We start from the raw sequence: 144179 nt of genomic DNA, 5'->3' as shown, positions 1-144179 counted from the left end.
ACCTGATTTCTTGCCATTTCCCAATGGCTGCTACAATGTGGGATTTGCCAGCCATTTGTTATTGGAAGAATCAATACCAAAGTCTGGGCTAGAGCTTTTTCAGAACTTGACAGGAACTTTGTGGGTACCCGGTTTATTTGGCTTACTTTTTCTTCCTTCAAATCACACGCTTGGCCCCATGTTTTCTGCAAAATATGTATGCGTTGTTCATTTCAATGGATTGAGACATGCTGACCAGAGTGCAAACACAAACGTAAATCTGAGCTTGCGGTCAAAGTTCAAAATAGTTTAACTTGATTAAAACTGAGTATATGTCATTGTGATTACTTGCAGTTATGATGAAGAAGAGCAATACACTGGTGTCCCAGGCCTACCCGCATACCTAATTTTAAGCCGATCGTGGCTTCAGAGAGCAATTGAAAAACTACACAAAAGAGTGGAATGCAGCAAACTTAATGGTGTTTCCCTGTTGGATCTCACATTCTAAGAGGTTGTAAACATTTATTCCTTAAAGTGAACTCTAGAGCTCTAAGCAGAAACAGAATACCCAAAAGCAAATACTGTATGTAGTAAATAAGACTTTTTAAAAAGCAAACTGTATAGCAGTGATGGACTCAGAAGTGAAGAGTAGCTAACACTGCCACATGATCAATAATAATTCATAATAATGAGATAACTTTACAATAACAGTACATGAATAATGGTGTATTAATATACAAACTAAACATTATTTTATTATGGACTAATAATGAGTTAATGTATGCGCTAATCATAAACTAACTTTAACTACAACATGAGTCACATGAGTTTATGTGTGATTAACGGCTACCCTAATTACTTGATGCTTGTGCATGCTTGTTTGTAAATTATTGTATTAATTACCACATTAGTTTATGCTTAATTCAACCATCATGAACTCATAACATATTAACTGGTATGGAATATTTAAACCTATCGGTTTACAAATGATGCTCTGTTTTTCTAGGCTTTATTGGTGATAATGTTCAGAAATATTGGACCATTACTGCCTTTTTAGCATAAGAGGAGGACAGAAACTAGCCAGACAAATGTGTGAATTGTGGAGCTGGCTAAATCCAAAAAACATTTGTATTTTTAGTAAGTTTACATTCGTTTTGCTTTTATTCTTGCCACAATAAAAAATATATATTTGTAGAGCAACCCATGTTCTGTTGTCATTAATTTTTGAATGAACTTTAAAAGGTAAAACTGTCTGAGATATGTACAAAAGCAAGTGATGCATCATAGTTTGATTAAAAACAAATCTTGAATGGTTATAAAAATCCTTATAGTCATTAAAACAATTTATAAAAATAATAAAAATAACTAGAATTGTACATTTCCTAAAGGAAATGTGAATGGGGTTTGCGTGGCAAATCGATGGGGTACAAAATGGTACTAAACTGGGCAAAATAGCAGTAAATGTGGAGAAATGGTTAAATTCATGTGTTTATGTGGTTGCTAGGGTAATGTAAATGGTTGCTAGGGTGTTCTGATTGGTTGCTAGGCGGTTGCTAAGGTGTTGCTAGGTGGTTGCTAGGGTGTCCTGAGTGGTTGCTAGGTGGTTGTTAAGGTGTTGCTAGGTGGTTGCTAGGGTGTCCTGAGTGGTTGCTAGGTGGTTGCTAAGGTGTTGCTAGGCAGTTGCTAGGGTGTTCTAAGTGGTTGCTAGGTGGTTGCTAAGGTGATTCTAGGCGGTCGCTAGGGTGTCCTAAGTGGTTGCTAGGTGGTTGCTAAGGTGTTGCTAGGTGGTTGCTAGGGTATTCTAAGTGGTTGCTAAGGCGTTGCTAGGGTGTCCTAAGTGGTTGCTAGGTGGTTGCTAAGGTGTTGCTAGGTGGTTGCTAGGGTGTCCTGAGTGGTTGCTAGGTGGTTGCTAAGGTGTTGCTAGGTGGTTGCTAGGGTGTCCTGAGTGGTCGCTAGGCCCTTACTAAGGTGTTACTAGGCGGTTGCTAGGTGGTTGCTAGGCGGTTGCTAGGGTAATTTGGGTGGTTGCTATGCAGTTGCTAATGTACCCCGGGTGGTTACTAGGCAAGCCTCACATACTTGCCTGATGAAATATTTATACTTAGTAAGCATTTCTAGCAAGTTACAGTACATGGCTAGTCAATATTAGCATGTAGCTAGTCACTGCTAGCATGTGTAGCATATAGGAAGTTCCATTTGCTAGCATGAGTCAAACGATTCAATCCCCAAGTCTCTACGATGTTCCGATGCTGAGATATAGCTGTTGATGAACGGTTGCTAGGGTACTCTGTTTTGTTGCTATGGGTGAGGTTACAGAGTGAACTTGAATGTGGTTGGCTGTCTAAGTCAAATTAACCAAGCCCCATGTCTCTATGACACTGCTATCTAAAGATATGCATCTAGGGCAGTTATAATGACAGTCTACGGGACCAGTTTGGGGGCGTGGCTTGTGAGCTTCATTATCATATTGAGATGCTCATTGGTTGTCTGAGTCAGATGAGCCAACCCCCAAGTCAATTGGACACTGCTAAGCAAAGATATGCATGTAGGCCAGTAAAAATGGCAGTCTATGGGATCAGTTTGGGGGCGTGGCTTGTGAGGTTCATTATCATATTGAGATGCTGATTGGTTGTCTGAGTCAGATGAGCCAACCTTTAAGTCTATAGGACACTGTTATGCAAAGTTATGCATGTAGACCAGTTAAAATGGCAGTGAATGGAAGACTTATCAAGGGTATTTAAATGGATTTGGGGGCGTGGCTTATGAGCTTCATTATCATATTGAAAAGCTGATTGGTTGTGTGAGTCTAATGAGTCGACCCCCAAGTCTGTATGACACTGCTATGCAACGATATGCATCTAACCCTATTATAATAGAAGTCTATGGGACCAATTTGGGGGCGTGGCTTGTGAGCTTTATTATCATATTGTGATGCTGATTGGTTGCCTGAGTCAAATGAGCCCACCCCCATGTCTCTATGACACTCCTATGTAATGTTATAGATGTGTGACCTTTATAATGGAAGTCAATGGGATGTGCAATGGGACGTCCCACCCCATGTTAAGTCAATGGGGCAGTTATTAAGGGTCTTTAAGTGGTTTGGGGGGGCGTGGCTTGTTAGCTCAAATATCATAATGAGATGCTGATTGGTTGCCTGAGACAAATAAGCCAACCCCCAAGTCAGTATGACTCTGCTATGTACTGTGATTGACATATGACATTTATAATGGGAGTCAATGTAATGAATGGGAGTCAATGGGCAATGTAAAGTCAATGGGGACCACTTTGGGACATCCTGGCACCCCAGGGGAACATCCTATACCCCCTTTCGGGGTATGTTCTCACTTAGGCTGCAACCCCCTACAGATGTTGTGAATCCCATATTTCTATGAAATTCACAATGGACGCAGTGATTGGTTAAAGTTCGGCTCCATGTTAAGTCAATGGAGACTTTGGGACGTCCTAGCTCACCATGGGTACAACATTTACTGCCTTTCGGGGTGTGGTTTGAAGCCTCCTATAACCCTCTCGAGATGTCGCGAATCCCATGTCTCTACGATATTCACTGTTGGCGCTACGGCGATTTCTGGGAATAGTATCTTACGAGTGTCTAGAAAATGAATGGGAGTCAATGGGGCCCATGTAAGTCAATGGGGACCACTTTGGGACGTCCTAGAGCCCCAGGGGTGCAACTTATAACCCCTTGCGGGGTATGTTCTCACTTAGGCTGCAACCCCCTACAGATGCTGTGAATCCCATATTTCTATGAAATTCACACTCGGCGCTGTGATTCGTCAAAGTTCGGCTCAATGTTAAGTCTATGGGATTTTTGCCTAAGGCAAACCCCATTAATTAGTTTAAAAATACTGAATGATATTAATGGTTCGGATCATTTTACTGACCCGATTGAGGACTCGAGAGGTGAGTGGATCAATTCTTTTTCCAGCTCTAAACGCGTTTGATTGGCCCGTGATGAACGAATTACTCAGACCCGATAGAGGATTCGAGAGGTGAGAGGATCAATTCTTTTTCCGGCTCTAAACGCATATAATTGGCTTCTGCCAATGTGATGAAGACTTGAAATTAACGATACTACCTGCACAAATGTGCGCACGCGTGGATGAACGAATCACTCCTTTAGAGGACTCGTAGTTCCCGAGTCATATTGAAGATTCGTTCAAAATGAACGAATCGTTCATGAACGACCCATCACTATTAATGATATGACATAGTTCCAGAAACTTCCTACTTCTTTGTTTATTGGTCTGACTTTACTGTCAGTTTCTTTTGACCGCCCGCCATTTTAGAGAATATCACAACAGCGAATGCAACAAATATAAAAGCCTTGTCCAATTCGTAAGGTGTGCATGAAGTCTGCATAGATGCACGAAGCGACACCAGGCGAAAGAATAAATACAGCTTGAGAGTGCAAGTCTGCAGCCAGACACTATTGGGTTTGCAACCCCCTTACCTTTGGGGGAACCAGCACTTTAACAAAAAACTTTTTTTAGCATATGCAAATGTGACCCTGTTTATGGTGACATCTCCTATGTCTCAATAATATGCAAAAGACAGTACACAGGCATTCGCGAATCGGTCAGTGGGCACAGTATACAGTAAAGTGCTACAGAAATAATAATAACCCATGGTTTTTAGAATTATCAATGCAGAAACAACATCTACAGTTTTCCATATATTTCAATATCCCCTTTTACTTCCACATGTAAATTGTTTTCTAAATTAGATGAAACATCAGAAAACACCTATGCGCTCACCCCCACATAAAGTGTAAATTGGAATTCATCTCCCTCGTCTACCTGTGATCAGATTGACGTAAATGCATCTTAATACCCAGCGTAAACAAGGCCAATGATGATTTGAGTACTATCTTAGTGCTAATCATTCGCGAGGCAGGGCGTATTCCCGTTAAATCAAACCCCCAAACTTCTGTCAGACAGAAAGGAATCAAAGTCGTCGCATTACCACAATGACCCTGGCACAGGAACGAAAAGTAATTGTTTCAGATCGCAGTACGCAGTTATTTAAGTTCTGCCTGCTATGCAATTTCAGCATGCTGACAAATTTGTGTGTATTTGAGCATCTCAAAGAGACGAGGTGACACATGTGAAAATGTGCCATTAAGCTGGCAGGTGGCTCAATTATCCTCTTCCCAGCAATTAGGCAGCACACATCGTCATCTTCAAGGGCATCGGCAAATATGTTTTCTCACTTGTTTTCCAGGAGGATGAGTCAGCCGCAGCCAGCATAATTTTACCCAATTGTTTCCAAGCCGGAGAATGACATTTTACAAAACTACAAACTTCCGGCGCTCACCCCTAACAACTTGTGGAGTGTGGACCAGCTTTTTGTTTACACCCTGCCAACAGCAAATATCGGACAAAACTGCCTATTTGCACTTGGCAGAAGGAAAACGTTCATACCATCCCCCGCACACCATGCAGATCTAACAAACAGCATTTTAGGAGAGGGGTGCACAAGTAAACCAAGCCCGTCTGATTTAATGATGTGTTATTGTGAGACACATACGCCGACCCGAGAGGGGCTGTACATGGAGACGTGGAAGGAGAAAAAAAAACTGTGTTTTGAAATGTGTCTGAGATCCACAATGATGAACTGTCTCATCCGAACATAGAGAGAAGGTCGCGTTCTGTCATTGGCGCTCATGACTTGGAAATGTGCAGTGATATAAACACACTCTTCAGTGCTGAGACCACAACCCATTGAGTTGTTAAAGGGATAGTTCATATAAAAGTCTGCCTGGTCTTGTCTCCAATGCTGTGTACACTTCTTTCTTTATTGAACCACAATAGGGGAATTTGAAAAAGGCGAATAGCAATCAGTATTGAGCCTTCCAAAAAAAAAGATGTATCGAAGAATGGTCACTTGTGACATTTGTCCTATGTTCAAATTGTTTTAGGATTAAATGATTCAGTTTGCTAAAAAATACATATATAAATTAATTCAATGTTTTACCAGGGGTGTAAAGTAACTAATTACAAATACTCAAACTACTGTAATTGTGTAGTAATGTGCACTTTTACTTTCCTTTGAGTCCCTTTATAGTGCAGTATTGGTACTTTTACTCCACTTTCCTTCAACCTGCAGTCACTACTTCCTTTTTTTTGTCAATTGGGATTAGAAAAATCAGTCCTGTGACTCCTGTCCAATCAAATCGCACGTAGAAGTAAAATCACATTATAACGAACTACCTCAAGACATGGGCAATGTATAATTGCTGCAAACTGTTTGGAAGCATTAAAAGTGTCCAAGTACTGTAGATGTTCAAAATCATCACATGCAATGACCCATAGACTGTTAAGATGCATGTCACTGATGAGAAGATGACGTATGTTTATTGTATGATGACCGATATGGCCTTAAACATCCGGCAAGCACAAGAAGTCAACATGACATCAGATTGTCATTGTACCCCAAAGTCATGGGGACACATTTTGTTGTCGGGTTCACATCAATGTCCAACATCCAAGCTAAAAATCAAAAAGATATCAACTTCTAATGATGTTACAGTTCTAATGTCTCTCCTTTACATTGATATAAAATGACTGTTTGTCTCTCGAAACTGTTATCTTGGCAATCCTTTAAGTAAACCTTAACTGTTATTTATATACCATTTTAATTTAGCTTATGTAAATCTTTGCTTTTGAGAAGACCAACACATGTAGACTCTGAGGTAAAATGTTTGCCATTCAGTTCAATTCAATTCAGCTTTATTTGTATAGCGCTTTTACAATGTCGATTGTGTCAAAGCAGCTTCATATAAATGGTCATAGTAACTGGATCAGGGTAGTTCAGTTTTTAGTGTTTAAGTTCAGTTCAGTTTAGCTCAGTTCAGTGTGATTTAAAATCATTACTGAGAGTCCAAACACTGAAGAGCAAATTCATCTATGCGTAGCTCTACCGATCCTGAACCATGCAAGCCAGTGGTGACAGCGGAGAGGGAAAAAAAACTTCACTGATAGGAGAGTGAAGAAAAAAAAAATTGAGAGAAACCAGACTCAGTTCGGCACAACCATTTTAATTTCTCCGCTGACCAAGTCTTGTGCAGAGCTGCAGTTTCAGCGGTGGAGGATGAAAGCTGGCCTCAGAGAAAACTCATCTGTCCCTGGAGCATCACTGGAATCAGCCTCATGCTCTCCACTCCCCCATAACCACCAGTGCAGCAGCAGCTCAGGATACGGCCTGGTTGTTAATAGTGGATGCAAATAGAGCATTACAGTAATCCAGCCTAGAAGTCATAAAAGCATGGACTAGCTTTTCTGCATCAGAGATGGATAGCATACTTCGTAATTAGTAATTAGTTTAAGAGAAGAAAATTGTTGGTCATCCAGTCTTTAACATCCTTAATACACTATGTTAGCTTAGACAGTTCAGACATCTCATCAGGTTTAGTTGAAATATATAATTGAGTATCACCTGCATAGCAGTGAAAGCTGATCCCATGTGTTCTAATAAGGTCTCCCAGGGGTAGCATGTAAATTGTAAACAGCAAAGGGCCTAAAACTGATCCTTGAAGCACCCCATACTTTACTGGGTTGACTTGTGAAGGCTGTCCATTAATATTAACAAACTGGTAACGGTCAGTTAAGTATGACTTAAATCATTGTCGAGCCTGTCCCTGGACACCTGTAGACTTTAAGCGATTTATGAGGATATTGTGGTCAATGGTGTCAAATGCTGCACTAAGATCGAGTAGAACTAATAGTGAGATACACCCTTGGTCAGCAGCTAAGAGTAAATCATTGGTTATTTTCACTAATGCGGTTTTTGTACTGTGATGAGCGCTGAAACCTGACTGAAAGACTTCAAAAATATTGTTGGTCTGCAGAAAGGAGCATAATTGAGTAGAAACAACTTTTTCTAATATTTTAGACATAAATGGAATATTTAAAATAGACCTATAATTAGCTAGGTTGTTGGGGTCCATTTTCGGTTTCTTAATAATAGGCTTAATAACAGCTAGCTTGTAAGAGTTTGGAACATGGCCTAAAGATAAAGAAGAGTTGATAACATTAAGAAGAGGTTCTCCTATAGCAGGTAGCAATTGTTTCAGTAATTTTATTGGAATTGAGTCCAGCATACACATAGCTGGTTAACAGCTATTTATAATTTATCTAGCTCTTCCTGTTCTATGATTTTGAAGCACTGTAGGTTATTATGATTCAGTGAAATATTTACAGGATTTGGAGTATAAGCTTGTGCAAAAAGTTTAACATCTCCTATTTTCTGTCTAAAGCGTTCTATTTTATCACTGAAAAAATTCATGAAGTCATCACTACTAATTTGCGGTGGAACATTTTGTTCCAAAGATGACAGATTATTTGTTAATTTATCAATAGTGTTAAATAAAAATCTAGGATTGTTCTGATTATTTTCTATCAATTTGCGGAGGTGCTCAGCCTACTAGAGACTTCCTGGCAGGTGTGTTAAGGCAAGTTGGAGCTAAACTTAGCAGGATACCCGCCCTCCAGGACCGAGTTTGGACACCCCTGATTTACAGAATTGATTTTCTCCAGAAAATTACTCGAAAACAGTTTACCATCATTTGCCATTTTGAAAACTTTTAAATAGCATTCACAGTAAAGCTGATTAAACAACTAAGCAAAGGTAACTTTTAATGCTGTGTTAGCTCACACTTTTATTTTGTATTGTGTTAGTTTTGCAAAACTGAAGTCTATTGCAACTTGCTCTTCACCATTCCAGATGGTTGTCACATGTCAGATGGTTTACATAAAACAGCCTATAGAAAGAGCCATGAATGAGGCATTAATGTTTATTTATCTATAGATGAGATAACCTATGGAAAAAAGTGCTTAATAAAAAGTGTTTTATTGTTGAGTGCATGCTATCACATGGAGTGTTCTCCAAAAGGCTGTGTATTGTGGCACAGTGGTTAGGTGCTGCCTCTGGTCTGAGAAATGAATTGATTGAACTGTTTGAAACCCCTGAATAAATCTAACTGTTTGAATCTTCTGAACTGAAAGAACTGTTTTATTCTCTGCAACTAATTAACCTATTTGAAATCTGTTTTACTATTTTTGACTCTGTGAAACTGGTTTAACTGTTTGATACTCCTAAACCAAAAAAACAGTTTGAATCTGGAACTGATTATACCATTCTGGTGACTGAACTCCCTGAACAGTTTGTGTCCCTGCCCAAAAACCTTCTCCAGAATTCTCTCCAGACTAAGGCCAGTCCCTCAGCTCACCATGTGTCTTCCAGGTACCAGCTCTTCTGTGTTGGCAGATGTCTGCCTTCAGTTTCTAAGCTGCAAAGATCTCCTCAGCCCTTCAACCCATTGTTTCCACCTTGGCTCTATTGTCCTTTGTCTCAACTGTGCCCTTTTGTCCCACCTCATCGTCCTCATCTTTCTGTCTGCACCTTGGTCAATCATCCTCATACCTTCCCCTTCAGACAACATTCCTCTGGCTACACTTTTCCCCTCTGTCTTCTTTGGGCTCCTCCTTCCCTTCGGCTCTACCTTAGTCACACCAGCTCCACTGTGGTCTACCAGAACCCTTCTTATGTGATGGTGACTCGAGCCATCAGCTCTGCCATGGGCATTTGAATCCTATAGGCATCACTCTGGTTCTGCAGCTCTTTATCTCAGTCTTGGGGTCAGCCATTTTACTTTGTTGGTCCATCGTTTAGGCTAGCTGTTTTGGTGTGTTCCCTATGTTACCTCTAAATAGGTTAACATCGAAATTTGTTGGCCCAATTTAGCATTGAATTGGCTTCGATTCGTCAGCTGAACAGAGCACTCTAACTGGTTATTCAGCAACAAATCAGAGTGCGAGTGTGATGTTGTGAAGTGAAGCCAAAAGGGAACACAAAGAGGCCAACCATAATTTTACTACATTTCTTATATATTTGCAAACGATATGGATTATCAGACATATTTTCATAAGTGAATCCCTCTGTGGTAATAATTACTGTCATAATGGTACTAAATTCTGCTTTCTTTACATTTTCTCTGTGTGAGTCGGAAGTTTGGTTTTCTTATGTGGAACAATAAAACAGATCACTAGCCCCAGCAGAAATTCACACCTACTTGCGCAGGCATATAATGCGGCTCTTTGTGTCAGTTTGGTGTGTTCAAGTGCAGTTTTTTGGCCCAGCTGCAATCCAATGAAACAAAATTGTGTTTTGTTGGTGCTAGTTGTTTGGCATTGGCACGGCGTGTCCCAGCCCTTAGGCTCTACTTCCATCCCCTCTGTCGCTATTGTTCAGCACCCTGGTGTTGACATTCCCATCTAAATCATGGCTCCTCATCCCATCAACTCCACCGTGGGCTGCTGTCCTAGCTGGATTCCAGGTCTTCATTGCTTCCTCCTGCCCCTGAGGCCTTCCTCCATTTACTTCTTAGTTGTTTCAATTCTGGTGCAAGATCGCCATGCTAGAGTAAGGAGTAATGTCAAGAATGCAAGGCAAGCTTAGTTGAATAGTACATTTCATACGCAATGATAATGTGCTTTACATATGATAGGATATTTAAAAATCCTAAAATAATAACAAAACAAGTGTAACAAATAAAATGGCAAATAATAAAAATAAATATTTATATTTAAACAGATGTTGGCAGGCGTAGTACATAGTGACTGACCTTTAAGTCAACCCTTGGTATTTTTAATTGATTTTATAATCTGAAAGGTCTAAAAAGTTTATATTCAATAAACATATAAACAACTTAATGCAGTCCTCTAGGCCATTACTTGATTCATGAACAAGTAAAAGTACTTTTTAGAAGACTGATTTGCCTCTATTTCCCTTGAAAGTTTCCTAATTACACTCTCACCTAAAAGATTCAACAGGACTATATCCAAACTCACAGCATGGATGTGCCCACTTTCCTTTGCAGTGTTAAGGCTTGTACACACCGGGACGCCTTTTTTGTTCGTTTATCGTCAGCTTTTTACGAGACATTTTTCCAGATTCAAACCCAAGCACTTTTTACTAGCGTCAAGCAGAAGAGTATGCAAAATCACTCCTTGACGTTAGATGGCGCCACACAACTTTCAGCTTCAGACACCCGCTTGTAACACAGAAGAAGAAGATAAAGTTGACAAGCTGGATGTTATGATTGGTTCAAGCAGCAGCTCCAGGGGTCCGTTCTTCGTACCTCGCTTAAATGATCTAAGATGATTTGGCAGATCCTGGATCTTTTAATCTTGATAACTGATCTTTCGCTAATTTGTTTCTTCAAACAAGTTTGCGAATCAGATTAGAATGTCTGGATGAACTGATCTGAGATCGCTGCGTGTGTTGTGAAGGACAGATCTATTGATTCTCGAAATCATGATCAGCAATGCAACGATTGGCTGACGGCACATCAGCGTAATGACATCATCTGATTAATATTCAATTATCCATGTGAGCAAAATTACATCAAATGAGCAGTAAACGGTTTGTTAAATATGACACGCAATAACCTTCCACATTTGTTGTGAGCTGCAGGCTTTACACTTTCATGTGTCAAGAGTATTCATCATGTATTTCAATGCAAATCAATGTATTTAGTTCTACATTTAGAAAATATGTTCTTTATTATAGTAGCCGTTTTTTAATCGGATGTTTACAAAAGCATTTTGATATTGCTAAAGGCGTCTGCAACTTTTGTGAAGCATAATCACTGGCATATAAACTGTCAAAACATGTTTATGACTGCATTAATGTATTATTGCTTTTTAAAAAAAGTCACATATTGTGCATTTTTATTATACACAATTTGTACTAAAGCGATCTAAAAAGTTCATATCAATAAGTTTTCTCTTTGCACCACCAGGTGGCAATCTTTGTACTTTCATTTCGAGGGTGCAGATTGCATAAGTTTTATAAATAAGTATAACTTTATTTATTTTATTAATAACTATAACTCTATATACATAGTTTAAAAATATTTACCATTTTCCCAAGTGTATATAACTACTACTGTAAGAAAATATCAGAATTCACAAACTTTCTCTATTATCTTTGCTTGAACTAAGCCGATCTAAAGGCTAATTTATACTTCTGCGTCAAACGCCGGCGTATGCTACGGCGCTGACGCATAGCCCTTCGCCATGGCCATCGCCATCACTGACGTGCACCTCTCAAAAAATGTAACTTCACGTCGCAACGACGCGTAGCGTAAGCTCTGTGATTGGTCGGCTTGGTAGCTCTGACGAGTATGGGCGGGACCGAGAGCCGCGCGAATGGCGCGAGCGATTGTTTACAAGTGTGGAGTTCCGTGAAGGAGCTCCGGATGGAAAGTTTTGTTTTGTGTTTACCTCATAGTTAAAGTTGCTGCACGTCCGACGGTTGCTGCCTCAAAATGAGCGAGTTCGAACCACTTGTACATCCCGGAAGTGTTCAGGAAAAGCAAAAAAGCAGAGAAGAAACTCGACACAGAGGAACATTTACACCTCACTGCCAGCTAGCGTTTCGGAAGTGTTAATGCAGACCAATAGAGACAGCGCGCAGAAGTATAAATGCACAGCCACGCACGTTGCATGCGCCGTGGGTTACGCCGGTCACTTGACGCAGAAGTATAAATCAGGCTTAATCCTGTTTATATAAATTGAACCTGCTCCCGATCAGGTTTGATCTATCAGAACTGTTGCCATGACAACAACTCTCGGATCAGCTTTGAAGAACGAAACAATCTTGGATCGTGTCAAATCGTCAATATCCAAATCCAGCTAACAGAGTAATCCACGTACAAAGAACGGACCCCAGCTCTAACAATGAAATGATTATTGTTCACCAGTGCAATAAGCAGCTCCACGTTCATATGGCCTCTGGCCATCTTCTTCAATGTGCACTCGCATTGACAGTTTTGCGCTTGAGCGCTCTAAGGGCTGTTTACTGTAACTTCAGCAGCTTCGTGCACATGAGCAAAAGAGCCAACCTGATAGGTGGAGAAGGTTTTGACAGGGTGCGTCAAAACAAAAAAACAAGCATACGCCGGGTTTTTTTTTTAAATGGTGATTTTTCGCCTGGCATTTTGCGCGTTGGCGTCTACGATCACATTAGCGCCCTTTATTTAGTTACAAGGCGTTAAACGTCAACTGAAAAGATGAGCAAAATACGACTCTGTGTGCACAGGCCTTAAAAGGAGAAGGTATTCATTTTTATTTTTAAGAATATCTTGGCCATTCGCATCCCATAGTAGAACTTAGACAATTAGACAATTTTTGTATATTGGGTTCAGACACAAATAAACACCAATCTTTGTCTTTTCGGTGTAAGCTGGTGCAATTGCAATAAAGCAACATACATTCATTATATTCATTAAAATAATTAATCATACCATAGTAAGTAAGCAGAAGGTAACTGCAGCTTCATGACCTCTGTATCACCACAAGAGGGAGAATTGTGACAATCATAAGTAAATATCGAAGAGAGTATACCCGGCTTTCCCTTCAGGCACCTTAAATTTGGACCCTTACATTAATATATGAACACCTCTCTTGAGAAATATGCATAAAGAAAAAGTGGCACTAAATATGAGGCATGAAAAAGTCTCTATCGAGCGGGAAGGCCCACAGAGATGTGGGCCAAAGGTAAAATGATCTGTCTTGATTGCACTGTAATTGACTTCATAACCTGGGCTTTTTCGACAGCTCATCCTGGCTTTGACCTCCACCGTAAAGCCAATAATCACCCAGCAGGCGTGATGTGTAGAGCCACAGGCTTCAGATGTGACCATCTGCACTGTCCAGCAGAGCGTCCAGATCCTCATCAGTGTTGGAGGTACAGGACACTACTTAAAATGACTGGATCCTTCAGTACAGCACAGTTGGACAGATGGAGGCTAAATAGTAACTCTTTCAGGTGCATTACAGTCTCAGACTGTACTGCCCATGAACCGCCCACAGCCTGTTTACTGGCCATCTGAGTCATGTTACCAACAAAACTGTCAAAAACTGTCCTAAATTCTGTAGGTTTTTTTTTTAGTTGGTTAACTTTATGCAGTTTCCAGCAGTCAGAAATGAAGCTGTGTTTACAACTTAATTGCTGGTACATAAAATCTGATGGAAGAGACTGATGTAACAAAAATATACCAATTGCTTATTTTACCAACTAGACCAGTGATCAAATACTTTATGATAAATGATGTTGAAAGCTGCACTGAATATACTGTAAAATGGTAATTGTAATACTTTGAAATATTGGTAATTATCTAAAGATCACCATTTTACCCTTTTTTAGGATTTGATGTCTTATGTCTTATAAGTCTTATGTGTCTCCAGAATGTGTTTGTAAAGTTTCAGCTGAAAAATACCCATCGGATTATTTATTATACATTTCTGTATACTGGAAATTTGAGCTGTTATGACATTAGCTGTTTTCTTTATTGCAAATGAGCTGGTTCTCCCTGCCCACTGTGTGTGTCAGAGCCATTGAGATCACTGATTCACGTACAGTGTTGTGCAAGTTACTTCCAAACTGTAATACATTACAGATTACTTATTATTGTTATTTAAATGTAATCCCTTACCTTACAATATTACTGTCTCAGAATTGTAATATGTTACATTACTCTTATATTACTTTTTAGTTACTTTCACCAAAAAAACTACAGAATTAGAACTTAACATTATAAAATTCTATAATGTTCTATAATGAGCATTTTACATCCAGTAGAAAGTGATTTGATCTAGCAGAATGACTGTGACCTCTCCAGGCTACTAACAATATAGTATATAATTGGAAATGTGAAGGCTCAAGACAATGCAAGAAAGGATGACAGCCAGAATTACAAATGATCTGTTAAAAGTATGGTAGAGGTAAATTGATTATCTGGCAATATCTGTGAATGGCTTGGCTATTTTCATATTAGACACAACAGGCCGATATGTAAACTCCAATGCCATGACAAAATGCAGATTTTGTTTCTTTTCTTATTGTTGCCATTATTGTATTTACTTTACATTCAAGTGGTTTTCAACACAAAACCGTCCTGCACAAAGTGAGCATGATGAACAGTTTTCTCAGTATAATGTTTGTGCACCGATTTCCTGTTTGTGGACAAAACTGCCTGCGAGCTCTCACATATGCTGCTCGCGCACAAATTCTCACGATAACTCAAATACGCACTGCTCACGCACAAGTTTTCTTGCGTGCTCTAAGTACACTGCTCTCTCAGTGAGATTATATGCAGACTCACAATTCCTGTCTTGTGTTCCCTCTTCCTTTCAAGCTTTTTGATATGAATTACATTAGTACACTATTTATTAACAATAACCAAAATACTAAAATAGACTTATAATTTTTAATCTAATAAACCATAACATTGTTGGCTGTATGTTATATGATGAGATATTTCAAATAAAAAAAACATTTAGACAAAAATAAAAACTAACGCAAGCAGAAATGTAACTAATAGAAAAACTTGATAAGGTATTATAGCCTACTGTACTATTCACTCTTCAAATTAATCTTATTATCAATCAGATTTTTTATGGCAACTAAAATAAAGTGAACTAGTGTCTGTTGTCTTCCACATTGTTGATGAGATTGTGGAGGACTTTTTCCCTGCCATCATCTTCATTTTGAAAAGAAGCTGTTCCACAGGGCCCCTGAACACACATATTGTCATTAAGTACTGTAATTATTTTGTTGTGGTAATACTATAGTTGCTATGGTAACACAAGAAGTGTAATATAAACAAATGATCTAGTGCTGTAGTTTTTTTACAATATGGGGTAGATTGTACTACAATTCACCACACTTAACTGTAGTAAAACTACACTTTATATTTAATTTTATGAGTTCACTATTCTTAATACGACAGTAACGTTATGCTTAAGCATTCATTGTAAATACTTTAGCCTAAAACATAGGCAGTATACCTTACACTCAAAAACACTAGTATTTATCATAGAATTTATCTTAACCTATAAGTAAATAGTGTAGCAATATATAAACCATATAAACATTCTTGGGATAACAATTAAATAGGAGGATCTCTGGAGAGCAACAGAACGAAAGGAAGAGGAAACACACGGCATAGACTGTGAGTCTGCATCATCTGACGGAGCGAGAGCAGGTCGTTAGTACGTGAGCAGCCCAGCCAGTGTTGAGTGAACGCGAGGAGTTTTGTCCACAGAGGAAACCGGCACGTTCACTCGCTCGTATTACATGAATGAGCTTACGACATTTGTCAGTGAAATAACGCTATATGCACTTACGTCCGTCTCGCAAATGCACTGTCTTCTGCCATTTTCATCTATTTGCCGCTTTTCCGCTGCGCGTACTGCGAACCGGGCTGAGCCAATATCGCCGGACCTTGAGCTCAGAAGCTGAAATCATTCCGCGTTCAAAGTAAAAAGGTCCCATAGCCAGAGGGAGATTAATGACAGCACGCGCATATATTCTCTATCCACGAACAGGAAATAGAACTGCGGTATTTTTCATTTGTTAATGTCTTGCGGCCGAAAAGTCTGTTGTAACGCACGCGTTACTGAACATGTACCGAGTAAAATATTACTGAAAATGTATTAGTAATGCCTTACACTTCTGCGTTACAGGAAAATGTAATACATTACTGTAATACATTACTTTTGTAACGCATTACTCCCAACACTGTTCGCGTAGCCTCTCTTGTTATGTCTCGCTCCAGATAAACAGCACAGCGACAGACAAGAATGAAGCAGGTCTCCCTTACTACAGTAAGAATTTTCCCAACTTTTATTTGATGTATTTTTTGTGGAGTTAATTCAAGCCTTTCTGCAACGATGAGTCACACAACGTCATTATAAAGTGCATGCACATGCACACACATGCGTTTAGCTTTGCACTGTTATGGCACAACAAATGTAGCAGGATACATTTTAATATTCACTGCTGTATGGATATCTATTATGTTAATGTACAAAATAAACCTGATTTAAATATATGAACCGGGATTGAATCGTCTTCTTTTATAATTGTGCTGACACACAGCTGTGGTTAGAAATTACGTAGCAATTTTACTGTCTTTTTTACAAGCAAGCACTGTTTTAAAATGTCTTAAACTTGTAAAACTCATTCTTGATCACATTTGATGATGATTGACTATCACAGTGAGCTCAAAGTATCTTTTAGTATCAATTGATCTGCGCAAGTCTTGTCTTGTTGATATGATTATCTGCGGCTGTCAGTCACCTAAATGGGCATTGAAACTGCACTTCTACGTCACGTTGCAGGGAGCCTCAAAATGAAAGGCATTTAGATCCTATTTTTAACATTGAAAGATTTAAAAAGAGAGACTTATTGTGTTTCTATTACACCAATGACTGCGGACACACTATGCCTACACACAGTTCTGTGCATGTCGTTAAAATTATTTGCCCTTGTAATCTAAAATTAAACTTGAAAACGCACTTCCTGTTTTTATTTTTTATTTTTTTAATTAACTTCTCATAATGTGTGATTTTGGGGTAATGGGTGTGGCTAACATACTTAACCATGACCCTCCAACTGTCTAAAAATGGTGAGGAGGAGGTGTCTGTTAGGTTGTAAAAACTCTCCAAAACTTTTTTCCAATTTATTTATTTATTTTTAATGAAATGTCTACTTTACTACATTTATTTAGCTTTCATTAGAAAAAACAAGCCACACCCACTTAATTTGATATTCCGTTTCTCTAGGAACTGCATTGCAAAAAAAAAAAAAAAAAAAAAAACGTTTTTGGTTTCTATTATCAACCCTTTAAAAGAAAAGGTATGTACAATGTACATTCATTTATAGATAGAGTTTATTCCAGTGCTGGGGGTAACGCATAACAAGGGAACGCAAGTTACATAATAATATTACTTTTCTAAGTAACAAGTAACAAAGTAACTTTTAAATTTAAATTTCCTTTAAATTTAATTTTAAAGTTATACTTTAAAAAAATGTAAAGATTTTTAAAAAAAAGTTGAAATAATTAGTTTTAAAAAATAAATTGCTGGATTAAAAATTTAAGTAGTCACAATGAATCGTGCAGTCAATGAGAGAAAGTTTTCATTATTTTGAACGCATCGAAGCTAAGGAAATGGGCATTGCCTCAAAGGACAGTGACAAATAGTACAAAAGTAGCAAGCACATTGCTTTAAACTTAAAGTTATTTGTAACAGGGGTGGCCAACCCTGTTCCTGGAGAGCCACCTTTCTGCAGATTTCAGTTGCTACCCATATCAAACACACCTGCCTGTAATTATCACATGGTGTTCAGGTCCTAATTAATTGGTTCAGGTGTGTTTAATATGTTTTGATATGGGTAGCAACTGAAATCTGCAGGAAGGTGGCTCTCCAGGAACAGGGTTGGCCACCCCTGATCTGTAAATATGTCACGTATAGCTCTGGGGTCAGAAAGTTCTCGAAAATATTTTTTTTTTTATGTGTTTATAGGTAAATGTACTGTAGGTGTAGGTTATACAGTGTGTTGTTAATTACAGAACTCCTCTATGAAAAAAGAAAGAAAGAAAAAAAGTTCTGAAAGAGATCAGCCAGGTAATAAAAATTGATGCAAAAGTGACGTAACACATTACTTACTAAAATAAAGTAAGTATTGCAACTACTTTAGGAGAGAAGCTCAATATTGTAATGCATTTCTTTCAAAAGTGACTTTGCCCAACACTATCTATCTATCTATCTATCTATCTATCTATCTATCTATCTATCTATCTATCTATCTATCTATCTATCTATCTATCTATCTATCTATCTATCTATCTATCTATCTATCTATTTATCTATCTATCTATCTATCTATCTATCTATCTATCTATCTATCTATCTATCTATCTATCTATCTCTCTGTCTGTCTGTCTGTCTGTCTGTCTGTCTGTCTATTGTATAGATTTGGTGTGTAGATTTTTAGATTTATTTTAAACCATGTATGGATGTGTTTCGCAATTTTCAAATTCCCGATTAGTTGTTTTTTCTCTCAGTTTGAAATAACGTACTTCATGTTTTTGCAGATATTCTAATCACAAAAAAGCAATAAAACAGTTATAATTAAAAATAACTGATTTCTATTTTAATATTAGAGGTATTTTTTTATTTTATAATGTGTTTTGTATGTATTTTGTAATGTATTTTAATCCAGTTAGTGAGTAGATAGTAATCTACTATAGTTCTGCAAAAATTCTGTTAATCTTTTTTGCAAAATGTACTGGTAATAGTGTGGATCAATCCCCCTCATATGACTTTAAAGCCTTTTGGGTGTATGGTAATACTATACATGTGATTACATACTTATTTACTTACTAATTAAAATACACATGAACTGATTCTTTTATGAACCTTCTTCACCCCTACATGGCACGTGAAAATAAACTGCAAGTGGTCACTGTACATCTAAATTGAAGATCTGATGAGGGTGACAACTGCTGGTGTTATATTAAAGCTTTGATTGAAGTCTGATCACAGATTCAACAACAGGTAGAGCTGACCTGTGAACCACAGAATTATTGATAGAAACCTCTATTCTGATCTCCACCGTGACCTCAAGCGAAGCTCTTAACCCAAAGATCATTCGCACGTCTACTAAGAAATTAGAGCACAGGAAGCTGGTTTGAACAGAAAAAAAGAACTGCTGAATGACAAGCGGAGAACAGACCTTTCAGTCAAACACATTACAGTGCTTCAGCGGGTCCTGTCAGATTCACAGTAAACCTGTATAACGAAAACCTAACAAGCAGTTTTCAATCAAATGAGATTTCACCTAGCACACACAGACATAGGTGCGCCACCGGAGCCCAAAGGGGACGTTTGCTCGGGGCCCATCTGGAGCTCTCAACTGCATGGCTTGTCAGGACTCTGTGATTTCCACACACGTCACTGCATTTGAGAAGGTTAGCAGTGAATCACAAGAGCAAGGAGACATCTGACAAAAAAAAAAAAAACAGATACGCTGACATGTGCACCTTTACGATTTTCCACACTTGCATGGGCAGACGCAGGATCTGTGTCTCGTTGCACATATATAAAGAGACAGTTCACCCAACAATTTGCTGTTAATTTACTCACCCTTATGCAATTTAGGATGTAGGTAAGATTTTTTTTCTTCAGTGGAGCTTTTAAAGAAGATTTTTAAGTGCAGTCTTTGAGTATTCATAAAATGTCAGTGTGATTCTGAAAATGTAAAATTAATATTCATACGCAATTAGTTAATAGTCATTGGCACTTTGAGAGTCAAAAATGCAAGCTACAAAACAATGATTTTCAACTAAACAAAGTTTTGTCTTGTTTCTATTTCAAAATTTTAAATTTCTATTAGCCCCCTTGAATTCTTCGCCCCCATGTTTATTTTTTTCTCAATTTCTGTTTAACGGTAAGATTTTTTTTAACACATTTCTAAACATAATAGTTTTAATAACTCATTTCTAATAACTGATTTATTTTATCTTTGCCACGATGACAGAAAATAATATCTACATATTTTTCAAGACACTTCTATACAGCTTAAAGTGACATTTAAAGGCTTAACTAGGTTAATTAGGTGAACTAGGCAGGTTAGGGTAATTAGGCAAGCTATTGCATAACGATGGTTTGTTGTGTAGACTATCGAAAAAATATATAGCTTAAAGGGGCAAATATTTTTGTCCTTAAAATGGTGTTTAAAAATTAAAAACTGCTTTTATTTTAGCCGAAATAAAACAATTAAGACTTTCTCCAGAAGAAAAAAATATTATCAGACATACTGTGAAAATTTCCTCGCTCTATTAAACATCCTTTGGAAAATATTTAAAAATGAAAAAAAAATTAAAGGGGGGCTAATAATTCTGACTTAAACTGTATAATTATTGTATTTTTCAAGCAAGCAAAGTAATCTGCCAAAGGAATAAAATAATCGTTTCAGGTTTTTGAATAAGATTTTACTTAACCTATTGACAGATTATGTTTTTAGTTTAAAATAAAATGATTTTGTTGGTTTAGGAGCAAAAAAAAACAGTTAATTCATAACATATTATTTCTGAAAAAATATCAATATTTTACTTGTCTAGAAAACTAGAAAAAAAAATGTAGATACTTGGACTAGAAATAAAGTAAGAAAAGCTTTTTTTGCAATGCAGGTGATGTTAAAAATTAATACCCATGACTTCAGAAAATACATTATGGTCTTGAAGTTGAAGTCAGAATTATTAACCCCCCTGAATTATCCGCCCCTCTGTTTATTTTGTCTTCAATAGACCTTTTTCACACTTCCTGGTTCCGGCGTCTTACAACATCCGGTTTCAATATGACGGAGTAAGAAAGAATGGCAGGGTCACCTCATCGCTGTAATTGCAGCGTTCTCGGCTGCTCCAACTCAAAAAAAGACACCCTTACTTTAATCACCACGATTTCCCGAAAGACGAAGGACAGAGAAAATCATAAATGAAATTATTAGAGGGCTTGAATGTCGTTTCAAGTTATATGCAGGAGTACGTTCGTATGGTGTATGCACTTCAAAGCGGAGATTATCATGTTTTATCAAAGACTGGTGGTCTATGCTTAATTTTGATGAGTAATTATAATATAGACAAAACTCCAGTTAAGCTATCTGCCTTCCACAAACAAGGGCTCATCATGGTCATTAATCTATAAGCATGATTTCTCCTTACATCGTTGTTTATTTTGGAATAATATACAATTCATACAAACACAAATCTCTTTTTTTAATTGGTTTGACAACAAAATTATTTGTTTAGTCAGTTATATAATAAAGATGGTATACTTTTCTTACAATGAAGTCCTTTCTCATTACAAAATCTCAATAACCCAGCAAGTTTTCAGCTGTTATTGGTTCAACTCCCTCAGAGGCATGTTATTCATTCATGCTATTTAGAGGTATTAATAAGACCATCCTTCTGATGCATCATCTTTTGATATTACTAAATGTTATGTTGGCAAATTTTGTTTTACAGTAAATACCAAGAGTAACTATAGAGCTATTCATACTCTTTTCCAAACAGAAATCATTACTGTACCTTATATCCAATTTTATTAGGTGTCTTTATTAAAGGGTGAATTGAAGAAAAGTATGGCTGTTACCACAGAAATATCATGTTAGAAATAGAATTAAAGAAATGTCCTATAAACTTATGACCAGGTTTTATCCAGCAAAACATTATTTGCTAAAATTTAAAATTGGGATTGATGTAAATTGTATTTTTGTAATAAATATGAGGAGACGGTTTTACACTTATTTTGGCTTTTTACATAGTCAGCTTATGGGGTGAGGAGCAAAAATGTATTAATAACAATTCTTTTGAGTTCAAAACCTCTTTCATCATTATAGAAACATGTACATATGGGCTTTACATGATTATCCTAGAGGGAAAACAAGAAAAAAACAAGAAAGCTCGACCCACTTTAAAAATGTGTGAACTTTACAATGTATTTCATTATTACATATGTTATATTACATTTTGTATATTTTATATTTGATTTACAATTACCCCTGGCATGTATATTTTTGTATTGTAAAATGTTATTTGCTGTTCTTCAAATAAATAATAAAATTTATTTTTTCCACGAGTAGGAGCTAACGTGTTTCCAGACTTGAGAAAACCTTACGACCATTAAACAACCTGTAACGTATGGGGCTCCTGCATTGACCGATAACAACTCACCTGTACAACTACCTCGCCATTCACTATATCTGACTCGGAATAAAAAGGAAGGAGGGGTTAGCACAGTTTATAGACGGGACTACTGACATAAAACTAATCCTGCTGGATGTTAAATAGCCTAGTTAATCTTGCTTACGAATGGCTTGAATGAGCAGATCTTATGCTGTTGGCTGTGCACCTTACTGGAACCTGACGTTGCAAATGCTGTGTGTAAGACACGTTTTCTGCACAAATTCTGCAAATCGGAATCATCTTTTAAATGCTGTTTCATTCAGGTAGTTTTACACATTCACCGAATAACGTCTTTCTGTCCAAATTATGGCAAAGTTAACAGAGAGAAAGTCATCCGCTGTCCTCAGGCTGTCATGTCTCTGCGACTCCTAGCGAAAACGGAAATAGCGATACATTGCTTCGAATGGCACTTCCGGTGTTCAGTTCCGCTGTGAAAAAGGTCTATTTTCTGTTTAACGGAGAGCAGATTTTTTTTTACCACATTTCTAAACATAATAGTTTTAATAACTAATTTCTAGTAACTTTTTTATTTTATTTTTGCCATGATAACAGTAAATAGTATTTGACTAGATCTTTTTCAACACACTTCTATACAGCTTAAAGTGACATTTAAAGGCTTAACTAGGTTAATTAGGTTAACTTGGCAGGTTAGGGGAATTAGGCAAGTTATTGTATAATGATGATTTGTTTTGTAGACCTTTGAATTTTGACCTTAAAAACTTTTTTAAAAAAATTAAAACTGCTTTTATTCTAGCCGAAATAAAAAAAAACAAGTGTCTTTGGTGTCTTTAGTGTGTAGAATGTGTCTGTAAAGTTTCAGCTCAAAACACCCATCAGATTATTTATTATACAATGGAAAAATGCCTATTTTTGTCTCAAAACAAGCCTGCGCCTTTAAATGCAAATAAGTTGCTTCTCCCCACCTACTGTTCCTACTTGCACATCTGTTTCTACTGCAAGGCATAAACAGCAGTCTTGTTGACCCCTCTTTGCCATTTTGGAAAATGTAAATGCACTCACAGTAAAGATGAAATACAAACTGCTGAGATTACAGTTTTTTGAGCAAAGGCAACTTTTTAATGCTGTTTTAGCTCACACTTTTATTTTGTATTGTGTAAGCCATGTTAGTTGTTAGCAACTGTTGTATTAACAGCGTCTTTTCTTTATTACAAACATGCAATGTTTTAAAAACATTTTATTTTATTTTATGTTATGCAATGTATTGTGTTTTTATATAGCACATTTATCATGTATGGCCATTCACCCAAAGCGTTTAACAATTATGAGGAGGGTCTCTCCACACTACCACCAGTTTGCAGCATCCACTTGGATAATGCGACGGGTGCCACAGGACAACGGCACCAGTGCGCTCACCACACCCCAGCTATTGGTGGAGTGAAAAGACGGTAATAGGGCCAATTCGGTGGATATGGGTGATTGGCCCCGCCCTGCTTAGCTTCAGTGAATAACCAGTCTTGGGCTGCAGGGTGATATGACTGTGGCAATTTAAACTTAGATATTCATTCTTGAGGTGCGGATGATCACAGACAGTTGGAAGTTGGAACAGATCTTTTAATCTCACTTTCTTTAGAAATCCTGTTCTGTGGACATGCTTATTCCATAGACTGTAAAATATATGGACGCAATATACGTGATGTCACCCATAGGTTTCTGAACACTGCAAAAGAAGCCACAAGTAGGCGCGGCCAACTATCGCCATTTTGTTCACGCGTCATCGCACCCACGGCGAAATACCAAACAAGGGCAAAGAAGCAGAGCGTGTGCGGAGATACAGACCCCTGCTGGCATTTTGCTTGGACCTGGGTTAAAGAGACTTTACTTAGGGAAAACGCTTAATACTTTATTACCTGCGACTCGTTTGTGTTCTGACCACATGAGCTTGGCTTTACAATATATCAATAAAGTGTTTAGACCAGGGGTCACTAATCTGGGACCTGGAGGGCCGGTGTCCCTGCAGAATTTAGCTCCAACTTGCCTCACCACACCTGCCTGGATATTTTAAGTATACCTAGTAAGACCTTAATTAGCTTGTTCAGGTGTGTTTGATTTTATATGATAATTTATATTGAATTTATATGATAAGGATATAAATTTACTCACATGGGAAACAGAGGCCACGTAAATGGTTTGTGAGCACAATTAAGTGCACACAGCATCCCATATCATCATTACTTCTTGTACGAAATAAGTGTACAAGGGAACTGACTGTGTAAAGCCACATAAAACAAAACAAAAATACGATGTATATGCCAGGTTCAGCGGCTAATCTGCCAGATTTAGCTGAGGTAAAGTGACGCGACCAGCAAGACCTAGCTGTCACTCAAGTGGCCATGCCCTTAATTATGTAAACTTAAATAGCCTAATATAAAGGATGTTATAATAAAAATTCACCCCCGTCACAGTTGTCATGAAGGGTAATATTAGCTGTATGAACCAAAAATGTTCTTTGTACCAGGCTGTAAACACCTTTTTTCCTGCTGTAAAGTCAGCCATTGTCACAGTGGGCTTAATTGAAATTAGCTATATTATGGAGCCAGGATTAGTGGAATTTTGATGAATTGCAGTTTCAGTTACTTCCATATTGGCTTTCCGAGGGAGAGCGGGAGGTTGCCGCTTGGTTTATTTGCGTTACTTTGAAGACATGTAAATACAGGCTTGTCAATCCATTTTGGTGGGCGAGGAATACCGCATTCCTATTGTGGTGAGCCTCAAACTATTTTTAAAGAAGAGAGTTTTTGTGTTTATATCACTTTACGTTGCTGCTGTTTTCACCACAGTCCAAATACATGCAGGATAGGTGAATTAAATGAACTAAATTTGCCGTAGTGTATGTGTGTGAATGAGTGTGTATGGATGTTTCCCAGTACTGGGTTTCAGCTGGAAGGGCATTCACTGTGTAAAACATATGCTCGATAAGTTGGCAGTTCATTCCACTGTGGCAACCCCTGATGAATTAAAGGGACTAAGCTTAAGGAAAATGAATGAATGAATGAATAAATTCCAAAATATTTACACTTTTGTACAAAATATTCTGTATTCCTGTTGCAGATTTCTATAGTCCCCAATCACACCTTTTCTGTTATATTTGGAAAAAAAGATATATATTTTCTGCCAGGAGTTTTACTTTTACAATCTGGTGAAAAATAAACCTAAGCTCACTCTAGAGTGCAACAACAAACAAGTGAGGTGGAGTTTAGTTATCTTCATTGCTTTCATTCTGCTTAAATATCTGTCTGTGTTCCTTTGAGAGCCACTTGTGTGGTTTGCAGCCACAAAAAAAAATGCAATCAAAGCTTTTCAGCGATGAACTGTAATGAATCCAAACATGATCTTGATTATATTGTTTACTGAATATTGCTCTCAAGCAATTGCTTGGTGGTGATGCAGTCTTTTTGTTGTTGTTTTAGTAGAAAAAAAAAGTTATTTGGAATTAATGTGATTGCCATTAATAGTTCCATTGTTTTAAATTTGGAGAAGTTTCTTGTTTTACCAGTTTTCATAATGTAGATCATTTAAATGATGATTAAATAATAAATAAGTACTCAAGAATTCAAATAATTTGAAGCCAAATAATAACACTCCAGGCCTGTAGCCAGCCTAATGAAACCAGAGCACCCGGAGGAAACCCACACCTACATGGGGAGTACATGCAAACTCCACAAAGAAATGCCAACTGACCCAGCCGGGGCTCGAACCAGTGATCTTCTTGCTGTAAGGCGACAGCGCTAAATTACCTCATATCATTATAAAAAATAGGACTCTGTTAAAGTTTTCAATTGAAAAAAATTTAGCCTAATGTCATTTATTAGCACAACAAACTGGCCAGCAGTCAGAATTTGGGATGCCGAATTTAGCGTGGTGTAACTTCAGAACGTGAAGTCATGTCATTCAAGTCCCAATTCTGTACCGACAGTATGCATGGGCCGATATAAGATTTTAGGGGTATGATAACCTTGGATAAAAACATCATGGTTTCACGGTATTGTGATTACTGCTCTACAATATATTCTTTTTACATGTCTGGATAAAAAAGCAAAAACCTTTTTCCCATTTGAACACAATATATTTTATTTTCAGAAACCTTTAAAATATTTTGGAACAGTAAACGTGTCAGGCTACATGAATCATTGACATCTGCTTTCTTCATTTGTTCCAAAAACAGATTTTTTTACAATTTAAAATGGCATTTTTCTGCTGGAGATACTGCACTCTCAGAAATAAAGGCAGCAAGCTGTCACTTTTTCAAAAGGTTTCAAAAGGTACACATTTGTTCTTAAAGGGTGTATATCGAAATCAAAAATAAATATTTTTGTACCTAAAAATTTTAAGAGGAAACCTTTACTTTTAAGGTACAAATATGTACCCTAGAGGTATTAATATGCATCTTTTAGGAACAAATTTGTACCTTATGAAAAGGTACCACACCAGTGACAGCTCGCATTTTTTCTGAGAGTGTATGGGTATGCCGAAGCATGCTAATAGGACTTTTAATTTGCCTGTAACCTGGGTTAAACGCTTCCGGCGAATTGAATGCCAATGCAAAATCCGGTGCGTTTAAGGTCTGTTTTCTTTAAAAATCAGTGATCTCCACTAGCTGAGTGATATCTTATTTAAAGTGGGTCTCAGATTGTACTAAAAGCACTGCATTCAATTACATTTCCCCCGCCATATCTTTATAATATGAGCATTTATTTTACCCCATTATATTCAATGGAGCTTCTGCGTTAGCCTGCCAATTCTGACGGGCGCGTGCGAGTAAACAGCTTTTTGTCTCGTTTTACGCTTGAGCAACTAAATAAATGCTAAAGTTTATTTAACTGAATGTATTTTAATGACATTACAACATCGATGCTGTATAAGGAACCGTATAAAATGGTAAAAAGTTCACAATAACAGCTCACCGGAAGTGTATCAGCATGGGAACAGCACTAGCTCGGCATATACCCTATTGTCCTAAAACACAAACAAAAAAAACTTACACATACCTTATTGAAGAAAATTTTGACAGTTTTAAAACCTTGGCTTCAACAAACCACGGTATACCTTGAAAACCTATTTCAATAGGTTATTTTCACAATTTATTATGGAATAGCAGTCAAAATAGGACAAATGAGGGCATGTATGGGACAAATTCTGGTCTGGACCTTTGTCAGTGAGGGGTGGGCTTTTTGAACCACCTGAACCCCCCTGGCTATAGGCCTGTAATCATTGCAACATGGTCAAAATGTGTTAAGCTCTCATTGAATAAAACAAAATAAAAAACAATCAACTAAACCGTCACTAAAAACATGACAAGGTTAAATAAATATGATAAAAACAGAATAATAATTTTGCTTCATAAGACCATATAACTTTTGAAATAATGGTTTCAGCTAAAAAAGATAAACAAAACAAAAAGTCTGGTTGCACATAGTGTTCCAAATGTGTACACAACGACTGTAAAAGGACACAAAATAAGATACATGGGTTAGGGTTAGGTTCAGGGGTAGGTTTATAGTACCTTGTTATTAACCAATTAATATAATGACTATAATTAACGCATATGTAAACGCAAAACTTGTGTGTAAAATAAAGTGCCACTAAAAAGGCCTACCTATCTTCTTGAATGAAGAGAAGACGTCATTTTGGACGGCCTGTGGGAGAGTTCATTTACAGCAAATTTCCATTTAAGAGTGAACTATCTCTTTAAACGCTCGTCGGTAATTTTATTACGCTTGAACTTCAGGAGTGTTAAATATAATCCAGCTGTCTGTCACCATGTCAAATGCTTGTTATGTCGAGAAATCCGTGAGTCGAATCAAGCACGAGATGTGCGCGCTCACGACAGCACAACAGCGCCCTCTGCTGATCACGCGCACCGTACACAAGACCAAATTGATATTTTTACACCTGTATTACTCTAAATCCCAAAACAACACGAGCAAACTGTCTAGAGACAAAACCCAATAAAATAACATGTCATTAAATAATGACTTCTCTCGATACATTCAACATTTAAATATTTACCCAAAACGCAGTCCAAATCTGACTTTTAAGACTCCTCAAATTACCCTGCGTTTTGCATCCCCGAGTGTTTGCACTTTCATTTCTGTCTCCATTTTTAACTTAATTAACAGGAGGTTTATCTCTCACCTAAAAAACATCCTCAGTACTCCAGTTTAATTAAAAGGGGGGCTTGCATTCACGCGCCACATTATTCAGGAGTGTGTCTCTGCATGCAAACAAGCCAGTGCATCTCAGCCATTATGATAATTGGGAATATGAGCTCAATAATGGAGAATCCAAGGCTAATGCCTGGTAAAGACAGATGCGCACCTCTGCAACCAGATGGGATCAGAGCATTAACACGAGTCAAAAATCATTATCCAAGAGAGAATTGTATTAAGCCTCATGCGTTTATTTGTCTTTTATAATGTGTGCTATAACGGGTCATTCCTGTCATGGCTACCGTTTCAGCCCTGTTACTGGCTCAGTGACGTTTAAAGAAATGTTTCTTTTAAAGGAGATTAGAAATATCTGGTCATTTAGGTTTTAAAATGACAGATTTTTTTCGATGCATTTATAAACGTAAAAGGGTTAAATAAAGAGCTAAAATGAATCACTTAGGCTCTGTCAGATAGGCCTATAGCTTATATAAGATCATTTGAGACTTCAAAAATTTTCTAATTCCTTTAAATTTAATGTTCCTTATTCTTTCTTTTTTTTCTAACTTAAAAAGAAACAAAAAGGGCGAGGCAGTGGCGCAGTAGGTAGTGCTGTTGCCTCACAGCAAGAAGGTAGCTGTGTCGCTAGTTCGAACCTCGGCTCAGTTGGCGTTTCTGTGTGGAGTTTGCATGTTCTCCCTGCCTTCGCGTGGGTTTTCTCTGGGTGCTCCAGTTTCCCCCACAGTCCAAAGACATGTAGTCCAGGTGAATTGGGTAGGCTAAATTGTCCGTAGTGTATGAGTGTGTATGTAAATGTGTGTGTGGATGTTTCCCAGAGATGGGTTGCAGATGGAAGGGCATCCGCTGATTAAAAAACTTGCTGATAAATTGGATTAATCCGACCCCGGATTAATAAAGGGACTATGAATGAAGAATGAATAAATGAAAAAGAAACAAAGACTTGAAACAAGCAATTGATGATGAGTAAACAATGACAGAATGTTCATTATCCTTTTAAAAGCTAGATTTTTGTTTGTTTTTATAGTAAAATACATGTCAAAATAGGCAGCACGGTGGCACAGAGGTTAGCGCACTGGTTCAAGCCCTGCCTGAGTCATGTGCTATAGGTGTGTTATTGATTCATTGATTCATTCATTTTCATCTGCTTTTCCTCGGCCAGGTCGCAGGGGCAGCAGTCCCAGACTTCTCTTTCCTCAGACACTACTTTCAGCTCTTCCAGGGGGATCCCAAGGCGTTCCCAGGCCAGCTGGGAGACATAGTCCCTCCAGCATGTCCTGGGTCTTCCCCGAGGCCTCTTCCCAATGGAACATGCCTGGAACACTAGGTAAGCATCCAGTAGGCATCCGAAACAGATACCCGAGCCACCTCAACTTGCTTCTCTCGATGTGGAGGAGCAGCACCTCTACTCTGAGCTCTTCCCGGCCGACAGAGCTCCTCGCCCTATCTATAAGGGTGCAACCATGCCACCGTGCAAAGTGAATTATATGTGAATTAAATAAACTAAATTGGCCTTAGTGAATGAGTGTTTTCTAGTGTTCCGTTGCAGCTGGAAGGGCATCCACTGTGTGAAACATATGCTGGATAAGTTGGTGGTTTATTCCACTATAACGACCTATGATAAATCAGGAAGCTGAAAGCTGAAAGAAAATGAATCATTGAATGAATTAATGATATGGGAAAAATAGTATGATAAAGAAAGTGAATAGGATGTAAAGAGAAACAGGGGTCATGACAATGTTCTCAAGGAAACATCTGTTTGAAAAACAAGAAAGAATATGAATAAACATTCATTCATTCATTTTCTTGTCGGCTTAGTCCCTTTATTAATCCGGGGTCGCCACAGCGGAATGAACCGCCAGTTTATCCAGCAGGTTTTTACGCAGCGGATGCCCTTCCAGCCGCAACGCATCTCTGGGAAACATCCACACACACATTCACACACACTATGGACAATTTAGTCCTCCCAATTCACCTGTACCGCATGTCTTTGGACTGTGGGGGAAACCGGAGCACCTGGAGGAAACCCACGCGAACGCAGGGAGAACATGCAAACTCCACACAGAAACGCCGACTGAGCCAAGGCTTGAACCAACGACCCTGCGACCTTCTGTGAGGCAACAGTACTACCTACTGCGCCACTGCTTCGCCAATGAATAAACATCTAGACCTTTTTAGTATATTGCTATTTTCAGGTGAGTATTTGCATATATGGGAACATTGTTCAACATTAATTCATTTTCTATCCTATATTTCAGGGGTAGCCACACTCTCAGAAATAAAGGTACGAGAGCTGTCACTGGGGTGGTACCTTTTCAAAAACCTAAAAGGGTCCTTTTTTACCTAAAGGGTCCCTATAGACAACACAAGGGTATATATTAGTACATAAAAAGTACAAAAGTGTACCTCTTAAATTTTTTAGGTACAAATATAAGCTTTTGAAGTACCAATATGGACCCTTTAAGTACAAATGTTTATCTTTTGAAAAGGCACCACCCCAGTGACAGGTTTTATACCTTTATTTTCGAGAGTGCACAATGGAATGAACCGCCAACTATTCCATCTGCTATGTATATCATTTACATAGCAGATGCCCTTCCAGCCAACAACCCAGTACTGGGAAACACCCATACACTCACAAACACGCACTCATACACTACGCACAATTTAGTTTATTCAATTCACCTATAGCAAATTTGGAGAATATGCAAACTCCACACAGAAACACCAACTGGCCCAGCTGGGACTTGAACCAGCAACCTTCTTGCTGTGAGGCGACAGTGCTAACCACTAAGCCACCGTGCCGCATACATTGTAAAACAATAAATAAATTAAATGTAAAATTTGGAAATTTATTTCTGAGAAGCTTCTTTTGACATAAACTGTTATAACTATTAAAGGTATGTTTCAACACCAGCATGTCAAAGATCTTGAAAACTATGGTCTTGAAATATAAGTCTTGAACTATGATGCAACCACATAATCCTTTAGTAAACAGAATAAAGGATGAATCACACCTAAAAACCATCATGTAAACCCCTTAATTATTCTGACTGAGATCAGTCTAAATTAAATTTAGATAATGTAATTTAGAAATGTAGACAAGTAAACTCCTCAATTTGACCTAAAGTGAAAAAGACATGCATGTTCAATGATATAAATAGCGTAATAATGTAGTATGTGTAAAACAAGCAACTGTTTTTGAAGAATATAGCTTCTTCAGTGAATGAAATATTATCGCAAAATTCTCATTCCAGTAGCACAAACAATGTCATCCAACATCCTCACTTCAAATTCTCATCGTTTTGCCAGTTTTACTGCGCTGCATCTACTTGTCTCCTCAACCTGAAACAGATATATATTACATCTGATCTTTAAAACAAAGGAAAGAAGCTTGTAACATATAAATGCATACATCAGCTCAATTTATTTAAAATGAAGGATTTTGAATAGTATAACTGATGACAATATTCTCAGCTCTATAATCCTTTGCGTTGGGAAGTTGTTTGGTGTCACACACTGCTTTCCTTTCAGAAGGACACTTCAGAAATTAGATTCAATATTTGTACTTTCAGTATAAATAACGTTCAAATTAAAGTGGGCATCAGCACAATTCAATTGCTTTGTAGCAAGGGAAAATAGAATGAAGTAATCTTTTTGACTGTGAAGTGAATGATTTATTCACCAAATACATTTGTAAGGAGCAAAAACATTCAGTAAAAGTATTTGTTTTTAATTGTACTGAAATAAAGTCAAAGTTCATTCATTTTCTTTTCGGCTTAGTCCCTTTATTAATCAGGAGTCACCACAGCGAAATGAACCACCAAATTATCTAGCATATTTTTAATGTAGCAGATGCCCTTTCAGCTGCAACCCATCACTGGGAAGCAGAAAAAAAACTATAAATAACAACAATACAATACTCAGGTCAACAACAATACTCAGGTAGGCGGTGGCATTGACACAATGCTCAATTGGCACTACTGGGCCCAAAGTGTGCAAAGAAAATATCCCCCACACCATTACACCACCACCACCAGCCTGAACCATTGATACAAGGCAGGCTGGATCTATGCTTTTATGTTGTTTTTGTCAACTTCTGACCCTACCATCCGAATGTCGCAGCAGAAATCGAGGCTCATCAGACCAGGCAACATTTTTCTTACTGTTTTACTGTCACTGTTGCCTTTCTATCAGCTTGAACCAGTCAGGCCATTCTCCTCTGACCTTTGGCATCAACAAAACATTTGCACCCACAGAACTGCTACTCACTGGATATTTTCTCTTTTTTGGATACTTCTCTTTAAACCCTGAGATGGTCGTGCGTGAAAATCCCAGTAGATCAGCAGTCTTTGAAATACTCAGACCAGCCCGTCTGGCACCAAACAACCATGCCAAGTTCAAAGTCACTTAAATCATCTTTCTTCTCCATTCAGGCTCAGTTTGCAGCAGATCATCTTAACCAGTGGTGTCCAAACTCCTGGAGGGCCAGTGTCTTGGAGAGTTTAGCTCCAACCCTAATCAAGCACACCTGAACCAGCTAATCAAGCTTATTAGACATACTAGAAACTTCCTGTTGAAGCAAGTTCGAGCTAAACTCAGCAGGACACCGGACCTCCAAGAACGAGTTTGGATACCCCGAGTCTTGAACATGTCTACATGCCTAAATGCATTGAGTTGCTGCCATGTGATTGGCTGATTAGAAATTTGCATTAACAAGCTGGACAGGTGTTCTTAATGAATGGCCGGTGAGTGTATATATAGTAACTGTTGTGGAGTAAATTCAAATAGCATGTTTGCTGCTCTGTTTCAATGTCTTCTTTTCTTCATCAGTCTCCCTATGCTTTCAAAGGGTTAATTTTTGTACTTTTTAGGTACTGATATGTACTTATAAGCAGGGGCGGACTGGCCATCTGGAAATTCTGGCAAATGCCAGAAGGGCCGGACCATTTTTTAAAGTGGGCCAGTATCCTATTTTTTTTAAATAACATTTATTTATATGTATTGTTTTTACATGCAGGAAGCTTTTATCTCTTGCAAGATGTGAATATTATGATGATGATGATGATGATGATGATAGTAATAATAATAATAATAAATGTTAAGCATTGGCCCAATCTGCAATGGCCGACTGGTTTCGAGATGGGCCGACCCAATCAGAGGTTACATGGACGTAATCAAAATCTGGCAAGAACGTCAAACAAACAGTAAGTGCAACACAAGCTAATTGTCAGAGATGGACCGTAAAAAAAGGAAAGGCGGTGCCGAAGACCCCAGAGAAAGACAAAAATTGCTTTCAAACCCTGCCAAATGCATAAAATTAACTGAAATAGTCTCGAAAGGACAATGTCGACAGCAAGAAGGTCGATGGTTCAAACCTCGGCTGGGTCAGTTGGTGTTTCTGTGTGGAGTTTGGATGTTCATGTGGGTTTCCTCCCGGTTTCCCTCACAAGTCCAAACACATGTTCTCTAGGTGAATTGGGTAGGCCTAATTGTCTGTAGTGCATGTATTTGAATCTGTGTGTATAGGGGTATCCCAATGATGGGTAGCAGCTTGGAGGACATCCGCTGTGTAAAATATGGTACTGCTTAAAATATTTCACCATCTGTACACCAATATAAGTAGTGAATGTGCGTGTCGGTGGATGGGGCTGTGTCGGTGTGGTAATGTGGGCTAGTGTGGCTACAGTGCCAGGGCTGATTTTTAGTCCCACTCTGCCCCTGCTTATAAGGTACATTATAGACTCTTTAGCTCCTATTATTTTCTTTCAAGGTACAAATGGGATTCTTTTGGTACTAATATGTACAATAATGTACTTCTCAAGTAACAGATTTTGCATTTCAAAGTATACTCTTACAAAAAAGTAAAGGGAAAATCTGAAACCGTCTGTTTAGAAAGACTTTCATCATTATGGGCTGATGGTTTACACCCACATCTTTGTTCAAACATCTTATAAAAGTGAATTTCTCACAATTCTGTTGCTCCACTTTTTAGGTTAATTGTAAGGTTTTGGTGGCATCGGGTTTCTTGTGAAAGAGTTCATACAATACTGACCTGGATAGAGTTGGACACAGTGGGCTGCAGCGGTTCACATTAGTCGTGCTTCTGCATTGATGTAACCAATCATTAGCAGTCGGATAGAATTCCAAATTGATGCTTTTAGTGGGATCAGAAAAAGCTAGGAACAAAAGTCATAGATGTAGCGTTAATTTGGCAAATTAAAATGTCATTTGGCCAATAAATTTTAAGTTCAACGTAACCTTTGTACATTTTAATGGGCCGTAATTAAAATATTCAACAGGTAACAGGCGCATGGGGTCGCCGGGGTGGCCCAGGAAAGGTAGGAAAGTGTGCTTCTCCTCTGGATCAAAGCCCTGTTTTATACAAGTAAATGCCACTGAGTGGATGACATTTAACAAGCAGTGTTGTTTTGTAAGAACATGTCAGGGAAAAGGTCAGGCAAGGTGAATTTATAGTTCAGAGTGGATCATTGTAAAGGGCGAGGAGGTGATTTTCATTAAGCCTTGTTAATTATGTTTAAAAAAAGTAATTTCATGTCAATTGCTCCTGGACCCGCCTAGGCAGCAGCTGTCTCCGCGATGTGTATAAGATAAACAGAAGATGACAGCCAGCTATACAACGTGTGCATGTGGGTGTATGAAACACTGAGCTAAAAACAGAACTGCTTCATACCTTTCGCCTAATTAAAGTTGATGTCGAGAAAAAAACCTTATATAAAACAAAGTGTTTAATAACCTGCAAAAAAAAATAAATAACCGTGGATTTTAAAAAGGAGTCTTAATTTGTTTGAAGTAGAAAAGATGTCTTTAAGGTCAGCGTGAGTGCCAAATAAAATTTACAAGTTTAATTTAAAGAGCATCTTCACATCAAGAGCTCAGCCAGATTTACTTTATTTTAATTGCATTAAGGAAACAAACTGAGTTCTGTTCTCAGAAAGAGGAAAACTGTTTGTTCTTAGCGAGGAGCAGGTAAGATCATTGATTTTTAGCAGTAACCATGGCTTGTTTTTGCCCTCTAGAGCTTTGAGTCTGTCATTGCAAGTAAAATCACCCTCTAAAATCTGAGACCACCATACATATACAAGCCTTTAGCCAGCCTGGTGATAGAGCTTTCTCAAAAAGTGGACCTTTCTGCAGTTATATGCCTCATTTTCTATGAGATTAAACTATGAGATTTAAATACTGTATTTTAGTGACATTTTAACTACTATTTTAGCTGGATTAGCTTGTAGCTTATCCAAAATTCATGGATTACAACAACTGCCAAAATAGTATATAATAGTTTATAAATTGCATGAATGATACGTGTAAAATATCAGAGTTGTTTAAGTTTATATTATTTGCGGATGATACAAGTATCTTTTGCTCTGGGGATAATTTACCAACACTTATAGAGTTGATTAAAACAGAAATTAATAAATTTAAATTGTGGTTTGACGTAAACAAACTGTCATTAAATATAAGTAAAACAAAGGTTATGTTATTTGGGAAATTAAAAAGTAGTCTTAATATAGATTTAAAAATTGATAATGAAGTAATAGAAAGAGTATATCCAATTAAGTTTCTTGATGTAGTATTGGATCATAAAATTAGCTGTCAAATAAATAATGTGATTTAGCAGTAGTTAGCACTGTTGCCTCACAGCAAGAAGGTCGATGGTTTGAGTCCCGGCTGGGTCAGTTAACATTTCTGTGTGGAGTTTGCATGTTCTCCCCATGTTCGTGTTCAGTTTTCTTCGAGTACTCTGGTTTCCCCCACAGTCCAAGCTGAATAAACAAAATTGGCCATAGTGTATGTGTGTGGGTATTAAGTGGGTATGGATGTTTCCCAGTGCTGGGTTACAGCTGGAAAGACACCCGCTGTGTAAAACACATGTTGGATAAGTTAGCGGTTCATTGCGCTGTGACAACCCCTGATAAATAAAGGGACTAAGCCGAAAGAAAATTAATGAATGAATTAGGGTGTAGCAGCTGTGTAGAACTTCATTCATTTTCCTTTAGCTTAGTCCCTTTATTCATCAGGTGTTGCCACAGCCGAATGAACCCACACATTCACACACATACAACACTTCTAGCTTATTCCATTCACCTGTACCGCATGTCTTTGGACTGTGGGGGAAACCGGAGCACCCAGAAGAAACCCACGACAACACGGAGAGAACATGCAATCCACAGAGACATGCCAACTGGCCCATCTCGCTTCTACTACTAATGCGATTGTGCTAAACTTAGGAGATGACAATAGTTTTATCGTACAGTTGATTTCAAAACTTTTTTGATTTTATGTTTACAAATTCAGAGCACATTCTTTTTAATTTGTTCAAATTACTAAAATTAAAAATAGATTACTAAAAAACTGCATCAAATATACTCCTTGAGACTCCTAGAGATTTTATGAAGTAATGTCCTGTATTTTAGATCTAGGACAGAGATATCTTGTTTTAAAGTGGTGGTCCACTACGATATCCTATTTTAAACTTTAGTTGATGTGTAATTTTGCTGTGTGAACATAAACAACATCTCTGAATGTAATACGCTCAAAGTTCAAAGCAAAGAGAGACATTGGCATTTACAGAGTTAGCTTAGCAAAGCCGACAGCAAACGAAATTTGGGGACTACAAAAAAATACATCTGGGCAAGTAAGATCACAGAGGCTTCAGGTTATGCGCATTCACCACATGCACACACCCTGTGTGGCCAGATGCGCTGTAATGTTATAGCAGAGAAAGCTAAAATGCTGTCCAAACGCTGCTCTTTCCACAGAGCTTGTTCGGTTTCTGTTTTTGGGATTCCAAAGGGCACGACACAAAGAGAGAAATGCTTAAAATTTCCTTTTAATTATGTTTCGGAGAATAATAAAAAAGATATAGCTAGCATTTGACAAAGAACAGCTTCCAGAATCTCTCCCAGTTCAGTACTGGATTTGGTTAAAAACACCTCACAGAAGCAGCAGCTTCAACCATAAAAGAAGAAGCTGTGGATTGTGAGTCACAACCTGCAAGTGTTTTTCTTTGTTAAAATTGATCAACAACATGCACAGTGTCTAGCATTAACAGTATGTTGTAGCGTGGATTTAAACAGGATGTAAATGTGGCGAGGAGGCGTGGCCGAGAGCCGTTGGAACGGAGTGAGGCCACCACATAAGTGGATACACCTGCGGTGGCACCTGCCTCGGATCCCACGGAAGGAGCTCTGGACCATAAAAGGAGGAACTATGGCAGAGGAAGACGAGAGAGGACCAGGCCCGGGTATTTTACTTTTGCTTTCAGTTCTGCCGTCCGTTTGTTTTGGTTTATTATAAATAAATATTTTAAACTACGTCGGTTCTCCGCCTCCTTCTTCCCGGCGGCCAAAGGGCCGTAAACTTTATTACAGTAAACAAGGAAAAATGCTGTTTAGCACCGCTAACAATTTAGCTACAAATTCATATTTATGTGTCAAGCCGCTGTAAACACCCACAATCTTCAGCAGCGCTGCAGTGTCTCTCTATGCAGACGCTTTCCCTGCACTTTTACATCTCAAATAATAAACTTACAAAAGATCTGTGAACGTTTCACATTACTTACACATGCTTATAACCAGAATATTTGTGAAAGACTTGTCAGACTTTATTTTAGAGAGCAGACTGAGGTTCAGCTCTGTGCTCTTCATTTTCTGTCTGACGCAGGCTCTAATACGGTTAACAGCTACTCTGACAAAATGTTTACACAGTGCAAAAGCAGCAGCAGTTTTAACATGAAGTGACACAGCATCTGACGTACAAATGCCACTGAGTGTATTGACTGTTGCATATTTAGTTGATCATTATCTTAAGTTTAATTAGAGTAATGTGTTCATTATACAATTAATGTAAGAGTTGTGGAACAGGACAGTGAAGGACAACAATAAAAGTATAAAAAACTTCTAGTACATTATTTGTCATCTTTGCGGATGTAACAGTGCAACAGCATGTGCAGTTTTCACCGTCATGTGTCACTCCATAGTGATATGTGTAGTGACCTGTGTCGCGGGGCTTAATGACTCTAATCAACACACGCAAACAATATTTAATCATTATGCAGCTGTTAACATGATTTATTGCATCGCAAGTTACTTTATATGCTGGACTACTCCACTTTAAATTAAAAGCATTTATTTTATTTATTCGTAGTTATACCTTTAGTATGTATTGCCACAATAAATAATATTCAGTTATTTGACAATACATGTCAGTGGATATCAAACTTATTGTGACATGCTGATCTGCTTGTAGGCGCGTGACACTTTTCTTGGTGATGTGAAGCCGATCCGCGAATCACAGCACATTATGTTAGCTGACCAATCAGAGCCTTTTTAGGGCGGGCCTTTCGGAGGAACTAGGAAATATGACAGTGGTTTTCATGATAGCTGAGTGGCTGTATATAATTAAAGTAAGATAAATGAACAAATATCGTGATTTTCTACAAATGAAGCATAAGCACACACTGCGTTGCATCTTATAAACACAACCAACCCTTAAAAATACAGTGTGGAACACCCCTTTAATTAAATTGCATTTTATGTTTTCTATTTGCAGTTAAAAAAGTTGTGAACAGTACTTCAGAGGAGGGGAGAGGGATTTAAACAGCAGCTGTCCAATCAGGTGAGTGAAGACACAAACTGATGATAAAGCTCATTTAGTCCAATGAGATCAAACTCCCTTCTGAGGTCATCAAGCGATAAAATGTCTTTTACTTCAAACGTAGTCATCCTAAAAGAAGATAAGGAAAATGACAGGGCTAGCTGTGAAATGTGTAGTAGAGTGAACATACTGTATTACAGAATGCATCATTAAAGGTAAAAAAGAGCTATTGAAAGCTTGCACAGTATTTGCTTACATTATCTTGTCCTCTGGTTTTGGAATCTCACACAGGACACTCATCATCTTCTCCTTACAGCGCTTCCCAGAAGAATCCACATCCACTTTCACACTCTTCAGAAGGTGGATATATTGCTATAAAGAGCAGGTTTAGCATGAGTGTTCTTGCATACATAAATGAAACTAAAAATTATATTTCACTTATTCTTATTTAACACGCACTATAAAAAAATATATAATGACAAAAACTCAAGACAACTACTATTTTTACGTTGCTATAACTTCCTTTAATAAGTTAATAAGGTTTTAACTTAATATGTTAGTTGGTTTGATTGGTGTAAGTAGATGAGTACAAAAGTTAATTTGATTCAACTAAAAAATTTGCAATAACTATCCCATTCAGTCTATATTTGCTAAAACATTTTACATAAACATGTGAGAGTAAAAAAATGTAATTTAATTTTACATAACATAGTAACTTTGTTTTTAAATGCTGTGCAATCTAATAACCTCATCATCTGCAGCGAGAAAATGGCAGTTGTCGTAAGTGATATTTTATCAACAAATTTTGGGGACATTTTTGACAAGGCTAACTCATTATTCCTCCATCCACCAACCCAACTTCACACCTTTAAACCCGATTCCTACATAAATTGGAGGTTAAATTGGGCTAGATACTTCACTCTGATCTCTCTCTTTATCCTGACAAGAGGAACAACATGATTTAGGGTGTCTTTCCAAGCATGGAGTCCTTTCCCCAGACAACACGCCAAATATGCATATTCTATTCAGTCAAAGATCGGTAAGTGTGAACTCATGAAAGGCACCATAAGGGACAGTGAAGGGCCTTCATCTTTATTGTAACTGTTTCTGTTTTTTGTTTTGTTTTGTTTCATTTATCCATGTTCAGTATCAATTGTCATCTATTGACGTTTTCAGCAAATAACTTGTTTGAGTCCTGTTGTTTTTGCTACAAGTTGGCATCAATAAAAACATTAAACTGCCTATCTGGCGTGTGCTGTACTGTATTTGTGTTTTTTACACATATAGAGCTTAATAAAGCTTTCAATGTCTGTTACAATAGCTTTCAAGACCTGAAAAAAAATTAATATAACATATACAGTTGAAGTCAGAATTATTAGGCTCCCTGAATTATTAGCCCCCTGTTTGTTTTTTTCATCAATTTCTGTTTAACGGAGAGCAGGTTTTTTTAAAACGTTTCTTAACATAATAGTTTTAATAACTCATGTCTAATAACTGATTTCTTTTATCTTTGCCAGTAATTAATATGTGACTAGATTTTTTTCAAGACACTTACAGCTTAAAGTGACATTTAAAGGCTTAACTAGGTTAATTAGGTTAACTAGGCAGGTTAGGGGAATTAGGCAAGTTATTGTATAATGATGATTTATTCTGTAGATTATTGAAAAAATACAAAGCTTAAAGAGGCTAATAAGATTGACCTTAAAATGATGTTTAAGAAATTAAAAACTGCTTTTATTCTAGCCAAAATAAAACAAAAAAAACTTTCTCCAGAAGAAAAAATATTATCAGACATACTGTGAAAAATTCCTTGCTCTGTTAAACATCCTTTGGATAATATTTACATATATTCATTCATTTTCTTGTAGGCTTAATCCCTTTATTAATCCAGGGTCGCCACAGTGGAATGAACCGCCAACTTATCCAGCAAGTTTTTAGGCAGCGTATGCCCTTCCAGCCGCAACCCATCTCTGGGAAACATCCACACACACACACACACACACACACACACACACACACACAACAGACAATTTAGCTTACCCTATTCACCTGTACCACATGTCTTTGGACTGTGGTGGAAACCGGAGCACCCAGAGGAAACTCACTCGAGGGCAGAGAGAACATGCAAACTCCACACAGAAACGCCAACTAAACCGAGGCAAGAACCGGCGACCTTCTTGCTGTGAGGCGACAGCACTACCTACTGCGCCACTGCCTCGACCATTTACATAATATTTTTAGTTTTGATTATATTTATATCTTTTTGTTTAGATCAAAAACATAATTTACTGACTTTCTTCAACAAGACACATGGTTTGTTCAAGAAGTTATATAAAATTGTTTACATATACTTAGAAAAGATTATTTAATGCAAGTTATTTATTTTCATTGGATCAAGTGATAAAATTGGCATGCTAACCATTCTCCTATTTTTTTAATTGGATGGATGTAAAGAATTTGTAGTGTATGGACTTCACATATTTCTCACACAGATGTTCCATATGATATTAGACTCGTACTTTAATATTTTCCTTTGTTCCCTGCAGCAGAATCAATATCAGCTTCCCTGTGAAGAGTCTCCCGGTGAGGCGCAGCTCTAAAGTCCATTTTTCGATCAGTTTGATGTACTTTGCTTTGGATCTCATGTGATCATGTTGGATCTAAATGTAGTAAAGCGGTCCAGGTTTCCTCCGTAGTCTCTGGTCTGACCTCGGCTGAATGGCAGCTTGATGTTTTGATTAAGTCAGAGAAATTTTCCTGAAGCCACAGCATTAAACCATGGACCATGGGTTCTGCTGGAAGTGACTGTGCTGTGTCCAGTAAACTGCGTCTCAGGTCATGACACTGTCTCCTTGATAAGTGGTTGGAACTGATGCTGATATCTGGAGGAGTGTTGGGGTATTCAGGAGAGATGTGGAAAATGATGTCTAGCGATGTCTTCTCGTTGTTGTCTATTAGCGTGTGTACGCGGAACACAACTCCTTTTTCAGCTGCATTAAAACATAACAAGATAGGAGATTTAAACAGATCAGGAACATCCATTATTGGGTTAAAACGATTCTGTGTATCCAGATGAACAGACTATGATCTACAAATAAATGTAAACGGATTATTACATTTATATAATTAAATAAATATAAATATAATTTAAATACATTTGTGAAACAATAACATTTTAAATACTGAGGATTATATACAGAGAGTCACACATGATCATCTGTATTTAAATTATTCTATAAAACTTAGTAGAAGCTTTCTTACATTGATGTAACAGCTGCCCTTGGCTTTGGATTATTTAATATTTTTTAATAAATGTCTGACAGTGTTGACAAAAAAGGGAACAACTTTGAAATCTTATAAAACATGCAAATGCCAATTGAAAACAACATTAGTTTTTTTTTTTCGTTGTTAAAGTAATATTTGTGTCCTTTAATTGCATAAGAAAAACTGAATCCCTATCTGTGAACACACTGATGAAGATGGAAAGTGCCATAGGATAGAAAGACAGACAGACAGACAGACAGACAGACAGGTTGTTTTAGCATTGATATTTTATTTATTACATATTTATTGCCACATCAGCAACTTATGGCTATTTCGTGGATAAACATTAAATAATACATGATAAAAAAAACTAATTCGTATTACACTAAAAAAGTTACTTAGAAAGATGTATAAAATAGAAATAGATAGAATTCACACAAAAATGTATTTAAAGTTAAATATGATTTTTCAGCTCTATTTTTGTTAAAAAAAATTTTAACTCTTCCAGGTGGTACGTTTTTAAAAATGTCCATCAAAGTACTCTCCTTATAAAAATGTTGTCTAATGGAATTTAAACTTCTGCATTTCTTTTAGCATTGATATAACAATGTGTGCATCCGCAATAGTCACAGCACATCGCAAGATATGTTATGTTAAGTCTGAATTACAGTTGACAAGGAGTCACAGAATTGTATTTAATTCTTTTATTTATGCGGAATATATACATTTTATGCAAAAAGTTTTGTCTTGTTTCTAGTCCAAATATCTACATTTTAAAGCAAAAACAAGATTATTTTACTTATTCCACTTGCAGATAATATAGCTTGTTTTAAGGCAAAACGCTTAATTTTCACGTATTTCTTCTGAAATTAAAAACAAAACAATATTTGTACAATATATAAGAATTTGAAGATATTATGACTAGAAGCAAGACAACAAATTATTTATTGCGATTCTTTAATTTCTGTAGCTGAATACTGTCAGACTCCCCAGAAAACCATCAAATAGAGCTATTCAAACTCATGAAACTGTATTTAAATTGCAAGACTTATCGCAGAAAAATATCAAAATATCGGATTTTTCCAGTATTGTGCAACCCTAATTCCATTATTAAACCCTCATAACTTTTACAGTTGAAAACATTTTAATTTTCAAGCTTATTTTAAATGACAAGCAATGGGACATGTTTTTCTCATGCTTCAAGAATTAGTGAGAAGACTTATCATTTGAAAGTAAATAGAACTGATTTATAGTTAAGTAATATAAATGAGAGATACAGTATATGCTGTTATCAAGACCTTTGCTGTGCACTTCTGCCGTAAAATGCAGTTTCATAGACTTTCATTAGCATTCTCAGTCTACATTTAAAACAAAAATCAAAGGCTTTAACTGATTAAAATGTAGCCTAATATGATTATTATTTTGATGGTTAAAGCAAGAACAAGGGGTGAAATGCACTAGGTTTACAAATGAATGCAAAATAAAATATAGTATACTGATGTAATGAGTGTAATAATCTTGTTAGTCTAATATTAGGCTTTTTGGTGGGTTTTAAACAAACAAAAAACATAAAATAGTCGTCGTTTTCAACTAAACCACACATTAAACAATTCACTTTACTTAATTTCATCAGTATTGTATTCATATTAAAACTATGTATTTATTTATTTAAATATATATCTTTAGTAAGTGAAGGCTTCATTCATGGAACTCACCACACAGAGTCACTGTCATTAGTTGTCATAACTTAATTATTAATTTTACAATTAATTTAGGTTAAAATATGCACATTTCAGAGGGGATGCATTTTACAGCAGAGGTGCAATTCTCGCCACAACACCTTATTCTCATGAATATTAAAACAATCTGTGATATGTAATATGTGCAGAAAACATTTGTAAAAAAAAAAATAACATAAAAAAAACTACAATCAGAGACTCACACTGAGCAAAACAACGACTACAATGTAAAAGTGAGTATGTTTGCTTTTTGTGGAATTTATCTAAAATATTACAAATACGTAGCTTTATGTAAAAGTGGTTTAAAATTCACAATTATGTAAATTTGGGCTACAAATTACAGTTCATTTGTTATTACATTAACGTTACATCTGTAAAACTTTTGTTATGGTTAATTATTAACACGAATTACTGTTTAATAACAATGGAAAATATAAAACAACACATACATATTAACTGTGGTATTTCGCAGGAAATATTGTTTATCGTGGCAAATAGTTTAAGAAGCGTAACGTTAAACTCAACGTTAATAAGAAACTTATAAAGCTGAACTCACGTGACTCTTCCAGCACTTCGAATTCGCCTTGCTCGCAATATATGGCGGATAAAACAGACAATTCATCAAAAGCTTCCTTTGACATTTTCCTCCTGTAAAAGGTATCATTATTCGTTAACTTCTTCTTCTTCTTCTTCTTCTTTTTCGTTTAATGGCGGGTGGCAAACCAGCTTGAGGTGCATTACCGCCACCTACTGTGTTGGAGTGTGAGACTTCAATGAGTGGAAGGCTTACTACATTCTCTAAAAAAAAAAAAAAAAAAAAAAACACCTTTTTTAAACCCTTTCATAGTATATTAATAATAATAAACAATATTCATAATAAAAATCTAAATAAAACTAACTAAATAACCAAAATATAATTCTTTCCGATTAAATCCTGTAAAACAACCCTGTACTCCTCAAGAATTTTAGCAGATAATCATATACCTTAGTTTCTTTCTGAGCATTTTTAAAAATGTTAGTGATTGTAATGTCTGTCATGTCCAAATCTCTTAGTTTTATTTTAAACTGGTCCCTCTCTCTTCTATATTTTGTGCACTTGATTAATACATGTTCTATGGTTTCGATCTGTCCACAATGTCTGCAGCATTCTGTTTCCCTTTTCCCTATCTTGAATAGTGAACTGTTTAAATTGGAATGACCTATACGAAGTCTGGATATGACTGTGTCTTCCTTCCTGTTCCCATATACTTTCCTTTCTTTCCCCACTTTATTTTGTATATTATACAGATGTCTTCCTTTTGATTCTGAATCCCAGTCCTCTTGCCAAAGATTATTTACTGATTTATTTATAATATATTTTATTTCTGTTTTAGATAGCGGGATCTCAATATCCACCTCATCTTTCCCCAATGCTGTTTTTGCCATCTTATCTACTATTTCATTTCCTTCTACTCCTACATGAGCAGGGATCCATAAAAATTCTACTGTTACTCCTATTTGGTTTATTTTATTTATGTTTTGAAATATTTCATTTAGTAGATCCTGTCGTGTTTCTGAGGTCCCCATATTCAAACAATGTAGTGCTGAGTATGAATCAGAGCACACCACTACTCTTGATAGCTGATTTTGTTCCACCCACTGTATTGCCATTGATATTGCCATTAATTCTGTTGAGAAAACTGATATATGATTACTTAACCTCACTGAAACATTTTGTTTATTGTTAGGAATATATAGAGCTGCTGCTGTATAACCATTGTCTGGATTTTTAGACCCATCTGTATATATTTGTGTATAATTTAAATATTTTTGTTTTAGATATCGTCTTACTAGATTATCTTTAGACAGACTCCTGTTCTTATCCTTAATTATACTGTGTATCTGTAAATCAACTTGTGGCACTTGAAACATCCAATGAGGTGTATCTGGTATAGTTAATGTAGGTCCTATTTTTATTTGATCCAATCCTAATTTCCTGGCCTCCAATTCTGCATTCCACCCGAAACTCCTGTTCTTGCTATATTCATGTTCCCAACAGTTTTTGATTATTGCTTTTACTGGGTGTGTATCTGCATGCCCTCTTATAGTGCTCCAATATGCCATTTTCAGCTTAAGTGTTCTATACTTTATTGGTTGTTCTGCCATTTCCAGAATCGCTGGAATGGGCGATGTTCGAAATGCTCCACTTCCTATTCTTAATGCTTGATTTTGAATAACACTAATTTTTTGTAGCTGAGATTTAGATGCTGAGCAATATACTATACTGCCATAATCTAAAATTGGCCTTATCATAGCACAGTATATTCTTTTTAATGCATTTCTGGTAGCACCCCACTCTACTCCTGCCAAACATCTTAGAATATTTAATCGTTTTTTGCATTTATCTTGTATTTTCTTTATATGGGTTGTAAATGTAAGTTTTGAGTCTATCCATACTCCTAGGAACCTGATTTCTTGAACCTGCTCTAACTCTTGCCCATATAGATTTATTGTGATATTTGGGGATTTCCTTTTTTTTGAGAAACACATCACTTTGTTTTTTTCTACAGACAATTTAAAGCTCCATTTATTTACCCAATTTTCCACTTCATTAACTGCTTTTTGCATTTTTTCTTTAACATACTCTACGTTTCTTCCCCTTTTCCACAAAGCACCGTCATCTGCATATAAAGACTTGCCTATATCTTGTCCAACCGTTTCAAATATATCATTAATCATAATGTTAAATAACACCGGGCTGCATACACTACCCTGTGGGGTTATTCGTTAACTTGCTCTCATACTAACGTCCACATATCACCGGTTTGTTATTGAACGACACGGTCATATATTTCGAGTAGAAACAAGAGTTCGGTAAAATAGTTCCGCCTTAAAATAACAACTGCAGTGTTCACGTATATTTTCACGTCAAACTCACTTATTGGAGAGCCGCAGCTCTGCAGAGTTTAGTTTCAAATTAAACACACCTGATCAAAATAATTAAGTCCTTCAGGCTTGTTTAAAATCTACAGGTAAGTTGATTTAGAAATAAACTGTGCAGGGCAGCGGAGTTATGACATCTTATTGGGTTGCTGAGATGATAAAATAGGACTAAATGATTACTGTTTTAATGTTATATTTGTATTACTTTTGAGTAAGATTAAGTGTACTGAATTTGTTTGTCTCTCTGCGTTTATTCTTTTTTAATTTATTAAGCTTATATATGAGAACAGTATTATTTTATTTAAGAATAAATCTCTAATTTACAGTATGATGACTGGTTTTTATATTTAATGTTAGCCCGTTCTTCAACAATCAAGACCTACTTTTTAGGAATACAGAATTTCTTTCGAAATATAACATAAAAAGGCTATTATTATTATTATCACTATTATTATTATTATTATTATTATTATTATTTAAGCTGATTTAAACGCCTGCTTTGTTCTAAATCTAATTCTTTTTCTCTGTAGATTGTATTTTCATAACTGGGAATTTTACAGGGCTGCACGGTGGTGCAGTGGATAGCACAATTGCCTCACAGCATGAAGGTTGCTGATTCGAGCCCAGGCTGGGTCAGTTGGCAATTCTGTGAGGAGTTTGCTCGTTCTCCGTGTGTTGGTGTGGGAGCTCCGGTCTCCCCGAGAAGTCCAAAAACATGTGGTACAGATGAATTGGGTAATTTAAAAAAAAGTGTGTATAGATGTTTCCCAGAGATGGGTTGCAGCTGGAAAGGCATCTACTGCATAAAATGTATGCTGGATAGGTTGGTGGTTCAGTCCCTTGTCACCACCCCAGATTAATAAAGGGACTAAGCGGAAAAGAAATTGAATGAATGAATTTTACAAATATTTGAGTACAATTTCACTTTATTAAGAAAAAGCAGTCAGAACATGTACCCTACAAATTGTGAAACATTCATCTCTTATTATGACTTTCTCACCAATTTGTGCCCCTGTTCTGTGCTTAAGTGTGCTCTTAAAATAAATCAAACCTGATCTTGAACTTAACTTGAATTGTGTTTGTAATTTAGTAGTTGTAAATTTATTCAATCAGTTTTTCTTAGTTTTAATTTAAATCTGAGTGAATGATGAGAAAATGATATTTACATTTTAAACTACTTTAAAGCAAAACATGTTGAACAAAAATTAAACTAAAACTAAACTAAACTAAAAACTAAACTAAAATTAAAATTGAAATAAAAAAGTGGTTTAAAACTAATCTTCTAAATATTTTTGTTCAGTTTTTTATTTTACATTATTTTTATTTTACAATGTTTGCCTTATAGAGACTATATATAGACTATAGAAAAAAGACTATATATATATATATATATATATATGTGTGTTCCTGAGGCTGTTTATCTGTTTGTTTATTTATTTTTTGTTTAAAAAAAGCTTGTTCTGAATATGCTGTACTATATACCTGCCAGCAGGAGGCAGTGTAGGAACACCTGTTTGCTAAAACTGCAGAAGGATGAGAGAAAATGATGATGAGCAAGCATGAGTTTTCTTATTTAAGAGGAACTTTAAAAAAACATGTTTCATAAATTAAGAACTCTTCTGAAACAAAAATATTTTATGAGGGTTGAATGTGGAGATTTGGACATAAGTAACAGATATTAATTTGAAATTGTCATGTATGTTGACTCAAAGGATTTCAGATTTCAGATTTGTATACATATAATAGCCTAAAAAAATAATGTTTAATATAAAACATCATCTTGAAAATACATTTTCTTATAAAACCTGACAGTTTGTGATCTGAAATGTTTTTTAAATTGACTATTTGTTATTGAATGATACATTTACTGTAGATCTGCATGGTATGATATGTCATAATAAAGCCTACATCATTTTCAGTTTTATCTAAGTATCCTTTCATTCGAACACAATCAATAAAACATATATACATTTTAAACAAAATAAAAAGATTTGACCAATATTTCATTCCATAATATACCATAAAAATCTGATATGGTTTTAAAACATTTAAAGAAATATTATAGTACTGAACAAACAACATAATAAGAGTGTGCAATGTATAATTGTGAATAGTCATCAGACTGAAACATGCTTTTCATTGATTCTCACCAGTACAGTTCATGTGCTCTAGAAGACGATCATGGTCTTCAGGAAACTCTCTAGAGGTCTTGAAGTCCTCCTGGTCCACCACAGTACAGTCTGTTATGGTGAGTTTACAGCCATAACCTCAACATTAAACACACTGCCATTACACACATCTCATGTCAACTGCTTTTAAATTCTTTGGTGAGGGATTATATGGCTGCATCTATGAAGCAAACTCTTGGGAAGGATGGCTTTGAGGAATTCTAATTTTTCTACATTATATATATATATATATATATATATATATATATATATATATATATATATATATATATATATATATATATATATATATATATATATATATATATTTGCTCTTGACAAATTGAGAACATAATTGTAACATGTTTGATTGCTTATTGTCAATTGTTTAATACATTTTCCTTTGTTTTAAACAGGCAAATAAACAAGTTTTATTGCGAAAGCACCTCGGTCCAACGCTGATCTTTCTTCTAGCCTGGTCCCGTTCCATTAGCAGTTTGTCTTAATCCTGCCTAGAGATACAGATATTACTCAGCTGCTGGACTGACTGGAGCAACTTGACCTGTACATCATAATCCTGAACGTCTCTCACCTTGACAAGACTTATTTGACTTTAAGGTGTCTCACTGAGGCTCCATCAAGGAAAACTGAGCACGTTGTATCATGCAGGAAACAGTGTCCCTCAATCTGTGCTGCCATTGTGGGGTGTTTCATCGAGACATAAAACTGGAGAACCTGCAGATCAACACAGACAGACTTGGTCAAGCTGATGGGCTTCTCCAGTAAGAGTCTGCAGATATTCTGTGATATGTATTGTGCAAGATTCTGTGATATTTGCAATAAACTTGTGGTTTGAGACTTGATATTACTAGTTAAACTGGTGTCCTTAATAAACTAAACCACACCTAATAACAAATAACAACAAGAACCAAAGAGTCAGCAACTTCAAGCCTGAGTTCATGAGTCTAGGTTATGAGAATACCATTTTGGACAGAAACAGTAAAGATGTGACTCCATATCAAGATTCATCATACAAAATCTCTTTCTTTCAGGAACTCAAGAATTCTCTCCACCTGAGTAATTAAAGTGAATTTAATTGAATTGAATTGAGTACTACATGAATCACAAGAAGGGCTTTTATTCAGACTGGTGTTTGGCTGTTTTTTCTAATTTCAGACACACTGATGATCTGAGCCTGGATTTTCAAACCGTAAGAGGCCGTTCATCACAGCATAGAAAACTATACAAATCAAGAAAAATTAAAAGTATCATCTGAAGGAACCAAATTTTGAGCAATTTCATGCAAATGTCAACCTTGCCCTAAAAAAGTTTTCTCCAAAATAGCGAAACCCTTTTTGTGTAGGCTTGTGATTTACAGTGCTGTAAAATACTCAAAAATGTCTATCATGTTTGTTCTATAAAGAGCCAACTCTTATTCTTTTGATTAGCATTATTGCACTGTACAATTGAAGTCAGAATTATTAGCCCTTTTTCTGTTAAATGGAGAGAAGATGTTTTCAAAACATTTCTAAACATAATAGTTTTATTAACTCATTTTATTATTATTGTTATTTATTAACTGATTTATTTTATATTAACCATGATGACAGTAAATAATATTTGACTAGAAACTTTTCAAGACACTTCTATACAGCTTAAAGTGACATTTAAAGGCTTAACTTGGTTAATTAGGCAGGTTAGAGTAATTAAGCAAGTTATTGTATAATGCTGGTTTGTTCTGTAAACTTTCGAATAAATATATAGCTTAAAGGGGCTAATAGCTTTGTCCTTAAAATAGTTCATAAAAAATTAGAAACTGCTTTTATTCTAGCCAAAATAAAACAAATAAAACTTTCTCCAGAAGAAAAAATATTATCAGACATACTGTGAAAATTTCCCTACTCTGTTAAACATAATTTGGAAAATATTTACAAAACGAAAAGAAGAGGGCTAATAATTCTGACCTCAACTGTAAGTTGTATACTGTAAACTCGCAAACTTTTTGGTCACATCCATAAAACATGTTTATTTTCCTCATTTAAAATGTTAAAAATGTTAATATAAATATAAACAAATATTAAATATTTAATAAAATATAAATGTTTCAATGTAATGTTAACTTTTTTTCTGTGTATTTATGTTTTAAGTTTTGACAGCAAATGTCACATCCACAATGCTGGAATTGCACTTATAAAAGATAAATGTAGATATTAAATCTTTCCTGATATTTTAGGCATACCACATATAAAATAAAACTGTACAGTGTAATATTGAGACAGCAGAAGTAAAGTTAATAATCTGACTCTCTCATCTCCTCCAATGATCTACACAGAATATTTCCACCAGATTCAATTCTGAAAACCCAAGCAAGCTGATTGAGCTGAGGAAAATCATACTCTGTTAGCACTGACTGTACTTTAATATAAGCTAAATACCTCTAAACAGCTTATACACTGATCACAGTTCTTAGTGTAACTAAATGTTAAATATTTTCTTTATGATTGTTTTCTACTGGAAACTGATTAAGTGCTTTATTTGCCTTTTTTGTAGAAACAACTTGGAGATGAATCTCTTCACTGTGATTCTGCTTTGTCTGTGATGAATTATTCAATTACTAACAAAGCCACATCAAATATGTAAAGAATGTTTATTTGTGTTCTGTACATTGATGACATGTTAGAAATACATGATATTTATAAGAAATAGATCATTCTGTACAGGTTTAACTGTCTTCATGTACCAATCTCTGCTTTGCTATATGCAAATATACAATGTGCTGGTCATTAATAGTAGACCTGTTGTCTAACTGGTCTAAATCCTCCACATCTGTCTGCTTTAGACTGGCTGATGTGTGTCGTCGATGCTCTGGTTTCAGCTGGCGCTGCATTTTCAGCTCCTCCAGCATCCACACAGAGTCTCACAGACGCAGCAGAGGAAGCTCAGGATCAGGAAGCTGTTCTCTGCAGTTCCTCTGCCACTCCTGCTCACCCTCTACAAATCATTGAAAGCATTTATCTACACTGACTCTAACAATGCAAAGTCACGACTGCTGGTATTCAAATAAGTGTAATGGCACTGGCCACCTGTTCACTGCAACCAGGGGTGGCGCTCAATCTCATCTAAACTGGGCCGATCTGCTGGCGCTGCACTGAGACACCAGCGAATCAGCTGACGGCACTCTGTTCCACACAACACAGCCTTCAGAACCACAAAAGCACAAACTTCTGCTCGCTCACCACATCATCTTCATCTCTTACCTGTCGACAGCTTCCTCGGGAAGTGTAGTCTGCTTTTGGACGTGACCCTCTGTGCGCCTCTGAAGGGGAAACAGTCGCACAGGATGTTGTAGAGAGTCACGCCGATGGACCAGACTGTCAGTGGAGAGGCATGATAGCGATGATGCCGAAACCACTCAGGAGGAGCAAAAGCTGGAGTGCCTGAGAGACACAAGAAGAGCACAAACACACACTCTAAAGGCTCCAGTACACACAAACTCCTTTTGGAGAATCACAGCAAGTTCACAAACATCCTCAGAGCGTTTCCTTCAGTCACACAAACCAACCTGCAAAGTATCTGTAGGCCGAGTCCTTCATCAGATCTCCACAGCCGAAGTCCAGCAGCTTGATGTCGTGTGAGTCTGTGGAGATCAGCAGGTTCTCTGGCTTGACGTCTCGGTGCAGGACGCGGCGGCTCTCGCAGTGTTTCAGCGCCGCGATCAGCTGCACCAGCACTTTCTTGGCCAGAGGCTCGTCCAGACAGCCGTTCTCCTCACAGAAACTCTGGAGATCTTGGCAAGGAGCTGGACGCTCCAGGATCAGGACGTAGCGTCTGCGATGGTCAAACCAGTCCAGCAGCTGCAGGACACTGGGGCAGACAGGAGCTGAAGAGACGCGGGTCATCAACGCCACTTCCAGCGGCAGACGACCCTGACCGTCCTGCAGGACAAATGCTTCGTTACATCCAGGACTGAATCAAACACAACAGATTCACGCTCAACTTACAACTTTCAGTCTGGTGTCCGTCGGCTCTTTAGACACGTACTTGATGGCCACCTGTAGACAGATAAAGCACAGTAAATAAGCCCTGCCTGATCGGGACACGGGACATTTACTGACATCAACATTTCAAAAGCCTGTCTGAATGAAGGAGTGAAGGAAAAGTCTTACTGGCAGTCCATCAGACCTGCGGATCCCAGCAAACACAGAGCCGAATCCGCCTCGTCCCAGCAACGGGCCCTTGGCATATTGGTCTGCAACACAGAAGAGCAGCAGAAATGTGTTGAAGAGAAAACATGAGTTGAGTCTCTTTAATGACCAATCATTTCACAACTGAGTCTCCACTATAAGCCTGTGCTGACCTCTGCGAGAGCGTTTGGCAGGTCTCCTAGACGAGGTGGACGCCGTTTGCTGCTTCCTCTTCCTCTGATCTGTGGACACTGAATCGGCCAACAGGGAGGACAGAGGAGCCAAATAACCAGGAAGCCCACCAGAAGCGTCCCGTGTCTCTGTGTCCTGAACTGCTGTCTGGGTGAAAGCTGCACTCCTGGATCTGGAGCGGCCTGAGGATGAAATATCACAGACAGCAAACACTGATTATTGATTATTAATAAAACATCACTCACTGTCAGTGGTCACACTGCATTATTACAATCATTACAACTGATTCAAGGAATAAAATACTTTCTCAATAAGTCTGTTTGTTTCTTCATTAAATAAAACATCATTTATTAGTTAGAGGGGGATATTTTAAGATTATATGGCTTGATTTACACAATCTTCTTCATATTCATTTATTAAAACACAGTAAAACACAACATAAACATAGCAAAAATAAACAAATGTCAAATGAAGAACACTCACTTCCTCTTTCAGCCATTTGCGCCATGAAGACCGTCCTGCAAAACTCCACCACAAGAGAAAATACAAACAAGAGAAAATATAATGACAAATCAATAAAAGACAACTGAAATGTCAAACAAACAAGTAGAAAAATACACAAACTAAAACAGAAATGACAAAAGAGCAATAAAATAAGCGTCTTAACAAGTAATCTGAACGATTAAAATAATTATATATTCTTTTCAAAGAAAATATCCTCCGATGTCGTCCTGGAAAGAAAGTCTCCTCTCAGAAATCCTCAGGGCTTCTTGAAGAATCAGTTTCAGCTCAAAAGTCTCTGCAAGTCTCTGAATTCGCCTCGTCTCTCAACCAAGATTTTCAGCGCTTTCAGTGTTTTTATATCGAGTCATATAATAACACGCGTTACTATAGCAACTCAAATTTGAAAAATCACGCATGTGGAAATCTGACGTCACGCCTGAGCAAAATTAAATAAAGAATAAAATAATCAACAGATATTTTATACATTTATTAGAATTATCCTTTAACCAGCCAAACACAAAGATTTTCCTTTTGAGGAATGATAATTTATTAAAAATGGTATCTAATTTAGGCCCACACGGAATCTGCGGACGCAGAATTGCGCAGATTTTCCGCAGATTTTCCGCAGAATTTCGCAGATTTCTGCAGATCTTTAGCCCATTATTAATTCTGTTTATTTACTTGAGTAAATGTGTAAATCAGAATTTATTAAGTTTTTATTCAGTAATTTATTACTTTTTTATATATATATATTAGGGTTTTAGTTATGAGCAGCTGGATACTCCCAAAATAATTTCGCATAAAATCCGCAGATTTTTACCAAAATTCTCAGCAGAAACAGCAAAAAACGTCCGCAGATTCCGTCTGGCAGTGCTAATTACAGCCATGCTCAATCTATCCCAGATGGCTCAATATATATATATATATATATATATATATATATATATATATATATATATATATATATATATATATATATATATATATATATATATATATATATATATATATCTATGAATAATGTCAACTAATTGACGCAAAAAAGACGTAGCCTAATTACTTTGATAATCAAAAGCGTCGCTCATTTATACTCATTTGTACATTTGAAGCGTTTTAGAAGAAGGGAATATCTGAAACCGAATTTTACGATATAGCCAGCATTTTGTTTATTTACATTTTATATATTTATTTATTTACCTATAGAAGTAATAATAATAATAATAATAATAATAATAATATATTATTTGCTAAAAATATATATAATTTCAGTATTGGATCACTTGCGATAACCATAATAAATTATTATTATTATTATTATTATTATTATTATTATTATTGTTGTTGTTAATTTCCTATGCCACTTCAGAATGAAACTGACATTACAGATAAGTGGTAATGATTAAAAAGGATAAGGATAGGTGTGTGTGTGTGTGTGTGTGTGTGTGTGTGTGTATGAGGTGCCGTATAGGATTTAAATCAAACTTTGCTTATCAACACATACATAAAACACATTAACACACGCACATACATATAAACTTGCTGCATGCAAACACACCTATACACTCTTGCATATACATATAAACTTGATCTATGCATATACACCCATAAACTCTCACATAAGAATATAAACTTGATGTGTGCATAAACACCCAAATGACACTTGTGAAAACATACAAAATAAAATTCACAAACATATATACAGTTAGTTGTGTATATACATATATGCAAGTGATTTCATATGTGTGTATGCATGAATTTTCACAGTAAAAGGAAGTTTTTTTCACTTTAAAAGGAAGTCGTTTAATTTCAACGTAAAAGTCCTTTGAGTGTAATGAGCAAGATTATTATTTGTCATGAATCAGGTTATTGCAAACCTTAAGAAACAGAAATAATGTGATTATTACAGAAATTACATCTGTTGAATTATGAAAATAGATTATCCTAATTCTAAAAAATAAATAAATAAAAAGGTAATGCAAAGGAATGCTCCTGCAAAATTAAAGGTTTAATATGCAATTAAATTATTGGAAATGTTATTATGTTTTAATAAATATAAAGTTGCTTAAGTAATCATTTTGAATAAAATATGTTTGTCTAATATTAGTTTTTTTATGTTTGTTTTATTATTGGTGTCACTATTCGTCAAGGGTTATGATACACACTTATGTCCAGTAGGGGGCAGGAATGCACTTAAGTGGGTTTTCCTGTCACCAATAAACAGGCTAATGCACCAAAATGCTGGATGCCAGCTGCTGTAAAAATATAAGTAGTAGTTATTAAACACAAAAGGAGTGTCCAGATAATATATATAGCTTTTCCATGGGGGTTAACTTGACCAACATGATGAGCAGAGACTTTTAATCAGCGTTTTTTTTTTTTTTTTGTATATGATAATTAACAATCAAAATTATACCAAAATCTTGCAATTTTGACACCCACATTGTAAATAATTATAAAAATTTAAAAAACAAAACAAGAAGACTATAGGCTACATTAACATTTGCAATAGAATAGAGGAGTTTAGTTTGAGTATACATTTATATTTATAATTCTGGTTGCTTTTTGAACGTCCTTTAAGGGTTCTATCTGTCCATTTATATTTGTGTATGTAATTACCTAATTAAATGAAAAGGTTTTAAATAAAAATATTTCTTATTTTGAATAGTCTATTTGTATAGACTAATATTTTATATAACATATGTTCATAATTTAACATATTTAATCCCTCTATTAATCACATTATTTCTATTTCATAAGCTTTGCAATAACCAGATTTGTGATAAATGTTTGTGAATTTTATTTATTTATTTATTTTTTGTATGTTTGCGCGAGATGTTATAGGTGTGTTTGCATGCAGTAAGTTTGTGTATGTGCGCGTGTTGTTGAGGGTGTATATGCATAGACAGAGTTTATATTTATATGCGAGTATGTATAGGTGTGTTTGCATGCTGCGAGTTTATATGTATGTGCATGTAAATGTGGGTATTTATGCGAGAATCCAGTTTATATGTATATGCAAGAGTGTATAGTTGTGTTTGCATGCAGCAAGTTTATATGTATGTGCGTGTGTGTTAATGTGAGTGTTTATGTGAGGATCGAGTTTATATGTATGTGCGTGTGTATGTGGGTGTATTCATGCGTCAAGTTTATACACAAGTTTCATCTGTGTTGTTTTGAACATCCAGTAGTATAGGTGTATATGCGAGTAATTTATAGGTGTATATACACGTTTTATGAATGTGTTGATAAGCAAAGTTTGATTTAAATCCTATACACCATAAAATTATAATTATTTCATAAATATAAGCGTTATTGTATTTTATATCCGATAAAACTGCAGCTTCTCTGTTCAGTTGCGTCTGTTTATAGCGCACTGATGACCGGATTAAGAAGGCGGCCGCGTTTGACGTATCGGAGCAACGGACCTAGATAGCTATCTACTATATAATGTCTAAAATTAACACCTTCTTTTTTTAACAAATTATTTCCTGAGAGTTAAATCTTCTTTTGGGTGATTAACTACTAATCGCAATAATTACATGAAAAATAGAAAAAAATATTTATTGATTCCTTGTGTTTAGGCGCTACGTCATCCACATGCGTGATTTTTTCAAATTTGAGTTGCTATAGTAACGCGTGTTATTATATGACTCGATATATAAACACTGAAAGCGCTGAAAATCTTGGTTGAGAGACGAGGCGAATTCAGAGACTTGCAGAGACTTTTGTGCTGAAACTGATTTTTCAAGAAGCCCTGAGGATTTCTGAGAGGAGACTTTCTTTCCAGGACGACATCGGAGGATTTTTTCTTTGAAAAGATTATATAATTATTTTAATCGTTCAGATTACTTGTTAAGACGCTTATTTTATTGCTCTTTTGTCATTTCTGTTTTAGTTTGTGCATTTTTTTCTTCTTGTGTGTTTGACATTTTAGTTGTTTTTTATTGATTTGTCATTATATTTTCTCTTGTTTGTATTTTCTCTTGTGGTGGAGTTTTGCAGGACGGTCTTCATGGCGCAAATGGCTGAAAGAGGAAGTGAGTGTTCTTCATTTGACATTTGTTTATTATTGCTATGTTTATGTTGTGTTTTACTGTGTTTTAATAAATGAATATGAAGAAGATTGTGTAAATCAAGCCATTTAATCTTAAAATATCTCCTGCTAACAAATAAATATTATTTTATTTAATAAAGAAACAAACAGACTTATTGAGAAAGTATTTTATTCCTTGAATCAGTTTTAATGATTGTAATAATGCAGTGTGACCACTGACAGTGAGTGATGTTTTATTAATAATCAATAATCAGTGTTTGCTGTCTGTGATATTTCATCCTCAGGCCGCTCCAGATCCAGGAGTGCAGCTTTCACCCAGACAGCAGTTCAGGACACAGAGACACGGGACGCTTCTGGTGGGCTTCCTGGTTATTTGGCTCCTCTGTCCTCCCTGTTGGCCGATTCAGTGTCCACAGATCAGAGGAAGAGGAAGCAGCAAACGGCGTCCACCTCGTCTAGGAGACCTGCCAAACGCTCTCGCAGAGGTCAGCACAGGCTTATAGTGGAGACTCAGTTGTGAAATGATTGGTCATTAAAGAGACTCAACTCATGTTTTCTCTTCAACACATTTCTGCTGCTCTTCTGTGTTGCAGACCAATATGCCAAGGGCCCGTTGCTGGGACGAGGCGGATTCGGCTCTGTGTTTGCTGGGATCCGCAGGTCTGATGGACTGCCAGTAAGACTTTTCCTTCACTCCTTCATTCAGACAGGCTTTTGAAATGTTGATGTCAGTAAATGTCCCGTGTCCCGATCAGGCAGGGCTTATTTACTGTGCTTTATCTGTCTACAGGTGGCCATCAAGTACGTGTCTAAAGAGCCGACGGACACCAGATTGAAAGTTGTAAGTTGAGCGTGAATCTGTTGTGTTTGATTCAGTCCTGGATGTAACGAAGCATTTGTCCTGCAGGACGGTCAGGGTCGTCTGCCACTGGAGGTGGCGTTGATGACCCGCGTCTCTTCAGCTCCTGTCTGTCCCAGTGTCCTGCAGCTGCTGGACTGGTTTGACCATCGCAGACGCTACGTCCTGATCCTGGAGCGTCCGGCTCCTTGCCAAGATCTCCAGAGTTTCTGTGAGGAGAACGGCTGTCTGGACGAGCCTCTGGCCAAGAAAGTGCTGGTGCAGCTGATCGCGGCGCTGAAACACTGCGAGAGCCGCCGCGTCCTGCACCGAGACGTCAAGCCAGAGAATCTGCTGATCTCCACAGACTCACACGACATCAAGCTGCTGGACTTCGGCTGTGGAGATCTGATGAAGGACTCGGCCTACAGATACTTTGCAGGTTGGTTTGTGTGACTGAAGGAAACGCTCTGAGGATGTTTGTGAACTTGCTGTGATTCTCCAAAGGGAGTTTGTGTGTACTGGAGCCTTTAGAGTGTGTGTTTGTGCTCTTCTTGTGTCTCTCAGGCACTCCAGCTTTTGCTCCTCCTGAGTGGTTTCGGCATCATCGCTATCATGCCTCTCCACTGACAGTCTGGTCCATCGGCGTGACTCTCTACAACATCCTGTGCGACTGTTTCCCCTTCAGAGGCGCACAGAGGGTCACGTCCAAAAGCAGACTGCACTTCCCGAGGAAGCTGTCGACAGGTAAGAGATGAAGATGATGTGGTGAGCGAGCAGAAGTTTGTGCTTTTGTGGTTCTGAAGGCTGTGTTGTGTGGAACAGAGTGCCGTCAGCTGATTCGCTGGTGTCTCAGTGCAGCGCCAGCAGATCGGCCCAGTTTAGATGACATTGAGCGCCACCCCTGGTTGCAGTGAACAGGTGGCCAGTGGCATTACACTTATCTGAATGCCAGCAGTCGTGACTTTGCATTGTTAGAGTCAGTGTAGATAAATGCTTTCAATGATTTGTAGAGGGTGAGCAGGAATGGCAGAGGAACTGCAGAGAACAGCTTCCTGATCCTGAGCTTCCTCTGCTGCATCTGTGAGACTCTGTGTGGATGCTGGAGGAGCTGAAAATGCAGCGCCAGCTGAAACCAGAGCATCGACGACACACATCAGCCAGTCTAAAGCAGACAGATGTGGAGGATTTAGACCAGTTAGACAACAGGTCTACTATTAATGACCAGCACATTGTATATTTGCATATAGCAAAGCAGAGATTGGTACATGAAGACAGTTAAACCTGTACAGAATGATCTATTTCTTATAAATATCATGTATTTTTAACATTTCATCAATGTACAGAACACAAATAAACATTCTTTACATATTTGATGTGGTTTTGTTAGTGATTGAATAATTCATCACAGACAAAGCAGAATCACAGTGAAGAGATTCATGTCTAAGTTATTTCTAGAAAAAAGGCAAATAAAGCATTTACTGTATTCAGCTTTCCTATAGAAAACCTTTAGAATAACAAGATTTAGTTACAGTAAGAACTGTGATCAGATTATAAGCTGTGTTTAGAGGTATTTAGCTTATATTAAAGTACAGTCAGTGCTGACAGAGTATGATTTCCCTCAGCTCAATCAGCTTGCTTGAGTTTTCACTCTTGAGTCTGGTGAGAAGAATCTGTGAAGAACATTGGAGGAGAGGAGACTTACTGTATCTTCTGCTGTCTCAGTATTACACTGTACAGTTTTAATTGTCTATTTTGTAAGACTCAAATATCAGGAAAGATGTATTATCTACATTATCCATCTGTTATAATAGAGAAATTTCAGCATTGTGGATGTGACATTTCCTGTCAAAACGTGAAACCTAAAATCACAGAAAAAGCATATGTTATGCATTATCTTACATTATACTGAAACATCTGTTTATATTTTCCAAAACAACTGACCACAGAATTATGAGATCAGAAAAAAATCAATCTGTAACCATTTTTAATATTTTAAATGAGGAAAATAATCATGCGTTATGGATGTGACCAAAAATAAGTTTGCGGGTTTACAGAAAACAACATACTTTGTAGAAATTCTGTGAATTAAACTGCACAACCCAAAAGAAACAATGTGAAACAAAATCAGAGTCGGCTCACTATAGAACATAAATAATATATATAATATATTTTATTTGATATTTTTGCATTTATGAGAAAGGTTTATTTTGAATTTGACTCCTCTCTGTTGTGGATGTGACAGATGTGAAATTGGCACTTGTGTGACTTTGGTAAATGAAAAATAATTGGTTGAAAACATTGACAGAGACATTTTTGAATATTTTACAGTACTGAAAAACACAAGCCCACACATAAAAATAACCTACAAAGAGTTTTGCTATTCTGGAGAAAACTTTTTCAGGTTGACATTTGCATGGATTTGCTCAAAACTTGGTTGCTTCAGGTGATACTTTTCCTTTCATGTTTCTTGATTTGTATAGTTTTCTTCGTTGTGATGAACGGCCTCTAACCGTTTAACAATCCAAACACCAGGCTGAAGGTGGAACTCACTGGTTCTTGGAGAAAAAGAGATTTTGTCTGATGAATCTTTATATAGTGTCGCATCTTTACTGTTTCTGTCTAAAATATTGAATGATAATTAGCAAAAAAAAATATATGTTTAAAGTGCTCAAACATCCACGTTATACAGACACACACACACACACACACACAGTTATATATATATATATATATATATATATATATATATATATATATATATATATATATATATATATATATATATATATATATAGGCCTATATAAATATATATATAAATATACAGTTGAAGTCAGAATTATTAGCCCCCCTTTTAATTCGTTCATTCATTTTCTTTTCGACTTAGTCCCATTATTATTCTGGGGTCGCCACAGTAGAATGAACCGCCAACTTATCCAGCATATGTTTTACACAGCAGATGCCCTTCCAGCTGCAACTCATCTATGGGAAACCTTTTAATTTTCACTATTAAATATTTCTAAAATTATTATTAAAGAGAGCAATGAAATTTTCACTGTGTGTCTGATCATAGTTTTTTGGAGTTTTATTATTTATAGTATAATATAAATATTACTTATTATTAAGTCTTATTTGTTTTGGCTAGAATAAAAGCAGTTTTTAATTTTTAAAACCACTTTAAGGTCAGTATTATTAGCCCATTTAAGCATTTTTTTAAGCAAAAAAAAAAAATGTAATGGTTTGCAGAACAAACCATCGTTATACAATAACTTGCTCAATTACATTAACCTGCCTAGTTACCCTAATTAACCTAGTTAAGCCTTTAAATGTCACTTGAAGCTGTATAGAAGTGTCTTGAAAAGTATCTAGTCAAATATTATTTACTGTCATCATGGCAAAGATGAAATAAATCAGTTGTTAAGAATGAGTTTTTAAAACAATTATGTTAAGAAATGTGTTGAAAAAAATCTTCCCTCCGTTAAACAGAAATGTGGGGTGGGGGGGTTAACTTTATTTTTATTATTATTATGTAGTTTTTTTTAAATAACATACTTTACTAATAATTTACTATTTATTTAGTATAACCCATACTACAAAACTATTTATTTAAAATATTAAACAAAAAAAGTGTCTCTTGAAAACAACTGATCCCACACATTGTTCCCCACAGTTACATACAGTTTACTTGATTACGATAGGTCCTATAAAAAAGCACCAAATAAAACAACGCAGAAGAGAAGATAAATAGAAGAAAAAATGGACAAACACAGGTAATTTTATGCAGGTAACTGAATGAATATAGTCTTAATACACTGAAGTAAAACTTGTGCTAAATATTGTGTGTAATAACACTTGTTCCAGAGATGCAAAATTTTGTTCCACCATTTCAATGTTTCTGTCATGTCATAGTGCATCTGGGGTGGACAGAAACAAATTAATTGTAGCTGGACTCTTGTCTGGTCGCTTAAAGTTAGGGCACGGTGTAATTTCTCATTTTAAATAATAGTTTTAAAAGATATATGTGTGGTATTTAGTGATTCATTTTGTTTTTAATTTAAATGAACTAATTTAGTAATGTTTGTATGTAACTGGACTTTTAAAATTTGATCTAAAACTGTTTCTTTTCATTTAAATAACATTAGTGACAACATTAGAAAAACATACAGTTGAAGTCAGAATTATTATCCCCCCTCAAATTTTTTACTTCCTTTTTAAATATTTTGCAAATTATGTTTATTAGAGCAAGTAAATTTTCACAGTATGTCTGATAATATTTTTTCTTCTGAAGAAAGTCTTAATTGTTTTTATTTTGGCTAGAATAAAATCAGTTATTAATTATTTAAACACCATTTTAAGGTCAAATTATTAGCCCCTTTAAGCTTTATTTTTTCAGATAGTCTACACAGAACAAAACATCGTTATACAATAACTTGCCTAATTACTCAAACCTGCCTTGTTACCATAATAAACCAAGTTAAGCCTTTAAATGTCACTTTAAGCTGTATAGAAGTGTCTTCAAAAAATAAATAGTCAAATATTATTTTCTGTCATCATGAAAAAGATGCAATAAATCAGTTTTTAGAAATGAGTTATTAAAACTAGACATTCTCTCTTCCGCTTAGACTGCAGTCTCTTCATTTGAGCATTTGTTTGTATTTATTTGAATGTTTATTTGCAATTTAAATAAACATTTTCTGTGAATTCTTTACCTTCATGAATTCTTTTTTACATGAATAATGTTTCAAATAAAATATAAAGAAAAATATACAACTATAGTCAAAATTAAGTTATCCATGCATTAACTAAACCCGCCAGTAGGTGGCGGTAATGCCCTGTCTTAAGTGAATAAGACAGTTATTCAGTAACTAAGCAACGGTTGTATTTATGAACAGGTCAATGAATCGACTCTGACAATTAATTTCAACCACAGATTTATTCACCAAACTAACCCACTCTAGCCTAAATAACCACTGGATATATGTAAGCGCTACCAGGTTGGAAGAATGATTAATATTCTTGAGATTGAAGATTTTTGTTGACATTAATTGCAGTGGATTTTATAGAGTTACAAGAAAAGGTAGAAAATGGTTTTAACTGCGAACTGTACTGATTTTATGTGTGAACATGCTACATGCTGACACAGCGCTGATCATAAGTAACCAACTCTTCCAGAATCATCAGTCATTTAAAAGGTGAATCCCAACAAACACACAACGTTGCCTCAACGTAGCGACCTCCTTACAACGTTGTACCAACCTTGCAAAAAGGTTTAGGATTCTACGTTGTGGCTAAAGGTTGTCACAACGATGTCAGATGCACTGAACATTCTTATATTAAGCAATGTGTTCCCTTTATTATGAAGTCAAAATCATTTCACAGGTAAAAACTGACTCAAATAATCAAATTAATAATGCAACGAGAAAAAGGATGATGAGAAAAGGATAAACGTTGATTCTTGTTTGAGATTTATTGGAAGACAGAAACAACATGCTAATTCATGCTAGAATCATGCTAACAACATGCTAATTCGGGCTAGAATCATGCTAATTCATGCTAAAAACATGCTAGTAACATGCTAATTTATGCCAGAATCATGCTAACAACATGCTAATTTATGCCAGAATGATGCTAACAAAATGCTAATTCATGCTAGAAACATGCTAACAACATGCTAATTCATGCTAAAAACATGCTAACAACCTGCTAATTCATGCTGGTCTGGCTTGTTTTAGTTGTTACTTATATGCTTTTATAACTTTAAGTATATACTTGTTACTTATAGTTGAAACTATCATGTCTTTGGAAAGAAACCCATGCCAACAAAAGAAGAACATACAAACTCCACACAGAAATGCCAACTGGCCCAACCGGAACTCGAACCAGCCAACCTCTTGCTGTGAGGTGACAGTGCGAACCACTGAGCCACCGTGCCACCTGGAGGTCATATCTTCTTCAATGTTACAAAGTTGAGGTGTAATGCTACACAAGAATGATGCTTTGGTTGGGTATGGCTACTTTGGCTCTCAGTTTTGTGTCATGATTTGATTTGATTCTGATTCACAAGTTCTAATTTGTATTCTTGATTGAATTCTTCAGTGTGTTAACATGAAAATATATAAAGCGAGAAGTTTGTAAGTTCCACACGCTGTTGTTGAAAGAACAATGTATTTGTTCAGTGGAACAGTGATGTTCAGTAGTATTGCTGCTTATTAAACTGAAATACACATTCATAAATATGTTAGAATTTTTTTTTTATTATTATTAAAATCAGCTCCATTATTGGTCCTGTTTCAAAGTACACGGCTCTTCTTGAGTCTATACTTAGAGCTTGGAAAAAATATCCATTGTAGCCACAAAGGCTCTTTAGATCCAAATTCGTCTGTTGTAGTGACCTCAATCAGCTCCTAAATAGTTAGGAGCTAAATTAACACTAAATAGTTCTAAAAATCTACTTTTCAAGCTGTTTGGACAGACATGTGTGCAAGTATAGTGTATAGACCATTATATTCGGGTGATATAAACACACACAAGCCTTTTTTATCAATTAAACAACAAAAAACGGTGGACCAATTGGAGCAGTTTTCAGACTGACTTTACGTAGGAGTGCGATCCCCCCGCCCACCAATATTGATTGACAGCCTTGCGTCACGATCATATCCTCAGTTTCTTGTTGCACGTCCGCCATTTTTAGCGTGTGAGTCAAAGTGATAATGCTAAAGGAACACCCTTGCTCTATTTTTTGATGAAAAGCTCATTGGGCTCAACACAAGATCAATATTCTCCACATTATCGCTGTAATCGGAATTATTGCTTGTACCTTTTGCATGACGCCGTGCATTTTGGAGTTCTGGGCAAGGGTTTCTGTCGGCATGCACGCGGTGGAGCTTCGGGTCAGCGGCTCGGCGCTGCGTGGGTTTCTGTCAGGCTGCACGCAGCGGAGCTTCGGGTCAGCGGCTCGCCGCTGCATGGGTTTCTGTCAGCGTGCACGCGGCGGAGCTTAAGTTGATAAAGTGTGTTTAGTTATTAGTTTCGGTGTACAAGCTCGGCACTTTACACCGAGACTATACAAAGACACAAATGATTTTGTACTCAGCTTGGTCTGTGTCCGACTCGTTCATGTACGGCTAAATGCTCATCCTAGCATAGCTTAGCTTCTCCCTCTGTCTGTCAGCCTGTCTGTTGAAAACACAGAGCGTGGGAGCTCTTGGCTCTGCCCCCTTGTTACATTGGGCGGGAAGCCGAAACTGTGAAGCAACACGCCCCTAAACAGCAAACCGTGTAAACGCCCACAACATGACACTTTTTAGCACATTATAATAAAAACATCTGAACTGTGTGTTGAACTTAATATAAACTGGTGACCCCAGAAGAACCATAATATTAATATTAAATCATAAAAAAGGGAAACTATGTGCCCTTTAAATTTCCATCAGCACTGATGCCTACAGGCTTTTTTTAGGTTCTCGTTCTGGAGGTGCCGTCTTACATGACGGTCCATGCCAAAGGAAATGTGGACGGGTACGTTCTCGAAAATCTGAAAGCAAGGCTGGAGCAGTGGTTGAGGTCAAGAAGAAGGTGCAGCCTAAAGAGCAAGAAGATGACATTGTTGATGCAAGCGCTCTTGATGATCAAGGTCAGTGGAGTGCAGATTACATTCTATATATTTCATCATCTCCTATATTTGAATGCATTTTAATTGTACACACAGGTGACAGTGATTATAACCAGCTGATGAGGAGGCCAGATCCAGACTGGCTGTCAGGCACTTCACTCCTCTTCCCTCCTGCTCTTCATCATGTCCCACGTCTACCTCACGGAAATGTCCTCGCAGGATGGTGGGACCTCCTCGCAAATTTCTTCCAGATTCAGGTAAAGGGTTAATCTAGCTTTTTGGGTCACAGAGGTAAAATAAGTGAAGTTTCACAAACTCATTTCAAAAGGAGTGTGATATTATTGACAGCTGGTCCCTATCGGTAATCATTATCTAGCCAATCGTATTATTCCAAATTTAACATAAATATCCAGCCTAACTTTACTCCCTATCTTCGCTTTGGAAGACCCCACCCATTCATCCCTTCTCCCACCTCCTCAATTCTAGGATTGGGCTACATGGTGGCTCATCGATCCCTCTAAATGCTCATTGACCAGATGGGAGCGATGAGCTCATCTATTGTCATCTATCATCGTCGATTGTCAAGTGATGCGATTTCGCAGGTCAGAGTTCACCTAGCTTGAACTTTGCACCACAGCGAACTGCGAAACTTAACGCATGACCCTGACGTATCAGCGTGTGTGAATGGAAGTCTATAGGGAGAAAAGTCAAATGTGACCACAGCTTAAGTGTGAGTTCTGCGATTACACCTGTAATAACAAGAAGCACCTGCTCAATTATCAGCTGTCCCACACCAACGACAAACCTTTCAAATGTAAAGAGTGCAAGTATGCAACAAGCAAAGAAGCCTTCCTGGTGTCCCACATCACCATTAAGCACACTGGAGAGTGAGGTAATTATTAGGAATGTTCATACATCAGGAAGGGCTGGGCGATTAACAGCAGACAATTTTCATGCACTTTTTGTCAGTAAAGCTGGTTCTAGTAAACATCCAAAACATTTTTTCAGATGCATTAGCGTTTACTACACACTACACAGAGTCATTGTACACTGATAAGCTATGCAAACTCAAATAATAACAGAGATAATCATTCTGTAATAATGACAGCTGTTTGCGTCACTTTAGCTCATTAGCAGAGACTGAAAGACCTGTAATGGATGTGACAAAGCAGACATCCAAAACATGCAGTGTTGGTGGTTCTCCAGGAATGTGGTTGAGAAACACTGATTTAAAGGTATGTAAATCACCCATTTAAGGTCCTAACCTATTTCATGTTTTACATGTTTAATTTTTGTAGCTTCAGAAAATTCAGTAAGGACCAGATATTCATAAATGTTATAGCAGCCGTTTTAACATTAATATATGATTGAATTGCTTCTTGTTACAGTTATGAAATAGTTTGTCAACAGCTAGGAAATGTTCATGGGCCAGTGACATCACCACATAGTATGTTGTTACTCCAATCTCACTTCATAACAATCGATTGTTTGAAATAAATCTTTCTGGAAGAGTATTTCATAGTCTTGTGTTTATTAGACATAATGAATCAGTGAAAATAGTACAATATTCTGTTTATTCAAGCACTAGTGGTATTTCCTGGGTTTCTTCATGGGCATTTTGGGTTTCTGTGAAAGCGCCCTCTGGCTTTTGGCAGAGATTTACTATAGATCACACCATCCCTCCCTGACAAGATATGCATGAGAATGTATGATCTGCTCAATCGAGTTTGCATTTTTTTTTAACAATTAATGAAACAGGGCTGTTCAATATTTGATTCTGATTGGCTAATGAACATTTTCAGATCTGCAAATTTATTTTCATGGAAGCAAACAGCCAAAGAAGTTCCAGGCAGGCACTATGCTAAATGATTTTAATTGTTTCATAGAGCACAAATGGCAAAAGTTTAATCACAGCAAAACTATAGGCTTTGGTTGAGATAGCTAAGAATCTAGTCCCTGACACAGCAGTAGTTTGAATACAACAATGTCTTTAGGTGTGGTAACTGTAGTACAAATGGGATAAATTTACTCTGATCTATTGAAGTTGCAGAGTAGTTTCTAACAATTCAATGCCTGTCATCAATTTTTCCTCAGTTAAATTGGTGGAATGTTTTCTGATCATGTCTGTTTGTCTTTACCCAGGTGAAAAGCCCTTCTCCTGTAAAATGTGCCACTTTACGACACGACACAGGAAGAACCTGCGACTACATGTGCAATGTCGCCACCCTGAGACTTTTCAAGAGTCGAACACATCCAGATGAGCCGATCTGACGACGACAGACGCCTGTTTTCACCCTGAAGCAGATTGAGGAGCTGAGGTTACAGCATGAAAACCAGGAATTTCAAGAGACCATTGTGAGTACATGGATGTGCATCTTGTATGTAACGGGCAGAAAAATTCTAGTATATTTTCCCAAAAGTCTAAACTAATTTTCTTTAAAGTAAATCTGAAAGTAGTAATAAATATGCTACACAAATTAACTTACGTATTAACTAATGTATGAATGTTTTGCTTACTTGATGTGAAATGCATTATGTAAATCACTTTTAAAAGTGTCTCTATTTTGTTTTTTGATAAAAAGGGAAAAAGTGCTACTTATATTCAGGAAGATACAATATATATTATGCTTATTCCATGGTCTGATGAATTCTTCATTCCGATAGGCTGGAATGTGTGCAGTATAATAGTTGAATGCACAGTTAGGTCCAGTCAGTTTTGATCACAGTTCTAAGTAGTTTTGCCACCCTAAAACATTAGTAGTAACTATAGTAACTCAATGAAAGTTGCTGGAGCTTTTTACCTGACACGCATTTCTCTCCGACATGTGCATCACCAGGGAGTTGTTGGGGTCAACCACCTTGACAGTATTGTCAAAAATATTTGTGGAGAGGTAGCTGACATGTTATTATGAGTTATTAGATATGCCATGTCATACACACACACACACACACACACACACACACACACACGATTTCAGTCAAATATTGAACTGCTGAGACAAATACTAGTTTTAACTTGTATATAAACTGGCAAATGAAGCGACGCAGTGGCGCAGTAGGTAGTGCTGTCGCCCTACAGCAAGAAGGTCATTGGTTCGAGCCTCGGCTGTGTAAGTTGGCGTTTATGTGTGGAGTTTGCATGTTCTCCCTCCGGGTGCCCTGATTTCCTCCACATACCAAAGACATGCGGTACAGGTGAATTGTGTGATGCCATCTTCCATCGCGATGTTTCACTTTAGACATTGTATGTTACCAAATGGTTGACATCGCCCAACCTGAATTTAACGTTGATGGTGTTATTTCAACAATTGCTGCTTGCAAAAAACTGAGTGGAAAGAAAATAAGAAATTCATCTTTTACAAATGACAAATAATGAATTTTATCGATACTTCAGGTACCCCATTTGAAAATTACCTGTATTGAATTCCACTAATTGTATTTAAGTTTGTTAAAGTTGTTTAAGTTTGTTGAAAATGTTCCTCAAAACATCAATGGTTTTCTCTGCTGTTGTTGATGTCATGACTTGCACCTCAGGCCACTTTGAATGCGCATCGACCACGACTAGATACATGTGACCCTCACATGGCCCAGCAAAATCTACATGTATGCGCTCCCATGGTTTACTTGGCCATTCCCATGGATGGAGAGGTGCTTGTGATGGCATTTTCTGTATTTGTTGGCATGACTGACACATTTTCACTTGCAATTCAATGTCAGCATCCAGACGCGGCCACCACACATAGCTACGAGCAATGGCTTTCATTCTGACAATTCCTGGATGTCCAGTGTGCAGTTCTTCCAGCACTCTTTTCTGTAGTTTGTGTGACACCACAACTCTCATACCCCTCATCAAACATCCATGTTGGACAGACAGCTCACTGTGTTTGGAGATGAAAGTTGAGAGTTCATTATTATCTGTCAGGCTGATAGCTTGAGTTCCTTGTAGAACCATTTTGACCACTGTAGCCAAAATAGAGTCGCTCATAGTCTCTCTTCTAATATCAGTGGCACCAACAGGGAGTTTTTCCATCTGTCCGAGGTAGAACAGCTCTACAGCTTTGTTCTTTTCTCTATGTTCTACGTGCAATGGCAGACGGGAAAGACCATCAGCATTTCCGTGATGTTCGGCTCTATAGTACTCAATGGGCTCTATGCACGGCGGCGCGTGACGTATTTCCGGTAAAATTTAAGACCCCGAGCCTACTTCCGCCGATCGTACAGTACAGTGCTACAACAGGAGCGCTACTGATAAAAACGAGTAATGTTTTGGACAGTTGCCTTAATGTTTTATGCCATTATAGCCCACTTATATATGTTTATGTCAGCTACATAAATATGACATCTAAACGTTTAAAAGTATCATTTGAAAGACGTGAGAACAGTACTTGTAGATACCACTGCTGTGTTCAGCAATGCACAGCGTCAAAAATTGAACTCTTACCTTAGTTTCCACACGTTTCCAAAAGACAAAGTCGTGCAGAAGAGGTGGGTTGTTGATATTAAAGATATCTGTGAGAATTTTACAGAAACAGAAAAAAACAAGAGTGTAGCTGACAATTTCAGTCTAGAAAACTGATCGAGGCTCGAGTGCCAACCGGATGCAGACATTTAAAGAAAGGAGCTTTTATGGCAAATAATAGTTTATTTTCATTGCCTTTGAAGTAAAAAAAAATGAACATTAATATTTATAAAAATTTCTTAAGCTACTTTCTAAGTGCATTTTTTTTTAATTCAGAATAAAGACCTTTATTTTATTCACTGTACATATAAAATATAATTCACTGTATGTAATTTTAAATAATTGTCAAAAAAATGTAACATTTTGAAAAAAATATTTTATTCAGATGAACAGAAAAAATGACATTGAATCAGTTGTTTTCTTGAATCAGGTGCTTCTTCTGTAACTTGTGCATAGAGAGGTATTTGGGCTTATACGTATTAAATGAATAAATAAATCACCCATCTGTTTCATGGAACTTAACACATAATTGATCCATTCCAAACAATTGTTCATGTGACAACTCACATTACACATTTCAGAGTAATGGGCTGTCTGGAAAAGCAAAGCAACCAAATGTTTGCATATCCCACACTCAGCCACACAAGAGCAGGAGCTATTAACTAGCAGACGATGGCATGGATCTTCTGACGGATGTCCACTCCAGGATGAAGTAACACATAAAATTTTCTAGCTCTGAATCTCATAATGTTACCTAGAAAACAGAAACAAGAATATTAATAGGTTTTTAAAGAGAGTCATTAAAGGCAGTTCACTCAAAACTGAAAATTCTATTTCCTCATCCTTCACTTGTTCCAAACCTGTTTGAGTTTCTTTCTGATGTTTAACACAAACAAAAATACTTTAAAGAAAGCTGGAAACTTGCAACCACTGATATTCATAGTAGTTCTTTTTCATACTATGGAAGTCAATGGTTACAGGTTTTCAGCTTTCTTCAAAATATCTTCTTTTTAAAGGCATCTGCAGCAATATCATCAGATTAAACTACACAGTAAATCATTAATTTAAATAATTTAAAAGTAGCTCCCTTTAGTCACACTTTAAAATAAGGTTTCATTAATTAATGTATTTGCTCACTATTAAAATAACTATTTAATATTTAACATTGTTAAACTAATTTACTAATGAATAAAAATCCAAAGTCATGCTTGTTAACATTAGCTATTACATCGTGAGTTAACAAGCACAGTGAATAAGCATTTGTTCATTAATGTAAAAAACTAATAAATATTGAAATAGACAAATTGTTGATGTGAAATTAACTAATGACACCTTATTGTTTTGGGTCACCCTCCCATTTAATTACAATGTTATCGACTAAATAGAAAGCATGCTATCTACACTGTTACACTGCATCTGTCATCTCCACTGTTTCAGCAATAAATCTCAGCATTGACACAGTGCTATTTGTCTGTTGTGGATGGAACGGCATTGTATTATTTTATTCCTAATATATCTTGCTCAATAATCATGCTTACAAGCTAAGACAGCATCTGTGTTTCTGTAATTATCCGAACTGAACAGTGGTGGTCACTTTAGAACAGTAAAAGTATGAATGGGACAGAATTTCACATGTATGCTGTCCTACTCTCAGCTGGTGAGGAGACTCCGATTTCTTCATAGATCTATCGGTAGTAATGAGCTCTCACTGAGATCTTATTCCTGCCCTGTTTTTACCTGACACTTTGAGACAGAATTATGTACACATATGATTATTTTTACTTACGTGATAAAGCTGCAGATGGACGGATCGTAAGAGTATTAACGCTAAAGTTAGCCTTCAGGCTAGCTGAACTTACCTTCATATTTGCACAGGTAGGAAGATGCATACAACTTGAAACCCTTCTCAAGCTTTGCTCTGCAGTGTTTTAGAGCACATCCGGACAATCATTTGCACATCGTTGACCATAATTTACTCGCAAACAGCGAGTAAATATTGACAACTCTGCCATAATACTGTTCACCTCCGCTTAAAATCACCTAGACCGGAAGCTGGACCGCGGCCTTAGACAAAGCGCGGAAGTAATGCGTGCATATAGCCCATTGTGTAGTTGTGTGCAGACAAAAGCAATGCCCACCTTTGCATACGTGCCGCCGCCATTGATGGAATTCCATTTTGTGGCCCTAAGACTGTAGTAAGGGGGTGGTGATCTGTGAAGAGTATGAATTTTCGTCCGTAGAGATACTGATGGAATTTCCGAACTCCAAACACAATTGCCAGAGCCTCGCACTCAATCTGAGCGTAATTCTGTTCTGCCTTGGTAAGCGTGCGCGATGCAAAAGCTATAGGCTTTTCCTCACCTCTGGGTAACATGTGTGAGATGACAGCACCAATGCCATATGGTGATGCATCACACGCAAGTCGAATTGGGTTCTGTGGGTCGTAGTGTGTCAAGACATTTTGTGATACTAATTGTTCCTTTGCCATTTTGAATGCAGCATTGCTCTCTGCCGACCACAGCCAGCGCTTTCCCTTGCACAGCAGAGAAATCAAAGGATTCGCTATAGTCGCCAAATTGGGTATAAACCTCCCATAATAATTTAACAAACCAAGGAATGACCTCAGCTGTGTGACGTTTGATGGGGGTGGGGCACTGACAATTGCGCTCACTTTTTCAGGCGACTTGTGCAAACCTTCAGGGTCAATTATGTGACCCAAATATTCCAGTGAGTCCTTAAAAAAGTCACATTTTCCTTTTTCCACATGCAAGCCAAACTCCTCCAGGCGTCTAAGAACTCCATCCAAGTTTTCCAAGTGTTCAGCTTCAGTTCGCCCAGTAACAAGAATGTCATCCAGATAACAATGGACATTAGGAAGGCCTAATAATACTTGATCCATAGCTCTTTGGAATATTGCTGGCGCGGAGGCAATCCCAAAAGGAAGACGAGAATATTGGAATAGCCCTTTCTGTGTGGAAATTGTGAGGAACTTTGAGGACTCCTCCTCCACCTTCATTTGGAGGTAAGCATGGGACAAGTCTAGTTTACTGAAACATTTTCCTCCTGCTAATGAAGCAAAAAGGTCCTCGATGCGTAGTAACGGATAGTGTTCAGTGTGAAGTACAGGGTTCATTGTCACTTTAAAGTCCCCACAGATGCGCACTGCTCCATTTTTCTTCACCACTGGAACTATTGGAGTAGCCCATTCACTATACTGCACCGGTGTCAAAACTCCCATTTCAGTGAGACGGTTCAACTCCTCTTCAACTTTTGGACGCAGGGCATATTGGACTACTCTGGGCTGACAAAACTTTGGTTTATGTTCAGGTTTCAGCGATATTTTAGCTTTTATTTTCTTCATTTCCCCTAATTGTTTAGAGAAAACAGCGGTATGTTTTTGCAGAACACCATCTAGTGTCTTCAGTTTGACTGTTCTTATTTCTTTCCAGTTAAGTTTAATCCGACGCAGCCATTCTCTGCCATAAAGTGGTGGATAATCTCCCTGCACCACATACAATGGAAGAACAGCTGCCTGTTTCCCCATTTTTACATGAACGTCAATTACACCTTTAGGGCGTAATGCTTGTCCTGTGTATGTTTGAAGAACAATGTCAGTTGAGCATAAGGGCAGATGTTTCAGTATTTTATTATAAGTCTCTGTTGAAATTAAAGAGACTGCTGCGCCTGTGTCCAGTTCCATTTCAAGTGGCAGTCCTTCAACTTCTGGTTTCACCATGATACTGGAATTTTCTCCTGGCTGCGACAGTTTATACAGAGCTAAATCATTGTCTGTTTCATCACCGCTGGATACTGCATCAGCATCAAGATGGTGTACATTTCCTTTTTTACTATAGCCTTTATGCTTAGCTTCTTTTGTTGACCGTGCAGCTTTTACTCTGTTTCCATTCTTTGTTTTTCTGTCATCGCTACTCTTTCTACAAATGTGACTGGTATGGCCTTTTTTTCCACACATGTTACAAGTTTTGTCCTTAAACCAACAATCTTCATCACTATGGTTATTCTTTCCACATCGTTTACATTTGTTTACAGTCTTAATCTTTGTAAAAGACAGTGCGTTTACCGTCAGTGATCCACTGAGTTGATGCGCTTCGCGTGACGCTGTTTCCATGGACACCGCCAGTTCTACCGCTCTATGAAACGTCAGTGTAGTTTCAGTCAACAAGCGCTTTTGCGTGGCTTCACTCTTCAAACCACACACGAATCTGTCACGGAGTGCATCATCCAGATGACCCCAGAATTCACAGTGCTCAGACAATCCTCTCAGCACTGCAACATACTGTGTCACCGTCTCGCTCTCCTCCTGATTCCGCCGGTGAAATCGAAAGCGCTCCGCGATGATCAGGGGCTTCGGAGAAAAATGCTGCTGTAGCGTGTCTGTGATCTCTTTAAAACTTTTCTCTCCCGGCTTGTCCGGCGCGATCAGACTTCGGAGCAATTCGTATGTTTTCCCTCAGATCACGCTGAGCAGCACAGGCACTTTTTTGTCAGCATTAATGCTGTTTGCTTCTACAAAGTGCTCAAATCGCTCAATATAGGTGGTCCATGGTTCCACGCTATACTCAAAAGCTTCCATATGGCCTATAGTAGCAGCCATTCTAGCTAATCTAGCTCACTTTTGCTACGCAGAGAAAATAAATTTCAGGTGCGCCTATCTACTCACGATTCACTGTCGCCAAATATGTTATGTTCTCACTATCATAACATTTAAAATACACTCTTGAATGCACTAGGCTAAATAACACAGCTACAACAGGAGTACTTAACTTCTTCACTATTTTATTTACAAGAGCACACAAACATAAGCAGTAACATGTGGGTGCCACCTAATGGCACTGGGGACAATGGCAATATCACATACATAACAATGACAGTCTACAAAAAAAGTTAAGATTAAGTGATTTTCTCCCTAAAACAAACAAATAATATAAAAACAAGCTTATTTTTCTTTTTCACTTTCATATTTTGTTTTATTTAAAAACTGCCTTAATGTTGACATTTTTTGTGAAAACAAGACAATATTTCTTTCTTGTTGAAAAGGAGGGAAATGTTTAGGTAGCTAGCTTGAAGCCAGTGGTGCTGTCGGTAAGAACAGGGGTCCAGTCTAGTTACTCCAGTTAGTTGTGTTTATTAGCATCAACAAGGATTTTGTGCTCAGGAGGAAAGGCGTGTGTGTGCGTGTGTGTGTGTGTGTGTGTGTGTGTGTGTGTGTGTGTGTGTGTGTGTGTGTGTGTGTGTGTGTGTGTGTGTGTGTGTGTGTGTGTGTCGGTGTGTGTGTGTGTGTGTGTGTCGGTGTCGGTGAGTGTGGCTTTTTACAAGAAAATAACAAATACAATGTGTCAGTAATCAGTAAGGAAGTAACAAATACAACGCTTCAGTCTACCAACAAAAAATTACAAAACTAAACAGAAAATATGGTAAACATGGAACATATGAGCACTTAAGTAAGTTTAAATCACACAAAAGCCACTTACATGGTCAAATACGCACACACAGGAAAACAAAAGGAAATCAAATTCAGTCCTCTGCACAGTTCAGCCATGTTCTGCCAGAAAATATCAAACTGTGGGTACAGGTGCAGTTAATAAAGCCCTTGAGGCAGTCCTGATTGGCCAGAGATTGAATGAGAGGAGATTGGAGTGAACCATAATCTAAACAGGGGTGTGACAATATGAGTTTGCAATTTTGGAACAAAACTTCTCAACAGCGGCCCCCAAATTTGACAGTTTAAGGGAGATCAGGTAAGGCCGGGTGAGGAACCAGTGGGCCTTGTGTAGATCCAGTCCTTAACCTGGACATCAGCAATCCTATAATGGCCATCCTTGCTGGGATGGAGGGAGATTACCTTTCCTACTGGCCACTGAGATCAGGGAAGTTGGGAATCAAGAATAAGAACAACAGTGTTAGGTTGTAAGTTAGGCTTGTCAGTGCGCCACTTCTGTCTGGACTGAAGCGAGGGGAGGTAATTTCTGAGGAAAAAAGCTCAAAAATGATTTGACTATGACGCCATTGATGGCGACTGCACAGTTCAGAGTCTGAGTATGTTACGAGAGGAAGGGAAGCATCGTGCTGCCCCATGAGAAGCAAATTAGGGGTCACAGGGTCAGGATTAGGATCAGCAACGTCAGATGACACATATCCCAAGGGCTTGGTTTAGAATTCCCTCGATTTCAATCATGACTGTGCGTAGTACTTCTTCACTGACCATTTGAGCACCTAGGGTGGTTTCCAAGGCAATTTTTTATTGAGCATATTTTACGTTCCCAAGTTCCAATGTGGGATACATGTGGAAGATTAAATTTGAAAGTAATTCTCTGTTTGGCCAGGGTTTCCTGAAGGTCATTGGTTAGGAAATGATAGGCTTCCAATAACTCTTTATTACCTCCAATAAAGTTGATTCCTCTGTCTGAAAGCAGCTCGGCTGGTTTCCCTCTACGTACAACGAAACGCCTGAGTGCCATCAGGAAGGAACCCATGCTCATGTGACAAAGTAGATCAAGGTGTATACATCTAGTAGTCAGACATTTGAAAATTGTTCCCCATCTTTTCTCAGCTCGTCTGCCAATTTTTCCCGTTTAGGGCCCAAAGCAATCTACCCCAGTTGAGTAGAATGGAGGTTTGCAAAGGTGTAGGCGGGCTGGTGGGAGATCAGCCATTCTGGGAATAATAGGATGAGCACGAAACTGCTGGCATTTAGGGCACTTATGTTGATGTTTACGGACCATCTCACGACCCCTCAAGATCCAGAACCTTCTCCTTAACTCAGCAAAAAGTCTTTCTGCCCCAGGATGGTGTAAGTGGTCATCATAATCCTTTATTATGAGTTTTGTTATAGGATGTGCTGGATCCAGGACAATTGGGTGAATGGCATCAGGAAGTAGATCACTACTCTGACGAAGCCTTTCGCCTTCTTCAATGAGTCCTAATGTATTACCTAATTCAGAGGCAAGGGAGAGTAAACTGCTTGAAGACAAAAGGGGCTTTTGGTTTTGAAGGCAGGCCAAATCGTCCTTAAATGATTCTATCTGGGCTCGTCTTAGGATGGCAGTCTCTGCATCATGGTAGTTTTCTGCTGATGGAGGATTTGCTGCCCCCTGAAGGGAGGTAGCTGTGCAGTCAAGGAGGTCTTGAAAAGTGGCAAATTGACTTGCGGTCAGGGACAAAGGGGTATGGACTGAGAGATACTGCACCATAGAAACTGGCCTTGTGCAGCTCTACAGGGTCATCAGGCTGATCTACATTGGGGTTAATGGGCCATAGTTCAAATGGTTGAGACAGAATGGCAGGTCCTTGATTCCACCTACAGGGCCTGCCAAGATCAGTCAGTAGCTTTCCTTTAGTTAGGTCATCCGTTGGGTTACTAAGTGAATTCACATAATGCCACTTCTGGCCCTTAGTGAGTTCCTGAATCTCAGCTACCCTGGTTCTAACAAAGATCTTTTAGTGGCAAGAATCAGAGAGCAGCCAACAGAGAACGGTCATAGAGTCAGTCCACAAAGTAGTCTTCCTGATATGGAGCGTGAGTTCTGTTTGTAGGAGATTAGCTAGCTGAGCTCCTATCAGAGCAGCACATAATTAAAGACTTGGAATGGATAGCCGTTTCTTGGGGGCAATGCGGGACCTTGCAACGAGGAAAGACACATTTACCTGCTCATCATCTTCTGTATGCATGTAAGCAACTGCACCGTAGGACTGTTCTGATGTATCACAGAAGATGTGAAGATCGTGGATGGCTGACGTGGGGTCTACAGACCGTGTGAAGCAGCGAGGTAAAGTGATGGTGGAAAGGGCAGGTAATTCACCTTCACTTGAAAGCCAAGCTTCCAGGAGATTATGAGGAAGATTTGGATCATCCCAATCTCGTGTCTTTCTCCATTATTGCTGTACAATAATTTTGGCTCTTGTTGTAAAAGGAAGGATATAGCCAAGAGGATCATATTGGCTAGCAAGAACTCAGTAAAGGTGATGCATGGTTGGGGTAGTATGTTCAATGGGTCTGTGCCTTTATCTTAGGATGTCTTTGTGGCAGTTCCAGAGTAGGCCTTATGTGGATTCTGGGGGATCAAGAGATGGATGGTGTGATAACCAGAGCTCCGTTTGTTCTGACCTGGCTTCAGGAGGTAGGTCACTGATGACTTTAGGATCATTACTGGCCTATTTTCTGATTTCAAAGCCACCAGAGGAGAGGATAGTGATTAGGTTCTGAAGGAGATCTTTGGCTTCCTCTGGGGTGGGTAGACTTTGCAGGCAGTTATCCACATAAAAGCAATTGTGTATGGAATGGCTAATGCACTCAGCTGCCTGTGCATCTTCGATGATCTTTTGGAGGATGGAAATAGCACAGCAAGGCCTTGAGGTCGTGTCCAAGGGCAGAACTTGCCATTCATATACAGTTGGAGGTGCTTTACAGTCCAGGTCACGCCAGAGGAATCGCAGAAGAGGTACCTGGTAGAACATTGATTTGATGTCTCCACTTCTTGCCGTTTCATACTGCCTGAAATGAGGTAGAACTCCAAGGAGGGAAGGCTTAAGGATGGGGCCAGGAAGTAACTGTGAATTCAGACACTGATTTCACCGACTTTCACAGCTACGAAGACGGACCATAACTGCCTCCTTGGGGGCCTTTAAAGGGGGCCAGGGTTCTACACGTAGAAGAGGTGCTGCATATCGTAGTATACCATCAACAGTTGTGCGGATAGTTTGGGTGTCAAGTTATTGCATTGCCATTAAATCCTGCTTAGACCGAGTCAGCAGTTTAGTGCTTTTTTGAGGTAGTGCATCCAGCTGCCACAGCTTTTGTACATTGTGGTAGATGTCATCAGGTGGGCATTTAAGAGAGATATAGTGAAAGCCCTAGGACCCTGCAGTGTCTAGCCAAGCCGGGTCTTGATCGCTACAGGGGCTCCAGGAGGTCCTAATTTCAATGGTTGCATAGGGGTAATCAGGCGTGTTTGATCAGCTCCTAAGAGGAAAAGGGGGTCTGACTTTATTAAGCTGTTTGAGAGGAAGCTGACAAAGGTGAGGGTAGCATCGCTGGAGAGCTTTTACAGGATGAGAATGATCAGAAAAAGATAACTGGTTGGCAGTAAAAACTTGACTAATGACATAGGACTTATCTGGATGCGCTTTAGGAATGAGAGTGAAGGATACCTCAGCTCCATTAAGAGTCTGAACATCTTGTCTCACAGTTCTCAGCTTCAGGCTATCAGGTTTTCCTTTTAACTGAAGTGCTTGGGCAGCAGGGTGCAAAAGGATTGTTCTTTCAGACCCATCATCCAATAAGGCATAAGTGTCTAAGGACTTGTTTCCATTTTGCAGGGTCACTTCAACTACCTTCATTAGGACTTTATTGCAATCACTAGGATGATCAAGAGAAAAATTCTGCACTTGCCTCTGGTTAATGGTGCATAGGATCTCTTAGTGTTTCCCAATACACTGGCTGCAGCGTCCCTTCAGGCCACATTGGGTTGCATAGTGCTTTCGTGCACATCGCCAACAACGTCACTGTTCCTTATTCCAGTTAATTCTCTGGTCTTTGGTAAGGTAAAGGAAATCATCACATTTGCTAACATGATGCTCAGCAGAATTACAATAGGCACACACTGAACAGCGTTCAAATGAAGTGTTAGGAGGAGACTGACTGACTCTAATGTACTGAACCCATGTACTGAAGGAGGCCCAGAAGTGCCTGAACTCGAAGTGAAAATTGGTCTCCTATGCTAGCATCTCCTATGCGAATAGCAGGCATCTTCATTATAGCTCTGAGCTCCTTCATAACAAGTTGTCTAGTTTGACCATAACGCTCATCTAGGGCAGTGGTTCCCAACCTTTTTCTTTGGGGCCCCCCCCATGAACATATACAAACATTGGAGCCCCCCCACCATATAAATACACACGCACGCACATACATATGTACTGTGTGTGTGTGTGTGTGTGTGTGTGTGTAAATATATATATATATATATATATATATATATATATATATATATATATATATATATATATATATATATATATGTATATATGTGTGTGTGTGTGTGTGTGTGTGTGTTTGTGTAATATTAATATATAGTAATATGTATAGAAAATATTAATTAATCAGTTTTAACTTGTCTTGCCCTTCAACAAAACCAAAATTTAGGTAGGCTTTGTCATACTGTCTAATCTTTTTCTTCGCCTCTGAAGAATCACTGCATTTACGTTTGTCTGCCATTTTAGTTTTGATTTTGCCTTTACGACACGTTTACAAGCAGATTGCGCGAGTGAGCAAAATTTAAATAATTATTTAAAGTTATTTATTTTAATAATTTTTACTATTATGTTGGAATTTTAAGCATGCGTTTAGATTTTTATTTATTTTTTTGGTACCTAAAAATACATATATAATAGTAGGGCTGCTCGATTTTGAGAAAAATCATAATCACGATTATTTTGGTCATAATTGTAATCACGATTATTCAAAAACATTGCCAGTTAAAGTCAAAATTATTAGCGCTCCTGAGATTTTTTTTTTTGTAATAAATATTTCCCAAATTATGTTTAACAGAGCAAGGAATTTTAACAGTATTTCCTATAATATTTTTTCTTCTATTTGTTTTATTTTAGCTAGAATAAAGAAAGGTTTAAATATTTTGAAACCAATTTAAGGTCAATATTATTAGCCCCCTTAAGCAATATATATTTTTGATTGTCTGCAGAATAAACTACCGTTATAATGACTTGCCTTATTACTCTAATTAAGCCTTTGAACTGCACTTTAATCTGAATGCTTGTATTTTGAAAAATATCTAGTAAAATACTATGTGTGCTGTCATTATAGCAAAGACAAAAAGAAATCAGTAATTAGAAATGAGATATCAAAACTATTATGTTCAGAAATAAGTTAATAAAATATTCTTTCCATGAAACAGAAATTGGGCAGGAAAAGGTTTGCTAATATTCAAGAGGGCTAATAATTCTGACTTCAACTGTATACAGTTATTTTCCACCCTGCAAAGGAAAGAGAAATAAATACAATAGAATAAAAATATAAAACAAACTGTGCTTTAAGCATCTTCACTGTAAGAAAAACACTTTAGCTACAGCAGTCCTTCAGTCAAGAGCAGCGAGGGTTTTCTCGTCGTGTTTGTTTAATAATGATAAAAACAGGCGGCAGAAGGATTATAGCGCACTGTCTCTTTAATGGTTTCTCTTTCACGTCTTTTGATCCTCAACTCGTTTGTTTATAACACAAATGAGGGTTAATGTACATAATCACTAAACACCGCGTTTTGACACCTATTTGACCATTAAAGCGCTCACGTTAAGATGACTTTAGATGTCTGCGCTCCTCTGCTCGTCTCAGTGTGTGAATGAGAGTGAATGCTGACCCGCCGCATGCTTCTGACTGCGTGATCGTGCTGCACACACACATAAGCTTTTTCGCGCTTTTAAGAGCCATTTTTAAGAGCTTGTACAACTGGAACGTGGCAAAATATGATGCAATAATCATTTATCTCGATTAATGCTTTTTTATAATCGTTTAAAACCGAAATCTAAATCGGATATTCGATTAATTGCAAAGCCCTTTATAATAGTGGAGCATTTTTATGCCTTTTTCTACCTCAATACTTATCCTCTCCCGCGCCCCCCCTGTGAACTCTGGCGCCCCCCTTAGGGGGGCGCGGACCCCAGGTTGGGAACCACTGATCTAGGGCACGTATAACTTGAGTATAAGGATCTGGGGCATAAACATAAGCCAATGCAAGTCTTCTAGCCTGGTCCATCTTCATATAATCCAATAAGATGTGATATTTATACTTCTCTGACTCCTGGATCCAACAAGTTGGATAGGGCCATCTTTAACATCAAATACTGACCTTCATCTTCTCTAGTGAGATCAGGGAAAGTATGACCTTCTACCCTCCTTTAGTTTGACAGGGGTGCAGCTGGAGGAACTAGCTGATTTTTAGGGGGTGCAAATGCCAGATGGTGAGGCTGCACATTACTTGTTGGCTGAGGAGAGGAAAATGTAACATCAGGCAGTGGTTGACTTGGCAGTGTAGGAGGTGGGTACATCGAGTTATACAAGACTGATCCTAGATATGTAACAGGAAACTGACCAGGGCTAAAAGGATGTGTGAGCTGCAAGGGCTGTGACACAGATTGGGTAAGGGCTCGGCTTGAAGGTGGTGGATAAGAATACTGTCGTATTTGATAAGAAGGAGCACTATGGGTACCTGTAGTCTGACAGGCCTGTTGTGTTACCACTGGGAGAGGGTTATGGGGTGCAGCAGAGAATTCAATATGACCGGGAGGATGCGTATGCTGCCACGACTGCAACCTGGATGAGGTAGTAGGTGCATGGCTTAGAGGAGATTCAAGCTGTTGTGGAGGTTGAAGATGAAGGGTACTAGTTTTAAGCATGGACTGCTGTATGTATCTACCCTGATTTTTAACTTCCTTTATTAACTGCTGTAACAGGGTGGTCTGAGCATCAGAAACAGGAGCCATTTGGGAAGCAAAGGGGTGTTCAGCATCAGGGGTTTGTGCTCCCTGTATTTAAACAAAATACAAAGATTTGATCAATTATTCATTCCATAATTTACCATAAAAATCTGATATGGTTTTGAGACATGGTTTAAAGAAATATTATAGTACTGAACAAACAACATAATAAGAGTGTGCAATGTATAATTGTGAATAGTCATCATACTGAAACATGCATTTCATTGATTCTCGCCAGTACAGTTCATGTGCTCTAGAACTTTTTTATTCCAGGACCCACCAAGGCAAGTAATTCAATCTCAAGACCCACCATAATATTTTAATATGGAAAAATGGGTAAAAAAAAAAAAAAAAAAAAGGTATCCATTCAAAGCAGTCAAAAATATATGGTGTGTGGCTTTTTGGATTTTGCGATTTAAAAATGCACAAAATGAGGCTCGAAGTGCTTTTTGTGGGACGCTGGCTGTAACTGTGATCATTTTTTAGTTGAAAAAAAAATACTCTTCTTTTTTTTAGAAGAGAATATGATCAACCTTTGATCAAGCCCCTTGATTATGCAGGCCCCGTCACATCACAGTAAATTCAACTACTAGTGTATATTGTCATAAGAAACTGAATAGCTTTTTGATCGATTACTACAAGCTGGGAAAACGTCAGGTAAATATGCCAATGCAATTAACGTCATTGCTGAATAGATCTAATATTTACACATTTGCTTGAGGAAGGAATGATGACGGTAGTTACATTACTATATTTTCCATAACATCTTTGTCCTTCCATAACATTAGCTGACGTTAAAACTAACAGATAGCACTATAGCTATTTATTGATTAGCAATCTGTCAATGTTGGGATTTTAAAATATGGGACAACAAATAGCTTCAAATGATAGAATACAGAGCAAACATTAAAAAATATTTACAATAAAATAAAAAGTTTAGCCTTTTAAAATTAATGGCCTATACAGAAATTAAATAAAGCTATACAATGTATTTCACTTTTAATAGTATTTGCATTTTGATTAAAGTTACTATAGTTATTTAGTGAAGAGCAGCAAAGGAATCTCTCATTGTGTTTTGTTTGATAACAGAGGTGTTAATGTAAGAATGCACAGATCTATAATGAAGCATTCGACTACTTAAGTAACTGTTTGTGCTCATTTAAGAGAAAATTTGTTGTGTTTAAAATAAAACACGCAGGACGGAGCAAAAAAAACCAAAAAAAAACAATGAAAAATAAAATAAGCACTTTTGCGACGGTCCCTTACTGAGAGTCCCTTACTGCTAAACGCAGATTGCCAGGGCTTAAGGGCGAATTAAACCAGGCTTCAAACGGAGCAGTGCTCGTAATGTTGAGTGAAAAAAAGACAGCTGTGAAACAACCAGCTTTGTCTTTTTGTAGGAAGCACACTTTAGATATTTTTAGGGTAAGAGGTGTTTGAGTTATTGCCGTAAATCGTACTGGTTTTGATTCACGGCAATGTAAATATAGCTGCAGCTGTGTGACGTTGCGCGACCCACCTTTGTTCACTGTGCGACCCACTACTGGGTCGCGACCCACAGTTTGAAAACCCATGCTCTATAAAAGATGATTATGGTCTTTAGGAAACTAGAAGTCTTGAAGTCCTCCTAGTCCACCACAGTACAGTCTGTTTTGGTAAATTTACAGCCATAATCTCAACATTAAACACACTGCCATTACACACATCTCATGTCAACTGCTGTTGTTAATTCTTTAGATGCATTTTTTGGTGAGGGATCATATGGCTGCATCTATGGAGCAAACTTTTGGCAAGGATGGCTTTGAGGAATTATAATTTCGCTACAGTATCAATATATATTTATAATATATATAAATTGCACTTGACACATTGGGAACATAATTGTAACATGTTTGATTGTTGATTGTGTTTTAAACAGGCAAATAAACTGAAGTTTTATTGCGAAAGCACCTCGGTTCAACGCTGATCTTTCTTCTAGCCTGGTCCCGTTCTATTAGCAGTTTGTCTTAATCCTGTCCAGAGATCCAGATACTACTACAGCCTGACCTGTACATCATAATCCTGGAACGTCTCTCACCTTGACAAGACTTATTTGACTTTAAGGTGTCTTACTGAGGCTCCATCAATGAAGACTCAGCAAGGTGTATCATGCAGGAAACAGTGTCCCTCAATCTGTGCTGCCATTGTGGGGTGTTTCATCGAGACATAAAACTGGAGAACCTGCAGATCAACACAGACAGACTTGGTCAAGCTGATGGGCTTCTCCAGTAAGAGTCTGCAGATATTCTGTGATACGTATTGTGCAAGATTCTGTGATATGTATTGTGCAATAAACTTGTGGTTTGAGACTTGCTATGACTAGTTAAACTGGTGTCTTTAATAAACTAAACCACACTAAATAACAAATAACAACAAGAACCAAAGGGTCAGTAACTTTAAGCCTGAGTTCATGAGTCTCGGTTATGAGAAAACCAGTTTAGACAGAAACAGTAAAGATGTGACTGTATTTCAAGCGTCAACAGTCAAAATCTCTTTCCTACAGGAACTCAAGAATTCTCTCCACTGAGTAATTGAATTGAATTGAATTGAATTTGATACATGAAGCATAAGAAGTGCTTTTATTCAGACTGGTGTTTGGCTGTTTTTCTCATTTCAGACACACTGATGATCTGAGCCTGGATCGTCAAACAGTGAGAGGCCGTTCATCACAGCATAGAAAACTATACAAATCAAGAAACATGAAAGGAAAAGTATCACCTCAAGCAACCAAATTTTGAGCAATTTCATGCAAATGTCAACCCTGAAAAGTTTTCTCCAAAATAGCGAAACCCTTTGTAGGTTTTTGTGTGTGTGTAGGCTTGTGTTTTACAGTGCTGTAAAATACTCAAAAATGTCTCGGCCAATGTTTTCAAGCAATTATTTTTTGCACATCTGTCACATCCAAAAATGTGAAATAAAATAAAAAACTATCATGTTTGTTTTATAGAGAGCCAACTCTTATTCTTTTAATTAGCATTATTGCAAAGTACAGTTGAAGTCAGAATTATTAGCCCCCCTGAACTATTCGCTCCTTTGTTTATTTTTTCCCCTATTTCTGTTAAACGGAGAGATGTTTTTAACACATTTCTAAACATAATAGTTTTAATAAGTGTAATGGAAATTCATTTTAGATAAACATGTGTAGTGGAAACTTACAGCAGAAACAGCGGAGCACCTGATGCACGTACAGAATGGGTCTTATTAGGATTTGACCTTGCAAGCAGTACAAACTAGATAGAACAGTGAACATACTTTGCTTCAGTGTCTCATTCTGTAGAAACTGTCGTCAGAATGGGCAGTATTAGGGTTTGACCTTGTAAGTAGTAAAAACCAGATAAAAGGGTGAACACACTTGACTTCAGTGTCTCACTCTGCAGAAACTGTTGTTGCTGTATGACTGTGACCTTCTTTGCAAAGAATAAAACTTTAAAAAGACATTTCGAGTAAGACTTTGTTTCTTGACCACAGAGAGCGCCTCTTTAAAGAAAATTGCCACTACAATTTGGTGTCAGAAGTGGGATGTCTTGGAGGAACTTTTCCGGACCCTGCGGACGGTGACTGATCATCCTGGGACTTCGTGTCACAGCCCTGCCCCGCTCGATTGAGGGTTGAGGGGCCGACCGCAGGGCTCGGAAGGAAAACCCACTGACATCTGGGAAAAAGAACTCAAGTGGCATCTTAACTCTCTGGTAAGAGAGAAATTAACAGAAAAAGAAAATTGAACAGTTTTGGGCATTTGATTAGGCAATTAAAAGGGTTTTTCACTGTAATTTGGGCCATCACCATGCTGGTAGATCTGTCTCTGTGGGATAGCAGCGTGATTAATGCAAGTGAGATCTGACATCAGGCAAGGATCGAGACCTTTTTACAAGTGAGATCTGGCATTTAGCTAAGATCAAGACCTTACACAAGTGAGATCTGGCGCCTGACTAAGATCAAGACCTTTTTAACACGTTTGGCTAGCTAACTGCGATTTACTCCCGGAAGGGGGTTGAAATCAGGGGGCTGTGCGATTTACTTCCAAAAAGAGGTTGAAAGCAAGGGCTGTGCGATTTACTTCCGGAATAAGGTCGAAATCAGGGGCCAAGCGATTTACTTCTAAAAGGGGGTTGAAATTGGGGGCCACAAAATTAGAGCTGGAAAGCTTAACTTTTCGATTTTAGGTGAAAAATCGAATTCTGTTGGAGACGTCCGACAGATTAATAGGTACCGAAAAAGTCCAGGGGAAAGATTGTTGCCAGCTTGGGGAAGTCTCAAAGCAGAATAAAAAAATATGATACACCGGTTTTTTGGAATATGGGAAATTTATACGGAAAAAGAAAAAAAAAAGAAAAAGGCATGCAAGAGATAGGAAAACAATAAAGTATCACAAGTTTCTAAGGGAAAAGGAATGTTGAGTGTTACTAGGTTAAACATAATAAAAAAAAGGAGATAAGAAGGCAAAAGGAAAAGCAGGTTGACTTTGCGAAAGGCATGTGTGTGTCGTGTGGAGACACTGTTGATTGTTGGCTCAGGGAGGCAGATAAGAGGCAAAGAGGAAAATGCTGCAGAGGCAGCTGGCATGTAGGGAAAAGAATGAAGGAGATAAAGTGAAGGAAAAAGCAAATGAAAAAATGTGAACGTGTGAATGAAAGAGTAATTAGCACTACTAATCCTTTCTATACATCTGTTTCCATACATGTACTGCCGTACCATCACTATCCCGTGGCTGAGCTGCGAGCCCTGAGAACTGACCCAAACCTTAACTGCTACTATCCCAGAAGACCTCCGACCGCACCAATGAAATTCCCACCTCAAGCGAGTGGAGGACATCTGTTTGAACTGGAGAAATGGACATTTAACGAACATTCTGCTGTGTGCTCAACATGCGGAAGACAAGCTGACAGTGAAGCAAGAGCAAGACAAGAAGAAAGCAGAAAGGGAGCTGTGCATGGCTCTGGTACAAGTGGCCAACCAAAGATCCAACCAAGACCTGACAACCAAAAATACCACAAGTTCAAAGGTGACAAAGGTATCAAGGGGGAGAAAGATACCAGAAGATGGAGAAACTGGAATGTGACGTATGGCGATGAAACCTGCAGAGCCTGTGGTGCACGTGACGAGAAACGGAACCAAATGTCTGCGCTTGCCACCGAGATGGACTTTTGGTCAAGGATTGACCTGAAAGGCGCAAACCAACAACGAGGAGCTGATGTGCGGAGAGGGAAAAGCAGAAAGGAGGGGGGTCTGGGCAAACAGCCAACAGCTACAGTAAAGGGAAGTGAACATTTTTTTACTAACATGTTAAATGCAGACACATTTTTATACACACATATTCACATACACTGACATACTGGCTCTCTGCAATGAAGGAAAAGCTTGCATTTCCCACTGTAATTTTGATCACAGTAATGTTGATCATTTTTCTGATGAAATGGCATTGTTTTAATAGTCAAGCATTTTTTTTAATATGCCAAAATATTCTATGTTGATTGAGAATACATTGGTTGAGTTTCTAGCTGATAGTGGAGCTAGCATATCTTGCATACGACTATGTGACCTGCAGTGTGAAATACCTTTAACAAACAAATTTCACGAGTCTCTGTCTGCATCTGGTCATACAGTGGTTGAGCGATTTAAAGCTCCGCTGACCTGTGAGACAGAGGGGGGTAAAATTTTAACATATGAATTTGTTTGTTCACCAAAATGCCCCGTTCCTATCCTCGGAAGGGACATTTTGTGTAAACAAAAGTTGTTTTTAACAGCAGATTCCACTGGTGTGAGAGTGATTGAAGGAGAGGAATTTTGTTGTTTACAAATTGAATCACAAGCACCGAAGTGGGCTTATGAATGGCTGGTTGAAAACAATGAGTGGGCTAATTCAATTTCCAAATTGGCTAAAGAACGTGTAAAACCTTTTGACATTGATATAATGTCTCCTGGTGAACTGCATTGTACGTCACATGTCGTAACTGATAGGGATGCAGAGTTTGAAAAGGCTTGGTTTGAGGCAAATGTGAATGAAACTTTGATTTTAGAGAAAATGTACTGGAAGGATAGTCTGTGTGCAGTTTCAGTGTCTCTGTCAGAAAAGCAGCTTTCATTCTATCTCATGTCAGCACAGGCTGTGCCTCACATATCAGTTTGCAAGGGTAAACATCAGTCTTGGGCTGATTTAGGCCCGTTTGTGAAGCAGTGTGTTGAAGCCGAAGACTGAGCGCTCTCTCGCAGGCCTTTAGGGTGGACAGTGAAACTGAAACAGCTGTTTTAAGAACTGTGACTGTGACTGACAAACTTTGCGTAAAGAACTCTTGCATGGTTGACTTTAACGCTGCAGACATACACCCAGCTTTAGCAGAAATACCAAGTGAATTATGGGCTAAAAGCAAGTATGATGTTGGTTTAATCAAAGGTTGTGATCCAGTGACAATCACTGCATAATCTGATCACAGACATTGTCAACAACAATATCCTTTGAAAAGGGAAGCCATTGAGGGCATTACCCCCGTATTTGAGGTTTACTGAAACAGGGTGTTATTGTACCATGCAACAATTCTGAGGTTCGCACCCCTATTTTTTCTGTAAAAAAGATAAGGGATAATGGGATGCCTACAGAATGGCGTTTCGTACAGGATTTACAAGCAGTAAATGCAGCTGTCAAACAAAGGGCTCCATTAGTTCCAAATCCGTACACGATTTTGTCACAAATTCCTGAAAAATCACAATTCTATTCAGTGGTTGATCTGGCTAATGCATTTTTCAGTCTGCCAGTGGACAAAGACAGCCAGTTTTGGTTTGCATTTAATTTCAATGGCAAAGGCAACACCTTTACATGTCTGTGTCAGGTGTCTGTTTCACTTTATAAAATGAAGCGTTGTTAAGAGGTTTGGAACCTTTGACCCTGACAGCTGGAACTGCTTTGTTACAGTATGTTGATGACCTGTTGATATGTGCTTAGAATGAAGAGATGTGTGTGAAAGACACTGTGACTCTCCTTAAGCATTTGGCTAAGGAGGGCCACAAGGTTAGTTTGACAAAATTGCAGTTTGGTAAACAAAAGGTAACTTTTTTGGGGCACGTCATTACACCACACAGCAAATCTCTGTCTGAAAAAAGGGTGAGTGGTATAAAAAATGTACCAAAACCACAAAAAAACAAAAAAAAAACCAAATGTTGTCTTTTTTGGGTATGTGCTCATATTGTCGCACATTTATTCCAAATTATGCAATTTTGGAACAACCCCTGAGAGCCCTAACACTAGGGAAGGGGATGAAATCCACTGACAAACTAGGGTGGACGACAGAGGCAGAGCAGGCATTTGTAAACATGAAATTACAAATGGCTGAAGCCCCTGCATTGGGTTTACCTGTACCAACAAAACCATTTGTTCAGATGGTAGATCAGAGGAGTGGGTTCATGACGTCATTGCTCCTACAGAACCATGAAGGTAGACTGTTAAACAATGTACTGGTTTGAATGCAGCTACTCTTCTTCCTACTGAGGAAGGTGGGTGTAAGATTCCCCTAAATTAGGCACCAGATTCAGCGTGGTTCAGCAAGTCGACTTGGAGACAGGAGAAGAGACCAAACTGTAGTTAGAATGGTTTATTCTGCAATCTAACACACACAGGATGAGCAGGGATAGATATACATAGTGGGCTGACCTCTAAAAGTTACACAACGGAAGGAAGACACTTCTTAATATGGGCATACTATACAAGCAACATAAAGAGGAAATGTATAGCGCGGGACTTTCCACTGGGGGAGCAGCCTGCAAGACTGAAACCAGACGTTGACCTTAGACCTCCGACGCACACACATACACACACAAAACCACAGGAGCTTCTGCTTCTCATGCAAGCACACTTGAAAGAGGACAAAATGTTCTCTCAGTCCCCTCTTTTAGGCCAAAGGCCTAACGCAGAGGAATCTTATCATACCGTTGACCCATCATACTGTCCATTGTGGCATAGATTCGATTGATTAAACATTGCAAGAGAAAAGGACCACAACAACAAATAAGAAGGAAAATAATACATACAGGAATTATCATAGTAAGGAAAGGAGTCACCCAGCCGAACAGACCCATCATCCAACCCCAAGTTGTGTCGGGAACATAATCTGAAGTCATGGCAATTTTTAACCCTTGGAGAGTAGACATAGCAGTACTCATTTACATACCCCCCCCTGGGATGCTGTTAAGAGATCTAGAGCCATTCTATTTTGCAATACCATGGTACGTAGATTACCCAGCTCCTTATTCTGGGCCTCATTAAATTTTTTTTTTTTTTTTTTTTTTTTGAGGCATTCAGAAATAGGCCCATGCGATAGTCCAGGGTCTCGATTCTTAGTAGAGCTTTTCCCACACCTATTTGCGGAAATAGAGCCAATACCACTTTGTTACCAGTGGTCCATACCTTGAAATCCTCGGGCACATCAGTACCCCATACAGAGTCATGGGGCTTAATTTCAGGGACACTGCGTTTAACTCTTTGCTGTACTGACAGGACCTGGGCTGTCACAATAAAAGTGTGACCAGTCACATGCACAGGAGCACACTGCCCCGTCCAGTTGGCCGGTAGTGACATGTAGGCGTTTTTCCCACACAACCACCACCCACCCTGGACCACATAAGTGCCATTTGAGGGTCCTGAGATGTCGACTGGGGCCCCCTCTCCCGAGGAGGCAATTTGTTGACAGTTAACAGTGCTTCCCATGAAATGAGAGCCCATGGTCTGGTTATAACACACAGGGTGTGTAATAGAATGGTTAATAAAAAACCTTGTGGCTAATAGGTGAGGGTTTAGCGTGGCCAAATTTTACCCAAAATAGAGCATCACATGTACCATTTCTAATGCCAATCCGGTATGGATCGTAGTCATCGACAATTATATATGGATTCTGGTACCCTGATCCTGCAAAACTGGCAAAACATTTAGCAGAGGTCTTATTCATGGGTTTGGCATAAAGAGGGGTTTGCTTGGCTGAATGAGGCATAACAGAACATACATAACAACCAGATACATTATATGACCTAGCTAAAACTTTCACATATTGATACCACATATTAGTTCCAATAGGATTGTCAGCCCCATCCTCTGCCCATCCGAATTCATGATCATGTGTCCAGCGTTTCAGCCTGGCTGCATTAGCTTGAGCAACAAGAAAGAGAAACAGTCCAATTGTCCGCAGCAAAAAGGAAGTCATGCTGACCCTTGCCTTAAGGTAGACAGTGCTACGTGTTTAGCTCCCATCTGTCTCCCAAACGCAATTGTGCTGCTGTAGAGGTGAATTGCAGCTGTAGAGGTGTTGTCTGTGCTGAGGGGGCCCCCAAAATCTGTAAAACAAAGAGAGTCTGCAGACAGATTATCATAGTACAAAACTTATACATTTTTATTATTCAATAGGTGCTCGTTTTATCCTGGTTGCATGGATCCACTGTGGAGAAGAGGAGGTTAAAACGGCGGTTCTGGTTACAGCCACGACATCCGTCGGGGGGCCATATTTGGGGTCCCCCAGTTCTGTGCTCATTTTATTGAACTGTCTAATCATTACTCTGTCACCAACCTTAAAGGGGTGTGTTGGGTCTACCGGCATCGGGGCTGAACCAGAATGTATGTTAGTCCAGTATGCATGCAATGTTGTTAGTAGCTGTTGTGCACATTCACTCATATGAATATCCAAAGAACCGTCACCCAGTGTGGTACCCCTTTGCCTCCATGGTGAGGGAAAGGGTCGTCCCATCACAGTCTCATAAGGAGAGAGACCGTGAAGACTTTTGTGAGGAAACATCCTCATGTCTGCTAAAACGAGAGGTAGCAAGGCGAGCCAATTTGAGTGCCCTGCATGTTGCATAGCCTTTCTTAATTTATCCTTAATAGTCCTATTAGTTCGTTCTACTATACCAGATGATTGTGGATGGTAGGGAATATGTAGCTGCCAATTAATTTGGAGTTCTTTAGCTAGATTTTGTATTACTTTCGCAGTAAATGAGGTTCCCTTATCTGAGTCTATGGCACATGGTATACCATATCTTGGAATGATTTCTCTTGTCAAACATCTGACAACTGTATTAGCATCTTCCTTACTGCATGGGAAGGCTTCAACCCATTTTGAAAATTTGTCCACAAAAACCAGTAAATATTTATTAGGACCCCTCTTTGGCAGATGTGTGAAATCTACCTGCCATTCCTGAAAAAGTGTTTCAGGAAGGGGCAATTGTTGATGTTTAGCTTGAGGTTTAGTGATATTATTTTGAGCGCATATCAGACATCTATCTAAGGTGTTATTAACATGATGTTGTAAATTATAAATTATTAATGCACAAAAAGGAACTCATTGTGTCTATTACCCCTCTTCGGCCGCGGTGTGTAACACCGTGAAACTCGCGGACGAGAAAAGGTGCACAGGATGATGGCAGGCATAAACGGCCCTTGCCATCTAGCATTATTCCATTAGGATCAGTCGTGGCGTCACATTCAGACCAGTAATTATGGTACTAAGTATTTAGTAAGCTGCTGTTTTAGATGTGTCAGGAGCTCCTCCTGATCATCTTTCCACGCGAGGCGTGTTTTTATACGAGTGCGTGTCTTTTTGCCCTCATCTGTTTCTTCCTTAATTGTCTCTGTGTGTACTATATCATGCTTGGGATCAAGAGCAGGTATTTTTGTTGTCATTTCGTCATCGTCATAGGACGAACCCATTTTGCTTTAGAGGATAAATCGATAATCTGCGCCAACCAACTGACAATGGCGTGAACTGCGCAGCAACATGTCTACAAATTGCAGTGGTTTATCAACTTCGGGCAGAAGAGATATGAGATCCTTCAGAACAGAGGGTGAGGGCGGAATTATCTCTATCCCTCGTGGTTTAGCAACCCACACGGCAGCCACATTAGAGGCTGGAGTAGCGTCTTCTGTGCTGTTAGAACGGTCTGGTTTATTTTTTATAATTTCTGTCAGGGGCGGATAAACAGAAGATATTATAGGGGGAGTGCTAGCAGCAGAGCATGAAACTGCAGGCTGAGGCCCCGTGTAAGGGGGTGGTGATATCATAGTTGTCTTAGCAGCTGCGAGAGAGCCCCTCTTATCTGCCTCACGGGCAGTATTGCTTCTGCTTTTGGGTTTGGGGACAGATTTCAAAATGGTTTTAGGTGTAAAAATGCCCTTTTTATCTCTCCATATAGAGCTCATTGTATACCATGTGTCATATCCATTTATCATATACTGATCATCCCACTCAGGATCCCCATATCCTTCATATGTTAATTTATAGGCTGATTGGAGAGCACCTGGATCAAAGGTTCCTTCCCTGGGGAAGTCTCTCCACTGGGATTGCCCCTCTGTCCACCCAGCTAAGTTGGACAGCCAAGGTTCAGTATAAAATCCCCAGCCACATCTATCCATCCACTCTTTTGGAGTTTCACTAGGTTCTGGTTTTGGATATACCTGACCCATGATGCTGAAGCTGGTGCACTTCAAAAATTATCAATTCAATAAATTCCCCTGATTTGTGGAACCCAAATTTAATCGGGTACGACAACACAAATCCTTCTGCGCAACTTACTACCGCATAAGGAAGTGACAGGATACTCTGTGCCAGTAACACAGACGTCAGCTGCTTGTGGAACCCAAATTTAATCGGGTACAACAACACAAGTCTTACACAATCCCCTGAGATACACCGGAACAGGCAGTGTGAATAAAAATTCTCTTACCTGATCATAAAACAAAGAGAGTCTGCAGACAGATTATCATAGTACAAAACTTATACATTTTTATTATTCAATAGGTGCTCGTTTTATCCTGGTTGCATGGATCCACTGTGGAGAAGAGGAGGTTAAAACGGCGGTTCTGGTTACAGCCACGACATCCGTCGGGGGGCCATATTTGGGGTCCCCCAGTTCTGTGCTCATTTTATTGAACTGTCTAATCATTACTCTGTCACCAACCTTAAAGGGGTGTGTTGGGTCTACCGGCATCGGGGCTGAACCAGAATGTATGTTAGTCCAGTATGCATGCAATGTTGTTAGTAGCTGTTGTGCACATTCACTCATATGAATATCCAAAGAACCGTCACCCAGTGTGGTACCCCTTTGCCTCCATGGTGAGGGAAAGGGTCGTCCCATCACAGTCTCATAAGGAGAGAGACCGTGAAGACTTTTGTGAGGAAACATCCTCATGTCTGCTAAAACGAGAGGTAGCAAGGCGAGCCAATTTGAGTGCCCTGCATGTTGCATAGCCTTTCTTAATTTATCCTTAATAGTCCTATTAGTTCGTTCTACTATACCAGATGATTGTGGATGGTAGGGAATATGTAGCTGCCAATTAATTTGGAGTTCTTTAGCTAGATTTTGTATTACTTTCGCAGTAAATGAGGTTCCCTTATCTGAGTCTATGGCACATGGTATACCATATCTTGGAATGATTTCTCTTGTCAAACATCTGACAACTGTATTAGCATCTTCCTTACTGCATGGGAAGGCTTCAACCCATTTTGAAAATTTGTCCACAAAAACCAGTAAATATTTATTAGGACCCCTCTTTGGCAGATGTGTGAAATCTACCTGCCATTCCTGAAAAAGTGTTTCAGGAAGGGGCAATTGTTGATGTTTAGCTTGAGGTTTAGTGATATTATTTTGAGCGCATATCAGACATCTATCTAAGGTGTTATTAACATGATGTTGTAAATTATAAATTATTAATGCACAAAAAGGAACTCATTGTGTCTATTACCCCTCTTCGGCCGCGGTGTGTAACACCGTGAAACTCGCGGACGAGAAAAGGTGCACAGGATGATGGCAGGCATAAACGGCCCTTGCCATCTAGCATTATTCCATTAGGATCAGTCGTGGCGTCACATTCAGACCAGTAATTATGGTACTAAGTATTTAGTAAGCTGCTGTTTTAGATGTGTCAGGAGCTCCTCCTGATCATCTTTCCACGCGAGGCGTGTTTTTATACGAGTGCGTGTCTTTTTGCCCTCATCTGTTTCTTCCTTAATTGTCTCTGTGTGTACTATATCATGCTTGGGATCAAGAGCAGGTATTTTTGTTGTCATTTCGTCATCGTCATAGGACGAACCCATTTTGCTTTAGAGGATAAATCGATAATCTGCGCCAACCAACTGACAATGGCGTGAACTGCGCAGCAACATGTCTACAAATTGCAGTGGTTTATCAACTTCGGGCAGAAGAGATATGAGATCCTTCAGAACAGAGGGTGAGGGCGGAATTATCTCTATCCCTCGTGGTTTAGCAACCCACACGGCAGCCACATTAGAGGCTGGAGTAGCGTCTTCTGTGCTGTTAGAACGGTCTGGTTTATTTTTTATAATTTCTGTCAGGGGCGGATAAACAGAAGATATTATAGGGGGAGTGCTAGCAGCAGAGCATGAAACTGCAGGCTGAGGCCCCGTGTAAGGGGGTGGTGATATCATAGTTGTCTTAGCAGCTGCGAGAGAGCCCCTCTTATCTGCCTCACGGGCAGTATTGCTTCTGCTTTTGGGTTTGGGGACAGATTTCAAAATGGTTTTAGGTGTAAAAATGCCCTTTTTATCTCTCCATATAGAGCTCATTGTATACCATGTGTCATATCCATTTATCATATACTGATCATCCCACTCAGGATCCCCATATCCTTCATATGTTAATTTATAGGCTGATTGGAGAGCACCTGGATCAAAGGTTCCTTCCCTGGGGAAGTCTCTCCACTGGGATTGCCCCTCTGTCCACCCAGCTAAGTTGGACAGCCAAGGTTCAGTATAAAATCCCCAGCCACATCTATCCATCCACTCTTTTGGAGTTTCACTAGGTTCTGGTTTTGGATATACCTGACCCATGATGCTGAAGCTGGTGCACTTCAAAAATTATCAATTCAATAAATTCCCCTGATTTGTGGAACCCAAATTTAATCGGGTACGACAACACAAATCCTTCTGCGCAACTTACTACCGCATAAGGAAGTGACAGGATACTCTGTGCCAGTAACACAGACGTCAGCTGCTTGTGGAACCCAAATTTAATCGGGTACAACAACACAAGTCTTACACAATCCCCTGAGATACACCGGAACAGGCAGTGTGAATAAAAATTCTCTTACCTGATCAGATGTATCCCGGACGAGCCCCCAATTCTGTAAGATTCCCCTAAATTAGGCACCAGATTCAGCGTGGTTCAGCAAGTCGACTTGGAGACAGGAGAAGAGACCAAACTGTTGTTAGAATGGTTTATTCTGCAGTCTAACACACACAGGATGAGCAGGGATAGATATACATAGTGGGCTGACCTCTAAAAGTTACACAACGGAAGGAAGACACTTCTTAATATGGGCATACTATACAAGCAACATAAAGAGGAAATGTATAGCGCGGGACTTTCCACTGGGGGAGCAGCCTGCAAGACTGAAACCAGACGTTGACCTTAGACCTCCGACGCACACACATACACACACAAAACCACAGGAGCTTCTGCTTCTCATGCAAGCACACTTGAAAGAGGACAAAATGTTCTCTCAGTGGGGAAGAGCATTGTTGTTTAACAGCACTTGAACAGGTGTGTACACCACCACCTGACCTTTCTGACGAACCACTTGAAAATTGTGACAATGTACTCTTTGTGGATGGGTCACCATTTAAAGATCCACAAACAGGCCAGAATAAAGTTGGTTACGCTGTAACAACTGAATTTGATGTGGTGACCTCTGGGAAATTGCCAGGGCACTATTCTGCACAGGCCGCAGAGCTTGTGACGTTGAAAGAGGTGTAAATTGATGGCAGAAAAAGAGGCTACCATTTACACTGACTCAATATATGCATTTGGGGTAGCTCATGATTTTGGGGCTCTGTGGAAACAGAAAATTTCTAAAGTCTGATGGTCGACCAATACTTCATGCTCCTTTAGTGGCAGCGCTGCTGGATGCGATTTTACTACCTGACAAACTGGCCATTTGTAAATGCGCGCAGCGCACACTAACAATAAAGATTCTGTTTCTGTAGGTAACTCTAGGGCAGATGGAGCAGCAAAAGTCGCGGCGTCCCAAGACAAGGACAACTCTGAATGTTCTTTGCTATCTGTTGGTGATAACAATGACGTGTGTTCTTCTTTGCAGGATATGCAGACCTTCGCGATGATGGCTAGAGTAGAACAAGTGGAGACAGTCTGGCTGTGTGATGAAAGATAATGTGTGGAAGTGTGCTGAGGGCAAGGCGTGTTTACCAAAACATTTTTTCAATATTATGCGAAATTACTTCACGGTAAAGATCATGTGTCAAAAACAGCAATGGTTGCACAAATGAGGGAACTGTGGTTAACAAAGGGGTTCACTACATTTGCGGACAATTTCTGTAGACGATGTGTAAATTGCAACACACATAATGTGGCCAGAGCGATAAAAGTTCCACAATCTCATCCACCTTCAACAGGGCCATTTGAATATTTGATGATGGATTTCATTGAATTGTCCCCATGCAATGGGAAAAGGTACTGTTTGGTGATGGTTGACATGTGGTCAAAATGGGTTGAAGTTTTTCCAACCTCAAAACAAGATTCAGCTGCGGTAGCAAAAGCGTTACTGACTGAAATTGTGCTGGGGAATACCACGAAAAATAAGTTTAGATAATGGTACTCATTTTGTTAATAAAGCAATCAAACAAGTGGGCCAATATTTGGAAATTGATTTGAGAACATACATGTATTGTAGTTACCATCTGGCTTCAGGTGTAGCTGTGGAAAGAGAAAATGGCACCCTGAAAAACAAATTGGCAAAATGTTGTGAAGACACAGGGCTTACATGGGTTCAAGCTCTACCCATTGTCCTGATGTACATGAGAATGAGAAAAAGATCAAAAATGAATTTGAGCCCGTTTGAAATTCTCTTTGGTAAACCACCGCGTGTAGGTGTGAATGGGGGAAAACAGCAGCTACCCTCAACAGATGTGTGTGAGAATGACATGTTGAATTACTGTAAAGAATTGTCTCATGTGTTGTCCGATGTTTGTGTGCAGGTAAAGGCTGCACAGGGGAAGGCTGCTGAGAGACCACTGCACAGTCTGAGGCCTGGCGATTTCGTGGTGTTGAGGGACCTAAGGAGAAAGAGCTGTAGAGCGAAACTCTGGTTGGGTCCATTTCAAGTGCTACTGACCACCGAGACAGCAGTGAAGGTCGCAGAGCGGGCGACGTGGGTGCATGCTGGGCACTGCAGGAAAGTTCCATCACCTGAGAAGGATTCCACTAGGGAATAGGAGAGAAAGAGGGACTCTGAAGCTGCCTGAAGAAAACAGCAGGCTGCTATCTGAGTGAAGCAAGGTCACAGCTGGGGAGAAACGACAAGGTCAAGAGGTGTGTGTGTGAGACAGTAACTTCTGAATACAACACCAAGCAGCAAACAGACGGAGGAGAAAGCGACCAAAAGAGAGGTGAATAAGCTGTGATTGACCATCGCATTAAAGATCTGAAGATGAACGAAAAGATTCGCTGGCATCCATTCCGAGTGCCAGGTATGTGTGGGCTGAAAAAAAACACGCTGTGGCTGACGTTGCTATCATTGACATTATGTTACTTCATCTTCCTTGCTCTGGAACTGGCAATGGAGTGTGTGGATTGAGACAAACCACACTGATGTTGCTTGTAGCTGCCGTCAGAAGCAATGCTTATATATTACACTCTATAAACATAAACTTTACATTAAAAAAGTCAATAAATAGTTAAAATGTTCAAATTAATCATTAGAATAAATAAGTAATGTATATTTGTTGTTAATGCATGTTAATTCATTTAAAGTTATTTAACTAAAACTATAAGGGGGAGGGGGGAACCTTTTCTTGTTTTGTTTAGCTTGGGAATTATTTCATTGTTGCAATGAAGATATTCTTCCGATCCACTACAAGTAGTTCAGCCACAAGGTGCTGTGCTAAAACAAGTTTTTAAGGTTTAAGAAGTGCAAAGAAGTTTGTTTAAGAGAAACTGCAACCCTTCAAGTTTATTCCTCTTGAGTTAGAGGCCAATGAGGTATGTGTCGTATGGTGTTAACGTATGTGAACATGTATGATTATGTGTCCGTATGTAATGTATAATTAGCCAATTAAGTGTATTTCTTTTTTTTTATTGGAAGAATATGTACAATTACAGAATGTTTGCAAATATATAAAAAAGATCCTCCACATTTTACTTATGCAAAAAATAAATAAAAATACATTTAAAAGATATTAAAACAAAAATTTCCTTCTATAATTATTAGGTACAAGTGATTATATTACAACTTCATGTCCGTATATATATATATATATACACACACATACACATATATACACACACACATACACACGTACATACAAATTTTCCCCTTGGTCTACTAACACAATTTACAGAGTCTACATATGAATATGTAAACCATTATCTGAATTGACAGAGGAAAAAACTTATCATTACAGAAGGAAAAAACAAACAAAATATATACGCACTCAAACAAAATAGATCACAGTATGCAAACGAAAATAAAACCCTATAATACCCCCCCCCCCCCGTCAGTTTCCGTCTGTAGTGCACACCCTTAAGAAAGATTACTGAAAATGGGAGCTGCCATATGATTTAACAATATCCCCATCAAACAACTGTTCCATTTCTCCCTTCCAAGTACCTTATGAAAGGTTCCCATATTTAAAAAAAATTTGGCTTTTTATTCTGTAAATGGTACCGTATTCTTTCTAAATGGAGTGTGTTTGTGAGTTCACTGAGCCATAATTTGAAAGAGAGAGGAAGTTTATTTTTCCAGAATGTCAGAATAAGTTTTTTGGCTGTTAAAAGGCCATAAGAAATTATTTGTTGCTGAGACTTGGACAATCCAAGCTCGTGCTTTGAAACCCCAAACACAATTAAAAATTCATCTGGATCAATAGTTTGCCCTGTGATTTCAGAAAAAACTTTAAATATTTTGCACCAAAAGTCCTGTAAGCTAGAACATAAGGCATAACTATGAAGCAGCGATGCGTCAGATATTTTGCATTTGTCACATTTTGAGAGACGATTTGAAAAATTTTAGAAAGCTTTGTTTTTGAGTAGTGCAATCTATGTAGAATTTTGAATTGGATAAGTTGGTGTCTGGAGTTTATGGAGCAGTTATGTATTTCTTCCAGACACTCTGTCCATGTTTTATTAGGAATCTCTGATCCTAGCGCGTCTTCCCAAAGTTTTTTGATCGTGGATGTTGTGGGCGATTGGTGGGTTTGAAGGGTGTTATATATGCGGGAAATCATTTTCTCCATACCAAAATGGTCCTTCAGACAAATGTCAAGACAGGAAGGATTGATTGTTGTGGATTTCAAGTAAGAGTGTACATAGTTCCTGACTTGCAAGAACCTAAAAAAATTACTTCTGTGAAGCTTATATTTTTCTTGGATTTCTTGAAAGGTGGCGAAAGCACCATTCTGGTAAAGATCACTAACTGTGTAAATTCCTGCATCTTTCCATTGTGAAAAGCCTTTATCTAGTGTAGAAGGTATAAAGGAGGGGTTACCGGCTATTGGCATTGATAAAGGTAGTGGTTCCACCTTAAAATGAGATTGGATTTGTCTCCAGGTGCGAATAACACTGTTAATAACAGGGTTGTTTCTATAAATTTCTTTTTTAGATCTTATTGGTGAAAGAATGACAGCACCAAGATCGTAAGGGGTACATTCATCCTGTTCTATCCCGAGCCAATCCAGCTGTCTAGAGTTATCATGTAGTATTATTGATATAACTCTGAGATTAGCTGCCCAGTAATAACAGCGGAAGTTTGGGAAGGCCAGACCCCCCACATTTCTAGCTTTGGAAAGGTGCACTTGTTTAATTCTGTGATTTTTGTAATTCCAAATAAAGGGCAAAGTAATTTTGTCAAGTTGTATAAAAAAAGATTTAGGGATAAACACTGGTATGTTTTGAAACAAATATAGTAGTTGTGGCAGGAAAATCATCTTAATGGCATTTATTTTACCTATTAATGAGAGGGGGAGGGTCCTCCAGAACTGAATATTTGATTTTAATTTTTCTAAGAGAGGAGTAAAGTTAGCTTCTTTTAAAAAGCTAAACTTCTTTGTCACAGTTATTCCTAAATAAGTAATTATATCGATGGCTAATTTAAAACGAAGTGGGTAGATTTGTGAGAGGTCCTTAAGACCGACTGGCATGAGTTCACTTTTATTTAAATTAATTTTATAACCTGAGAATGAGCCAAATTCTTCAATAACTTTTAGTAAAGTTGGAATACTATTTGCAGGTTTTGTTACATATAAAAGAACATCATCAGCGTACAATGAGATTTTGTTCGTTGTGTTTTTAGTGTTAAGTCCATGAATTCTCTCGTTCGTTCGAATTGTTTCCGCTAGGGGTTCAATGGCCAGGGCAAAAAGAAGCGGGGAGAGTGGACAGCCTTGACGTGTACCCCTAAATAAATTAAAAGGATGCGACAAAGTTCTGTTTGTGAGTATTCGTGCCCTAGAGTTTTTATATAAAGTTTTTAGCCAAGAAATGAATCTTTCCCCCAGTTGAAATTTATGTAAAAGGGCAAATAGGTAAGGCCATTCTACCCGGTCAAAGGCCTTTTCGGCATCTAAGGACAAGATCACTAGGTCAGACCGGTCTGTTTGGGAGGAGTATAGTATATTAAACAATCGACGTAGATTGTTAAAAGAGTTACGGCCTGGGACAAAGCCAGTCTGGTCAGGTTTCACTAGTTTTCCTACCAATGTGTTCATTCTGATGGCTATTGTTTTGGCTAATATTTTTTGATCCACATTAATGAGGGATATTGGCCTATACCCCTCAACCTCTTCAGGATCTTTTCCTTTTTTAGGTATAACTGTAATTACTGCTTCATTAAATGACTGGGGTAGTTGTCCGTCCTCCAGAGCTGAGGAAAACATATCAAGCATATAAGGCGTTAACAAATTGTTTAATAATTTATATACCTCACAAGGGATTCCATCAGGGCCGGGGGCTTTACCTCCTTTAAGTGACTTTATTGTATTCTTTATTTCATCTAAAGTAAAATCTGCTTCTAGAAATTCTCTATCCTTTTGATCTAGCGTTGGTAAATTACAGCTGTTTAAGAATGTTTCTACAGCCTTGGGATCCTTGTAATCACTTGAATATAGAGATTCATAATATTGTTTAAAACGATTATTAATGTCTTTGGGGGATAATGCGTAAGTCCCAGATTTTGATTTAATTCGATGTATTGCACGGTCATTTTCAAGCTTTCGTAGCTGTCTAGATAACAATTTATGTGGCTTATCACCAAACTCAAAAAATTTTTGTCTCATAAACATTATAGAATTTGAAAGCTTTTCAGATATTAATTTGTTATAGTGATATCTCAGATTTAATATTTCTTTATATAGATCTAAAGAAGGCGTAATAGCATTCTGCTCATCAGGTTGTTTAATTTGTTTTTCCAAATCTATTAAGGTAGCTTTGTTTTTCTTATTCTTTGCCCCTTTAAATGATATAAAACAGCCTCTTAGATATGCTTTAAAAGTGTCCCACAGAAGTGAAGGAGAGATGTTTGGTTGGTTATTAGTTTCAAAAAATATTTTAAGTTGTGTTTGTAAATACTCACAAAATTTTTCATCCTTTAGTAGATAGGGGTCTGCCCGCCACAATGGTTGAGTATTACCAATTTCTGACAATTTCAGGGCAATTGTAATTGGGCTATGTTCTGAGATCAGAATATTATGATAGGTGGCCTTAAAAGTGAACGGAATTAGTTTTAAATCTACCAAAAAATAGTCTATTCGGGTGTAAACATTATGAACTTGTGAGTGGAAGGAGTAATCTCTTCCAGTTGGGTTTGCTAACCTGGACACATCATTGATATTATAATTTTTAATATATGTTTTGAGCAGTTCTCTAGATTTGGATGGGGGAGCACGCTGAGTTGACGATCTGTCTAAATATGGATCTAAAACACAATTGAAATCTCCCCCTATAATTAAATTTGTGGATGAGATATCAGTGATGTGAGAAAACACATTTTGAAAGAAGCACGGATTATCAAAATTTGGTCCATAAATGTTAACCAAGGTTATTGGTGTTGAGAATATTTCTCCTGTAACTAATTAAGTGTATTTCTTTACATGTTGAATTTGCACTTTATCTTTTGGTTGTATGTATGTTGTTCATTACGTGCAACATCACCTTTAAAGGGTTAATTGAAGTTTATGTATTTCTTTTCGTAGTTCTGACGGCAATATTGGGACATAAAGGAGTGCAAGGCTAGAATGTACAAGACATACTACAGACTCCTGTCCAAATAAATGTCAGTTAAAATCAAGAACGACTTGAGCCTTTGTTTCATCTCGAGGGTAGTAACATTGCTATTATTATCACTGAGTGTTCTGTTGTTTTCATTAACCTGATTCCAGGAAACCATTTCTGACATTGTAGCCGACATGAGAATGGCCGTAAAAGAGCCTAAGAACGCTAACAACTGATGGCTAGATTGGCTGTCATTTAAGTGGGAAACTGGATCTACTGGGCCTTTACTGTGATGTTACCTGTATTGGGGTGGGTCTAGTGATATTACGTTGTCTGCCATGTATATTCAGATTTGTATCATGGTCAGTGGGCAGACTGATTACATCTACAACATCCCATCAGATGGTAAAGATGGCGGTTAACAAAGAGGGTATGAATGTTGACATGGGTCATGATTTTTATTGTGACTTTGACGATAGCAGCAGCTACATGGATATGGATAAAGAAAAACTGTAAACAAATTGAGAACAAAATTTAGGTGAAGGCTGTTACTTAATTGAGAAAATATTTATGAACTTAACTTTTTGAAGTTTAAGATAACTATCTGCTTGCTTACGTATATGTATTTTGGGTCTTTCCAAACAAAAACAGCAAAACGCATGAGTTGGTATGTTCTGTAACAAGTCTTAAAAGAGTGATCATTTGCTTGAAAATCGAGAGAAGAGTGTAAATGTGATGTTTAAGAGTACAGAAACAACAATGTGTTTCTATGTTTGTGAGTGTTATTGATGAATTGATGATGTAGAGTGTTGTGTTGTGTGAACAAATCAATAATGTGAAAATAACAGGCAATTTCTGTGATTTAAACCTCTGAGGGGTGACTGAGGGTCTGATTTCGGTCAGGAGCGCAATAACAGTGATTATTCGTTTAGCCCGGCTCCCAGGGAAGAGGGATGTTTTGAAAGGTAACTCTTAATGGGGAAACTATATTAAGAAGAGTGTTTAAACATCTCTAGTGTATTTGATGTGAGCAGAAACCTGTTAAATGATTAACCATTGTGATTTTAGAAATCAATTGAAAAATGAATTTAATAATGAGTTATCAATGAATGATAAAAAGAGAGGAATTGTAATGGAAATTCATTTTAGATAAACATGTGTAGTGGAAACTTACAGCAGAAACAGCGGAGCACCTGATGCACGTACAGAATGGGCCTTATTAGGATTTGACCTTGCAAGCAGTACAAACTAGATAGAACAGTGAACATACTTTGCTTAAGTGTCTCATTCTGTAGAAACTGTCGTCAGAATGGGCAGTATTAGGGTTTGACCTTGTAAGTAGTAAAAACCAGATAAAAGGGTGAACACACTTGACTTCAGTGTCTCACTCTGCAGAAACTGTTGTTGCTGTATGACTGTGACCTTCTTTGCAAAGAATAAAACTTTAAAAAGACATTCCGAGTAAGACTTTGTTTCTTGACCACAGAGAGCGCCTCTTTAAAGAAAATTGCCACTACATAAGTCATTTCTAATAACTTATTTATTTTATCTTTGCCATGATGGCAGTAAATTATTTTTGACTAGATATTTTTCAAGACACTTCTATACAGCTTAAAGTGACATTTAAAGACTTAACTAGGTTAATTAGGTTAACTAGCCAGGTTAGGGTAATTAGGCAAGTTATTGTAGAACGATGGTTTGTTCAGTAGACTATCGAATAGAAATATAGCCTAAAGGGGCTAATAACTCTGTCCTTAAAATGGTTCATAAAAAATTAAAAACTGCTTTTATTGTAGCCTAAATAAAACAAATAATACTTTCTCCAGAAGAAAAATATTATCAGACATACTGTGAAAATTTTCTTGCACTGTTAAACATCATTTGAAAAATATTTAAAAAAGAAAAAAAATTCAAAGGGGGGCTAATAGTTCTGACCTCAACTGTATGTTGTATACTGTAAACTCGCTAAAATTTTTTGGCCACATCCATAAAACATGTTTATTTTCCTCATTTAAAATGTAAAAAATGTTAACAGATTATTATTTTTCTGTTTCCAGAACTCTGTGTTAAGTTGTTTTGGTAAATATAAACAAATGTTTCAATGTAATGTTAAAATTTTTTCTGTGTATTTAAGTTTTAAGTTTTGACAGCAAATGTCTCATCCATAATGCTAGAATTGGACTTTTATAAAAGATAAATGTAGATATTACATCTTTCCTGATTTTTGAGTCCTACCATATAGAAAATAATACTGTACAGTGTAATACTGAGAAAGCAGAAGTAAAGTTAATAATCTGACTCTCTCATCTCCTCCAATGTTCTGCACAGAATATTTCCACCAGATTCAAGTCTGAAAACCCAAGCAAGCTAATTGAGCTGAGGAAAATCATACTCTGTCAGCACTGACTGTACTTTAATATAAGCTAAATACCTCTAAACAGCTTATACACTGATCACAGTTCTTAGTGTAACTAAATGTTAAATATTTTCTTTACGATTGTTTTCTACTGGAAACTGATTAAGTGCTTTATTTGCCTTTTTTTGTAGAAATAACTTAGACATGAATCTCTTCACTGTGATCCTGCTCTGTCTATGATGAATTATTCAATCACTAACAAAGCCACATCAAATATGTAAAGAATGTTTATTTGTGTTCTGTACATTGATGACATGTTAGAAATACATGATATTTATAAGAAATAGATCATTTTGTACAGGTTTAACTGTCTTCATGTACCAATCTCTGCTTTGCTATATGCAAATATACAATGTGCTGGTCATTAATAGTAGACCTGTTGTCTAACTGGTCTAAATCCTCCACATCTGTCTTCTTTAGACTGGCTGATGTGTGTCGTCGATGCTCTGGTTTCAGCTGGCGCTGCATTTTCAGCTCCTCCAGCATCCACACAGAGTCTCACAGACGCAGCAGAGGAAGCTCAGGATCAGGAAGCTGTTCTCTGCAGTTCCTCTGCTACATCTGCTCACCTTCTACAAATCATTGAAAGCATTTATCTACACTGACTCTAACAATGCAAAGCCACGACTGCTGGCATTCAAATAAGTGTAATGCCACTGGCCACCTGTTCACTGCAACCAGGGGTGGCGCTCAATGTCATCTAAACTGGGCCGATCTGCTGGCGCTGCACTGAGACACCAGCGAATCAGCTGACGGCACTCTGTTCCACACAACACAGCCTTCAGAACCACAAAAGCACAAACTTCTGCTCGCTCACCACATCATCTTCATCTCTTACCTGTCGACAGCTTCCTCGGGAAGTGCAGTCTGCTTTTGGACGTGACCCTCTGTGCGCCTCTGAATGGGAAACAGTCGCACAGGATGTTGTAGAGAGTCACGCCGATGGACCAGACTGTCAGTGGAGAGGCATGATAGCGATGATGCCGAAACCACTCAGGAGGAGCAAAAGCTGGAGTGCCTGAGAGACACAAGAAGAGCACAAACACACACTCTAAAGGCTCCAGTACACACAAACTCCCTTTGGAGAATCACAGCAAGTTCACAAACATCCTCAGAGCGTTTCCTTCAGTCACACAAACCAACCTGCAAAGTATCTGTAGGCCGAGTCCTTCATCAGATCTCCACAGCCGAAGTCCAGCAGCTTGATGTCGTGTGAGTCTGTGGAGATCAGCAGGTTCTCTGGCTTGACGTCTCGGTGCAGGACGCGGCGGCTCTCGCAGTGTTTCAGCGCCGCGATCAGCTGCACCAGCACTTTCTTGGCCAGAGGCTCGTCCAGACAGCCGTTCTCCTCACAGAAACTCTGGAGATCTTGGCAAGGAGCCGGACGCTCCAGGATCAGGACGTAGCGTCTGCGATGGTCAAACCAGTCCAGCAGCTGCAGGACACTGGGGCAGACAGGAGCTGAAGAGACGCGGGTCATCAACGCCACCTCCAGTGGCAGACGACCCTGACCGTCCTGCAGGACAAATGCTTCGTTACATCCAGGACTGAATCAAACACAACAGATTCACGCTCAACTTACAACTTTCAGTCTGGTGTCCGTCGGCTCTTTAGACACGTACTTGATGGCCACCTGTAGACAGATAAAGCACAGTAAATCAGCCCTGCCTGATCGGGACACGGGACATTTACTGTCATCAACATTTCTAAAGCCTGTCTGAATGAAGGAGTGAAGGAAAAGTCTTACTGGCAGTCCATCAGACCTGCGGATCCCAGCAAACACAGAGCCGAATCTGCCTCGTCCCAGCAACGGGCCCTTGGCATATTGGTCTGCAACACAGAAGAGCAGCAGAAATGTGTTGAAGAGAAAACATGAGTTGAGTCTCTTTAATGACCAATCATTTCACAACTGAGTCTCCACTATAAGCCTGTGCTGACCTCTGCGAGAGCGTTTGGCAGGTCTCCTAGACGAGGTGGACGCCGTTTGCTGCTTCCTCTTCCTCTGATCTGTGGACACTGAATCGGCCAACAGGGAGGACAGAGGAGCCAAATAACCAGGAAGCCCACCAGAAGCGTCCCGTGTCTCTGTGTCCTGAACTGCTGTCTGGGTGAAAGCTGCACTCCTGGATCTGGAGCGGCCTGAGGATGAAATATCACAGACAGCAAACACTGATTATTGATTATTAATAAAACATCACTCACTGTCAGTGGTCACACTGCATTATTACAATCATTACAACTGATTCAAGGAATAAAATACTTTCTCAATAAGTCTGTTTGTTTCTTTATTAAATAAAACATCATTTATTAGTTAGAGGGGGATATTTTAAGATTATATGGCTTGATTTACACAATCTTCTTCATATTCATTTATTAAAACACAGTAAAACACAACATAAACATAGCAATAATAAACAAATGTCAAATGAAGAACACTCACTTCCTCTTTCAGCCATTTGCGCCATGAAGACCGTCCTGCAAAACTCCACCACAAGAGAAAATACAAACAAGAGAAAATATAATGACAAATCAATAAAAGACAACTGAAATGTCAAACAAACAAGTAGAAAAAAAGGCACAAACTAAAACAGAAATGACAAAAGAGCAATAAAATAAGCGTCTTAACAAGTAATCTGAACGATTAAAATAATTATATATTCTTTTCAAAGAAAAAATCCTCCGATGTCGTCCTGGAAAGAAAGTCTCCTCTCAGAAATCCTCAGGGCTTCTTGAAGAATCAGTTTCAGCACAAAAGTCTCTGCAAGTCTCTGAATTCGCCTCGTCTCTCAACCAAGATTTTCAGCGCTTTCAGTGTTTATATATCGAGTCATATAATAACACGCGTTACTATAGCAACTCAAATTTGAAAAATCACGCATGTGGAAATTCAATAATTAATTAAATAATTAAATAATGAATAAAATAATCAACAGACATTTTATACATTTATTAGAATTATCCTTTAACCAGCCAAACACAATGATTTTCCTTTTGAGGAATATTATTTATTCCTAATTAATATTTATTAAAAAGTGGGACCTAATTGCTCAATGCATGCTCAATCTATCCCAGATATGGCTCAACAATGTCAACTAATTGACGCGAAAAAGACGTAATTACTTTGATAATTAAAAACGTCGCTCATTTATACTCATTTGTACATTTACTGAAGCGATTTAGAAGAATATCTGAAACCGAATTTTACGAAGTTAACGAGCCAGCTTTTATTTATTTACATTTATATATTTATTTATTTACCTATGATAATAATGATTATTATTATTTTTGTTGTTGTTGTTGTTATTATTATTAATATAATATTTTGCTAAAAATATATAATTTCAGTATTGGATTACTTGCGATAATCATATTAAATTATTATTATTATTGTTAATTTCTTATGCCTCTTCAGAATGAAACAGACATTACAGATAAGTGGGGATAATTAAATGTGATAATAATAATAAAATGTGTGTGTGTGTGTGTGTGTGTGTGTGTGTGTGTGTGTGTGTGTGTGTGTGTGTGTGTGTGTGTGTGTGAGTGTACATACAATATATAATGAATAAATGTCCTTTTTATACATTCACTTTAGCCAGTGTTGTATGCAATTATGTATTAGTATTATTCATACTTAATTATGATTATTGATAATAATGTATTGTTTTCTGCTACATTATTGAATTTCTACTTTTATAATAATGTGTGATTCATTATTTTTTATAAACTGTTTTTGTTAACTGTTATAAAACTGTCAGAAAAAAAGATGACTCCGGCACTACTTTTGATAAAGAAGACACATTTATTGATAACATCTCTCTTTATAGTATAAAATATACATTACAAGTTTAAGCTTGCTAACTTATAGATAACTGGAGTTTTTCTACACTATAAAATTAAAATCAGTTAATAAATATAAGCGTCATTGTATTTTATATCCGATAAAACTGCAGCTTCTCTGTTCAGTTGCGTCTCTTTATAGCGCACTGATGACCGGATTAAGATGGCGGCCGCGTTTGACGTATCGGAGCAATGGACCGAAGAGGACCATGAGGCGTCTAGCTATCTACTATATAATGTCTAAAACTAACACCTTCTTTTTTTATCAAATTATTTCCTGAGAGTTAAATCTTCTTTTGGGTGATTAACTACTAATCGCAATAATTACATGAAAAATAGAAAAAAATATTTATTGATTCCTTGTGTTTCGGCGCTACGTCATCCACATGAGTGTTTTTTCAAATTTGAGTTGCTATAGTAACTCGTGTTATTATATGACTCGATATATAAACACTGAAAGCGCTGAAAATCTTGGTTGAGAGAGGAGGCGAATTCAGAGACTTGCAGAGACTTTTGTGCTGAAACTGATTCTTCAAGAAGCCCTGAGGATTTCTGAGAGACATCGGAGGATATTTTCTTCGAAAAGAATATATAATTATTTTAATCGTTCAGATTACTTGTTAAGACGCTTATTTTATTGCTCTTTTGTCATTTCTGTTTTAGTTTGTGCCTTTTTTCTACTTGTTTGTTTGACATTTCAGTTGTCTTTTATTGATTTGTCATTATATTTTCTCTTGTTTGTATTTTCTCTTGTGGTGGAGTTTTGCAGGACGGTCTTCATGGCGCAAATGGCTGAAAGAGGAAGTGAGTGTTCTTCATTTGACATTTGTTTATTATTGCTATGTTTATGTTGTGTTTTACTGTGTTTTAATAAATGAATATGAAGAAGATTGTGTAAATCAAGCCATATAATCTTAAAATATCCCCCTCTAACTAATAAATGATGTTTTATTTAATGAAGAAACAGACTTATTGAGAAAGTATTTTATTCCTTGAATCAGTTGTAATGATTGTAATAATGCAGTGTGACCACTGACAGTGAGTGATGTTTTATTAATAATCAATAATCAGTGTTTGCTGTCTGTGATATTTCATCCTCAGGCCGCTCCAGATCCAGGAGTGCAGCTTTCACCCAGACAGCAGTTCAGGACACAGAGACACGGGACGCTTCTGGTGGGCTTCATGGTTATTTGGCTCCTCTGTCCTCTCTTTTGGCCGATTCAGTGTCCACAGATCAGAGGAAGAGGAAGAGGAAGCAGCAAACGGCGTCCACCTCGTCTAGGAGACCTGCCAAACGCTCTCGCAGAGGTCAGCACAGGCTTATAGTGGAGACTCAGTTGTGAAATGATTGGTCATTAAAGAGACTCAACTCATGTTTTCTCTTCAACACATTTCTGCTGCTCTTCTGTGTTGCAGACCAATATGCCAAGGGCCCGTTGCTGGGACGAGGCGGATTCGGCTCTGTGTTTGCTGGGATCCGCAGGTCTGATGGACTGCCAGTAAGACTTTTCCTTCACTCCTTCATTCAGACAGGCTTTAGAAATGTTGATGTCAGTAAATGTCCCGTGTCCCGATCAGGCAGGGCTTATTTACTGTGCTTTATCTGTCTACAGGTGGCCATCAAGTACGTGTCTAAAGAGCCGACGGACACCAGACTGAAAGTTGTAAGTTGAGCGTGAATCTGTTGTGTTTGATTCAGTCCTGGATGTAACGAAGCATTTGTCCTGCAGGACGGTCAGGGTCGTCTGCCACTGGAGGTGGCGTTAATGACCCGCGTCTCTTCAGCTCCTGTCTGCCCCAGTGTCCTGCAGCTGCTGGACTGGTTTGACCATCGCAGACGCTACGTCCTGATCCTGGAGCGTCCGGCTCCTTGCCAAGATCTCCAGAGTTTCTGTGAGGAGAACGGCTGTCTGGACGAGCCTCTGGCCAAGAAAGTGCTGGTGCAGCTGATTGCGGCGCTGAAACACTGCGAGAGCCGCCGCGTCCTGCACCGAGACGTCAAGCCAGAAAACCTGCTGATCTCCACAGACTCACACGACATCAAGCTGCTGGACTTTGGCTGTGGAGATCTGATGAAGGACTCGGCCTACAGATACTTTGCAGGTTGGTTTGTGTGACTGAAGGAAACGCTCTGAGGATGTTTGTGAACTTGCTGTGATTCTCCAAAGGGAGTTTGTGTGTACTGGAGCCTTTAGAGTGTGTGTTTGTGCTCTTCTTGTGTCTCTCAGGCACTCCAGCTTTTGCTCCTCCTGAGTGGTTTCGGCATCATCGCTATCATGCCTCTCCACTGACAGTCTGGTCCATCGGCGTGACTCTCTACAACATCCTGTGCGACTGTTTCCCATTCAGAGGCGCACAGAGGGTCACGTCCAAAAGCAGACTGCACTTCCCGAGGAAGCTGTCGACAGGTAAGAGATGAAGATGATGTGGTGAGCGAGCAGAAGTTTGTGCTTTTGTGGTTCTGAAGGCTGTGTTGTGTGGAACAGAGTGCCGTCAGCTGATTCGCTGGTGTCTCAGTGCAGCGCCAGCAGATCGGCCCAGTTTAGATGACATTGAGCGCCACCCCTGGTTGCAGTGAACAGGTGGCCAGTGGCATTACACTTATCTGAATGCCAGCAGTCGTGACTTTGCATTGTTAGAGTCAGTGTAGATAAATGCTTTCAATGATTTGTAGAAGGTGAGCAGATGTAGCAGAGGAACTGCAGAGAACAGCTTCCTGATCCTGAGCTTCCTCTGCTGCGTCTGTGAGACTCTGCTGGAGGAGCTGAAAATGCAGCGCCAGCTAAAACCAGAGCATCGACGACACACATCAGCCAGTCTAAAGCAGACAGATGTGGAGGATTTAGACCAGTTAGACAACAGGTCTACTATTAATGACCAGCACATTGTATATTTGCATATAGCAAAGCAGAGATTGGTACATGAAGACAGTTAAACCTGTACAGAATGATCTATTTCTTATAAATATCATGTATTTATAACATTTCATCAATGTACAGAACACAAATAAACATTCTTTACATATTTGATGTGGTTTTGTTAGTGATTGAATAATTCATCACAGACAAAGCAGAATCACAGTGAAGAGATTCATGTCTAAGTTATTTCTAGAAAAAAGGCAAATAAAGCATTTACTGTATTCAGCTTTCCTATAGAAAACCTTTAGAATAACAAGATTTAGTTACAGTAAGAACTGTGATCAGATTATAAGCTATGTTTAGAGGTATTTAGCTTATATTAAAGTACAGTCAGTGCTGACAGAGTATGATTTCCCTCAGCTCAATCAGCTTGCTTGAGTTTTCACTCTTGAGTCTGGTGAGAAGAATCTGTGAAGAACATTGGAGGAGAGGAGACTTACTGTATCTTCTGCTGTCTCAGTATTACACTGTACAGTTTTAATTGTCTATTTTGTAAGACTCAAATATCAGGAAAGATGTATTATCTACATTATCCATCTGTTATAATAGAGAAATTTCAGCATTGTGGATGTGACATTTACTGTCAAAACGTGAAAACTAAAATCACAGAAAAAGCATATGTTATGCATTATCTTACATTATACTGAAACATCTGTTAATATTTTCCAAAACAACTGACCACAGAGTTATGAGATCAGAAAAAAATCAATCTGTAACCATTTTTAATATTTTAAATGAGGAAAATAATCATGCGTTATGGATGTGACCAAAAATAAGTTTGCGGGTTTACAGAAAACAACATACTTTGTAGAAATTCTGTGAATTAAACTGCACAACCCAAAAGAAACAATGTGAAACAAAATCAGAGTCGGCTCACTATAGAACATAAATGATATATATAATATATTTTATTTGATATTTTTGCATTTATGAGAAAGGTTTATTTTGAATTTGACTCCTCTCTGTTGTGGATGTGACAGATGTGAAATTGGCACTTGTGTGACTTTGGTAAATGAAAAATAATTGGTTGAAAACATTGACAGAGACATTTTTGAATATTTTACAGTACTGAAAAACACAAGCCCACACATAAAAAAAAGGTTCGACGCACCTCGCCCGCCACGCAGATCATCGTTTCTGGGCCGCTTCCTACCTACCGCCGAGGAAATGAAAGGTTCAGTAGACTTTTAGCTTTGAATGAATGGCTAATAACATGGTGTAAAGAACAGAAATTGCTCTTTGCTAATAACTGGAATCTTTTCTGGGAGCGTCCTAGGCTCTTCCGTCCTGACGGCCTGCACCCCAGTCGAGCCGGAGCTGAACTCCTGTCGGACAACATCTCCAGACTACTTCGCACCATCTGACTAGCAGGTAAAAATTCACAAAATTCACACTATAGCCACCTAGACTCTTGTTCACCCCACTTAAACATCAGTAACGCATATCTGGCGAATCCTATAGAGACTGTGTCTGTTCCTCGTATTATTAGATTAAGAAATAAACGTACTGTGTGCTCCAGGAAAAATCTAGTAAGAATCAAACCAGAAAAACCAGTAGAAAGTGAAAATACAAATTTCGTAAAACTTGGTCTCCTAAACATCAGGTCACTTGCACCTAAAGCACTTATCATTAATGAAATAATAACAGAAAACAATCTTAATGCACTCTGTCTCACTGAAACCTGGCTGAAACAAAATGACTATATTAGCTTAAATGAAGCAACTCCTCCAGGATTCTTATATAAACATGAGGCTCGTCAAACTGGTCGTGGTGGTGGAGTTGCATCAATCTTTAGTGATTTCCTTAATATTAAACAGAGAAACGGACTTATGTTTAGCTCCTTTGAAGTATTATCGCTTAATGTTCAGCTTCCAGATACCATACAAAAACCTATGTTATCTCTCGCTTTAATCACCATATATAGACCCCCAGGACCCTATGTCAAATTTCTAAAAGAATTTTCTGATTTTATTTCTGACTTACTAGTCAAAACTGATAAAATGCTAATTGTAGGTGACTTTAACATCCACATAGATGACGCTAATGATACATTAGGGCTCGCGTTTATGGATTTAATACACTCACTTGGGATAAAGCAAAACGTTGTGGGTCCAACCCATCGCTTAAAGCATACATTAGATCTAATTCTGTCTTATGGAATCGAGGTTATTGACGTAGACATTATACCACAAAGTGATGATATTACAGATCACTACCTCTTACTATATAAGCTATGTTTACCTGAAATCAGCAAACCCGCTCCAATACTCCGCCCTAGTAGAACTATTGTTCCGTCAACTAAAGATGAATTTATAAATAACTTACCTGATCTCTCTCTATTTCGTAATGCACCCGCAAACTCAAATGATCTTGATGTAGTAACCAGCAGTATGGATGCCATCTTTACTAGCACACTAAATACTGTGGCACCCATCAAATTAAAAAAGGCTAGAGAGATTAAAACTATACCATGGTACAATAGTCATACTCGTGCGCTCAAAACAGCAACCCGCGCCCTGGAACGTAAATGGAAAAAAAGTAATTTAGAGGTCTTTAGAATTGCGTACAAAGACAGTATGTCCAGCTATAGGAGGGCTCTAAAATCTGCCAGGACCGAGCACCTGCGCAAACTGATAGAAAATAATCATAACAATCCTAGATTTTTATTTAACACCATCTCTAAATTAGCAAATAATCAGTCATCCTTGGAACAAACTACTCCACCGCAAATTAGTAGTGATGATTTCATGAATTTTTTCAGTAATAAAATAGAAGGCTTTAGACAGAAAATAGGAGATGCCAAACTTTCTGCACCGGCTTATACTCCAAATCCTGTAAATATTTCATTAAATCATAATAATAACCTACACTGCTTCAAAATCATAGAACATGAAGAGTTAGTAAAAATTATAAATAGCTCTAAACCAGCTACGTGTATGCTGGACTCAATTCCAACAAAATTACTGAAAGAGCTGCTACCTGCTATAGGAGAACCTCTTCTTAACATTATCAACTCTTCTTTATCTATAGGCCATGTTCCAAACTCTTACAAGCTAGCTGTTATTAAGCCTATTATTAAGAAACCGCAACTAGACACCAACAACTTAGCTAACTATAGGCCTATTTCTAATCTTCCATTTATGTCTAAAATACTAGAAAAAGTTGTTTCCACTCAATTATGCTCTTATCTGCAGACGAACAATATTTTTGAAGTGTTTCAGTCAGGTTTCAGGGCTCACCACAGTACAGAAACCGCCTTAGTGAAAATAACCAATGATTTACTCTTAGCTGCTGACCGAGGGTGCGTCTCGCTATTAGTTTTACTCGATCTTAGTGCGGCATTTGATACCATTGACCACAATATACTCATAAATCGCTTAAAGTCTACAGGTGTCCAGGGACAGGCTCTACAATGGTTTAAGTCATACTTAACTGACCGCTACCAGTTTGTGAATCTTAATGGACAGCCTTCACAAATCTGCCCAGTAAAGTATGGGGTGCCTCAAGGATCAGTTTTAGGCCCTTTACTGTTTACAATTTACATGCTACCTCTGGGAGACATTATTAGAAGACATGGGATCAGCTTTCACTGCTATGCAGATGATACTCAATTATATATTTCCACTAAACCTGACGAGACGTCTGAACTTTCTAAACTAACTGAGTGTATCAAAGACATCAAAGACTGGATGACCAACAATTTTCTTCTCTTAAACTCAGACAAAACAGAATTATTACTTATTGGGCCTAAATCTTGCACACAGCAGATCTCGCAACTCAATTTACAATTAGAGGGATACAAAGTTAGCTTTAGCTCTACTATAAAAGATTTGGGTGTCATATTAGACAGCAATCTAACTTTTAAAAACCATATATCCCATGTCACAAAAACTGCCTTCTTTCATCTGAGAAATATCGCTAAATTACGAAATATGCTATCCATCTCAGATGCAGAAAAGCTAGTCCATGCTTTTATGACTTCGAGACTGGATTACTGTAATGCTCTATTTGCTGGCTGCCCAGCATCCTCTATTAACAAACTTCAATTAGTACAAAATGCAGCAGCCAGAGTTCTGACCAGGTCTAGAAAATATGATCATATAACCCCAATTTTATCCTCCTTACACTGGCTGCCTGTTAAATTTCGTATTGAATTTAAAATATCACTTCTCACCTATAAAGCTCTAAATAATCTAGCTCCTGTTTATCTAACCAACCTTCTGTCTCGCTACGAACCAACTCGTTCCTTAAGATCTCAAAATTCAGGGCTTCTGGTAGTACCTAGAATAGCAAAATCAAGTAAAGGAGGTCGAGCCTTCTCTTTCATGGCTCCTACACTCTGGAATAGCCTTCCTTGTAATGTCCGAGGCTCAGACACACTCTCCCAGTTCAAAACTAGATTAAAGACCTATCTGTTTAGTAAAGCATACACTCAATGCATCACCTAGCGGGTTCCACACAGGCTTCTGCATCTTGCTTATATACACTATGAACAGCAGCTACGCTAATTATTCTCTTTATTCTCTATTTTCACCTGGGGATACTCATCCCGAGGTCCTCAGATTAGGCGGAGTCACTGATTGGATCCAAGACCAGCGACGTGATGATCCCAAGGATTCCATATCCGGGACCAGGCCATATCCTGAGCTGCTGCTGCGCTGATGGTCGTGGGGAGTGGAGAACATGTGTCTGATTCCAGCGACGCTCCAGGGACAGACGAGTCTTCATTGAGGCCATCTTCCAGCATAAACCACGGCGAATGAAGTTCTGCACAAGACTTTTGGCCAGCGGAGAAATTAAAATGGTCGTGCCCAACTGAGTCTGGTTCTCTCAAGGTTTTTTTTCTTCACTCCCATCAGGTGAAGTTTTTTTTCCCTCTCCGCTGTCGCCACTGCCTCGCATGGTTCAGGATTGGTAGAGCTGCGCATCGATTAATTTGCTCTTCAGTGTTTGAACTCTCAGTAATGATTAAATCACACTGAACTGAGCTAAACTGAACTGAACTGAACTTAAACACTGAAACCTGAACCACACTGTTCCAGTTACTATGACCATTTATGTGAAGCTGCTTTGACACAATCTACATTGTAAAAGCGCTATACAAATAAAGCTGAATTGAATTGAATTGAATTGAAAAAAAAACCTACAAAGAGTTTTGCTATTCTGGAGAAAACTTTTTCAGGTTGACATTTGCATGGATTTGCTCAAAACTTGGTTGCTTCAGGTGATACTTTTCCTTTCATGTTTCTTGATTTGTATAGTTTTCTTCGTTGTGATGAACGGCCTCTTACCGTTTAACAATCCAAACACCAGGCTGAAGGTGGAACTCACTGGTTCTTGGAGAAAAAGAGATTTTGTCTGATGAATCTTTATATAGTGTCGCATCTTTACTGTTTCTGTCTAAAATATTTGGTGTTCTCCAAACCGAGACTCATGACCTCAGGCTTGAAGTTGCTGACTCTTTGGTTCTTGTTGTTATTTGTTATTAAGTGTGGTTTAGTTTATTAAGGACACCAGTTTAACTAGTCATAACAAGTCTCAAACCACAAGTTTATTGCAAAATACATAAATCACAGAATCTTTCATATGCAGATTCCTGCTGTTTGATCTGAAGTGTGTCTGTGTTGATCTGCAGGTTCTCCAGCTTTATGTCTCGATGAAACACTCCACAATAGCAGCACAGATTGAGGGACACTGTTTCCTGCATCATGATTGATCTGTGTTGCGTCCTCATGGATGGAGCCTCAGTGAGACATCGTGAAATCAACAGGTCTTGTCATGGTGAGGGACTATTTCAGGATCATGATGTACAGGTCAGGCTGCTCCGGTCAGTCCAGTAGCTGAATGATCTCTAGATCTCTGAGCAGGATTAACAGACAAACCGCCAATGGAATGGTACCAGGATTGAAGTGTAATGAAGTGGCTGACACAGAGGGATCCATTTGCAGTATTTTTATTAAACACAGTTGAATAACAAATAGCACACAGATGTTGTGCATGTGTGTGTGTCACATCAAACACAGTAGTATATCTTAGTTGGGCTGGTGGCAGGCAAACACAGGATGACTAAGCAGGCATTGGTCAGAGGCAGGCGGCTAGTATCAGAGTTGGCAAACAGGCTAGAGTTCAAGGCAGGCGGCGAGGATCAGAGTCGAGGTTCAGGCAAAGGTACAAAGCAGGCGGCAGGCAGGACTGGGTCAATAATCAAAGCAAGGTCACATCGGGAAAGCAGGCAAGGATGAGAAACGCTCAGTAGTGTTAGCCGGGGCAGAACAAGACTTCGCAATGAGTGAGTGTGAGAGTGCTGCTTATATGTGTGAGTGTGTCAGTGTCAACTGGATGAGCTGCAGGTGTGCATGCTATCAGTGTAAGTGGATGACGAAATGTTTAGAAGTCTGGTGATGATGACCTCTGCTGGCCAGCGAGGGGAATGACTGGGACCGAGTCAGTGACAAGAAGATCAGTGTTGAACTGAGGTGCTTTCGGAAGAATATTTGTCAGTTTATTTGACTGTTTAAAAACAGAAAAATGTTGGAAAAATGTGTGAAACAATTAAACAAAACATTTTACAATTACTTTGCCAATATGTCATGTGCAATAAATAATGAATAATAATAATAATATATAGATTAAAAGTAGGCCCACACGGAATCTGCGCGCGCAGAATTCCACAGTTTTTCCACAGATTTTCCGCAGAATTCCGCAGATTTCTGGATATTTTTAGCCCATTATTAATTCTATTAATTTACTTGAGTAAATGTGTAAATATTAATGTATTCAGTTTTTATTCAGTAATTTATTACTTTTTATTTAATATATTAAGGTTTTAGTTATGATACTCCGCTGGATACTCCCAAAATAATTCTGCAGAAATCCGCAGATTTTTACCAAAATTCTCAGCAGAAATAGCAAAAAACGTCCGCAGATTCCGTCTGGCCCTGAAAAAAAGCAATAGATGTAGTGAGACAACAGATAGACACAGATAAAGTAGAAGTTCAGCTCATTAGTCAAAATACTATGTAAGTGTATTTGATGTATTTGTGCTGGAGTTTATTCAAGACTTTCTGAAACGATGAGTCACACACAAATGGCCTTACAATGTTTGCAGTACACACACACACACACACACACACGTTTACTGACACCATATGGCTGTGGTGATTCTAGCGGTGAAGAATTACATCCATTTTCAGTCTTTATTTCAAACATGCTCTGCTTTAACAACATTTAAGTTTGTGAAACTAATCACAGAGAGTTGAACAGGTCTTTTAATCCCAGTTTCTTTTAAAAAAATGTTCTGAGTACACGTGTGTGTGTGTGTGTGTGTGTGTGTGTGTGTGTGTGTGTGTGTGTGTCTGTGTCTGTGTGTGTGTCTGTGTGTGTGTGTACTGTATATATCAGGGGTGGCCAACCCTGTTCCTGGAGAGACACCTTCCTGCAGATTTTAGTTGCAACCCATATCAAACACACCTGCCTGTAATTATCATGTGGCGTTCAGGTCCTAATTAATTGGTTCAGGTGTGTTTGATATGGGTAGTAAGTGAAATCTGCAGGAAGGTGGCTCTCCAGGAACAGGGTTTGCCACCCCTGGTATATATCAATCAATTAAAAAAATGTGCTTAAACTAAGCGTTCTAAACAACGATTCTGACACAACAACGCGAAGCATACACTTGCGTTTAAGGGGGTAACACGTGAAACTTAATAAAACATTGGAGGGCACTTGCTGAAAGGCAAAGGAATGCGCTGATGTGCTGAATGACTGCTCGCAACTTCATCCGGCACTTTATGAACACCAATACTTCAATTTTAATATGATTAGGATTATAATCTATAATAAAGAGTCTACCATGTAAGCAGCAATCCACGAAAGGACCACAGAGTCACGAAATGCTGAGTTTTTTTTTTCCATTCGCCATGCGGTATCGAATTCCATTAAAACAGAAGTCGAAAGTTAAAAATGAAACACACGAAATTGCATGAAACACTGGAGGAAACGCTGGAGAGCCTGGTGATGCGACATTAATTGTTTTATACTGAAACTTGCCTTCAAAAAGTGCTTTCTTTGTCTTATCCATGTTACAGGAAATAAAAAACCTGCAACTGCGTTAATTGCGTTATATTTTTTTAATGCGTTAATTATTTCAAATTAATCGCATGCGTTAACGACTAATTTTTACAGCATTAATACATATATAAACATATGTTTTTTTTAGAATAATTGAAGATTTGAGAATGAACTTTCTGAATGATTCCACGTTTCAAACAGTCCAGACAGCAGATTATTTACTTTGTTGAATGATTCAGTTGTTTGAGTGAATCGTCTCACTCAATAGACTTCACTACCATCTACTGGAGGTTTTAGATTCTTATTTTGAGGATTATTTTTATTTAAAAAAAATAAAAAAAAAACATTTTATTTTCATATTCAAATGCAATAAAGTACAATAAATTTTATTCTTTAAAATACACAGATTGATCACACAGACAAAATAACTTTGTCATCATTTACACACATTTGTGTCGTTTAAATCAGTATGAGTTTCTTTGTATTGTAGATTATTTTTCCAAGTGTTCACTTGCTTGCTTCTTTCCACATTTAACACAATGATGTACTGAAATCTTCTATTGTGGAAATTTTGACTCAATTTTATAACATTAAACATGAAATTTCCTCAATAATTTGCATTAATTCAATTCAGGATAACCAATAACTTTTAAGTGGTCACTTATTTGTATTTTTTCTCCAGGGCTGCAAGTATTACATGTAGTATGACTAAGGGACTAAGCCGAAAAAAGAAAATGAACAAATGAATAAATCAGTGGCTATTGTTTTTAATATTGAGATTGTAACTAAAAAAAATAAATAGAAATGTTAAAATGTCTGTTTTTCTCTTACAGCCTTAAGAGGTGTCAGTGGAGCAAAATCAGCTCCTCTTTTACCAAAATCCAACATCAAACCTGCAGTCCGGAGCTCTTCCCCATCTACAGCCAGTGTTTCAGAGGAACCAGATGATCAATCCAGGTAAATCAAATCACAAATATGACCACACTTCATCCATTTTACAACTCCAAATCATAATAGAGATTAATGTGTCTGTGAAAACCAAAACATGAAGCAGTGATGGTTGAGCACATCTCACTAGCTGCTGTTTTAAATGCTGTTTTAAATTTATTGATCAATCTGACAAACATCTAACCCAAGATTAGATTTACTTTGTACCTCAGTTTGGTAGAAGGTTGAATGAAGTTCCCCACCAGCCTTACAGAAAATTTGGACAGTTAGAGATGAAAATGAAGCTGATATTCTTTCTTCTAGAAATTGTTAATTATCTATTATTAAGGAATTGGGTAACACTATATTTTGATGGTCCATTTAAGTATTAGTAGACTGTCTGCTTAATATCTGTTGAAAATATAGTTAGCTTGTAAGCTCCTTCAACAGACATTTAACTGACTACAAGAAATTTTGCAAGTACATGTCAATTTACACTAACCCTAACCCAAACCTAACAGTCTACTTATAATCTAATGAGAAAACTCAAATGAACCATCAAAATAAAGTGTTACCTCTTCTTCTTCTCCTTCTTCCTATAGAACCTGTTGCTTTTAACATAGTTGGAGATGTTGTAAGCAGGGGCGTAGTAACTGGGGGGGACAGGGGGGATACACCCCCCTCACTTTTAGAGACAGACCATTTAGAAACAGGTGATTTAAAAATTGAAACTTTTGGATTTCACACAGTTGTCCCCCCACCCCACTTTTAAAATGTCCACTACGCCCCTGGTTGTAAGAAAGTAATAATGTAAAGGGTTAAATAGTCTGTTTGTAGTAAACATGGTTTTGGATAATGATAGAATAGTTTGTGCAGACACACTGAGGTTTATCCAGTGTATAGAAGTCTGAATCATCAACATTATTTCATATGCTTCTAAAAACACGTTTCCCAAAACACATTACTATAAATTGATTGTTCAACTCTTTACATTATTACTTTCTTACAACATCGTCCTATAGAACTTGTTGCTTTTAGCATAGTTGGAGATGTTGTAAGAAATTAATAACGTAAAGGGTTGAGCAGTCTATTTGTTTAGCAAACGCTGGACATTCGTGTAGTAAACATGTTTTTGGAAGCGTGTGAAATAATGAGGATGATTCAGACTTCTGTACACTGAATAAACCTCAGTGTGTCTGCACAAACTACACTATCAGTATTGACTTTGAAGAAATACCACTGAATATTTTGTTTGGGAAGCGCAATTGTCATGAGGGGAATGAATACTTAATGACCTTAAAACTGGGTGCTCTTATTATTATTGTATTGGATGTCACATTCTCGTGTTACAATGTTTGTATTTTAAAACATTTCTAAAACAGTTCTGATTTCACAGTAAAACTTTAGAATTTTATATGGATGATTTGCTGATGTTGCAGTGACTGATATGTTTAGACTTTGGGTCAGGTAAAGGGCAGCGCTGGACTGTATTCTTCAAAAGTGTATTTCTAAAAGTGCGCCCTAATGACGCCAGTGGCAACTGCAGTGTGCGTTATAAATGACTGGATGCTGTTCAAACCTCATGCCAGATTTTTGTCACTGGGACTGGATCGCAATACATCACAAGTGAGTTCAAAAATATATATTTTTATTACAGACATACACAAAAACAACTGTAACAATAAAGAAGTGAATAATACAATAACAAGACACTATATTTAAACAGCAAAGGTGTCAACGGGCTACTCCAGCATGAACCAGTCATGGTAAGGCATCTGTCCTAGAAGAATTCTGTGCTCTGGAATCTGCTGCAGACAAGCCCACATCAGATCACAGCATTCTGTGAAAAACAAAAGGAGAGGTGAGATTATTATTATTATTATTAAACTGACTTTTAACTTGTTCTTTGATGATCATCTCACCTTGAGAGAGGGTAAATCTGGACCAGTCATGCTCCAGGTAGTACAGGTCATACGTCGTTGGGAAATCTCCATGCAGCATTGTAAAGAGAAGAACCCCAAGAGAATAGACAGTTGCTGGTTTGGCATGGTAACATCCTCTTTGGTAAAACTCTGGCGGCATGTACGCTTCTGTGCCTGGAGGAGAGACATTTAGTTAAATCTGTGTCAGCATCATGTTGATATATATACCAGATGGGTTTCAGGTGTGCTAATTACTGAGCTTTTAAACCGTATATTAATAATGCTTATGTACATTCATAACTAGTGTTGTCAAAAGTATCGATACTGACACTCATCACAGTCATATTTGCTGAGCGTGTAAACACCAATGGCCAATCAGTAATGTTTAACAGGTTCAAATGGACGTTTTTAAAATGTCAGTCCCAAAGTTGATACATTTGACAAACCTATTCACAACACCTACCGGAAAAGGTGGAGTATGCTGATTCCATCATGTAATCTCCGCAGCCGAAGTCCACAGTGTTTGGGTTCACAAGCAGGTTTTGCAGCTTAATGTCCCTGTGGAATACTCCTCGGTAGCAGCAAACATTGGCAGCGTAAACAGCTTGGCCCATGATAGTTTGTGCCGTTTGCTCGCTGAGGACGCCTCCGTTGAGTTGCAGGAATGCCTCCAGATCCATACTTGGCGTAGGCCGCTCCATGACCATGACATAATGGTCTTTGAAGACCTGCCAGTCTAGGAGCTGAATTATATTGGCACACCTGGAGCCACTGCTGGCCATACTTGCCAAGGTGATCTCTAGAGGTGGCTGGTCATGAGACTGAAAACAAAATAATAATGTTGGATTTCAAACAAGGGTTTTTAACCACAGCCTGTTGTCCTCTATTAAATATAAGACATTATGAGTTGAACACAGTGACTGAGAAGAGAAAAACAGAAAGTGTAGTGTACTTACAGAGCAGAGATCTTGCATACGTGGTGTCATCTGGGCAAATTTAACAGCCACCTGTTGAAAGAAATAAGTGAACAATTAACATGTGCATCGAGATCATTTTATTCAAATCCTGAACAGAGGTTTCATCAATTTGAATTCTCAGAAATGTCAAAACAATGAAAGCATGTTTCTGATGATGTTCTTTAAAGAGCCCATATTATACATGAAATAGGGTCATATCTTGGTTGTAAGGGTCTCCAACAACAGTCTAATATGCATGCAAGGTCAAAAAACACTTTCATGGTCTTATAATATGCATTTATTTTTACCTAATTATCCCAGCAACTCCTGTATGAATCATCCAGTGATTCATTTGTTCCCAAACCCCTCCTTAGCGCGAAGCTAATCTGCGCTGATTGGACCGATGACAGCCTGTCGCGATTGGTCGACTGCCTTCAGTCAGAGAGTGAAATTACCAATAGCTAATCAGCAATATAAAAAGTAATCACAGTTCATACACGCTCGCTAGTGTAGGCGTGGATTTTAGCTGCCACACACACACAAAAACACACACACACACACCTCCGGACGACAATGCTCACGCTTCCGCCCGCACCCGCCAGGTTTTAGCCTGAGAACCCGCCCCGTTTTCTGCCTGCCGCGAACGATCCCACTAAAGAGCGGGGAGAACACAACCAAAAATCACCCAGCTATACAGTCCAGACAGCCAAGCTGTCTGTATAAACACACACACAGCACCAAGCACACAAAGCTCTCGCTCGCTCGCTCGCTCTCTCTCTTAAACGCGCGCACTAACACACATACACACAAGCACCAAGCAGACACATCTTTCTCATTCGCATAGCAATATCCGTGATATTCTTAGACAGCCCACTCCCGTCCCAAATTAAACCCGTTACCGACCGCTCCCGCGATTTATTCGGAAATTTATTCCCGCGCCGCAGAAATCTGGCGCGGGGACAGCCGCGGGTATGCAGACCTCTACCACGGAGCTCCCTAAACAAAGCAGCATGTGTTGCGTTTTTAACGTGACTTTGCACGCGATAAGAGAATATAGCAAGTTAACCTGATACAGTACACTCGGTTACAAGTAACAAATCACAACTAAATACATTTGCAAGCTAGAGTCAACGAGGCAACAACTTTAATCGCACGTACTTACACTTGAGAAATGGAAGAAACTCATCCTGACGTCCATCAGTAAGTTACTCTTTAATGATCCTTCCTTTAACAAACGCAGATGAAGTATTCTTTGTAGCATGTAGCTTCCAGAAGTTTCCAGTAGTTTCCAACTGCTTGGTTATAATGCTGATGTTTCATCTTTGGGTAGAGACTCGATATAATATCCATCTGCAGTGTGACTTCAATCGACCGGCATGTTTGTGTGCGTGTGTTTGTGGGTGTATGTGTGTCTGGGTTTCTGCGTCAGAGGGCGGGGCCTCAGGTTTGAAATCTCCCGGGTTTGCGCGTGCACTCGAATAACTTGGTTTCGTTCGTACGTCATGGCGAAACACCTAATGACTCGGTATCAAGGCGACTCGTTTTAAGCACTATGAGTCGACTCTTTTATAGATGAATCAACCGTTTTAAACACTGTATTCTTACAGATTTAAGCCTTAGCTGGATACGTCACTTCACTTAGAGCTGTGTTACACACTACATGGAGGGGAATTTTCAAAAACCCATAATATGGGCTCTTTAAATAGTGAACTTCATCAAAGGATTTGAGTCCACAAAAATGAATACCTGCAGATCATCCTGTATGCGGATCCCCTCAAAAACAGAGCCGAAACCTCCTTCACCGAGCTGCTTTCCCAGATTGTAGCGGGAGCTGATGTCATCTGTTAAAAAAGAAGAAAATTAAGCTGACTGGACATAAAATCTTATTAAATTATAAACCACAGAGTTTACAACAAATAAGACTTTCTCCATAAGAAAAAAGATTATAGGAAATGATGGAAGTGAAAACTTCTTTACTCTGTTAAACATCATTTGGGAAACATTTAAAAAATGAAAAAATAAAATAAAATCATGAACGGCGAATAATTTTGACTTTAACTGTATAATTTTAAAATGTTTGATATGCCTAAACAAATGTTATGAATTCCAGCAATAAACTTACTATTGTCCAAACAGGTCTCATCATCTGCTGTAAGACTCAGTGCAGAATCATCAGCGGAGTCATCTTGTGAAACCTTCTGATTCAGTGAAGGCTCCGAGTCTTCATCCAGTGCAGAGTCAATGTCAACCTGCACAGAGTCTCCGCTGAACATTTCAAAGATGCCATCTGATGAGAACTGCTGGCTCACTGGAGGTTTAAAGCTGTTCACTTCAGATTTCACAGTGTCAAAATCTTCTTCTGCTGAAGCATCAGGAATTGAAGGTTGGAGAACCTCCAGCTCCAGATTGTTCACAGCAGTGTGAAAGAATTTCGAGCTACTGATCGGCTCGTCCTGAAGGTCGTGGATCTCCAGCACAGGGAGCGGATCTAAAGAGGGGAAGGAATATCATTAATATGATTCTGTAACTCTTTTGACTAGATATTTGAAAAGTTCATTTGCAAAAACACTACTCAATGTATTTAATAATTATTCATGATCTTCATGGTTTATGTGCATTGAAGTGATAATTAGCAATAAAAAATTATGTTTAAACTATATATCTAAAGGCATAAATACAATTAATTATGAATTTCATTTGTTAAACACAAAAATAGGCCTATTCTGAAGAATATTCCTGAAATCAGCAGCCATTAACCTTCATTGTAGGAACTCAAAATACTGGAAGTGAATGGCTGATTTCAGTATGTGTCCAACACAAGAACGCATCTCAAACAGGTTTGAGGAGTAAATTATGACAGAATTTTCACGTTTATGTGAACTGTCCCTTTAAGAAACTACCTAAAATTCTCAAATGTTTCCAGTTAATTTTATTTCTTATCTTTAAACAGCTACTCTGACATGTTTGGTGTGTTTAACAGTGTGTTTTAGTAATTAAAATTCATAAACCTAATTTACCATCAACAGTTGCTCTTCTGGAGAAACAGGCTAGGAAGAAGGAAGACTTATTCTGTCTCCCTGCCTGTTTTCTTGCAACGACGGGCGGGTCATCGGTTATCGGATGATGGTGGTGTTCTGCCGTGTTGCCGGTGGATTTGAGTGGCTCACGGGGTGGTTCGTGTGCACACTTGATACCAAACGCTTTCTTTAAACGGGAAATCAACTTTGAAAAGGCCATTTTATCACCGTTTTTTGGAATCGCAGTAACTTTAAATAACTTTAACAACTAGTGCAGGACTGCGCTAGACTGACTGGCTAATTCGCCTTAAAGTGCTCAAACATCCACGTTATACAGACACACACACACACACACACAGTTATATATATATATATATATATATATATATATATATATATATATATATATATAGGCCTATATAAATATATATAAATATACAGTTGAAGTCAGAATTATTAGCCCCCCTTTTAATTCGTTCATTCATTTTCTTTTCGACTTAGTCCCATTATTATTCAGTAGAATGAACCGCCAACTTATCCAGCATATGTTTTACACAGCAGATGCCCTTCCAGCTGCAACTCATCTATGGAAAACCTTTTAATTTTCACTATTAAATATTTCCAAAATTATTATTAAAGAGAGCAATGAAATTTTCACTGTGTGTCTGATCATAGTTTTTTGGAGTTTTATTATTTATAGTATAATATAAATATTACTTATTATTAAGTCTTATTTGTTTTGGCTAGAATAAAAGCAGTTTTTAATTTTTAAAACCACTTTAAGGTCAGTATTATTAGCCCATTTAAGCATTTTTTTAAGCAAAAAAAAAAATGTAATGGTTTGCAGAACAAACCATCGTTATACAAAAACTTGCTCAATTACATTAACCTGCCTAGTTACCCTAATTAACCTAGTTAAGCCTTTAAATGTCACTTGAAGCTGTATAGAAGTGTCTTGAAAAGTATCTAGTCAAATATTATTTACTGTCATCATGGCAAAGATGAAATAAATCAGTTGTTAAGAATGAGTTTTTAAAACAATTATGTTAAGAAATGTGTTGAAAAAAATCTTCCCTCCGTTAAACAGAAATGTGGGGTGGGGGGATTTAACTTTATTTTTATTATTATTATGTAGTTTTTTTTAAATAACACTTTACTAATAATTTACTATTTATTTAGTATAACCCATACTACAAAACTATTTATTTAAAATATTAAACAAAAAAAGTGTCTCTTGAAAACAACTGATCCCACACATTGTTCCCCACAGTTACATACAGTTTACTTGATTATGATAGGTCCTATAAAAAAGCACCAAATAAAACAACGCAGAAGAGAAGATAAATAGAAGAAAAAATGGACAAACACAGGTAATTTTATGTAGGTAACTGAATGAATATAGTCTTAATACACTGAAGTAAAAGTTGTGCTAAATATTGTGTGTAATAACACTTGTTCCAGAGATGCAAAATTTTGTTCCACCATTTCAATGTTTCTGTCATGTCATAGTGCATCTGGGGTGGACAGAAACAAATTAAGTGTAGCTGGAATCTTGTCTGGTCGCTTAAAGTTAGGGCATGGTGTAATTTCTCATTTTAATAATAGTTTTAAAAGATATCTGTGTGGTATTTAGTGATTCATTTTGTTTTTAATTTAAATGAACTAATTTAGTAATGTTTGTATGTAACTGGACTTTTAAAGTTTGATCTAAAACTGTTTCTTCTCATTTAAATAACATTAGTGACAACATTAGAAAAACATACAGTTGAAGTCAGAATTATTATCCCCCCTCAAATTTTTTCTTCCTTTTTAAATATTTAGCAAATTATGTTTATTAGAGCAAGTAAATTTTCACAGTATGTCTGATATTTTTTCTTCTGAAGAAAGTCTTAATTGTTTTTATTTTGGCTAGAATAAAATCAGTTATTAATTATTTAAACATCATTTTAAGGTCAAATTATTAGCCCCTTTAAGGTTTATTTTTTCAGATAGTCTACACAGAACAAACCATCGTTATACAATAACTTGCCTAATTACTCTAACCTGCCTTGTTACCATAATAAACCAAGTTAAGCCTTTAAATGTCACTTTAAGCTGTATAGAAGTGTCTTTAAAAAATAAATAGTCAAATATTATTTTCTGTCATCATGAAAAAGATGCAATAAATCAGTTTTTAGAAATGAATTATTAAAACTAGACAGTCTCTCTTCCGCTTAGACTGCAGTCTCTTCATTTGAGCATTTGTTTGTATTTATTTGAATGTTTATTTGCAATTTAAATAAACCTTTTCTGTGAATTATTTACTTTTATGAATTCTTTTTTACATGAAAAATGTTTCAAATAAAATATTATGAAGAAAAATATACATCTATAGTCAAAATTAAGTTATCCATGCATTAACTAAACCCGCCAGTAGGTAGCGGTAATGCCCTGTCTTAAGTGAATAAGACAGTTATTCAGTAACTAAGCAACGGTTGTATTTATGAACAGGTCAATGAATCGACTCTGACAATTAATTTCAACCACAGATTTATTCACCAAACTAACCCACTCTAGCCTAAATAACCACTGGATAGATGTAAGCGCTACCAGGTTGGAAGAATGATTAATATTCTTGAGATTGAAGATTTTTGTTGACATTAATTGCAGTGGATTTTATAGAGTTACAAGAAAAGATAGAAAATGGTTTTAACTGCGAACTGTACTGATTTTATGTGTGAACATGCTACATGCTGACACAGCGCTGATCATAAGTAACCAACTCTTCCAGAATCATCAGTCATTTAAAAGGTGAATCCCAACAAACACACAACGTTGCCTCAACGTAGCGACCTCCTTACAACGTTGTACTAACCTTGCAAAAAGGTTTAGGATTCTACGTTGTGGCTAAAGGTTGTCACAACGATGTCAGATGCACTGAACATTCTTATATTAAGCAATGTGTTCCCTTTATTATGAAGTCAAAATCATTTCACAGGTAAAAACTGACTCAAATAATCAAATTAATAATGCAACGAGAAAAAGGATGATGAGAAAAGGATAAACGTTGATTCTTGTTTGAGATTTATTGGAAGACAGAAACAACATGCTAATTCATGCTAGAATCATGCTAACAACATGCTAATTCGGGCTAGAATCATGCTAATTCAAGCTAAAATCATGCTAGTAACATGCTAATTTATGCCAGAATCATGCTAACATGCTAATTCATGCCAGAATGATGCTAACAAAATGCTAATTCATGCTAGAAACATGCTAACAACATGCTAATTCATGCTAAAACATGCTAACAACCTGCTAATTCATGCTGGTCTGGCTTGTTTTAGTTGTTACTTATATACTTTTATAACTATAAGTATATAGTTGTTACTTATAGTTGAAACTATCATGTCTTTGGAAAGAAACCCATGCCAACATAAGAAGAACATACAAACTCCACACAGAAATGCCAACTGGCCCAACCGGAACTCGAACCAGCCAACCTCTTGCTGTGAGGTGACAGTGCGAACCACTGAGCCACCGTGCCACCTGGAGGTCATATCTTCTTCAATGTTACAAAGTTGAGGTGTAATGCTACACAAGAATGATGCTTTGGTTGGGTATGGCTACTTTGGCTCTCAGTTTTGTGTCATGATTTGATTTGATTCGGATTCACAAGTTCTAATTTGTATTCTTGATTGAATTCTTCAGTGTGTTAACATGAAAATATATAAAGCGAGAAGTTTGTAAGTTCCACACGCTGTTGTTGAAAGAACAATGTATTTGTTCAGTGGAACAGTGATGTTCAGTAGTATTGCTGCTTATTAAACTGAAATACACATTCATAAATATGTTAGAATTTTTTTTTTTTATTATTAAAATCAGCTCCATTATTGGTCCTGTTTTAAAGTACACGGCTCTTCTTGAGTCTATACTTAGAGCTTGGAAAAATATCCATTGTAGCCACAAAGGCTCTTTAGATCCAAATTCGTCTGTTGTAGTGACCTCAATCAGCTCCCAATAGATTAAAACAAATTCCACCTTGTTTATTTTTTCAAAAGCCATCTCACTTACAAATACACCAAATTAACACTAAATAGTTCTAAAAATATACTTTTTAAGCTGTTTGGACAGACATGTGTGCAAGTATAGTGTATAGACCATCATATTCGGGTGATATAAACACACACAGTCCTTTTTTTTCAATTAAACAACAAAAAACGGTGGACCAATTGGAGCAGTTTTCAGACCGACTTTACGTAGGAGTGCGGTCCCCCCGCCCACCAATATTGATTGACAGCCTTGCGTCACGATCATATCCTCAGTTTCTTGTTGCACGTCTGCCATTTTTAGCGTGTGAGTCAAAGCGATAACGCTAAAGGAACACCCTTGCTCTATTTTTTGATGAAAAGCTCATTGGGCTCAACACAAGATCAATATTCTCCACATTATCGCTGTAATCGGAATTATTGCTTGTACCTTTTGCATGACGCCGTGCATTTTGGAGTTCTGGGCAAGGGTTTCTGTCGGCATGCACGCGGTGGAGCTTCGGGCCAGCGGCTCGGCGCTGCGTGGGTTTCTGTCAGGCTGCACGCAGCGGAGCTTCGGGTCAGCGGCTCGCCGCTGCATGGGTTTCTGTCAGCGTGCACGCGGCGGAGCTTAAGTTAATAAAGTGTGTTTAGTTATTAGTTTCGGTGTACAAGCTCGGCACTTTACACCGAGACTATACAAAGACACAAATGATTTTGTACTCAGCTTGGTCTGTGTCCGACTCGTTCATGTACGGCTAAATGCTCATCCTAGCATAGCTTAGCTTCTTCCTCTGTCTGTCAGCCTGTCTGTTGAAAACACAGAGCGTGGGAGCTCTTGGCTCTGCCCCCTTGTTACATTGGGCGGGAAGCCGAAACTGTGAAGCAACACGCCCCTAAACAGCAAACCGTGTAAACGCCCACAACATGACACTTTTTAGCACATTATAATAAAAACATCTGAACTGTGTGTTGAACTTAATCTAAACTGGTGACCCCAGAAGAACCATAATATTAATATTAAATCATAAAAAAGGGAAACTATGTGCCCTTTAAATTTCCATCAGCACTGATGCCTACAGGCTTTTTTTAGGTTCTCGTTCTGGAGGTGCCGTCTTACATGACGGTCCATGCCAAAGGAAATGTGGACGGGTACGTTCTCGAAAATCTGAAAGCAAGGCTGGAACAGTGGTTGAGGTCAAGAAGAAGGAGCAGCCTGAAGAGCAAGAAGATGACATTGTTGATGCAAGCGCTCTTGATGATCAAGGTCAGTGGAGTGCAGATTACATTCTGTACATTTCATCATCTCCTATATTTGAATGCATTTTAATTGTACACACAGGTGACAGTGATTATAACCAGCTGATGAGGAGGCCAGATCCAGACTGGCTGTCAGGCACTTCACTCCTCTTCCCTCCTGCTCTTCATCATGTCCCGTGTCTACCTCACGGAAATGTCCTCGCAGGATGGTGGGACCTCCTCGCAAATTTCTTCCAGATTCAGGTAAAGGGTAAATCTAGCTTTTTGGGTCATAGAGGTAAAATAAGTGAAGTTTCACAAACTCATTTCAAAAGGAGTGTGATATTATTGACAGCTGGTCCCTATCGGTAATCATTATCTAGCCAATCGTATTATTCCAAATTTAACATAAATATCCAGCCTAACTTTACTCCCTATCTTCGCTTTGGAAGACCCCACCCATTCATCCCTTCTCCCACCTCCTCAATTCTAGGATTGGGCTACACGGAGGCTCATCGATCCCTCTAAATGCTCATTGACCAGATGGGAGCGATGAGCTCATCTATTGTCATCTATCATCGTCGATTGTCAAGTGATGCGATTTCGCAGGTCAGAGTTCACCTAGCTTGAACTTTGCACCACAGCGAACTGCGAAACTTAACGCATGACCCTGCGTTTCCAGTCTGACGTATCAGCGTGTGTGAATGGAAGTCTATAGGGAGAAAAGTCAAATGTGACCGCAGCTTAAGTGTGAGTTCTGCGATTACACCTGTAATAACAAGAAGCACCTGCTCAATTATCAGCTGTCCCACACCAACGACAAACCTTTCAAATGTAAAGAGTGCAAGTATGCAACAAGCAAAGAAGCCTTCCTGGTGTCCCACATCACCATTAAGCACACTGGAGAGTGAGGTAATTATTAGGAATGTTCATACATCAGGAAGGGCTGGGCGATTAACAGCAGACAATTTTCATGCACTTTTTGTCAGTAAAGCTGGTTCTAGTAAACATCCAAAACATTTGTTCAGATGCAGTAGCGTTTACTACACACTACACAGAGTCATTGTACACTGATAAGCTATGCAAACTCAAATAATAACAGAGATAATCATTCTGTAATAATGACAGCTGTTTGCGTCACTTTAGCTCATTAGCAGAGACTGAAAGACCTGTAATGGATGTGACAAAGCAGACATCCAAAACATGCAGTGTTGGTGGTCCTCCAGGAATGTGGTTGAGAAACACTGATTTAAAGGTATGTAAATCACCCATTTAAGGACCTAACCTATTTCATGTTTTACATGTTTAATTTTTGTAGCTTCAGAAAATTCAATAAGGACCAGATATTCATAAATGTTATAGCAGCCGTTTTAACATTAATATATGATTGAATTGCTTCTTGTTACAGTTATGAAATAGTTTGTCAACAGCTAGGAAATGTTCATGGGCCAGTGACATCACCACATAGTATGTTGTTACTCCAATCTCACTTCATAACAATCGATTGTTTGAAATAATCTGGAAGAGTATTTCATAGTCTTGTGTTTATTAGACATAATGAATCAGTGAAAATAGTACAATATTCTGTTTATTCCACAAGCACTAGTGGTATTTCCTGGGTTTCTTCATGGGCATTTTGGGTTTCTGTGAAAGCGCCCTCTGGCTTTTGGCAGAGATTTACTATAGATCACACCATCCCTCCCTGACAAGATATGCATGAGAATGTATAATCTGCTCAATCGAGTTTGCAATTTTTTTTTAACAATTAATGAAACAGGGCTGTTCAATATTTGATTCTGATTGGCTAATCAACATTTTCAGATCTGCAAATTTATTTTCATGGAAGCAAACAGCCAAAGAAGTTCCAGGCAGGCACTATGCTAAATGATTTCAATAGTTTCATAGACCACAAATGGCAAAAGTTTAATCACAGCAAAACTATAGGCTTTGGTTGAGATAGCTAAGAATCTAGTCCCTGACACAGCAGTAGTTTGAATACAACAATGTCTTTAGGTGTGGTAACTGTAGTACAAATGGGATAAATTTACTCTGATCAATTGAAGTTGCAGAGTAGTTTCTAACAATTCAATGCCTGTCATCAATTTTTCCTCAGTTAAATTGGTGGAATGTTTTCTGATCATGTCTGTTTGTCTTTACCCAGGTGAAAAGCCCTTCTCCTGTAAAATGTGCCACTTTACGACACGACACAGGAAGAACCTGCGACTACATGTGCAATGTCGCCACCCTGAGACTTTTCAAGAGTCGAACACATCCAGATGAGCCGATCTGACGACGACAGACGCCTGTTTTCACCCTGAAGCAGATTGAGGAGCTGAGGTTACAGCATGAAAACCAGGAATTTCAAGAGACCATTGTGAGTACATGGATGTGCATCTTGTATGTAACGGGCAGAAAAATTCTAGTATATTTTCCCAAAAGTCTAAACTAATTTTCTTTAAAGTAAATCTGAAAGTAGTAATAAATATGCTACACAAATTAACTTACGTATTAACTAATGTATGAATGTTTTGCTTACTTGATGTGAAATGCATTATGTAAATCACTTTTAAAAGTGTCTCTATTTTGTTTTTTGATAAAAAGGGAAAAAGTGCTACTTATATTCAGGAAGATACAATATATATTATGCTTATTCCATGGTCTGATGAATTCTTCATTCCGATAGGCTGGAATGTGTGCAGTATAATAGTTGAATGCACAGTTAGGTCCAGTCAGTTTTGATCACAGTTCTAAGTAATTTTGCCACCCTAAAACATTAGTAGTAACTATAGTAACTCAATGAAAGTTGCTGGAGCTTTTTACCTGACACGCATTTCTCTCCGACATGTGCATCACCAGGGAGTTGTTGGGGTCAACCACCTTGACAGTATTGTCAAAAATATTTGTGGAGAGGTAGCTGACATGTTATTATGAGTTATTAGATATGCCATGTCATACACACACACACACACACACACACACACGATTTCAGTCAAATATTGAACTGCTGAGACAAATACTAGTTTTAACTTGTATATAACCTGGCAAATGAAGCGACGCAGTGGCGCAGTAGGTAGTGCTGTCGCCCTACAGCAAGAAGGTCATTGGTTCGAGCCTCGGCTGTGTAAGTTGGCGTTTATGAGTGGAGTTTGCATGTTCTCCCTCCGGGTGCCCTGATTTCCCCCACATACCAAAGACATGCGGTACAGGTGAATTGTGTGATGCCATCTTCCATCGCGATGTTTCACTTTAGCCATTGTATGTTGCCAAATGGTTGACATCGCCCAACCTGAATTTAAAGTTGATGGTGTTATTTCAACAATTGCTGCTTGCAAAAAACTGAGTGGAAAGAAAATAAGAAATTCATCTTTTACAAATGACAAATAATGAATTTTATCGATACTTCAGGTACCCCATTTGAAAATTACCTGTATTGAATTCCACTAATTGTATTAAAGTTTGTTAAAGTTGTTTAAAACGGTCAACATGTTTTAAAATGACACATAAAAAAAAATCATCATTATGACATTTTAATAAATATTAAGTGTAAGTGAAATGTTTAGTACAGGAAGGATTTTCGTGGCACTATGTATGCTGGAGTCTGAATTGCAAAGATTCCCGACTTGAAATAATTTGTGATTTAAAAGTCCTTGAATTTGGTGTCCATCAAAGAGTGGGACACTAATAACATATGACATTAGGCCGTACGTAAATTCACTTCAGTTCATCTTCATTTCTATATTTCTATTACAATGTAGATTGTGTCCAAGTAGCTTAACATAAAAGTTCTAGTTCAATTGAAATTTTATTATTATTATTATTATCACAGCTGAAAGTCCAAACACTGTAGAGCAAATCCATCAATGTGCAGCTCCACAAGTCCTGAACCATGCAAGCCAGTGGCGACAGCGATTAGGAAACTTCAACAATTGACGAAAGTGAAGGAAAAAACCTTGAGAGAAAGCAGGCCCAGTTTAAATTTTTGTGCTGAGCTGCAGTCTAGGCGCCGGTGGCTGGAGTACACGTTCATCATGAAAAAGCTGCAGGAGGGAAATTCGACTTCCAAAATAAAATGAAAGCACTTTAATATAACATTGTGTTTAAAAAAGCGCACAGACTGACAAAACATAAGTGTAGCGGAAGTAGCTTTGGATTAAAGTCTCTACCAGTGTAAAATAAATATAAATGTGTATATATATATTTTTTTATCCTAGACCCACATGGCCTTGCATGTATTTTGAGGCCTCATAAATGCACCAGCTGCAGTTTTGCCTCTAAAAACATGAAAGACCTGCGACGCCACATGATGACACACACCAACGAGAAGCCTTACTCCTTCCAGGTGTGCGGCCAAAGGTGAGCAACTGAGAATCATTCAAATAAATTAGCAAATCTTAGAATTTGTTCTGTTTACATCATTAATACTGACACAATCATAAATGTTTCCCCAACACAGAAACACATTGTCCCTCATATTAAAACTCTCATAAATAATTTTAAGGTTCAACCGTAACAGCCATCTGAAGTTCCACATGGAGAGGCTTCACACTCAGGGGCCGTCTCCCTATTGAGCTCGCTCCGTCCCCTCACAGCAGACCATCATCATCAACAGCGATGAAGAAGCTTTAGCCACAATGCAGAGTAAATGCTGGAATGAATATATTTGATTGGAGGAACTATGACGTCAATGTTTATGCAAAAATCCTGAAGCGAGTTCTGGTTCCCTTTTCCCAAAGCCAATGGGTTTCTTAAATGTGATTTTGGTTAAATCACTTAAATAAGGTTTGTGCCTTCCTCAAGCTCAAGATACTTTCACATTTTATTTTACGACACAAACCACATCAGATACATCCCACTTTTGAATTTTTTTTTTTTTATCAGAGACAAACGTCATTGAGCTGAACTGCTCTGGAATGCAGCCCTCTTTAAATTTACAGGTTGTGTTGGACATTTGGATTTGTCTGTTATTTGGTGGAAGTGTTTTCAGAAATCATATTTTATATAGGTTGTTGTATGTTTTTCTTATTGGGCCTTCATATTGTGTGTAGATAATGACTAGCCAAGACTATCATGACCGATTCATTTGTTTCATCAGGGTTTCATCAGGTTCATTTATTTGAATAAAGCTATTTAATAAAGATTCTGCTTTCCATAGGACACTCTGTCTCTTCCCTGCTTTTAGTAATGCAAAGTTGTGAATAAATTTGTAAAAAAAAAAAAAAAAAATTAATGTCTAATTTTTTTTGTCTTTTTTTTTCTTCATCTGAACAAAATTTTAGCTATAAATGCAATATTTAAGCAGGTCGCACACCAGAAGCGCCGCTCGGCGCCGCGACACGGCGCGTACATGACAGTTTAAAGTATCACACACCAGACGCGCACATTCGAATGATATTTAACATGAAACTAATCAGATGGCGCTCTGTGGCGCGGCTGAAAAATGAACTGCGTCCTGAGCCGTCGCCGGGCGCCGCCGACAGCCGCCGACTTGCGGCGCCGGTGTGTGTATCCTGATAGAAACCTATGTTTAGAATTCTAAAATACATGGCGCTGCGTGGCGCTGCGCGGCGCGCCGCCGAGCGGCGCTTCTGGTGTGCGACCTGCTTTACACTCTTACTTAAACTCTTTTACACTCACCTTAAAACGTATATCACATGTGACTGTATGGGCTGCTTTTCTCAGTACTTCATAACAAAAAGAATATTGATGTTCTCTAACCATGACGGCATTTGCAGGGGTTTAATAGACTGTTTGATAGACCTCATTTCTGTCGTCTATGAAAAAGAATATGGGATTTGTAATTGACAGTCATAGCTAGGTTTTCGCTACAGTTAACGGGTTATGTGCACATAGGCATTGCACATGTCTTATGATAAGAATATATAGGCACATTTCTAAAGCGTACAGTACATGTTTGAAAACTTATACAACAACTGTAAAGCAAAACAAATGTATTTCCATTGGAAAACTATCCAAAGGCATGTACTGTAGGTCTGTATAAATGTCGTGTGAGGATTATCTGGTTGGACAAAACGTGTAAGTGTATTGAACTGTGTTTGAACACAGAGCTAATTATTTACAATCTTCGAGAAGTCTATGGGAAAATCTTATGGGGTTTTTATTGAAGGAACCAGTTTTATGCTAGCAGCCGATTGACCTACAAGGAAACATCATAGTTTCTCTACTCTATAGTCACACAGCCCTGGTCTATTAAACACATCTTGTTGCTTTGTTGCATTATATATCTCCTTCTATGTTTTGTAGATTTGCAGGCTGGTCAAACGGTCATCAGCCCAGAGAGGTTACATCAAGCGTTGGGTCTGGAACACATCACTGTGGCTCAGGATCAAAGTCTTTCTGACCAGGTACTGCACAGCTACACACTTTCTCATTCACAGCCTGTACTTAATGCTGGGAGGTTATGGCAAAATCACTAAGAGCAGCTTTAAATTTAAGATTGTATCTAATGCAAGGTGCTTTAGATTTTATAAAGGAATAAATGTATAAATGTAATATAAATTCAGGTTTTAAAGGCATGTTTTTGAGATTCTTTTTTCTTAAGAGGAGGCAACATGTATTCAGCAGATCACAACAGTAGATGGACAGACCGTACAGCACTTAATGACCAGAGACAACCAGGTCACTGAGGTATGACTCAATTAATAAAGCTGTTTTCAGACAAGCAGTAAACACACACTCAACAGTTTGGTTTTGAACAGATTTTTAATTTGAACTGCATTTACTAAAATATATAAAATAATAAGGGTTATTTTCCTGCCCTAGTTTTAAGGTTTTAAACCTTTTTGTTAAGAGACTTTTGCAGACAAATTGGCAAAATGTAGTGGTTTGAAGGATAGTGGAAAGTATAAGGATTTCAAATAATAATTTATTAGTATTTTGGTGCTAAACCATGATCTTTAAATAGAGTTTACGAACATGTTATCAAATGATTCTTGTTTTAAATATGCCTGATAAGATTCTTAGGTCTATTGTCTATTGTTACACTGAATTATATTTTAGTTTGTGTCTTTTCTTAATCATTGAAAAAGAATGACAGTCTACAAAAAAAGTTAAGATGAAGTGATTTTCTCCTTAAAACAAGCAAAATAATATAAAAACAAGCTTATTTTTCTTTTTCACTTTCATATTTTGTTCTAATTAAAAACTGCTTTAATGTTGACATTTTTTGTAAGAAACAAGACAATATTTCTTTCTTGTTGAAAAGGAGTTAGGAGGGAAATGTTTAGGTAGCTAGCTTGAAGCCAGTGGTGCTGTCGGTAAGAACAGGGGTTCAGTCTAGTTACTCCAGTTAGTTGTGTTTATTAGCATCAACAAGGATTTGTACTCAGGAGGAAAGGTGTGTGTGTGTGTGTGTGTGTGTGTGTGTGTGTGTGTGTGTGTGTGTGTGTGTGTGTGTGTGTGTGTGTGTGTGTGTGTGTGTGTGTGTGTGTCGGTGAGTGTGGCTTTTTACAAGAAAATAACAGAAATACAATGTGTCAGTAATCAGTAAGGAAGTAACAAATACAACGCTTCAGTCTACCAACAAAAAATTACAAAACTAAACAGAAAATATGGTAAACATGGAACATATGAGCACTTAAGTAAACTTAAATCACACAAAAGCCACTTACATGGTCAAATACGCACACACAGGAAACAAAGGAAATCAAATTCAGTCCTCTGCCCAGTCCAGCCATGTTCTGCCAGAAAATAGCAAACTGTGGGTACAGGTGCAGTTAATAAAGCCCTTGAGGCAGTCCTGATTGGCCAGAGATTGAATGAGAGGAGATTGGAGTAAACCATAATCTGAACAGGGGTGTGACACTATGAGTTTGCAATTTTGGAACAAAACTTCTCAACAGCGGGCCCCAAATTTGTAATGCAAATTTGACAGTTTAAGGGAGATCAGGTAAGGCCGGGTGAGGAACCAGACGGCCAATGGGCCTTGTGTAGATCCAGTCCTTAACCTGGACATCAGCAATCCTATAATGGCCATCCTTGCTGGGATGGAGGGAGATTACCTTTCCTACTGGCCACTGAGATCAGGGAAGTTGGGAATCAAGAATAAGAACAACAGTGTTAGGTTGTAAGTTAGGCTTGTCAGTGCGCCACTTCTGTCTGGACTGAAGCGAGGGGAGGTAATTTCTGAGGAAAAAAGCTCAAAAATGATTTGACTATGACGCCATTGAAGGCGACTGCACAGTTCAGAGTCTGGGTATGTTACGAGAGGAAGGGAAGCATCGTGCTGCCCCATGAGAAGCAAATTAGGGGTCACAGGATCAGGATCAGCAACGTCAGATGACACATATCTTAAGGGCTTGGTTTAGAATTCCTTCGATTTCAATCATGACTGTGCGTAGTACTTCTTCACTGACCATTTGAGCACCTAGGGTGGTTTCCAAGGCAATTTTGATTGAGCGTATTTTACGTTCCCAAGTTCCAAAGTGGGATACATGTGGAAGATTAAATTTGAAAGTAATTCTCTGTTTGGCCAGGGTTTCCTGAAGGTCTTTGGTTAGGGAATGATAGGCTTCCAATAACTCTTTATTACCTCCAATAAAGTTGATTCCTCTGTCTGAAAGCAGCTCGGCTGGTTTCCCTCTATGTACAACGAAACGCCTGAGTGCCATCAGGAAGGAACCCATGCTCATGTGACAGAGTAGATCAAGGTGTATACATCTAATAGTCAGACATTTGAAAATTATTCCCCATCTTTTCTCAGCTCGTCTGCCAATTTTTCCCGTTTAGGGCCCAAAGCAATCTACCCCAGTTGAGTAGAATGGAGGTTTGCAAAGGTGTAGGCGGGCTGGTGGGAGATCAGCCATTCTGGGAATAATAGGATGAGCACGAAACTGCTGGCATTTAGGGCACTTATGTTGATGTTTACGGACCATCTCACGACCCCTCAAGATCCAGAACCTTCTCCTTAACTCAGCAAAAAGTCTTTCTGCCCCAGGATGGTGTAAGTGGTCATCATAATCCTTTATTATGAGTTTTGTTATAGGATGTGCTGGATCCAGGACAATTGGGTGAATGGCATCAGGAAGTAGATCACTACTCTGACGAAGCCTTTCGCCTTCTTCAATGAGTCCTATTGTAGGACCTAATTCAGAGGCAAGGGAGAGTAAACTGCTTGAAGACAAAAGGGGCTTTTGGTTTTGAAGGCAGGCCAAATCGTCCTTAAATGATTCTATCTGGGCTCGTCTTAGGATGGCAGTCTCTGCATCATGGTAGTTTTCTGCTGATGGAGGATTTGCTGCCCCCTGAAGGGAGGTAGCTGTGCAGTCAAGGAGGTCTTGAAAAGTGGCATATTGACTTGCGGTCAGGGACAGAGGGGTATGGACTGAGAGATACTGCACCATAGAAACTGGCCTTGCGCAGCTCTACAGGGTCATCAGGCTGATCTACATTGGGGTTAATGGGCCATAGTTCAAATGGTTGAGACAGAATAGCAGGTCCTTGATTCCACCTACAGGGCCTGCCAAGATCAGTCAGCAGCTTTCCTTTAGTTAGGTCATCCGTTGGGTTACTAAGTGAATTCACATAATGCTACTTCTGGCCCTTAGTGAGTTTCTGAATCTCAGCTACCCTGGTTCTAACAAAGATCTTGTAGTGGCAAGAATCAGAGAGCAGCCAACAGAGAACGGTCATAGAGTCAGTCCACAAAGTAGTCTTCCTGATATGGAGCGTGAGTTCTGTTTGTAGGAGATTAGCTAGCTGAGCTCCTATCAGAGCAGCACATAATTAAAGACTTGGAATGGATAGCCGTTTCTTGGGGGCAATGCGGGACCTT

General features: G+C 38.1%; 7 protein-coding genes and 4 long non-coding RNA genes across 40 annotated transcripts in view; 5 read left to right on the top strand and 6 right to left on the bottom strand.

Annotated features, from left to right (window-relative positions):
- Positions 1-6714: 6714 nt before the first annotated feature.
- Positions 6715-28471, bottom strand: LOC141378038 (uncharacterized). Its single transcript, XR_015478412.1, has 3 exons — positions 28209-28471; positions 27517-27568; positions 6715-10414 (listed from the first exon to the last, which is right to left on the bottom strand). It is a non-coding gene; the product is annotated as an uncharacterized LOC141378038 (long non-coding RNA).
- Positions 28472-35674: 7203 nt separating this feature from the next.
- Positions 35675-47243, bottom strand: rwdd3 (RWD domain containing 3). 2 transcript variants are annotated; one of them, NM_200756.2, is given in 6 exon segments: positions 35675-39525; positions 39653-39768; positions 41916-42043; positions 42045-42386; positions 44956-45197; positions 47150-47243. In NM_200756.2, coding segments are annotated over 5 exon segments (783 nt in total). In that variant the 5' UTR covers positions 45041-45197; positions 47150-47243; the 3' UTR covers positions 35675-39413.
- pimr54 (Pim proto-oncogene, serine/threonine kinase, related 54) lies at positions 45101-55274 on the bottom strand. Of its 10 annotated transcripts, none has more exons than XR_015478405.1 (12): positions 54349-54765; positions 53847-54047; positions 53656-53738; positions 53491-53541; positions 53052-53424; positions 52747-52926; positions 52573-52668; positions 52285-52480; positions 50082-50224; positions 49936-50001; positions 49472-49588; positions 47916-48189 (listed from the first exon to the last, which is right to left on the bottom strand). XR_015478405.1 is itself a non-coding variant. In XM_087240677.1 (8 exons), the coding sequence occupies exons 1-7, from the start codon at positions 54371-54373 to the stop codon at positions 52577-52579; spliced, it is 1005 nt and encodes a 334-aa protein (XP_087096803.1). In that variant the 5' UTR covers positions 54374-54791; the 3' UTR covers positions 52123-52480; positions 52573-52576. The 10 variants fall into 10 exon arrangements, 2 of the variants coding, with proteins under 2 accessions (XP_087096804.1, XP_087096803.1); XR_015478406.1 differs by having other exon boundaries at positions 47921-48189; positions 49472-49541; XR_015478407.1 differs by lacking the exon at positions 47916-48189 and having other exon boundaries at positions 49472-49561.
- A 1815-nt stretch (positions 55275-57089) lies between these two features.
- Positions 57090-61735, top strand: pimr53 (Pim proto-oncogene, serine/threonine kinase, related 53). 2 transcript variants are annotated; one of them, XM_087240663.1, is made up of 8 exons: positions 57090-58406; positions 58708-58908; positions 59017-59099; positions 59214-59264; positions 59331-59703; positions 59829-60008; positions 60087-60182; positions 60275-60636. In XM_087240663.1, exons 1-7 carry the CDS (start codon positions 58382-58384, stop codon positions 60176-60178), a joined length of 1005 nt encoding a protein of 334 aa, XP_087096789.1. In that variant the 5' UTR covers positions 57090-58381; the 3' UTR covers positions 60179-60182; positions 60275-60636. The 2 variants fall into 2 exon arrangements, with proteins under 2 accessions (XP_087096789.1, XP_087096788.1); XM_087240662.1 differs by lacking the exons at positions 60087-60182; positions 60275-60636 and adding an exon at positions 61593-61735.
- Positions 61736-64085: 2350 nt separating this feature from the next.
- LOC147837069 (uncharacterized) lies at positions 64086-101068 on the top strand. Of its 11 annotated transcripts, none has more exons than XM_087240667.1 (9): positions 64086-64454; positions 65045-65267; positions 66722-66895; positions 66971-67131; positions 67361-67766; positions 68001-68109; positions 68263-68321; positions 69017-69229; positions 86494-87313. In XM_087240667.1, exons 2-5 carry the CDS (start codon positions 65252-65254, stop codon positions 67421-67423), a joined length of 414 nt encoding a protein of 137 aa, XP_087096793.1. In that variant the 5' UTR covers positions 64086-64454; positions 65045-65251; the 3' UTR covers positions 67424-67766; positions 68001-68109; positions 68263-68321; positions 69017-69229; positions 86494-87313. The 11 variants fall into 11 exon arrangements, with proteins under 11 accessions (XP_087096793.1, XP_087096794.1, XP_087096802.1 ...); XM_087240668.1 differs by lacking the exon at positions 86494-87313 and adding an exon at positions 85756-86185; XM_087240676.1 differs by lacking the exons at positions 67361-67766; positions 86494-87313 and adding an exon at positions 99857-101068.
- Positions 71690-110358, bottom strand: pimr50 (Pim proto-oncogene, serine/threonine kinase, related 50). 6 transcript variants are annotated; one of them, XR_015477340.1, is made up of 10 exons: positions 109940-110350; positions 109438-109638; positions 109247-109329; positions 109082-109132; positions 108643-109015; positions 108338-108517; positions 85915-86057; positions 83453-83885; positions 83210-83345; positions 71690-72087 (listed from the first exon to the last, which is right to left on the bottom strand). XR_015477340.1 is itself a non-coding variant. In XM_087238445.1 (8 exons), exons 1-7 carry the CDS (start codon positions 109962-109964, stop codon positions 108168-108170), a joined length of 1005 nt encoding a protein of 334 aa, XP_087094571.1. In that variant the 5' UTR covers positions 109965-110358; the 3' UTR covers positions 107710-108071; positions 108164-108167. The 6 variants fall into 6 exon arrangements, 3 of the variants coding, with proteins under 3 accessions (XP_087094572.1, XP_087094571.1, NP_001119951.1); XR_015477339.1 differs by lacking the exons at positions 83210-83345; positions 83453-83885; XR_015477341.1 differs by lacking the exons at positions 83210-83345; positions 83453-83885 and having other exon boundaries at positions 85950-86057.
- Positions 94984-97473, bottom strand: LOC147846317 (uncharacterized). The gene is made up of 2 exons (XR_015478403.1): positions 97402-97473; positions 94984-95027 (listed from the first exon to the last, which is right to left on the bottom strand). It is a non-coding gene; the product is annotated as an uncharacterized LOC147846317 (long non-coding RNA).
- A 1078-nt stretch (positions 110359-111436) lies between the features above and the next one.
- Positions 111437-120069, top strand: pimr51 (Pim proto-oncogene, serine/threonine kinase, related 51). 4 transcript variants are annotated; one of them, XM_087238448.1, is made up of 8 exons: positions 111437-112140; positions 112438-112644; positions 112753-112835; positions 112950-113000; positions 113067-113439; positions 113565-113744; positions 113823-113918; positions 114011-114364. In XM_087238448.1, exons 1-7 carry the CDS (start codon positions 112116-112118, stop codon positions 113912-113914), a joined length of 1011 nt encoding a protein of 336 aa, XP_087094574.1. In that variant the 5' UTR covers positions 111437-112115; the 3' UTR covers positions 113915-113918; positions 114011-114364. The 4 variants fall into 4 exon arrangements, with proteins under 4 accessions (XP_087094574.1, XP_087094575.1, XP_087094573.1 ...); XM_087238449.1 differs by lacking the exons at positions 113823-113918; positions 114011-114364 and adding an exon at positions 119890-120069 and having other exon boundaries at positions 111461-112140; XM_087238447.1 differs by lacking the exons at positions 113823-113918; positions 114011-114364 and adding an exon at positions 115321-119404 and having other exon boundaries at positions 111461-112140.
- A 4921-nt stretch (positions 120070-124990) lies between these two features.
- On the bottom strand, positions 124991-129363 carry pimr140 (Pim proto-oncogene, serine/threonine kinase, related 140). The gene is made up of 7 exons (NM_001126424.1): positions 129144-129363; positions 128249-128614; positions 127873-127967; positions 126127-126177; positions 125634-125979; positions 125171-125344; positions 124991-125088 (listed from the first exon to the last, which is right to left on the bottom strand). The coding sequence occupies exons 1-7, from the start codon at positions 129361-129363 to the stop codon at positions 124991-124993; spliced, it is 1350 nt and encodes a 449-aa protein (NP_001119896.1).
- Positions 129364-131861: 2498 nt separating this feature from the next.
- On the top strand, positions 131862-139538 carry LOC141378037 (uncharacterized). Its single transcript, XR_015478401.1, has 11 exons — positions 131862-131933; positions 134244-134417; positions 134493-134653; positions 134883-134998; positions 135072-135301; positions 135536-135644; positions 135798-135856; positions 136551-136763; positions 138601-138742; positions 138888-139168; positions 139268-139538. It is a non-coding gene; the product is annotated as an uncharacterized LOC141378037 (long non-coding RNA).
- A 1112-nt stretch (positions 139539-140650) lies between these two features.
- The window catches only part of LOC147837068 (uncharacterized), an 8677-nt gene continuing 5148 nt past the window's right edge, over positions 140651-144179 (top strand). The window contains exons 1-2 of the long non-coding RNA XR_015478402.1: positions 140651-140751; positions 140949-141034. This is a non-coding gene — a long non-coding RNA (uncharacterized LOC147837068). The remainder of the gene's footprint in view (positions 140752-140948; positions 141035-144179) is intronic.

Source organism: Danio rerio, chromosome 2 (genome assembly GCF_052040795.2).
Source record: "Danio rerio strain M-AB ecotype USA chromosome 2, GRCz13ab, whole genome shotgun sequence".
NCBI lineage: Eukaryota > Metazoa > Chordata > Actinopteri > Cypriniformes > Danionidae > Danio > Danio rerio.
Note: the sequence above shows the minus strand (reverse complement) of the source record. Positions and strands in the feature narration are given on the sequence as shown.

Bases quoted from the DNA above. Each gene is read 5' to 3' on its own strand.
- pimr54 (XM_087240677.1), bottom strand. From the start codon at position 54,373: ATGGCGCAAATGGCTGAAAGAGGAA. The intron at 53,425-53,490 runs GTAAGTTGAGCG...TTTGTCCTGCAG, and splicing joins CGGACACCAGACTGAAAGTT to GACGGTCAGGGTCGTCTGCC. The intron at 52,669-52,746 runs GTAAGAGATGAA...TGTGTGGAACAG, and splicing joins CCCGAGGAAGCTGTCGACAG to AGTGCCGTCAGCTGATTCGC.
- pimr53 (XM_087240662.1), top strand. From the start codon at position 58,382: ATGGCGCAAATGGCTGAAAGAGGAA. The intron at 59,704-59,828 runs GTTGGTTTGTGT...TGTGTCTCTCAG, and splicing joins GGCCTACAGATACTTTGCAG to GCACTCCAGCTTTTGCTCCT. The intron at 60,009-61,592 runs GTAAGAGATGAA...AATATTTTACAG, and splicing joins CCCGAGGAAGCTGTCGACAG to TACTGAAAAACACAAGCCCA.
- LOC147837069 (XM_087240665.1), top strand. The intron at 66,896-66,970 runs GTCAGTGGAGTG...TTGTACACACAG, and splicing joins AAGCGCTCTTGATGATCAAG to GTGACAGTGATTATAACCAG. The intron at 67,132-69,016 runs GTAAAGGGTTAA...GTCTTTACCCAG, and splicing joins CAAATTTCTTCCAGATTCAG to GTGAAAAGCCCTTCTCCTGT.
- pimr50 (XM_087238445.1), bottom strand. From the start codon at position 109,964: ATGGCGCAAATGGCTGAAAGAGGAA. The intron at 109,639-109,939 runs GTGAGTGTTCTT...TTTCATCCTCAG, and splicing joins GCAAATGGCTGAAAGAGGAA to GCCGCTCCAGATCCAGGAGT. The intron at 108,260-108,337 runs GTAAGAGATGAA...TGTGTGGAACAG, and splicing joins CCCGAGGAAGCTGTCGACAG to AGTGCCGTCAGCTGATTCGC.
- pimr51 (XM_087238447.1), top strand. From the start codon at position 112,116: ATGGCGCAAATGGCTGAAAGAGGAA. The intron at 112,645-112,752 runs GTCAGCACAGGC...TCTGTGTTGCAG, and splicing joins TGCCAAACGCTCTCGCAGAG to ACCAATATGCCAAGGGCCCG. The intron at 113,440-113,564 runs GTTGGTTTGTGT...TGTGTCTCTCAG, and splicing joins GGCCTACAGATACTTTGCAG to GCACTCCAGCTTTTGCTCCT.
- pimr140 (NM_001126424.1), bottom strand. From the start codon at position 129,363: ATGGCCTTTTCAAAGTTGATTTCCCGTTTAAAGAAAGCGTTTGGTATC. The intron at 127,968-128,248 runs GTAAGTTTATTG...CTTTTTTAACAG, and splicing joins TGAGACCTGTTTGGACAATA to ATGACATCAGCTCCCGCTAC. The intron at 125,980-126,126 runs GTAAGTACACTA...TCTCATGACCAG, and splicing joins GTATGCAAGATCTCTGCTCT to CCACCTCTAGAGATCACCTT.